Source organism: Lactuca virosa, chromosome 5 (assembly GCF_052849685.1).
Source record: "Lactuca virosa cultivar CGN04683 chromosome 5, Lactuca_virosa_CGN04683_v6, whole genome shotgun sequence".
Taxonomy (NCBI): Eukaryota; Viridiplantae; Streptophyta; class Magnoliopsida; order Asterales; family Asteraceae; genus Lactuca; species Lactuca virosa.
Genome location: NC_136430.1, coordinates 51054755 through 51198933, shown reverse-complemented (window position 1 = coordinate 51198933; position 144179 = coordinate 51054755).

Below are 144179 nucleotides of genomic sequence, written 5' to 3'. Positions count from 1 at the left end.
GATTATTTAAGAGGATAAAACAAAGAAAAATAGAAAGACTAATTGAAAAATATCTTTTATATTTTTCACAGCTTCTAAATGTATAATAAAAGTGTTACAAAAATTTTGGGCAATTTTGGAAACTGTTTTCTATTTATTTCAATTTTTATTGGAATGAATGCTCAAAAATCATAAAATTGGGTTAAACAGTTTAGAAATCAGTTTTTATATTTTTCCCAGCTTAATAATATTTAATAACAGTAATACAAAAAGTTTGGGTAATTTTGGAAACTGATTTCTATTTTTCATGAATTTGTATCTATTTAGAGAATTAAATATATGAAAAATAGTTATACATATTCATACTCCATGAAAATTTATCTAGAAGTCTTTTAGTATATTTAGAACCAAAATCTGAAGTTTGGTAATTTTTATTAACTATTTAGTATTTTTCAAGATTTTATGGTTATTCAAGAAACTAAAATCGTTAAAAATAGTCAGACAAATCAAAAATTCAAGAAAATTTATCTTGAGGTCTTTCACTTCAATTAAAACTGAAATGCAAACTTTGGGAAATTTTAGAACTAAATTAATTTAGTTTTTGAATATTTAATCATTGGAACACCTCTTAAATTGTTAAATATTAGCATTTCAATAATGGGAAATTTCCACTTAAATTGTTATATAACAATTGATTCATTGAAATTTAATTTTCACAGAAAAATGTTTGTAACTTATCAATATTAAATTTTGACACAATATTGGCATAATTCTATTGTAGTAGTAAGTATACTAGTGTTAGATTTCGATTAGAGACTCACTAGCGTATACCATTATTGTAGGAATCGATAGTGGTACAAGTGGAACTTAGCTCAAGGCATCATTTACATCATCTCAATGCATATTGTGAGTATTCACGCACTCCCCTATTTTCAGTTCTTATGTTTTGGGGTGGAAAAGCATGTCCCGAAAAACTATTATTTGAATGTTGTATTTAAATTGATTTGTATCAAACATGATTGCTATTTATTGCTATATCTCTCTATGTATGTCTATGCAACACGGAACATGAGAACTTATCGTATTAAGGCCCTTCCCTTATCTCTAACCATTAACTCTTTGAGCCAATGGTCATTATGGATAGCGCTATTAGGAATTGACAACTCCTCACTCGCCCTATTGCTGGAGTGCATGATACCATATTCATCTATGGAACGATAAGCATAGATCTTGATAGGGCTTCAGTCATAGGTTTGGTTGAGACTCATTGTTTGCTCATACACATACAAACTCGTTTCTCGTTATAGCAATAAACTTGTTATTAATTATAGCAATGAACTTTGTTTCTCATTACAACAACGAACTTTTACTACTGAAAACTTATATACATGTTTTAGCAATGAAATTGTTTGCTCCTTGTAGCAACGAAATTGATTGCTCATTTTAGCAATGAAACTTGTTTACTCGTTTGAGTAACGAACTTTATCTTCCATGAGAATATGAATGTTGCATCTTATTTGGGCAACATACCTTATCTCTCATGATGACAAAGAACTTTGTTTTTACAAACTTATTTACTCATTTTAACAATATACTTTTATTATTGGAAACTTTTATCAAAACTTTGATTTCAATTCATGGAACCAGTATTATTTTGTTTATCTGTGAGTACTCACCAACTATTTTTATAGTTGACGCTCGTTTTACATGCATTTTCAGGAATCATCGAGTAAGTGGCACTTAGGGACACTTCACTTTTAGGAGCATTCGCATGTGTTGTATTTCAATTTACATTGTAATTTCTTTTAAAAGTTGTTCAAACCCATTGTAAAATTGTAATGATTTTTAATACTATGGTTGGTGTTGTCTTTTAACTTTTGCTATGAAACCCTTTATACTGCCACGCCTCGTGTTTCCGCTTTAGCGGGGTGTGACATTTTTCATGTTTTTTTGTACGACCACGAATATTTTATTTTTGGTAGGTCAGTATGATGTCGATGTTTTCCCAGAATTTGGTATATTGTAGACCTGTTTAGGGTTAAGTTTTCCAGACTTTATGTATTCAATATGCCAATTTAAATCGACATGCATTTTTGCACTCTTTGAAAAATAACCATTCAATTTCTTTTCATTCTGTTACAAGTTGTACTTGTCATCGACTTCTATTTCCAATTCATTACAATATTCATATTGAACTATATGTTTTAGTTTAGAGATATCAAAATTCATATTCACTCTTGATATCTTACCATATTTATATCTTTTAACTTTTATAGAAAAAGATGCCTCCTCGTAGAAATCCAAGACATAACAATGTTAATGAAGCACCGACGCCACCCCCGCCACCACCTCCTGAGTTCGACCCCGCCATGTTCCAAGCGGCGGTCACGAAGGCTGTAGCCGCTGCCATGTGTCATATCAATACTCCTGGTGCTAGTGGGTCGGGAGCTGGTGCACATCCTTCTAACCATGGCGAGAGTCATGGGCACTTGCAAGAGTGCACTTATAAAGATTTTTCCAATGCCAAACCCAGGACCTTTAATGGAACTGGAGGAGTTATGGCATTAAGACAGTGGATAGAGAAGATAGAAGCAATTTTCGAAATCTGCTCCTGTCCAGAAAGCAGCAAAGTCAAATTCGCTGCTTGTACCTTTTCGGAAAGAGCTTTGTTGGAATAAAAGAGTTGTAGATCGATAGATTCCAAACAGAAAAACAATATTTAATCAAGCAAAGAACACGAGAATGGATCAATGGTGTCGAATGATTAATAACTCACACCTCAGAAGAGCTCGATGAAGAACTTCGACTGTAGAGGTGTGCTAGGGTTACAATGCAAAGTAATTAATGAGATCGATAGTTCTAAAGCTATACATGCATGCAATATTTATATGCTAACCCTAATGATTATCCACGGTTGGACAAGCCCAAACCGGGTAGACTAAAAGGACTTATGACCGAGCCCAAAGACGCAACACTAGACCCCACAATCTCCCCCTTTGCGTCAATTGAGGCGAGAGACCACTTCGGTTGAGTGACCTTGGTCTTCTTTACAACCTTGAACAGCCGAGGGATGATCGCAATAAGCGTTTGTCGAAACTGAATATACCACCGAAGCATATCAGCTTCACTGTTCTGATTACACCTATGTATGATCTCCAAAATGTGCTCCAAACAGGAAGTGGAAAATAGGTGTTTGTCAATCAGAGCGAACAAGCATTTTTGTCCTTCGCTTCTCATGAACATAACAATGTGAAATTCGGAATCAATCTTTCCCCTAACTATTGCATTCACATCGCTTGACCTCCCCATCGGCTTCATAGTGGTCTTCTTGTGAATGGCAGAAGCGATCTCCTGATCCATCTTCGCGACTTCATGAATATAACAAACGAGCGTTCGCTTGATGTTATCGATGATTGGCTGATACTCCTGTGGATTGGTTAGCAAAATATTATTAAGGAGTATCCAGTCGTGAAGGTTTAGGTTCGGCAGGTCAGCCAGGGAAATCAGATGGACCGAGCTATCAGAGCCTCGGGTCACTTTGAACTTGATGTTGATGAATTTCCCTGCCGAAGTGGGCTTCAATACCTTGACCGTTGTGATTTTCTGAGTGCTCCAGGTCATGTATTATAGCTGAGCAAACTCGAGATAATACTCGAGCAAATCCCGATCTACCTTCGGGTCTCGAGAAGGAATGCCAGCCGTTGACTCAAAACAGTGAAAAATAAATGCCTTTCGGGTGATCGGCATGTCAAATTGTGAGTCCTTCGAGTTCTCAAGCCCGAACAAAAGAACAGGTTCGAGTAATTGAGTGCTCGGTGCATCAATAACCTCCCTGAGAAGCGATTCCATAGTCCATTCAGGAAACATGGATTTCTTCTGCTCTAGCAGTTCATTCGCTTTTAACTCCTTCTCAAGAAGTTCCTTCTCTTTCTGAACCTTCTCCCAAATCTCTTGATCAGTGGGCTTGATTTTCTGATCAAGTTTAGAAGCATTCCTTTCAGTATTTTCTTCCATATCATCATCATCATCATCATCCACATCATCTTCTCCAATTTTCTTCTTTCTTTTGTCCCTTATACTGCCCGAAGCTTCATTACCCTTCGGCTCAGTAGTGACTTTTGGTTTTGGAGGGGGTTGAGATTGAGAAACCTTATCTCCCCCTTGTTTCGGATGGACAACAGTCTCCGGAACACCTTCAATGCGACTCAATGCATCCAATGCAGGTCTTAGATTTTCAACCAAGTGGCGTTTGATGGAGATGGTCAGAATGGAGTCGTGAGCTTCCAGTAGACGTAAGAGAATGGAATGCACATCTCCAACCGAGCTTTTAATCACCTCCCGCTCAGATTTTAAATTTTCAATCTCTTTGGTGGCATTTCTGAGCTTGAGATTCTGGATTTTCAGCTGTGAAGTTCGCTTATCCAGCTCATCCATAATTTTATTTTCAACAGCAAGCTCGGCTGCAAGTTGAGTCAGCCGATCATCAATGTTAGTATGAAGGTCTTGGTTAGCAGCCTCAATTGCTTTACGAGCTCCTTCAAAAATTTTCTTCTCTGCCTCCAGTGAACGCGTATGATTATCAACGGAGGCATTCACTGTTTGAGCATTTTTCTGAGCTGCCGCTTGTAGAGAATCCAGAAATAGTTGGGCCTCTGAAACTAGTTTTTCGACTCCAAAAAGAGTTGGGCCTCCTTGCAATCTTTGGTGGAAGCTTCGACTGCAACAGAAGCTTTCTGGCATGTTGAGGTTGAAGCTTCAATGGCTTTGGCAGCATTGGAGATGGAGGCTTCATGATCTGTGACAACTAATGAGAACAGAGCTTTGAGAGCAGCCTCTGAATATGCACCAGTAGAAGACGAAGAAAGCAAATGATCAAGCATTTCCGTGACAGCCTTGAGATACTTTTTGGTAATCAGGGCGTCATCATCGTCATCGCTTTGTACGCAATAAGGACTGAAATAAGTGGAATCGAATTCCATGTCTTTGTTGGATTAATGTCTAAGTCCATAACTATATTTGGTATGTACTTGACCCGACCCGACATGGTCCATTTGGGTTGCACTTCACCGACACAATTTATATGGATAGTCTTTTGAGAATAGTATATTTATGATTTATATTAATATATTATAAGTTATAATATATTAATATATAATCATATTATTTAATTAGTATTGATCAAGAATTAATTTATAATTAATTAAGTGATCAAAAGGAACTAATTAAATATGGACTCTTAGATATATATATGTGTAGTGGGCCAAGTTCATTTAGGTTGGGCTAAGTCTTCATCGATAGTCCATGGTGCTTTAACCCATGGATCCTAGGAAATAAAAGGTCATGGGTATTAGGGTTTAACCCTAATCCTCCACACTATATAAAGGGTCTTATGGTTCATGAAATTATGCTAGTGGCTAGTGTCGATACACTAAAGAGGGCAATAACCGATTTCATAGTGTGAGCCAAGTATCCATATTCTCTAAAGGTTTTCCAAGGTGTTTTGGTGATTTGTGATTCCACTTGAGGCTTCCACACTATTGGGGCTAAGCTCTTAAAGCTTGAAGACATCAAGCTACATCAAAAGGTATGTCATCTAGCTAGAACTTTGTAGTATAGGTGCTTCATAATATGCTAGTTAGGATGAAACCTTGGAATATTTAATATTTGCATGTATAATAGAGAAAACATAGATCCAAGGTTTATAGGGTTGCATGTACACCATAGGAGTGTTAGAATGCTCAAAACCCAACAGTGGTATCAGAGCCATGGGTTGTTTTCTGTTATATTGATGCAAATGTTTTATTTTCAAGTTGGAAAAAAAAGGAAAAAAAAAACATGACGTTTGTCAAATTTTAAGATAATAACTTGTTTTGTGAAAAACGAATTATTTGTAAAATTTGAATCATTTGGTATATGAGTTGAATTAGGTCAAATTTAGTAAAAGATAAAATGATATGATTATTTTATTAATTTTAAAAGTTTGATCTAAATGTTTTAAGGAGTTACATATTTTGTCATAAAATTTTGGAGCTCAAAAGTTTTTTTTAAAGTTGTGATCTTAAGGGTTTTTGAAACTTCCATAAGTTATGGATATGAAAGTTTTTTTTAAAAAAAAAATTTGATTCAAAGTTTTTATGGAGTTACAAAATTTGGTGTTAATGTTTTAAAGAATTCCATAACTTGTTCTTAAGTTATGGAACATGGAAAGTTTCATCATAAAACACCATTAATTCCATAAGTTATGGAATCCAAAGGTTTTCAAGAATTACAAAACTTGCCCTCAAGTTTTGGAATTTGAGAAAAGTTTTTTATGAAAAAAAGAATTGAATTCTAAAACTCTTGGGTTCATAACTTAAACAATTAATTAAATGGTTTTATTTTTAGGTTTAATAATTGGAATTATGATGTTTTGTTGAATAGTTCAAATTAACTCTTATGGACTTTATTAATAGTTAATTAAAGCGTTTAATTAAAAGAGTATTATTAATCCATAAATATATGGTTTGAGTTTAATTAAATTAAAAGTCTAGTTTAATTAATAGATTAAACCACCAAGTATTTTAAATGTCTAAAATACACCCATATACTATTATAATATTAAAAGTTTAATATATTATATGTATAAGAGCAAGTCGTCTTACCATTAGTAGGCCTCATTCACGAAGCCGGTCTATAAGGGGGTATAAGGTTACTGCCTATAAAATGGCAGTTTAATGGGGGTCCACTCTCACTCACCGCTTCCTTGACCGGTGGAGGGTCGTTAGCCGAACAGGTAGGACAAGGGCTATAATTCTCCCTTCATTATAAGTATAATGATAAATACTAAGTAACTAAACACTTATAAATTCCCAATATTAGTTACTTAGGAAATGTGAATAAGGTGCTAATCCATGAAATTACACTTTGCACTTTGTTTAAGCTGTTAGTGGAGCGTGTGTGGTTAACCGGCACACTAACCTGGACTTAACAAGGTATGCAAAGGGTAACTTAATGTTTATCATAGTATCGTTGGAGCGTGTGTGGTTAACCGGCACATCGATTGAGGGGTAAATAGTAAGGGTACCAAGTATATTTGCATGGTTACTTCACACCTTGTTTTGTGATCCTCGACATCCCAGTCACAAAACCTGAAGGGCACACTCGAGATTGAAACATGCCATTGAAAAGTTCAATGAATCTCAAAAGAATCTAGGAGTTTCAAAACCAATTAAAACCTAATAATACATTTCGTTTATCTTGGTGGAAATTCTTGAATCGTCATTCACCTACCTTCAAATATTTTATAGCTTGGATTACGGCATCCCTCTTCCAAGTTATAAAATAGTTTGTTGGGTCCTAGCCTTAATATATCATATTGGGTGTTATATTAAGGACTTAAATCAACTTTACATGAATTTCTCCCATTGTTGATGTCTGGTTTAGACAACAATGATCTTCCCAAACCAAGCTTTCCTAATGAATATGACTTCCCGAGTTTGGCTCATGGAAGTCATACTTCTCTTCCTCCACCTCCTCCAATTATTCTCCCTAACCCACAAGTTCAAGGTCACTCAAGCCCTAATGGCAAGCAAGGTCTATGTGTGATCACATCTTAGAGATGAAGTCACATATTGACAAGCCGGGAGAGTTGGGTGTCAAAGTCTTGAGAAAGTTGGATGTTCAATGACTTTCTAAGTCACATAGTGAGTTCCTTTGCGACTACTATGAAACAGACTATGACATGAACCTTAATGATCATATCTATTTGCTTGGTGCTGCTGAATCAGCAATGATTTGGAACGATAGTAAAGCAAATTTGATTAGAAGATCAACTTCCCAAAAACTTTATGGACAGTGACAATGGTGACACTGGAAATCCAGAAAAAACATTCTCTTCCCAATGGAAAGGGATTGGCCATAGTGAACCCGGTTGACCAAATGGTAAAGAGAAAGGCTAAGTCTGAGATAGTCCCATTACCAAAGGGTCCATATGTTTATTTTGCCAAAGGAAGGGGCGTTGATTGCAAAGCTGTCAAATTTACCTAAGGATGTTAAAGTCAATAAGTTTGACTCTACATCAGGTAGAGCCCATTATCTAACTCTGTTAAGTTCTATTATGAGATCCTCATTACATGATGTGACTGGGTCACATGTTGATGGTTTAAGAATCAAAGAATAGAGAGAAATCTTAAAGGAAGTATATGCTGATTCTGATCGCGAAGGTGGATTTCGATCGCATCAGAATTTTGAGCAGTTGCTGAAGAAGTTATGATATATTGCTAAGGAATAGATAACAACAATTTTCCATGTGGATTGTAAGGATAAGTTTTTCCGCAAAGTTTTAAAATAAAAGAAAATTGTTTAATGTTATTTATTTGAAGTATCCTTACAATGGCATTTGTGGAAAATTGTTGCTTATATGATTCCACTGACAGCAATATTGGAAAATGGATTTGATTCTTTCATTTGTGGTAGTGTCTAAATTTACCAAATCAGGAAAGTTCCTCATCACCCAAGTTTCAATTGGACCGAAACTTGGAATCATGCAAGTTGACTAGTATGATGAATGAGAACTTTCAAGCATTGGAAAATCAAGACTAATTACTTGTTCACATGAATGTGTGAGTCAAGTGAAGGACTAAAGGGATCGAGTACACATTCTTGTGCACTTGTCATGTCCACCACAAAGCTCGTTATGACTATTTGATTTACTAAAGTTTAGTAAATATGGTTATACTTACAAGTTTAAGTATAATTCTGAAACATTGGAAAAGTCTCAATGTATGGCAGAACGAATGGGAAGAATCAAATTAGGAAGAAAGATAAAATTTTCTCAAATCTGAAAAGATGGGATAGTACTTTAGTATCATGTTTGTGATCATCTTAATGATTTAGAAATCATATCACAATTAGTCCTCTAAAGGTCATCTTAGTGCATTCTTATGACTAAGAAGAGGAGTCATGAATTTTTGAAATGGTTAGATCCGGAAGATGAGTCATACTTCGTTCCAAAACAATTCTTAGAGTCATACTCCAAGATTGTAACTTGAGTGACATATCTTAAAGAAAGGTTTAAAACACTTGTCAAATGTAAGAGTAAAAGTGTCCTACTCTTGTACATTTGAAATTGGTAAGTTGTGATGTTTTGGATAAAACAAAGACTAACTAAGGCCAATTGTGTGAAGTGTTTGTCTTGATAAAGAATCTGCACTATCTCTTGAATATTTGGCAAGATAGTCTTATATGTCAAGAGGATAGTGGAAGTCTTAAAGATCCTAAAAAGAATTTCAAGAACTAATAAAGAATAAAACCTGAGGTTCTTCACTAGCACACGACTTGAGGTTTATAAACTATCGTGTTGACATATTCTGTGCCCATTCCAGTTAAAGTTGGCTTTGCATAGGAGTTCTGAAAGTTCTCAATTGGTTGCATAACAACTTGGAAGCAATGGCAGGCCCTGTACTGCCAGGTGGCAAGAAGTTAAGATTGCATAAGTTCAGTCCATATGAGTTTGGATTTGTCATTATCCTTGTCTTGTGACTATGGTTTTGACGATTCACATGGATAAGAACACATACACCATAAAATCTAAGGGTCATAAGGTTTCTCTCCGATTCATGAAAATGATGGTGAGGAAACACTTCCACCAAGTAGATTTGAAGCAGATGGCAAAAGGTCTAAACAATTGAGACTATGATTATGGTATCACTTTTCATAGTTCTGAAATTGTTTAGACACACATGCATGCTATCTAAGGAAAGGTGTATGATTTTGATAAAGTTTTATCAAAGCATCTCATATCAGAAATCTGAACTTTGGTAAGAAAGTCAATAAAGTATTGATTTCTAGAAGTCCAGCTGATTTCTAAGTACATGTCAAAGCTAGTGGGAGCATAAGTGTTATGCTAATAATCATCATGTTAGTGGGAGCATGATAATTATTGTTAGTGTTGCAAGTTAGCAATGTTAATTATAGAAAACAAAAGCTTCAATTCTTGAGGCTGCAGGGATTGAAAAAGTTGTTTTGCTATAATTAAGGGAGAGGATATACTTCATTTCAGTTCTAAAGGCTTAGATTGACACCTTAATCATCTTTAGTCAAGAATATATATATGCATTTCATGTTGAATTGGTTCAACTTAAGGAAATTCTATATATTGCGTTCTCAAAATTCGATTATGATTACGGCATCCCTCTTCATAGTCAAATTTTGAAAACATGGCAAATAAAAATATTGTAGCAAAAGACTGGTCTAGAATCATGTCTTTATGTGAGACATCATGAATCGTGTGCCATTTGCTTTGGGTACAGGATCGATTGCATGTGCTATAATATTTGTCATTTCTAAATTTTTACAAATGCCCAGAGGCATTAAGAAGGGAAAAGGTCTAGAATTAGATATGACTAAAATGATTAAGCAATTGTCGAGGACAATCTGAGGTTTACCAAAGATTGGTTGCTCAGGGACAGTTAGAAGTATAGTGCTAATTTTGGAAGGACCATATTGACATATTCTGAAAAGAGGCATCTCTTATTCAGAAGTGATAGTCAAAATGAGAATATAGAGTTGTCTCCATAGGTGGAAGTTATCTGTGTAAGATTAGAAAACGTAATGCAAGAAGCATGTCCAAAACAATGTACTTTGAATATGACACTTAGTTTCCATGGAGTTGATCTCCATTGGAATACCTTATAATGACTGTTGACAAGTCTTTGTGACTTTGTACATATTCATTACAGGAGGGTCAATGCATATAAGTTTAAAATCTAAACAGATTTCGATAAATGATAGGAATTTGAAATTCTCACATTTTTCGATAAGGATTTGGGAGTGTGAATTTAGAATCATTGAAATTATGTTCAATTGGTTTATTTCACAAAGTAAGGATCATAGACAAACATAGAGTGCATACTTGGTGTATGGCAAAGCTATTGTTTAAGAAAAACATAGTGTACATGCTTGGAGCATGGGACAACTAGTGTTTTTAATTCAAGTATAAAGTTGATAAAACCGAAACAATGAATAATGAGTAATCAGTATGGTGATAAATAAAAGTGTTTATTTATATTCATAGGGTTTGATACCATATTTGATTCATTTATTCTTGTGTTTCACTTTGCATGTTTTGACTTCCAGAATAACAAAGTCACTCTTCCTGAATGATTAAGTTATTCAAACCATCCACAGTCGGTCATATGTTGGAAGTAGATATGAATCAAGACTGTCATGGGTTGGTTTGTAGAGGTCCAAGTTGGTGGACAAAGTGGTGCTACAACACTCATGAGTGCTCATAAGTTATGAGTATTGAATTCAACCCGCGCTCATTTGAATCACTTCATGGATTTTATCACGAGTGATCATGAGACGATAATATCTTATATTCTTCAAACCTAGAGATATGAGTTGTTACTATGAGTTGGTTATACATTGATTGCATGAAAACACATTGGTAACTCGATGTTATAAAATGTGCCTTTGTGTATGATTCAACAAGTAGTAGAACAAGCCATATTAGTTGAAGTTTATCCATTCCTTTTACCTTCGGGATAAAAGCGATATCTGTGGGCCCCTCGATGATTTAGCGATGACACATGTGAGTGCTTGGCCAAGCCATGACTGATTTGATTTGTTCAATCAGTCAGTCATCATAAATCGAAAATCGGGAAACAACAAATGGACAGAGAGAATGATTATAATCCATGTCTCAGTCCATATGATATCTAGAATGGAGGAATATATGATCCCTTATCTAATGGACAATTTATTGATAAAGGTCAGAGTTCATTGTCAAGATCAGAGTTCGACAGCGGCTTTAAGAGCTACGATTGCCAGTTGGTTTTTGAAGTTATACTCAATAATAGTTTTAGACTTATCCAAGTGGGAGACTGTTGGATTAATGTCTAAGTCCATAACTATATTTGGTATGTACTTGACCCGACCCGGCATGGTCCATTTGGGTTGCACTTCACCGACACAATTTATATGGATAGTCTTTTGAGAATTGTATATTTATGATTTATATTAATATATTATAAGTTCTAATATATTAATATATAATCATATTATTTAATTAGTATTGATTAAGAATTAATTTATAATTAATTAAGTGATCAAAAGGAACTAATTAAATATGGACTCTTAGATATATATATGTGTAGTGGGCCAAGTTCATTTAGGTTGGGCTAAGTCTTCATGGATAGTCCATGGAGCTTTAACCCATGGATCCTAGGAAATGAAAGGTCATGGGTATTAGGGTTTAACCCCAATCCTCCACACTATATAAAGGGTCTTATGGTTCATGAAATTATGCTAGTGGCTAGTGTGGATACACTAAAGAGGGCAATAACCGATTTCATAGTGTGAGCCAAGTATCCATATTCTATAAAGGTTTTCCAAGGTGTTTTGGTGATTTGTGATTCCACTTGAGGCTTCCACACTATTGGGGCTAAGCTCTTAAAGCTTGAAGACATCAAGCTACATCAAATGGTATGTCATCTAACTAGAACTTTGTAGTATAGGTGTTTCATAATAGGCTAGTTAGGATGAAACCTTGGAATATTTAATATTTGCATGTATAATAGAGAAAACATAGATCCAAGGTTTATAGGGTTGCATGTACACCATAGGAGTGTTAGAATGCTCAAAACCCAACAGTCTTCACCGCCAGGAACAAGTTTAGGTGATGGAGGTGGGGTTAAAGGAGTTGAGGTACCAGGTGGAGTGGAACCGACAGTGGATGTCCTCATATCAGATACGTTGACATGAATTGTAGGTTCGGGTGTAGGACTGGTTGTGGTAGTAGTGACGGTAGTGAATAGCTGGGTTGGAATTGGGATATAAGTTGCAGTTGTAGAGGAGAAAGGTGGAGGACAAGGAGCGATAGTAATCGGAACCGAAAGTGGAACAGAACGAGGAGGCGAGTATAGCTTACTATCATTGTGAGGTGAGGGTTGAGGCGAATTACCTCTAGGTGGACTGTCGGTTTCAGTGGCTTCGTCATCAGTGGACTCAGGATTTGGCTGGCCATCAGAAGGAACATACTCAGGGTCACTAGTGGATGGGGAAGGAGACTTCGGTCTACGAGCCTGCTTTTTGGTCTTGCGTTTCTTTGGAGCATTAGACTCGGCTCGCTCTAACTTACGTTTCTTAGGAGTAGAAGCTTTGGATGATTGACCAGCCTTTTCCTCTTTGTTATCAGACTTCTTCCCTCGATTTGCAGGCTTGTCTGCGGCGTCCAACGAACTTTGCATCTCGGGAGTAAGCGGTCGTGGACCCGAAGGAGAAAGCTTTCTGTAATCTGCCATGACATGACTCGCACTGAATACACAGCGGCACATAGATTCTGGAATTGACCCTATAAAAATAAACTTGGAGGGATCTGATACAAGGATCCTCGTCGTATGAAATGTAGCAATCGAAGACATGAGGGAATCCGCCATTGTAGGAATAGTGAACTCTTCCATCGCCCAACGAGTGACGATAGTCCAAAATCGTGCACAAGAAATTTCAATGTACCTTGAAGAAGAGCTTATACTCTGAACAAGTTTATCCCATAGGATCGAGCCATAGTCTAAATTATTCCCATGGTACATACTATATATAATGGTCAGAAAATCCCTGCTCGTACCGTCTAAACCAGCAACCCTCTCCGATAATCCCTTGGAGAGGAGCGTTAAGAGTTCGTTCCATTGAGGAGGAAGAGAGGACTTCTTGAACTTGGTGATTGTAGCGAGAAGCTTCGTGTACCCCATATCATAGAGCATCGAGTACAGTTGAGTGGTAGTGATGGAATCTGGGTTAACGATTGATTCAACAGCAGGAAGGCGTAATAATAAAGAAAACCTAGCCTTTGAAATTGAGGACTTTTGATTGACGATTTCGAAAAAAATACGTTCATTAGCTTTATCATAAACGGAAGAGGAGTAGACAGCAGAGAGCATCGACATTGGAACACTTTCCACCTATGTGAGAGCAACCACCAGTGGTGAATACTTGAGACATTCGACCACATGAAGCATATATGAATCATAGACAAAGGGGTTGAGTTCGATGACCAGATTTTGATTAGGTTTGATGGTCAGAAGAGTGGACTGAGCAGATTGATCAAAAACTGATGAAGAGTCAGCCATTGTTGCAGGTGGGAAGAAGAAGATGAACAGTGGAATATCGCCAATGTGTTTGTGAGAGAGAAAGAAAAAACGGTAAAGGAGTCCAAGAGGTGCGAGAAAATATTTTATACCATCTCTAGGAGAGAGAAAAATTTGCTGTGATGATGACTTTATCTCTGAAGCGTCGCCAGAAAAAGCGAGATTTGATAGCCTGGTATCGTCAGCAGGCGTGATATCAGGTGCCGTTTCAAATTCACGCGCCTTTTTGACCTTATCTCCTGTTCAAATTGTGAACTGTTTCAACTTCATGCTGACTCACCCTTATTTGATATTTATCAAAAAATCACGATAAATTAGATACATCCCTTCGCGTTATTGTAATCAACTGTTCGCTTCTTCATAATAAAGGAAACCACCATATATGTTAGAGTAGAAAGCATAAATCTGAAAATTGCCATTAGTACCACGAACAAGAATTTGGAAAATCATAAAGACCTTCGTGCAAGAGTGTGCTAATGATAAAGAAATAAAGCAAAATATTTGTGGGATTTAAGTGATGTCTATTGAGACATGAAACTGATGATCCCGGGCACGAATCTCTTTCTTTAAAGTCAAGAGAGACTGAGAAGTGTCTGTGTGGTTTCCCGTGAAATACGATCAAATGTTTGTAAAGAAACATTGAAAGGCATCTTTTCAATTTTAGGCTATATAGGGTAGCTTACCTTCAACCGAACCTTGATACTTGAGATAAGACCGAAAGTAGGGTGAAGTACTTGTGAAACCGATGTGGTTTGTTGAACAAGTAGGTTTGAAAAAATATATTAAGTGACTAGAAATTAGTAAGAAATCTCAAAAAAAAAAAATGGATCTTATGGGAAGAAACTTCCTGGTGTTAGGCAGTTTCATAAAGATCACGCAAAAAGAAAAAGAGATTTCTTGAGGTAACAAATAATAGCTTGAACGTTAGAGTGTTCACCGTCAATGCGTTCAAGGTGTTGGATTTTGGGTTTCACTTAGCACGTGGTAAACGAAACTAAGATCATCAACACAGAGATTGTGTAAGCATAAACCTCAGTTGTAATTGCTGAGAGTCTCAAGGGTTAATTTTATGAAGCAAAACTTAAATGGAGAAATGCGAGGTGGTTAAGGAACCGAAAGTACCTCTACTATATTAGAAGGACAAAGTAGAAAAATCTTAACTCACTATGAGAAGAGTTAGGTAGCTCGTGACTTGAGTGATTTAAGCAGCCCGATTTGGAAGAAACGATTGGTGTTTATCGAATCATTAAGGCTTCACTCAAAGTCATGGAGGCTTCGGTCTACATGCATCAGCATGCTTCTAGGGACCCTTAACTAGTACAAACAGAAGAAGATTATACCTGCCCCATCATCACCATGTTTCGCATCTGTGAACTTGAATTGATGTTTAGAATACAAATATTAGACAAAAACAAGAAGAAACTTAGAAATATTTTTGAAGCTTTTGGATTTTCTGAAAAATAATAAAAACAGAAAAGAAAATATTTTTGGATTTTTGGATTTTCTGAAAAATAATAAAAACAGAAAAGAGACTGAATTTAAACACTCGAAAGAATAAGAAAGCTTTACAAAATTATACAACCGAAACCAATCTTTAAAAAAGATGAAGCGAAATAGACCGAGCGTTCGGTTCATTTCGGTTCCCAAAAATTCAAGAGCCGAAATAGACCGAGCGTTCAGTTCATTTCAGTTCCCAAAAATTTAAGAGCCGAAATAGACCGAGCGTTCGGTTCATTTCGGTTCCCAAAAATTTAAGAGTCGAAATAGACCGAGCGTTCGGTTCATTTCGGTTCCCAAAAATTTAAGAGCCGAAATAGACCGAGCGTTCGGTTCATTTCGGTTCCAAAAATTTAAGAGCCGAAATAGACCGAGCGTTCGATTCATTTCGATTCCCAAAAATTTAACAGCCGAAATAGACCGAGCGTTCGGTTCATTTCGGTTCCCAAAAATTTAAGAGCCGAAATAGATCGAGCGTTCGGTTTATTTCGGTTCCCAAAAATTTAAGAACCGAAATAGACCGAGCGTTCGGTTTATTTCGGTTCCTGAAAATTCAGGAGCCGAAATAGACCGAGCATGCGCTTTATTTCGCTTATTCAATTTTAGTGATTAGAAGGAGGTTTCGGTGCTGACTCAGCTTCCATCATTCCCAAGACTGGGAGTATCTTATTAAAGGTTGCTTCTGGTAAGGCCTTAGTGAAGATGTCAGCCAGTTGATCCGAGGACCGAACGAAGTGAATTTCAACATTTCCATCTTCAACGTGGTGCTTGATGAAGTGATATCTCAGTGCGATATGATTTGTCTTGGAGTGTTGCACTGGATTGTGGCATATTCGTATTGCACTTTCAGAGTTAAAGTAGAGAGGGATTTTCTTCATGCTCAAGCCATAATCTCTAAGTTGGCTTTGTATCCATATGACCTGTGATGTGCAGGATGCTGCAGCGATGTACTCAGCTTCGGCTGTGGAGAGGGACACATAAGTTTGTTTCTTTGACTGCTAGCTGACAAGTTTGCCATCAAGGAACTGGCACCCGCTGGTTGTGCTTTTTCGATCCAATCCACATCCACCAAGATCAGCGTCAGAGAAAGCTTGAACAAAGAAGCCAGATTTTGCAGCATACCAAAGACCGAGAGACGAGGTTCGCTTTAAATACCGGAAGATATTTTTCACTGCAATCATGTGAGGTTCTCTTGGATTAGCTTGAAACCTGGCACAATAACAGATAGAAAACATTATGTCTGGCCTACTAGCCGTTAGATACATAAGTGACCCTATCATTTGACGATAGAGAGTCACATCAACAGTCGGTTTCTTAATAGATGGAGTCTGCTTCGTGCCAAATGCCATTAGAACCTTTACTTTCGAATCTCCCGTCATGCCGAACTTCGTTAACAATGTCTTTGTGTATGCTTCCTGATTGATGAAGATGCCTTCTGGTCCCTGTCTTATATTTAATCCAAGGAAAAAGTTAATCAGACCCATTGCGCTCATTTCAAATTTAGTCTCCATCACTTCTAGAATTCAGCTGTTAAGCTAGGTTTCGTGGAGCCGAAGATGATGTCATCGACGTAAATTTGAACGATCATTAAGTGTTCTCCCTCTTTCTTGCGAAAGAAGGTTGGGTCAACCGAAGCTTGCTTGAATTTTGACATTTTGAGAAATCGAGTTAGAGTTTCATACCAGGCTCTCGGTGCTTGCTTTATGTTGGATTAGTGTCCAAGTCCATAACTATTTTGGTATGTACTTGACCCGATTATGAGCATGGTCGTTTTGGGTTGCCTTCACCATAGCAATATGTAGGATGAATTAAGGAGAGAAAGGTTTAATTATGATTTATTAATATATCATAAGAATAATATATTAAAGGAGAAATCATATTGTTTAATTAACATTAGTCAAGAATTAATTAAGAATTAAGTTTTTGACTAAAAGAGATTAATTAAACTTAGGGGACTGGAGTTGTAATTATAAGATAATTACAATTGGGCTATGGATCACCAAATAATATATAGGTTGGACGAATTCTATGGGAAGCCCATAAGGAATTCGTCCAAGGGATATGTTAAAGGAGTCCATGGGCTGCTTAGGGCCTAAGCAGTCAGATTAGGGTTTCCTAGTTGCAAACCCTAATAGCCTACATGTATATAAAGGACCCTATGCCCCAAAAACGTGGCTAAGTGTTCCTTTAGGATTTCCAGCCGTTTTTGGTGCCTCCCCTCTCTTCTCTCCTTCATCCAATTGCTTAGTGGTGTTTGTGACTCCATTAGAGGTGCAACACTTGAGGCACTAAGCTTTCTGAAGCCAATCAAAGCAAAGAATTCATTGTTATTCCTATATAACAATCAAAGGTAATTACTAAACCCTTATTTCAATTCTTATATGATAGATCTAGGGTTTATAGCTTTGGATATTCAATTGCATGTTCATTAGACAAACTAGATCCAAAAGCTATTAGGGTTTGCATGTACACCATAGGAATGATGTAATGCTCGAAACCCATCACTTTAGTCCATAGACCGCTTTATCCAAAATGTAGCAATAATCAGGATACTTCTCGTTCATAAATCCGGGTGTTTGCTTAACATATACCGTTTCTTCTAGTTCTCCATTTAAGAAAGCGCATTTTATGTCCATTTGGAAAACATCGAAGTTTTTATGTGCAACCTTGCTACTGGAGCGAAGGTTTCTTCATAGTCTATCCCTTCATCTTGGCAATATCCTTTCACCACCAGCCTCGCTTTGTTGCGAATAACATTTCCCTCTTTATCCAATTTATTTCTAAAAACCCATTTCAAACCGACCATAAAGGCATCCTTTGGTGTGGGAATCAGTCTCCAAACACGATTTCTTTCAAACTCATGGAGTTCGTCTTGCATAGCTTACACCCAATCAGAATGATTAAGAGCATCATTTACTGTCTTTGGTTCGACTTTAGAGACAAACGAATTGAACATGCAGAATTCAACTTGAGAGAATAAAGCAGTTTGCTTCGCTTTCATTTGAGAGCGTGTGAGAACTCCCTCAGATGATTCACCAATGATTTGTGTTTTAGGGTGATCCTTTGTCCATTTTATGACAGGAGGGTAATTTGGATCATAAGCAGGATCCAGCCCAACGTTGACTTCTTCTTCCAGTTCTGACATCTCTTCGTCGTCATTTGCATTTTCATTTTCATTGTCCCCCTCAAATGGCGAACCGAAACCAATGTCACGTTCCGTGCTCTCCCCCTCAAATGGATCTTTTTGGGTTGTGGTTTTTGATGGTATCTCCCCCTGGAAAGGCATGTCGGGTTTTTTTGGTGTAGACGAACCCTCCCCCTGGAGTACAGTGCTTTCTCTTGGAGGGTCATCAGTAGCTGGATGTTCACCGTATGTAGTAGCTTCGCTTTGATTCTGCTTCTCGGTTGGCTAAGGAGGTTCTATTTCAATAACTTTAGCAGCTTCATCGATGATTTTCTTCAAGTTATCGATTTTTTTATCTGCTGCTTTTGCTTCTGAGTGGATCGCCTTTTCTGGTTCATCAAAGAGCTGCATGTACTCTTCAAATAGATTGGAAATAGGAACCAAGACCTGACCAGTTTCTGGAAAGATTTCCTCCGTTGGAATTTCGGTTGTTTGCATTTTCTTCACGTAATTGTCTTCAAAAGTAACGTAATAGGTTTCTTCAATCTTCTTTGAGTGTTTATTTAGAACCCTATATGCTTTTGATGTAAGTGAATAACCGAGAAAGATTCCTTCGTCTACCTTATCATCAAACTTGTTTCGGTTCTCTTTGGAGTTGAAAATGAAGCATCTTGAACCGAACACATGGAAAAACTTCACATTTGGCTTTCGACCATTCAAGATTTCATACAGAGTGATGGCGAATCTCTTGTTCAGGAAGGATCGGTTCTGAGTGTAGCATGTAGCAGCAATTGCATCCACCCAAAAATATAGAGGAAGAGAGGCGAAGCTCAGCATGGTTCGCGCCGCTTCACATAAGAAACGGTTTCGCCTTTCAACGATCTCATTCTGCTGTGGAGCATAGGGAGCAGAGAAGTTGTGAGTTACTCCCTTTTCAGCCAGAAAATCTTAAAAGTCTTTATTCTTGAACTCAAGACCATTATCGCTTCGAATGTTTCAAAGCACCGTTCGCAGCTGTACTTCCACTTGTTTGATGAAAACCTTCAGCTTGGGAGTCGGTTCTGATTTCTGTTTAAGAAAGAAAACCCAGGTGAAGCGAGAAAAATCATCTACAATTACAAGCATAAACTTACTACCACCGAAGCTTTCAATAGCCGAAGGGCCACATAGATCGATGTGCAGTAGTTGCAGAGGATCGATGATCTTTGTATTGATTCGAGAGGGGTGACTTTTACGACTTTGCTTGCCCATCTCGCATGCTGCGCACAAATGTTCTTTGTCAAATTTAAGAATAGGAAGTTCACGCACGTGATCACCCAGCACCAGTTTATTGATAGCTTTGAAGTTCAGGTGTGATAGTCTTCGGTGCCACAACCAGCTTTCATCTGAGTTCGTCTTCGACAGCTAACATATTGCAGGCTTTCCTTTTATTGGTTTGAGATTTAGAGGATACATTTCCCCTTTTCGCTGAGATTTCAACCAGACTTTCTTCGTTTGCTTTTCAATTATCTTTGAGCCCTCATCGTCAAACGATACTTTTAAACCGATTCCTACGACTAGTTGAGAAACACTGATGAGGTTGTGTTGCAGTCCTTCCACGTAGGCCACTTTTCGTATTGAGAACTCTCCGTTGGTGATCATCCCATACCCTTTAATCATTCCGAAAGAGTTGTTTTCGTATTTCACACATCCACCATCCTTAAGGGACCGAAACTCCCTAAGCTCTTCCCTCCTTCCAGTCATGTGACGAGAGCAGCCACTATTAATATACCATTCTTCGTCAAACTGCTCGTCACTGATAACCTGGGAAATTAAGCAGATTTAGGAACCCAAAGTCTCTTGGGTCCTTGTGAGTCTTTTACAAAATAGGGAATTGCAACCGAAAGATCAACCATATATGTTCTTTTTATTAAGGTGGTTTCATCTTTACGTTTGATGGTGTAAACTTTGATTTTATTTTTATCTTGTTTTAACCGGTGTGTGTTATTGTTAGTAGGTTTCTCAGTAGTGGTTTTCTTGGAAGTTCTAGGGGTAGCTGACTTTTTTGTGTGGTGGATTTCAATATCTGAGTACAGCTTTCCCTTTCCTTTGACATCCTTCATAGAGTTGGGTTTAGAATGAGGGTGAGGAGGATGGGATTTGGGACCGAAACTTGACTTTCACTTCTGAGCTCTTGTGTTGGGAACGAAACTGGACCTTCGGTTTTTGGAGTAGTAGGAGCTGGGACCAAAACTTGTCTTTTGGTTCTCGTGACCACAAGTATTAGGGCTGAAACGTGTCGTTCGGTTCACCTGACAGCATGAGTGGCAGTTATTGACCTGTGCTTCCTTTTTCATCTTTAGACTAGAAGCCTTTATAGAGCGAACATAAGTGTGGTTTTGGGATTGCCAAAACTGCTTTCTCTCATTGAGATTTTTCATGTATCTTTTGTTCCTCTGTCGTTTCTGTTTAGCAAGTTGCTCTTGATTCAAGTGAATGTTGGCCTTAGGTTTCGCTTTCTTCTCATGAGCACCGGTTGTTGTTGAAGAATCGCTGGTAGCTTTCAGTGGTTCCTCTGGTATATCTTTTGTACCACTTGTGCTGGGTTTATCGAAGCTTGAGGGTTTGTTGAGGGGTTCGGGTATGTATCGTCCCTTAACTATCCATGAGGTTTGCTCTGACAGACCAACCGTTTCGTCTGCATTATCAATGGAAGCTGGCCAGAAGAAGTTATCACACCCTTCAGCATTATCCTTGTCAACCATGGAGGTCATCTCAGCTGTTTGTTTCTTAGTCACTCCAGTCACTGCATACACTTGGTTTAGTGTAGTTTGCACTTTCTGATAAACAATAGTCTTTTCTTTGAGTTTCTTGGTTTTGTCTTTTGACACTCGAGCGTATTCAACCGAATTTTCAGCTATGAGTGGTTTGGCTGCATCGGGTTCGCTTTTAAGAAATTCTGAACAATCGACCTCATCTTCTACAAAGATTTCACTCATCTCACTTTCCTCATCAAATTCAGAAGTGGCTTCGAAATTTATTTTATTTTCTGAACTCAATTTGGCGTTAGATGAGTCAAACTTCTGTATAGTTTCGGTCTTTATCTTTAATTTACCATTTTCGTGCAGTAAATTCTTAAGCATGCATTTATGTTCTTTAGACTCAATGAAAGATTCAATTTTGTCCAGTCCATATTTGTAACTGATAGAAACTTCATCCGTGGACATTATAGATTCACATTCAGCAATGACTTCGTCCTCATTATGAATCTGTTTTCCTATCTCACAATCTAAATGTAACTGAGTGATGTTAGTATATAAACGCTTGGCAATCAAACATAAAACATCGGGTTCGCTTTTAAGAAATTCTGAACAATCGACCCCATCTTCTACAAAGATTTCACTCATCTCACTTTCCTCATCAAATTCAGAAGTGGCTTCGAAATTTATTTTATTTTCTGAACTCAATTTGGCGTTAGATGAGTCAAACTTCTGTATAGTTTCGGTCTTTATCTTTAATTTACCATTTTCGTGCAGTAAATTCTTAAGCATGCATTTATGTTCTTTAGACTCAATGAAAGATTCAATTTTGTCCAGTCCATATTTGTAACTGATAGAAACTTCATCCGTGGACATTATAGATTCACATTCAGCAATGACTTCGTCCTCATTATGAATCTGTTTTCCTATCTCACAATCTAAATGTAACTGAGTGATGTTAGTATATAAACGCTTGGCAATCAAACATAAAACATCGGGTTCGCTTTTAAGAAATTCTGAACAATCGACCCCATCTTCTACAAAGATTTCACTCATCTCACTTTCCTCATCAAATTCAGAAGTGGCTTCGAAATTTATTTTATTTTCTGAACTCAATTTGGCGTTAGATGAGTCAAACTTCTGTATAGTTTCGGTCTTTATCTTTAATTTACCATTTTCGTGCAGTAAATTCTTAAGCATGCATTTATGTTCTTTAGACTCAATGAAAGATTCAATTTTGTCCAGTCCATATTTGTAACTGATAGAAACTTCATCCGTGGACATTATAGATTCACATTCAGCAATGACTTCGTCCTCATTATGAATCTGTTTTCCTATCTCACAATCTAAATGTAACTGAGTGATGTTAGTATATAAACGCTTGGCAATCAAACATAAAACATTTCTTTGTTTAAAAAATTTTAAATTGCCTCTTTTCAAATAAATAAGTTCATCCCTAGCCCTACATAACTCTAACTCCTTCTGTTGAATCCACATCATTCTCTCCTCACTCTTGGAAGACTCCCTGCTGAGTTGGTCAGTTAGGTTAGAATTAGCTAAGCGAGTTTGCATAAGACTACCACTTAAATTGGAAAACTTGGATTTTAAATCATTTAAGTCTTTTTCATAGTTTTTCATTGGTACTTTATGAGATTCTAGGATAGTTTGTACCTTCTTGATCAACTGATCGCAGTCGTTGATCTTTTCACTCATGGGCTTGGAAGCGAAGCATTTGTCTTCTATGACCTTTGCTTTCTCATGCTTACTTTTGGTTGTTACCATTAAGCATTTACCAGCCGACTCAACAACTCCTTCTCTCGCCACATATGCTCTTCCATGAGAGGGTCTGCGTACCTCTTCATCCTCAGAATCTGTAGACCAAACTTCCACTCCACCGAACTCATCATCAACAACATTTTCCTGCACAATCAAAGCATTCATGGAAACGTTAGCAATTTTCTTCTTCTTTATCTCCTCCAGCTTTCTCATGTAGTAAGCTTCATCATCTTCACCCTCCTTCTTCTCAGCCATCTTTCTTAGCATGCAATCCTTGGCAAAGTGGTTCTTGCCATGACAATAGTTGCAATCGTACCCAGAGTCTCCCACAAGTTTACTCTCCTTCTTTTCATCGTCCTTTTGGGTGTTGCTCTTCGGTTCTTCCATCACTTTTTCAGAACTATAGCTTCCCTTCCAGTTTCTGTTCTTATTGACAGGGAATTTTCTGCGAGCAAACTTTTTCGGGTTTGTGACCATCATAGCATACTCTTCATTTGTCAGATCGCATTCTGATATATCAGATTCCTCCTCTTCGTCTGCTACATTCTTGCCTTTAGAAACAAGGGCCAGTGAACCCACACCCGAAACAACTTTTGCTTCCTTTGTTACTTCGCTCTCGTGAGATTTGAGAATTCCCATTAGCTTCGCCAGTGAATATGATTTAAATTGTTCATGAGCTTTCACTGTTGAAACCACTGCCATCCATTCGGGCCTTAAGCCATTCATGAATGTAACCTTTTTTCAATCACTTTCCTTTCAATACCATGTTTCATCATCTTGCTAAGTAAATGGTTGAAACGATCGAATGTTTGAATGAGCTTCTCTTCAGGTTTTTGTACGAAAGCACCGCATTCAGAGAACAATAGGGTTTGGATCGAGTGCTCCAGATCCTCATCGGTTGAGTACGGTTCTTTCAACCTATCCCATATTGATTTAGTTGTTGTGCATGAACTTGCTAGACGAAAAGTGTCGGATTGCAATGTAAATCTGATCATCCTCATGGCTTTAACATTGCATAACAATTTGTCTTTTTCGTCTTGAGGGATCTTGTCTTCGGACCCAATGTAATTGCTTCCCATATTAAGTAGCCATTATCTTCAGATCCAACTACATAGTATTCGAAGTGATGCGCCCACACTTTATAATCTTGAGTACAAAGAATGGGAATTCTTGTAGTTGATCCAATACTGTTGGAGATGTTGATTGGATTGATTTGAGAGTCATCGTGAGACATGATGAACGTGTTCTGTTAGAATCTGACTTGTAACGTTGAACTTAGGATTTTATCAAACACTAGGGATACCGTCGATAGGAGGAAGACAGCATCTTTATATTGATAAAAGCAGAAACCCTAAAGGATTCTTCAAACAGAAGAGATGCGTATGTATTACATAGTCTCCTGCTCTGATACCAATTGTTGGAATAAAAGAGTTGTAAATCGATAGATTCCAAACAGAAAAACAATATTTAATCAAGCAAAGAACACGAGAATGGATCAATGGTGTCGAATGATTAATAACTCACATCTCAGAACAGCTCGATGAAGAACTTCGACTGTAGAGGTGTGCTAGGGTTACAATGCAAAATAATTAATGAGATCGATAGTTCTAAAGCTATACATGCATGCAATATTTATATGCTAACCCTAATGATTATCCACGGTTGGATAGGCCCAAACCGGGTAGACTAAAAGGACTTATGACCGAGCCCAAAGACGCAACACCAGACCTTACAAGCTTTAACATGGTGGAATGGCCATGTTAAGTCACTTACTCTGGTAGTGGCTAACTCGATAAGCTGGGAGAATTTCAAAGCCATGTTAATGCGGGAATACTGTCCGAGAGGGGATGTTCAGAAACTCGAGCAGGAACTCTGGGGTCTCTCAATGGTTGGTTCTGACATATCAACATATACCAGTAGATTCTATGATCTGGCAATTCTTTGTCCAGATATGGTTGCTCTGGAGAGCAAGAAGATTGAGAGATATATTTGGGGACTGTCTCCCCAAATTCAGTCAAGTGTACCTGTTACTTTTGAAAGTGCCAAGGAACTGACATAATCTCTTATCGACCACGAAGCCCGTCAAAACTCAGTGGTTGCTGTACCAGAACAACCGAATCGAAACAACAACAACAATGACAACAAGAACAACAAGAAGAAGGGTAGGAACAAGAGGAAGGGCAAGTTCTCATAGGATTCCTCAAAGAAGCAACAACTAGTTACAGTCAATGTTGCTACTGTACCTTCTTCTGTTCCTATTAACCCAGTACGAGCCAAGCCTTATGCTGGTAATCTCCCCAAGTGCAACAAGTGCAATTTTCACCATAATGGAAATTGTGTAGAAATGCAGTGTCGTAACTGCAATAGAAAAGGGCATACTCCACGATTCTGTAGAACACCACCCCAACCACTTAACCAAGTACCTGCTGCTGGAGTAGGTCAAGTGTGCTACCAATGTGGTGAAGTGGGATATTTCAAGAAAGACTGTCCTAAAGATGGAAATACCGGTGGAGTTGGGAGAAATTTAGCTTTGGGTCATGAAGAAGCGGTGGCAAAGCCCGCCGTAGTCACGTGTACGTTCCTTCTCAACAACACTTATGCATGCATCCTATTTGATTGTGGTGCTGAGAAGAGCTTTGTGAGCCATAATTTTAAACACTTGCTAAATCAAAACTCCCAACCATTAAAAGAAACATTCACCGTTGAAATGGCTAACGGGAAATCCAAATCCACTAACGATATATACATAGGATGTACTCTTACCTTGAATAACTTTTCGTTCCCAATAGACCTTATGCTGGTGTCTATCAAAAGTTTCGACATCATAATAGGTATGGATTGGTTGTGTCCTAACCATGCTGACATCCTCTGCTATGAAAGAGCCATTCTTCTGAACTTGCTAACTAACGAAACTCTTGTTATTTACGGCGACAAACCCGTAACAAACCTCTAGATCATTTCTTGCATCAAGGCACAAAAGTACCTTCACAAAGAGTACTGTGCTTACTTAGCTCACGTGGTAGACAAAAAGCAAGAAGTGAAAGACATAACGAGCATTCCTGAAGTCTGCAACCTTCCCGATGTTTTTCCCGATGATCTTCCAGGAGTGCCTCCTGACCGAGAAGTCCAGTTCAAAATCGACTTATTTCCACGGGCTACCCCAGTAGCCAAATCTCCCTATCGTCTTGCACCTTCTGCAATGCAGGAATTATCCAGCCAGCTTAACGAACTCCTTAGCAAAGGTTTCATAAGACCAAGCTTCTCACCCTGGGGAGCACCGATTTTGTTCGTGAAGAAGAAGGATGGAGCATTCCGTATGTGCATAGACTACCGCGAGCTGAATAAACTTACCATTAAGAATCGATACCCTCTGCCTCGCATTGACGATCTATTCGACCAACTTCAAGGTGCGAGCTACTTCTCAAAAATAGACTTAAGATCCGGGTATCACCAATTAAGGATTTTGGAGAATGAAATTCCCAAAACCGTGTTCAGAACTCGTTATGGTCATTATGAGTTCGTAGTGATGCCATTCAGATTGACGAATGCACCTGTTGTGTTCATGGATCTAATGAACAGAGTGTGTCGTCCATTCCTGGACAAATTCGTCATAGTCTTTACCGACGACATCCTTATCTACTCAAGAAGTGAAGAGGAACATGTCCAACATCTTCGTCAAGTATTGCAAACTCTTAGATCAGAGAAACTATATATGAAGTTATCAAAGTGTGAATTTTGGACCAGGAAGGTTGAATTTGTAGGTTACGTGGTCAGTTCAGAAGGGATACATGTTGACCCTTCCAAAATAAAGGAAATTGAAAACTGGTCAGCATCCAAAACACCTACAAAAATTTGTCAATTCATAGGTCTTGCTGGCTATTATCGCAGGTTCATCCAAAATTTCTCTCGAATAGATAAGCCTCTTACCACCCTGACGCAAAAGGGTGTAAGTTTTAGCTGGGGAGAAAAACAAGAAACAGCGTTCCAAACGCTGAAACGAGCTTTGTGTAGTGCACAAATCCTGTCTCTTCCTAAAGGGATAGAGGATTTCGTAGTGTACTGTGATGCTTCTAATCAAGGGCTTGGATGTGTTCTTATGCATAGAGGAAAGGTTATATCCTATGCCTCAAGACAGCTAAAGACACATGAAGTCAACTATACAACACATGACCTTGAACTAGGAGCAGTGGTATTTGCTCTGAAGATCTGGAGACATTACTTATATGGCACGAAATGCACAATATTCACGGACCATAAAAGTCTCCAGCATATCTTCAATCAGAAAGAGCTGAACATGAGACAACGACGATGGGTGGAGCTACTGAACGACTATGATTGTGAGATTCTTTATCACCCTGGTAAAGCTAACGTAGTAGCTGACGCCCTTAGTAGAAAAGAATACTCGGGACGCCGAGTAAAGTCGTTGACCATGACAATCCATTCACATATGTCCACACAGATCAGTGAGGCTCAACTTGAGGCCTTAAACCTGAAAACATGGTAGGTGGACACCAAAGTTTGGTGGTTACAGAGATGTGGTTATGAATGAAGCATATAAAACCCGATACTCCATTCATCCAGGTTCAGACAAGATGTACCTGGACCTCAAGAAACTATACTGGTGGGCAAACATGAAGGCCAAAATTGCTACCTTTATGGGCAAGTGCCTTACTTGTGCCAAAGTCAAAGTAGAATACCAGAAACCTTCAGGTTTATTGAAACAACCTGAAATCACTGAATGGAAGTGGGAGCGGATTACAATGGATTTCATAACCAAGTTACCCAAGACATCGGGTGGTTATGATACTATTTGGGTAATCGTCGATAGATTAACCAAATCCGAACTATTTGGGTAAGCTGACAAGAACTTACCTCAAGGAAATCGTTAGACTGCATGGTGTGCCAATATCTATTATTTATGACAGAGATAGTAGATTCACTTCTCATTTCTGGCAGTCTTTACAAAAATCTTTGGGAACTAGGTTGGACATGAGTACAACCTATCATCCACAAACTGACGGACAAAGTGAGATGACGATTTAAACTTTAGAAGATATGTTGCGAGCCTGCGTGATAGACTTTGGAAAGGCACGGGATACTCATTTACCCTTTGTCAAATTCTATTACAATAACAACTATCACACTAGCATAAAGGCTGCTTCTTTCGAAGCACTCTATGGCCGCAAGTGCAGATCACCTCTGTGCTGGGCTGAAGTGGGTGACATACAGCTGGCTAGAAATCAAGTCCCTAACAGTACTCTCACTGGTCCGAAAAACATTCGCGAAACCACGGAGAAAATCGTACAAATCTGGTAGCGACTTAAAGCTTCCAGAGATAGATAGAATACCTACGTTGACAAAAGAAGAAAACCTTTTGAGTTCTAGGTTGGTGACTGCGTCATGTTGAAGGTCTCATCCTTGAAGGGCATGATACTCTTTGGAAAGTGTGACAAGTTGAATCCAAGGTACATAGGACCATTCGAGATTCTTGCTAGAATCGGTCCAGTAGATTACAAACTCCGACTACCTCAAGAACTAAGTAACATACATCTTGTTTTCCACGTCTCGAACGTGAAAAAGTGTCTTTCCGACGAGACTCTTATTATCCCACTCGATGAAATCGAGATCGACGAGAGCCTCAACTTCGTGGAAGAACCAGTAGAAATCATGGACCGAGAGGTCATGCAAACAAAGCAAAGCCGTATTCCTATAGTGAAGGTTCGCTGGAATGCCAAGTGGGGGCCTAAATTCACTTGGGAGCGTGAGGATCAAATGAAACTGAAATATCCTCATCTTTTCGCTTAGTTATTTGTAATTGCTTAATTGCTTAAAGATTTAATTTCGGGACGAAATTCTCTCTAACGGGGGGATAATGTAACATCCCATTATTTTCTGTTTGTAAAGTCAAATTTAGTCAACCAATGTCAAACAAAGGTCAAATAAAGTCCTTTTTATTGTTTGGGTTTTTATTTTAGGTTATGATAATAACCTTTATTTGCTAAAATCCTTAAAATATCTAAAATTGAATTTGGAAGGAAAGGGCTTAAAAACCGAGAAACTTTGCATCCTTTTCTTTCACTTCGGACCGCAAACGCTTCGGGCCGCAAAAGGTTTACGGCCGTATACTCCTTGGACCGTAAACCCTCACAACCATACACGAGGCCGTAAACGGCTTCGGCCGTATACTCTTCGGATCATATCTTCTCGAAAGCAAAACCTTATCGCATTGGAACTTGTTCACGGTCGTACATCTAGCCGACCTCGGACCGTAAACGAGGTTCACGACCGTAAACCCTCGGACCGTGAACCCTCGCTCATATATATAGATTTCCTTCATTTTTCACCATTTCTCACACTTTCAACCCAAGAAACTCGATTTTCTCTCAACTATCATCCAGTTTTACACCTTGATCTTCAAATAAGTAAGTGTTTCTTCCATTTATTAGTTAATACTTTGCTTAATCTAGTGAAACCCTATGATTTCATCAATGCAATCATCTCTTTTGGTTAGATCTTCAAGAATACCAAGAACACCAAGAATACACACTAGTTCTTTAGACCGTGAATACCTAATTCAAGCTTCAAAACGTAAGTATTCTTCTATATACTAGTTATCCTATAGAAGCTCTTAACTTACAACCTTACAAACAACCATTTCCAAGAACAATAAGTGTTTACGGCCATGAGCATCTCCCTTGGCCGTAAACTCCTATGAAGAACACCATTGGCCGTAAACTCCATGGGCCGTACACACATGGGCCGTAAACACCATGGACGTGAACACCTTTGTGTGGCCGTAAACCCCTTTAGAGCAATCACATGTTATTGTAACACTTAAATTCAAGTGTTTCCTAGTCCCTAAAGTGGTTTCCTATCATAATTAGTTGTTATATACACTAATTATATCCATATATGTAGCATTATATGCTTAATAGGATCCGTTGTGTTCAAGACTTCACTTGACACTTAGCATCCTACACCGATATTACATTTGAATAACTTACAACAGGTGAGTTCATACCCACGTATTTTCATAGTTTTTACTGTTTTAAGGGAAGGGGGAATACAAGTCTAACAGAAAGATTTTGTGTTATAAACAAATGGTTTCAAATATCTTATCAAAATGGATTTCGTTATCAAAAATTCAAATGGTTTTTCAATGATTGTTTCAGAACGACATCAATTCATCAAAATATATTTCAAAATATTAAACTTCTTTTAAATGTTTTTATAAACTTATATTTCTCCCAGAAATCATACTTGTATAAATATATTTATATAAATAAGATTTAAAAGGCTTAGGACTGATAACCCACTTTGGTTCCTTTTCCTTGTTAGGATGTGGGATTATAAGCATCAGTTTATTTGTCCGAGTGTAATTTAAATTTTACTTATATATATTTGTATATGTATACAAGTATAAAAGTTAGTTTATTAAGTTTCAATTACCCTTTGTAACATGTTTAGCAAGGGGTTACATTCATGAATACTCAGTATGAGTTCAGAAAGTACATATAAATTATAATAGGTATAATTTATGATTCACAGAACATAAAATTCATGATTTAAGTATACTAAAGTACATTGTTTTTACAAGAACAAAGGTTTGATTCAAAACTAATCAAAGATATACATCTTTCAGATACATGTTAAGAAATACTAATTCAAGAACATACAGTCTGTCATTTATTCCAGAATGATTGGATTTTTCTTAACTATTATACATGTAACGTTTATATGCTTTTATGAGTCAAGTAGTACAGGTTGTTTAAATCATTTAAACAATATAGTAAAGTCCTGACATTATAACCAGAATCTCCAGCCGGGGATCGAAAGAATGTGTGTACATATCTATATTGGGATTGACAACGCCGCACTCGGACTGCTAGCTACAGTCAGGCACACACGACTGTGAGTGACAAATTGTTATCAACAGCTTACAACGCATTCATAGCGTTGGGTCAGGCCATCTAGTCAATACGGTTATAATAACTCATTAAAGATATTAACAATACGTTAGTGTATAATTAACTAAACTTAAGTACATTTTCAAAGTACTAGTTTACAAAATACAGTTTACAGTATTACATTACAGTTTACAATAACAGTTGATGAAACCAGGCATACTCTCAGATACAAGTTTACAAAAGGATTACAAATACAGAAAATTGGTTTACAAATAGAACAGTTTTATAAAAATAAAACTACTATTCATATACAGCAGAAAATATAGGATTTTCTGGAACAGTTTACATATTCAAGAAACAAAAAACATTCTTTCAAAACATAAATACTTATGCACTCACTCAACTATTTTTTGATACTCTCTTTTCAAATTACTTGTATTCTCAGGGAACCAGTAGACAGGTACTCCCCGAGCTTTTGAGAAGATGGAGCTATTTATGTCTTGTCTTCTTCTTTTTACAACTATTTAGTTTCAGTATACAATGATGAAACACATGTAAATACTTATACTTTTTAAATACAGTGGTTGTTTGTACTCTGATTACTATAATGCATGTGTTGTGATACTACAAATGAAGTCCTCCACCCCTGGACGTTTCCGCCGTCTGGTTTGGGGGCGTGACACTTGTCCAAGATAAAAAATTGATTTAAGAGTGTATGCGGTGGCGACTAGTGGAAAACTATTTCCATTGGCAAAACAAAGTAAAGTTAAGACTAATATATATGATTGATTCAATAACACGTACAATTTGAGAAGTCACCACTAACCCTGGTACTGATCATACCTATTGATTCATTAAATAATATGAATGATTAGACTGAGTCTGTGAGAGTTATCCTTGATGTTAGACAACTTAGGATCATATGATTACTTAAGCCAAGAGTTAATCAATTTAGTACTTGGTGGATAACTTACCAATATCCTTTAAAGGATGTTAATTAATTGAACTAGGATGGATTAAAAACAAGTATGAGTACCTTCAGATTATATTATTTTTGTAGTTAGCCATACTTACTTACCTAAGATATACTTCATTGATCATGCCCACTGCCTAGTGTAGATAGTCAGCTTGGTTTGTTAGGAATTATAAATGTAAAACTATATTTATACTTCTAGTCTATATCTTTAATGACATCCAGTTTTTGGCGGGTTGCCTAATAGAATGATTTAAAGAATATTTTATAGACTATCTTTTACACATCATTCAAAACATGTTATAAAGTCGTGTGGGAACCTGATCTTATAAGAACTATATAATTAAGCATGTCCAGAAGAGAGCAATTTCTAGATGAGTAATCCCCATGGAAGTTTTTCTTGGAGGGTGGCCTAAAGAGGACAATATTATGGTATGTTTTATAGGAATGTTACAACTCATATTAAAGATGTGAGAGTAAAAATGGTATCAAAGTTAGGGAACGAGTCGATATATTCGACAATGACATCAAAGCCTATAAGGGAGGCGGTGAAGGGGGGTGGTTACATGCATTTGACCTCATATGGACTGGGAAGAAGAACTAATAATTTTTTTTTATAAATGTGTGGATAACTTTTGTGCCATAAAGTATTTTAAAGGCATTAGGAAGCATATATCATAATAAATATATAATTAACCATGCCAAACTGAGAGCAATTTCAGCATTAGTAACCCTTTATGAAGTTTCCTTTTGGGATGGCCAAAGCGTACAAGATTATGATACATATCTTTTGGGTGGATGTTACAATTAATTAATAAATGATTATATATTGTTACAAAGATTGGATACATTGATCATTCACATGTGAATTAGCTTTTATAAGAATTAGCTATAGTTGAAATTTAGGTTGTGAATGTCGATGAGCTGAAAAATTATTTTTTATATATAGACTGTAACATCCTGTTTTGAGAAGTTTCTTATTTCGGGATTGTGGAAAATAAATGGATCAAGTAAAGGCCTTGGGCTTCAAGGGAATAGGGTTTACACCTAATTAGATGTTGATAATATTTGTTATGTCCTCTAAGACCTTGGTTTATGTCTTGAAGTCAAAGGGTAAAATGGGAAAAGTGATGTTCCAGACTTCTTTTAAGAATTAAGGATTTTATTTTGGTGTGTTTTAAGTTAAAAGTAATTATATCGCTAAAAATGGAGTTGAAACGAAGAAGTTGTGGCTGTTTGAAGTTGTAATGGATTTGGGTGAAAAACCATTGCCGCAGAGTGGGGATCAGAGCCCACGATGTGGCAGGCCATGGAGTGGCGAAACGTTGCCATGAGTGGCAGTCTGTTAGGACCATGCCCAATATTTTGGGATTTTCAACGTATATAAGCTTAAGGTTCCACATTTTAAGGCATTTTAGTAGCCTCCATCCTATCTAGAACCCCTTGGGAGAAACGCTAGCCTCCATCTTCATGATTTGAGGTCCTCCCCTATCATTTCTCCTATTTTGGATTCTTTTTATGTTATTTTAATGATGTTTAAAGATCAAGAATATTCTTATGGGTGCAAGGAAATTTATTTCAAGTTTGGATCCATCAAAGGCACTACATTTTTGGACTAGTGTAAGTGTAAAGTTCCAATGTTGCTATCTAGTTCTTTAAATGTTTTCGTTTGGGGTATTTGGCACTTTTGATCCATTTGATGGGTGATCATGGAGTTGAGGGGACTCCAACATCTTTTGAATAGTTTGTGTAACACCCCAACTTCCAGGTATGAGATTTATAACATTTATGCATATTTTCCACTGAAACATGTCGTGGTGAAGCCTCACCACGTCATGTTGAGGAACTTCTGGGCCGCGTGTTTTTATGGACCAACACGACGTGTTGGTGGGTAAACATGGTGTGTTGGCAGCTGGTTGAGAAAACCCTAATTTTCAGGGTTTTGCACTCTATATAATCTCCTTAAGTCCCAAGGGATGGTCTTTTATCAGCCTCCAACTCCCCATATCGACCCTTGAGAGCCCTAATAATCTTTCCCTCTCATTTATGAGCTAGTGTGGTGTTTTTGGAGCTAAAGAAGAAAGAAGTTGGAGGAAGGAAGCAAGGATCAAGCAAGGAAGCCCTCATCTTTCAGTTTCGCACTCTTCTGGACCTTTGTAAATGTCCACGATCTGAACTTTATTCCTCTATGTTGCTAGATTTTCAGTTTTGTCCCTTTAACTTGTTGTTCTTGAGTGAGGGAATGGTTCGATCTCATAAAGTTAGCAAATTTATGAATCTCCGGGTCTATGTGACCTTGTAGAGTCTTGAATCTGGCCTATAGTCGAGTTTTGATGCCATGCATAGAGACTAGGTCATAAATCCCCATTTTTGACCTATTTTGGGTTCAATACATGCATTGGACATGGATGTATATAAAGCGCTGACCTTTCGGATGGTTTTGGTGCTAGAATCTCTTCTGGAACGGATGGGTTTTAGACTTCAAGGATTTAGTGCTTCTTGGTTAAGCCCTTGAACCTTCAACCCTTGTGGTTGGGTTTTTGGACCCTTGGAGAAGTTCCAATGGATAAAGTTGGAAACTTTATCCTTATTGATAGCATTTGGGTATATATTTGACCCTTAGAGTCCCTGGAATCGAAGAAAACAACTAAATGTATTAAGCTGCTGGAACCCGGGAAAACACGGCATATTTGCTCGTGTTGGCTAGGGTTTTCCCGACCATATGAATGCTATCGAAACACAACGTGTGCTCTAGTACACACGGCGTGTTGGGTCAACATGGATTGTTGACCTTGACCGTTGACTTTGACTTAGGCCAAGTTTGACCTTGAGGATAATTTAGTTATTTGGAATTTTGATGGAAATTGGCCATTTAATGGAATTAGGTATCGTGTAGAGAGCTGAGATTCGGAGTCGGGCCTGATCAGTTCTAGTTAGTTTGCGAGGTGAGTTTTCCTCACTGTACTTGTGGGTCGCAGGCACCAATGTCGTCCCTTGGATTGATATCCTATTATGCATGTTTTGTACTGTTGATATCTGTTAGATCGTTATCCTGGTAGATAGGATGATGTTATGCTATTGTGATCTGTTAGATCGGTATCCTGGTAGATAGGATGATGCTATGCCTAGTGATCTCTAAGATCTGCTTATTTATTTGCTGGCTGGTTAATGTTATGCTTATCTGTGTTATGTACACATGTTTGGTGGGTGGCTGAGGTTTCACTACTTTATGCGTAAGACAACAAGCCGGGGCATTTCAACCTGATGGTTGAGGGTCTAGGGTATTCCATCCCGAGGATGATTGGACCCATAGTATGTTGGCATTCCAACCCGATTCTTGAGGGGCCTAGGGTATTCCAACCCGATGGTTGATTGGACCCATAGTATGTTAGCATTCGAACCCGATGGTTGAGAGCATGGGGTATTCCAACCCGATGGTTGATTAGACCCATAGTATGTTGTTATTGTATATGTGTTATTTGTTGTGTTGGTACTTTGGGGGAACTCACTAAGCTTTGGGCTTATAGTTTTGGGTTATTTTTCAGGTACCTCAGATGATCATGGGAAGTCAAAGGCTTGATCGTGCACCTCCTCACGTTGTGTTTTGTGATTTTGGGAAAAATCTGATGTTAAACATGTTTTCAAAACTACAATGTAAACAATTATGATTTTTGGTTGGTTTGAAAAAGTTTAAATTTTTATGAAATTTTATGGATGTTACTAGTTGGTATCAGAGCCTTGGTTTGAGTAAATTAGAGAAACACTCGTGTGAATCCAGTCTCAAACTAAGGAAAAAGATTTTCAAAACCATTTTCAAATAGTTTTAAAAACGGTCAAGGAGGAAGCATGGTGTACGATCAGCCGGAGTCAAGAAGTATACCCTAAAATACCACATTGTTATTGATATCGTGATATGTTAGAACAACATGTTGGCGGTAGGCAAGGGATCTTCATGAACTGCATGATAGATTTGCCTGATTATATGATGCCTGGTAGCCTAGGACCTTTCTTTTTATGAAATTGATATCATTATTGTAGTTGCTTAGTGTATGCATAATGGCTATGCATAAGTAAGATCCTATAGTCGGAGAATGTTTGGTTTGGCCTTATTTCTTATTCTTGTTTGATGAAGGGCTTAGGGTAGGATCAGATATTCGAATGTCTATAGGGTCCAACGTTATGTATGGCTAGCATACACGAGTGTTGCAGGGTTGGTGAAGTTTCATGGATGAGTTGTGTGGGGTCAGTCAGCCAGTTTTGAGATGTTTAGCCTTTCCACTAGGGAGTGAGGATTGACTGTATGGTTATGCTAGTGAGTATTGTTAGGGTGTTGTGATGATCCTCTGAGACAAATACGGGTAGGTGTGGAAGGTAGTATGGACCCTTACTACTGAAAGCACAGGACTCGTATGCGTAACAACGAAGTCACAACCCCAACAGATTTGTTGGGAGTTGGTTCCCCTGTTATGATATGCATGTTATCTGATATCCTCCTGGTTTATTTTCAGTAATGGTGACTACACGTCGAGTTAAGGCTGGGTCCGGTTCGGGATCACGAGCTGGCCGTCAGGGTGAGTCAGCTACGTTGGATGACATGATCAGGGAGATCCTGCATGAGGAGGTTTTTGCTTGTTTCTGAGCTTAGTTGCCAGAGATGTTTGAGTCTATCAAGACCGCCATGGTTGAGTACTTTAATGAGCACTATGCTGCTTTATCTGAGATTGTTGCTGCTGTAGTCGTCGCGTCTATATCGGTTGGATCGGGTTGGGCTTTTCAGTATCGGGACTTCGACAGTTCGAAGCCCCCAAATTTTGATGGGGTGCATGACCTGATCATCACCATGAGGTGGCTATCGGATGTGGATGGGTGTTTCTTCACTTGTTCTTGTCTAGCTGACCACAAGGTCAGGTGCGCTCTGAACCTTTTGAGGACCGGAGCGAAGGATTAGTGGAGGCTTGCTACTAGTTCATATTATGTTGAGTAGAGAGCTGTTGAGTCTTAGGAGCGGTTCTCTGAGATGTTCCACTCTTGATATGTGCCGCTGGTGGAGCGTGAGAGGTTGGCCAAAGAGTATCTGGATTTGAGGCAATGTTCTGAGACGGTGATGGAGATCACCAAGATATTCACGGAGAGGGATATGTTTTGCCCTGAGTTTGTTGAATCTGATCATGCTTAGATGACCTGTTACTTAAGCATGCTCAAGATGGAGATCAGACAGTTTGTTTCCAACCACCGCAATGCTACCTTGTTGGAGATGTAGGAAGCCAGCAGGCGGCGTGAGATTGAGATTGATTTGTAGACGAGGGATCTGAGACCGGTCCTGGCCCAGTCACAGCCTGCATCGAAGCGATTTAGGGCCACTGATTCTAGGTCGGGATTTAGAGAGGCCACACTTGTGGAATGTGAGGTAAGGTGCATGATGGAGCTTGTCGATCTTCTTCGGGATGCGACAAATGTGGCAAGCAGGGCCACATTGCGAGGGACTGTTGGCAGCAGACTCCAACATCTGGCGTCAGACTTTTTTACCATTGTGATCAGGTGGGCCATATGAAGGCCTAGTGTCCGTTGCTTGCTGCCAGGCCGACGCAGGTTCCAACACCGACTACTTTGAGGATCATAGATGGCAGTCAGGGCAGGGCGGAGCCCATGAGGGCTAGAGGTCACGCTTTCCAGCTCACTGCCGAGGAGGCCAGAGCAGCTCCAAGTATTGTGACTGGTATGTTTCTATCCATTATTCTATTGATTATATTTTGTTTTATGCTTATGTTTGTAGCTCCGTTATGTACGTTCCTAATGAACTCTTTTCCTGCTCTAGTGTTGTTTGACTCGGGTGCGAGTAGGTATTTTGTGTCTCGATTGTTCAGTTGGTAGTTTGATATGCCCATTGGGGAGTTAGAGTGTTCTTTCTGAGTTTCTATCACTAACGAAGACGGGGTTTCTGCATCATCTGTATATCAGGGTTGTGTTCTGGAGATCTTCGGGGTGCCTTATCTGATCGATTTGATCCCTCTCCCTATTGGGGATGTCTGCGTGATTGTGGGTATGGATTAGCTGAGCAGTTTCGGTAGTTCGAACCCAAAGTGGGAGAGAACTGGTTATCTATGGAGAGGGCACCAGGATGGGTTCAAGGTTTTGTTCTGCCGCCAGGGCTCGACAGTATATTCAGCATGGGTGTGCGGGCTACTTGGCTTATGTGGTGGATACGCGGATTGGGGATTAGGTTTCAGTTTCATAAGTCCCGGTTGTCAAGGAGTTTTCCTATGTGTTTCCAGAGAAGTTACCTGGTGTGCCTCCTGAGAGGCAGATCGAGTTCAGGATTGATATTGTGCCAGGTGCGGCCCCGATTTCCAAGGCGCCATATCGGTTGGCACCGCCTGAGATGCAGGAGTTGTCATCTTAGCTGTTGGAACTGCTAGGCAAGCAGTTAATCAGACCGAGCAGTTCTCTGTGGGGAGCACCGATTATGTTCGTCAGGAAGAAGCATGGTTCACACCGGATGTGCATTGATTACCGGGAGCTAAACAAGTTAACGGTGAAGAACCATTATCCCCTTCCATGGATTGATGACCTCTTTGATCAGTTGCAGGGTGCATCTTGGTTCTCCAAGATATATCTGAGGTCTGGGTATCATTAGGTCAGAGTGAGAGAGGATGACGTCGAGAAGACCGCGTTCCAGAATTGGTATGGGCATTACAAGTTCGTGGTGATGCCTTTTGGGCTCACCAATGCACCAACAATATTCATGGATTTAATGAATCGGGTATGCAGGTCGATGCTCGATCGTTCTGTTATTGTGTTCATCGATGATATCTTGGTGTATTCCAAGAGGACGGAGCAGCATGAGGAGCATCTTTGATAGCTCCTTGGGGTTTTGAGGCTAGAACGGCTATATGCTAAGTTCTTAATGTGAGAGTTTTAGTTACGAGAGGTTCGGTTACTTGGACACCTTGTTAACCAGGATGGGATATTGGTCGATCCGACCAAGATCGAGTTTGCGATGCAGTGGGAGGTTCCAAAATCTCCCTCAGATATCAGGAGTTTCTTGGGCTTGGAAGGGTACTATCGGAGATTCGTTTAGGATTTCTACATGATCGCAGTACCCATCACTCGTCTGGCGAGGAAGGGGGTGGATTTTTGATGGGGCCCTAAGTAGCAGTCAACATGTGAGGCCCTTCGGCAGATATTATGTGAGGCCCCAGTTTTGACCCTCCCATAGGGAATTGAGGATTCCATGGTATCATGTGATGCATCCATCACTGTTTTGGGGGCGGTCCTTATGCATAGAGGATGGGTGATAGCTTATTCTTCACGGCAGCTGAAGCAACACGAGACGCGATATCCCACGCATGATCTGGAGTTGGGGGCAATGGTTTTTTCCCTCAAGATTTGGTGGCATTATCTTTATGGGGTCCACTGTACTATCTGCATGGACCACAAGAGTTTGAGACATATTATGGATCAGCCGAACCTGAACATGAGGTAGCGTAGGTGGCTGGACGTAGTCAAGGATTATGACTGCGAGATCCTTTACCATCCAGGTAAAGAGAACGTCGTGGCAGATGCTTTGAACCGCAAGTCGGCTGGTTCATCAGCTGGGGTATCGTGCATGAGGATATCATGGGATTCTCTGCTTTTGGGATTGATTAGGGAGGCTCAGGCGGAGGGTGTTCGGGAGGACAAATGGAAGATAAAGAGGATCAAGGGTGAGATCACCAAATTTGTTCCAGATAGTCATGGATTGTTGACCTATTGTAGTCGGGTGTGGGTTCCTATGTCTGGTGGGGTCAGACAGATTGTGTCGAAGGAGGCTCATAAGTCTCGTTTTTCTATCCATCTGGGAACCACCAAGATGTATCGGGATTTACTATTGAGCTATTGGTGACCGTGTATGAAGAGAGAGAGATCGCCTGGTACGTTGTGAGATGCATGACCTGCAGGATGGTCAAGGCTGAGCACCAGAGGCCGCATGGCAAGCTGCAGCCTCTAGAGGTTCCCATGTGGAAACGGGAGCAGATTTCAATGGATTACATCAACAAATTTCTGAGGACGGCAAAGTGTTTCGATGCTATTTGGGTCATCGTGGATCGATTGACCAAGAGTGTCCACTTCTTGGCGGTTCGGGAGAGTTCTTCGGCCGAAAAATTGGCCGATGTGTATATTTGCGAGATCATTGCTCGCCATGGAGTTCCGGTCTCCATTGTTTCAGACCGTGATGTTCGATTCACCTCCTATTTTTGGTAGAAGTTCCATGAGGAACTGGCACGAGGTTGCACTTCAGCACAACTTATCATCTGCAGACCGATGGTCAGAGTGAGCGGACGATACAGACCCTCGAGGATATATTATGGGCCTGTTTCATTGACTTTCATGGGAGCTGGGACTCCTACCTGCCTCTTGTGGAGTTCTCCTAAAACAAAAGTTTTCACTCCAACATTGGTGCTCTTCCTTTTGAGCTCTTGTATGGGCGGAGATGTCGTACCCCATTTTCTTGGGTGAGGTTGGTCACAGGGTTATGGGGCAGACCAAGGTGGCTCCTCAGACTATAGAGATGATTCAGCAGATCAGGCAGAGGTTGCATACTGCTTAGAGTCGGAAGAAGAGCTATGCCGACCGGCACCGATCTAAGTTGGAATTTCAGGTCAGCGACAAGGTGCTACTGAAAGTCTCACCTTGGAAATGTGTGATTCGCTTCAGGAAGAGGGGGAAATTGGGTCTGCGATATATTGGGTCATTTTGGGTTATTGACAGGGTTGGCAAGGTCGCTTATAGATTGGATCTTCCTGAGGACCTTAGTCATATTCACAACACTTTCCATGTTTCGCAGCTATGAAAGTGCATATTTGTCACACCCCGAAACCGATGGCAGAAACGTTCCAGGGCGGAGGACGTCATGCGTAGTATCACAATAGTTGTATCATAGCAAGCATAGTAAACACAACCAAACATTGAATATATACATGAAAAAGATTTACATTGTTCTTATACATAGTTTATACATATCAGTATATAGCAAAAGTAAAAGACGTGACACCAAAACGCTCCGTCTTCTCCAAAATTTAGCAGGAGTACCTGTCTATTGATGTCCTGAGAATACAAGCAGTTTTAAAATATTAGCATAAAGCTGGTGAGTTCATAAGCGTTTAGTTCTGGTGAAAGAGATGTTTTCTTTGATCCTTTGAAAAGTATTTCCCAAGAAAATCCTATATTTTCTTATGAAAGATGTTTGATTACCCATTAGTTATATGATAAACCACCTGTTTATGAAAGATTGAGTTATCCCAGAAAATCCTATATTTTCCTTATGAAAGATGTTTGATTATCGATTCTGACATGAGATGTACAAGTATCTACCATACTTGTATCGCTAGACGTAGTTTCCTTGAAAAACCCTGGTTGCTCACTGAGAGTCGTATTATTCTTATTACATAAATAAAACTAATAAAATAGATAGTGAACTAGATCCTAAGGGTATTATCAATACCCTCTAGTAATCAAATCGGTTATTACTTCGAGGTTAGTTCACTTGTTTCATTATTACAAAAGTAAATTCTCGCTACCTAAGATGTGAGTGTCATAACCGTACTTAGACTGGATAAGGCACGTAAAGGGGCCAGTATCTTTTATAACTTTGTCACCCCTGAACCGATTGGTTCCGCTGTAGCTAGCAACGAGGGTGCGGGATAGTCAGTCCCATATAGATCTATACACAATAGTCACGTTCTCCCTCCAGGAGATTCTGGTTATGATCGAGGTCCTACACTTTCGAATCTGGTGGAGTGTTACCAAGGACACGTCTCAAAACTTAGCCTAACGAATTTACAAGTAACAATGCTGAAAATCCTGTTTATGATTTGCATGAATCCTTTATGAAATACTACATATTATGATAAGATTCACAAGTTCCTTGCTTTAGATTTGAAAATTGTTTCTACGAGTTAATTTCTTAATCATGTGGTAAAACGGTTTTCTGTGTTAAAAGCATACTGAACATATAATTATTTTAAACAAAATAATATATTTGAGCACAAGTTTCCTTGTACTTTTGCTTGTATTCCCCCCTTGAAAACATGAAAAACTCGGAAAAGTATAGGGGTATGAACTCACAGATTGTCGTGGGATTCGAGTGTAAGTTGCTAGGAGTTGTTGAGTGTCAAGTAAGGCCTCAGACACAAACGGATCCCATTTAGCATGAAGAAGTACATATATATATATATATATATATATATATATATATATATATATATATATATATATATATATATATATATATATATATATACATTAGGTGAGGGCATAACACTATTCGTTATGGAAGGAAAATCACCTTAGGGTCTAGGAAACACTTAAAACTAAGTGTTAGAATCACATGTGATTTGAAAATGGGGAGTTTGCGGTCGAAAGAGGAGTTTACGGTCGTAAAATAGTTTTACGGTCCATGGGTTTACGGTCGTAAAAGAGGTTTACAGTCCATGGGTTTACGGTCGTAAAAAGGGGTTTACGGTCTATGGGTTTACGGTCGTAAAAAGGGGTTTACGGTCCATGGGTTTACGGTCGTAAAAGGAGTTTACGATCCATGGGTTTACGGTCGTAAACACTTGACGAAAAGTGTGATTTTTGGTGTTTCAAGGTCCTTTCTAGCCTTCTGGAAGTGTTTTAAGCCTCGTTTTTGTGCTTAGGAGGGTGTTGTGGCAACTTTGTGCCACTTAAATTGAGTTTACGGTCAAGGGAGATTGCCTTGACCGTAAACACCCTTCTGGTCATGATTTCTAGATGTTTAACAAGTGATTCTTGTATCCAACAAGCTAAGGGTAGAGTACTTACGAATTGGAAGGTTGAAAGGGTGGTTAGGGTCCAAAAACACTAGTGTGTGTTCTTGGTGCTCTTGGTGAGAGAGAAAATCTAGAAAAATGATGAGATTTATGAGCCAAGAACATGGATTTTCCACTAGAAGTGAGATAGAAACATAATCAAGGTGAAGAATCACTTACATTCTTGAGGATCCTTAAGCAAATTCGAAGTTTTTGTAGAGAGAGAGTAGAGAGTATAGAGAGAAAGCTTTGTGGAGTGTGTAAAGTGAGAAATGGAGGCCACTCATCCCTTATATAGGGGTGAGTTTAAAGTCAAGAGGTGGGTGGAGGGTTTACGGCCGTGAACAGCGTTTACGGCCGTAAACAGAGTTTACGGTCGTAAACCGAGTTTGCGGCCGTAAACTCCTCTTGAAGAGTTATTTGGCCCGAATGCTATGTTTTGACTTAGAAAACCTCATTTTCAAATACAGAACCTGATCGAACTGAGTTTAGAATATTCCGTTAGACCCAAAAATAATACTAACATGAACGGAAATAAATCCGAATTGATTTATTTAAATGAAAAGTCTTTCCCAAACTATCAAATTTGACGGAATTAAATAAAAACCCGAATTTGATTAATGGAAATTGAGTAAGGATAACGGAAAAAGTTTCGGGTTGTCACAATATTGGATGAGGAGGTAGTTGTTTCATTGGATGATATTCAGGTTGATGAGCTCCTGAATTATGTTGAGAGGTCGGAAGCTATTCTGTAAAGGAAGGTAAAGGTTTTGCATAGCAAGGAAGTACCTTTGGTAAAGGTACGATGGCAGCGCCGGAGGGGCTCCGAGTGGACCTAGGAGTGGAAGGCTGAGATGCGGGAGCATTAACCGGATTTATTCACCACATTAGACTTCAAGGACGAAGTCTAGTTTAAGTGGGGGAGAGTTGTAACACCCCGACTTCCAGGTATGTGATTTATTCTATTTATGCACGATTTTCCTCTGAAACACGACATGGTGAAACCTCACCACGTCATGTTGAGGAACTTTTGGGCTGCGTGTTTTTATGGACCAACACGACGTATTGGTGGGCAAACACGACGCGTTAGTGGCTGGTTAAGAAAACCCTAATTTTCAAGGTTTGTACCATATAAAATCTCCTTAACTCCCAATGGCTGGTCTTTTATCAGCCTCCAACTCCCCATATCGACCCTTGAGAACCCTAATCATCTTCCCCTCTCATTTGTAAGCTAGTTTGTTGTTTTTGGATCCAAAGAAGAAAGAAATTGGAAGAAGGAAGCAAGGATCCGACAAGAAAGCCCCGATCTTTCAGTTTGGCACTCTTCTAGACCTTTTTAAGTGTCCAAGATCCGATTTTTATTCCTATATGTTGCTAGATCTTGAGTTTTGTTTCTTTTACTTGTTGTTCTTGAGTGGTGGAATGGTTGGATCTCATAAAGTGAGCAAGTTTATGAATCTCCGGGTCTAGGTGACTGTGGAGAGTCTTGGATCTGGCCTATAGTCGAGTTTTGATGCCATGCATAGATAGTAGGTCATAAATCCCCATTTTTGACCGATTTTGGGTTCAAGACATGCATTGGACATGCATGTCTATAAAGCACCGACCTTTGGGATGGTTTTTCTGCTTGAATCTCTTCTAGAAAGGATGCGTTTCAGACATAAAGGATTTAGTGCTTCTTGGTTAATCCCTTGAACCTTCAAGCCTTATGGTTGGGTTTTTGGACCCTAGGAATAGTTCCAATGGATAAAGTTGGAGACTTTATCCTTCTTGATAGCATTTGGGTCTAGATCTGGGTCTTGGAGTCCCTGGAATCAAAGAAAACAGCTGAATGCATTAAGCTGCTACAACCTGGGCAAACCCGTCGTGTTGGATGGGGTTTTCCCGACCGTCTGAATGCTATCGAAACACGACATGTTTCCTAGTAGAAACGGTGTGTTGGTTCATCATGGACTGTTGACCTTGACCATTGACTTTGACTTTGGCCAAATTTTACCTTGAGGGTATTGTGTGTATTTAGAATTTTGATGGAAATTGGTCATTTAATGGAATCAGGTATCGTGTAGAGAGCTGAGATTCAGAGTTAGGCCTTATCAGTTCTACTCAGTTTCTGAGGTGAGTTTTCCTCATTGTACTTGTGGGTCGAAGGCACCAATTCCGACCCTTGTATTGATATTTGTTATGCATGTTTTTTATTGTTGAGATCTGTTAGTGTAACAACCCAAATTTTCAGAAGAATTTTTTTTTAATTAATCAAACCATTTGCATAAACCATGAAATCCCAAAACAATTGTTTTCAAATCCACATTCATTACAACTTTATTTAAAAATGTCAGAGTGTCCCATAAAATGTCGGTGAGAGAGTACACGCTGCACCATCAAGCCTTGCCCTTACACTTGGGCTCAGATGTACCTGAAACGAATCCACAAACTGTAAGCTAATGCTTAGTGAGTCCCCAGAGCATACCCCACACACAAGCCACATAACACATATCATATTAGCTATAAATGATATCTCTACTACATAACATATCACATTAGCCATAAAGATATCGCTACCCTATACCGCATATCATGTTAGCCGTAAAGCTATCTCTACCATATAACATTAGCTCTAAAAGCTATCTCTACCACATATCCCTGCATAAGGAAGCCATGGGCTCCCCCACATGGTTTTACACCTTAGTGCCATGGTCTCCCCCATGGTCTTTCCCTGCCGGACAGCCATGGGCTCCCCCACACTGTCCATCATTGTATATTGAAACCAAAATAGTTATACAAAAGAAGAAGACATGAATCAAAATAGCTCCATCTTGTCAAAAGCTTGGGAAGTACCTGTCTACTGATTCCCTGAGAATACAAGCAATTTGAAAAGATAGTATCAACATAAAGTCGAGTGAGTGCATAAGTAGTTATGTTTGAAAGTATGTTTCTGTTTCTTGAATACGTAAACTGTTCTAGAAAATCCTATATTTTCTGCTGTATGTGAAAAGTAGTTTTAATCTCATATAACCGTTCTATTTGTAAACTAATGTTCAGTATTTGTATATCTTTATGTAAAACTTGTAACCGTGAGTGTGCCTGGTTCCACCAGCTATTATTGTAAACTGTAATGTAATACTGTAATTGTATCTTGTAAAACTAGTACTTTGAAAATGTACTTATGTTTAGATAATTATACACTAACGTATTGTTAATATCTTTTTAATGAGTTATTATAACCATACTGACTAGATGGCCTAAACCAACGCTATGTGTGACAACCGTCAAAATTGAGTCAAGTCAAAGTCAAACAAAGTCAACAAGTCAAAACCAATCGACTCAATTAACCCTTGTATATTAGGGTTTACACTATGTAATTACTGTACAATGGAATATTTTAATGAGAGAAACATTATTTGGAAAGTTCGTGTGTTGAATTTCCTAAGTCTCAAATGCAGTAAACATTGAACCAAAACGATAAAAAAAAATTATTGCACGCTCATCGGGAGTGTGTACGACACTAAAACACGGTTTAACGGGGTTTACGAACCTTGCGTTGTGAAGCCGGACACTCAAATTAATCACAAACGAAACCTCTCTAAATCGTTTTCACTCTATCTCTTTCTATTTGAAATCTCTCCCAAATCTCTCTTAAAAGTTACTTTAACTTTTTGTAATCATTCGGGCCATCCCGACCCTTAACCGGGTCAAAAACCACTTGAAACGGGGTAAAAACGGGTAAAATAACTTTAAGGAACCAAAACCCTCCTATTAGAAGCGAAAACTCTCATGAGAAGCCTCTCAGGACCGAAGCCTCTCAGGACCGAAGCCTCTCATGAGAAGCCTCTCAGGACCGAAGCCTCTCATTAGAAGCCTCTCAGGACAGAAGCCTCGCATGAGAAGCCTCTCAGACAGCCCATGCGAGAGGTCTCGCAGACGGCCCCTTTTTACCGGTTTTTCGACTACGACTTCGTTTTAACTCCGTTTTTCATTATTTTAACGTGGGATTTTCACCCAAAACTTTATTTTATAAACTAAGGCCCCAAAATATATAAATCTACAGGGTTTTTATAAAAATGTATTAAAAGAATTGGTGGTTGGACTAATTATTGAGGGAATATTTGCTTTTCCTTATTTTATGACAAAAGCAAGCCACCACCACCTCACTCTATGATCAGCCATTCTTTCCAACCACCCCTTGTCTCCTTGGGGGACCTTTACACCCTATCTCCAGCTCTTCCCACGTTCTAAGAGCTGGAGAATTGGTCATCTCTCCTCATTCTCATTAACTTCTTTCATTCTACACTTAGCAACCAAAGAACACTCTCCAAAATTCTCTCATCTTTTCTCTCAACTTCAAGAACTTCAAGGCTTTCTCCAGGGATTTCTTTCTTCAATTAGTAAGTATCTTCATCATTCACATAATTATTAAACTCCATTCTACTCAAATCATTGATATCTTACACAAATTCCATCTTATTCGGTGTTAGATTCTCGAATCATCAAGACATCTTCTTAGTGTTCTTGGGTTGAACACTTCCTCTCTCTCACTTTCATCTACTGAAACCACATAAGGTGAGTTCATACCCCTACATTTACATGTTTTTCTTAAGTTTTAAGGGGGGAATACAAGTAAAATCATCAAGAACACAATTAAACTTTTTCTATCAGATTACATCAGAAAAGATGAACTTCGATCACGGACTGTTTTGGTCAACTTAAATATTTTAGTTTTCAAAACTGTTCCAGGTGCAAGTAGTTCAAACTCTTAGCTTTAAAATGGCTACTTGCACATCTCCATATGATGTTTCTACAATTTATGGTGATTTTTACAAAACTGCCTATCATTTCAGAGGCAAACCCGGACCAGTCTGTGATTATGAACATTTTCACCTCTGTTAGAGATCACTAAAAATCATGATAAAATTTACGAACAAACTAGACTCATATTCCAAACTCTGAAACTTTGCGGATTTGGATTTAGAGCTTTGATGATTTTTCTATAAATTTTCTAAGAACAGTAACAGAAACTGTATACAACAAAAAGTTGCTGTCAATTTCATTTCACCTTGTAACATGTTGAGCAAGGTGTATATCTTTATGTGATTATATGTTATTGCAATATATGACATTTTATCTTAATATTTAGACACACATTAGTTTACAAATGGATTTGGACATATAAAATATAAAGAATAACAAGTGATTATAATCAAAGTACAACCGATACATTCAAACATTTAATAAACTATTTTGAATATAGTTTGCATACATTACTACGTACTACCCTTGGTTGATAAACTATAATAGGTATAGTTTATGATACATTTCATAATACATACATTTAAAAAGGGTACATTTATACAAAGGATATTTTCATTAAGCAAGGTACGGCCATACGGTACCAAGTTTTCATAACACGTAATTCCGTTAATGACTTTATGAAACATTACCTAACACATACATTTAAAAAGGGTACATTTATACAAAGGATATTTTCATTAAGCAAGGTACGGCCATACGGTACCAAGTTTTCATTACACGTAATTCCGTTAATGACTTTATGAAACATTACATAACACATACATTTAAAAAGGGTACATTTATACAAAGGATATTTTCATTAAGCAAGGTACGGCCATACGGTACCAAGTTTTCATTACACTACACGTAAATTCGTTAATGAATTCTGTGAGACATTCGATTCAATTTACAAATAAGTCATGTATTATAACCAGAGTCTCCTCGAGGGAGAGCGTGATACTTGTGTATAGATCTATATTGGGTTTGACAAACCCACACCTAAACTGCATGCAACAGTTAGACCGATAGGTCTGGGGTGACAAATGTCATAACATTTCCGACGCCTGAAGAACGTCGTTTCAGGCCAACTAGGTCATAGCATGGTTATAATAACTCACATGTGGAACGAACGAGTTTATGTCGATTTAAACTTGCATTGTTTTACTATAAGGAACGAACACTACTTGTACATTTCGGTCTTTGGGTTTTAAGACTACATTTACACATTAAGGAAAATATTGGATTTTCTGGAACGAACACTACTTTTACAAGAAAAGGCTTTCATAAACTCACATTAAATATAAACAAACATAGAATTTACGGGGATTTCACTAAAATCGAACGAGTTTATGTCGATTTAAACTTGCATTGTTTTACTATAAGGAACGAACACTACTTGTACATTTCGGTCTTTGGGTTTTAAGACTACATTTACACATTAAGGAAAATATTGGATTTTCTGGAACGAACACTACTTTTACAAGAAAAGGCTTTCATAAACTCACATTAAATATAAACAAACATAGAATTTACGGGAACTTCATTAAAATTAAACGAGTTTATGTCGATTTAAACTTACATTATTTATTATAAGTAAGAAAAGTTAGTTATACATTTCGGTCTTTGGATTTAAGACTACATATACATTTTAAGGAAAATATTGGATTTTCTAAAACAAATAATACTTTTATAAACGAAAGGCTTTTAATAATACTAAACAAAAGTTTATGAACTCACCAACCTTTGTGTTGACACTTTTTCAAACAACTTGTATTCTCAGGAAATCATTAAACAGGTAACCAAGTGCATTTGAGGATGGGACGCTAAGGCGTCTACTATTTCATATTTTGTCAACATAATATAATTGATTCGTAAACATGTAATTCATACAATGATGTAACTTTTTCAATTATATATATGTTGGTTGGGTTTGCTTGAATTACTATTACAATTGTTGTTATGATACTATACATGAAGTCCTCCACCCCCGGACATTTCCGCCATCCTTGGTTTGGGGGTGTGACAGATTGGTAACAGAGCACAGTTTATAGTGAATTAAGTATATCAAACCACATAAGATATACAAACTATAAACACAATTAGGACTAATAGTCTCTGATTTGTGCATTTTTCAAATAAATATACTTTTAGAAAATAAATGATTTTCTTGATTAAAGTATACATACATACATTACATGCTCGCATGGTATCATAACTAGCGAAAACATAAAGCAAAAGAAGAAGAGTTGAACATTTTGAGTATGCCTTAGTATATGTGGATTAAGTCTGGGAAGGATATAGCCTGATCAACTATATCTGTCCGGGAATTGACTTGCATATACCGGGGGATGGTCAGGATGGGCAACAAATCTAACAAACCTAATAACACACTACAAAGGATACTTTAAGAACTCAAAACTAAACATTTACAAATACTATGGGAGTATTTTGTGTTACTATAATAAATTATCTGAGAATTAAATAGGTCTTTATTTATAGATCAATAGCTGCTAAGTGGATGCGCTAAGGTCATATGTAACTAAGATGCTATAGACTTAGAATTTATGTATCTTTGTTTCACTTCCTGTCCTTGTTTGGTTGTGGTCTTGGAGTTAGGGTCATATATTCGAAGGACTATTATATCTTAATCACATATGACTGGTATGCACTTTGCAACTAATGAAGTAACCGATAAAGATTTTTTTTAAAACATAAATATATTAATTATGTCCCGACTAAATTAGTATGTGTGAAACTTTTACAAACGGTCATATACTTGGAAACAAGAAGCTGCTTTCCAAATGTTAAAACAAGCCCTATGCAGAGCACCGATCTTGTCTCTCCTAGAGGGAACCGAAGACTTCGTAGTGTACTGTGATGCTTCGAATCAAGGCCTCAGATGTGTGCTCATGCAGAGAGGGAAGGTTATCGCGTATGCATCAAGACAGCTTAAGACGCACGAGGTTAATTATACTACGCACGACCTGGAATTAGGAGCAGTAGTATTCGCTTTGAACATCTGGAGACACTACCTCTACGGCACGAAATGCACTATCTTCACTGATCACAAACGTCTTCAGCATATCCTCAGTCAGAAAGAGCTCAACATGCGACAGAGGAGATGGGTAGAGTTGCTGAATGACTACGAGTGCGAAATTCGTTATCATTCGGGCAAGGCCAATGTAGTGGCTGATGCTCTTAGCAGGAAGGAGTACTCGGGCCGCCGAGTAAAATCCTTAACAATGACGATCCATTCCCACACGACCATACAAATCAAGGAAGCTCAACTAGAAGCTTTGAAACCAGAAAAGGTGGCAGGAGAGACATTAAGGGGAATGGATAAAAACTTAGACGTCAAGGATGATGGAGTACGTTATCTCATGAACCGAATCTGGACACCGAAGTTCGGTGGACTCCTAGACGTCGTCATGAATGAAGCACACAAGACTCGATACTCCATCCATCCTGGGTCAGATAAGATGTATCTGGACCTCAAGAAATTATACTGGTGGCCGAACATGAAAGCTGAGATTGCTACCTATGTGAGCAAATGTCTTACTTGCGCCAAGGTCAAAATCGAATACCAGAAACCATCCTGGCTATTACAACAGCCGGATATACCTGAGTGGAAGTGGGAACGAATAACCATGGACTTCATAACCAAGCTGCCTAAGACATCGGGCGGGCTTGACACCATATGGGTAATCGTAGACAGATTGACCAAATCAGCACACTTCCTACCGATAAAAGAAACCGACAAGATGGAGAAGCTGACTAGAACGTACATCAAAGAGATTGTACGACTCCATGGTGTGCCGATATCCATTATCTCCGATAGAGATAGTAGATTTACCTCACGGTTTTGGCAGTCTCTACAAAAATCATTGGGAACTAGGCTTGACATGAGTATGGCCTACCACCCACAAACCGACGGACAGAGCGAACGAACCATTCAAACGTTGGAAGACATGTTAAGAGCTTGTGTGATAGACTTCGGTAAAGCATGGGATACCCATCTACCGCTTATCGAATTCTCCTACAATAACAGCTATCATACTAGCATCAAAGTCGCTCCATTCGAAGCTATTTACGGTCGCAAATGCAGATCACCCCTGTGTTGGGCTGAGGTGGGGGATACACAGCTAGCTAGAGGGCAAGTCTCTAATAGCACCCTCACTGGGCCTGAAATCATAAGGGAAAAGAGTCTCGAGATCGGCAAAAGAGTTACGCAGACAAACAACGCAAACCCTTGAAATTCCAGGTGGGTGATCGTGTACTACTAAACGTTTCCCCTTGGAAAGGAATGATACGATTGGGCCAGTAGCATACAAACTTCGATTACCTCAGGAACTCAACAAAGTACATCCCACATTTCACGTGTCGAACCTAAAGAAGTGTTTGTCTGATGAGACACTCGTAATACCACTCGACGAAATCGAAGTTAACAAAAATCTCCACTTCGTGGAGGAACCAGTCAAAATCATGGATCGGGAAATCAAACGAACGAAACAAAGTCATATTCCCATCGTGAAGGTCCGTTGGAACGCTAAACGAGGGCCTGAGTTCACCTGGGAACGCGAAGATCAAATGAAACAAAAATACCCACATCTTTTCCCAAACTCTTGATGTCCCAGTCAAATGCAAATTTCGGGACGAAATTCCTTCTAACGGGGGGATGATGTGACAACCGTCAAAATTGAGTCAAGTCAAAGTCAAACAAAGTCAACAAGTCAAAACCAATCGACTCAATTAACCCTTGTATATTAGGGTTTACACTATGTAATTACTGTAGAATGCAATATTTTAATGAGAGAAACATTATTTGGAAAGTTCGTGTGTTGAATTTCCTAAGTCTCAAATGCAGTAAACATTGAACCAAAACGATAAAAAAAATTATTGCACACTCATCGGGAGTGTGTACGACACTAAAACACGGTTTAACGGGGTTTACGAACCTTGCGTTGTGAAGCCGGACACTCAAATTAATCACAAACAAAACCTCTGTAAATCGTTTTCACTCTATCTCTTTCTATTTGAAATCTCTCCCAAATCTCTCTCAAAAGTTACTTTAACTTTTTGTAATCATTCGGGCCATCCCGACCCTTAACCGGGTCAAAAACCACTTGAAACGGGGTAAAAACAGGTAAAATAACCTTAAGGAACCAAAACCCTCCTATTAGAAGCGAAAACTCTCATGAGAAGCCTCTCAGGACCGAAGCCTCTCATTAGAAGCCTCTCAGGACAGAAGCCTCGCATGAGAAGCCTCTCAGACAGCCCATGCGAGAGGTCTCGCAGACGGCCCCTTTTTACCGGTTTTTTGACTACGACTTCGTTTTAACTCCGTTTTTCATTATTTTAACGTGGAATTTTCACCAAAAACTTTATTTTATAAACTAAGGCCTCAAAATATATAAATCTCCAGGGTTTTTATAAAAATGTATTAAAAGAATTGGTGGTTGGACTAATTATTGAGGGAATATTTGTTTTTCCTTATTTTATGACAAAAGCAAGCCACCACCACCTCACTCTATGATCAGCCATTCTTTCCAACCACCCCTTGTCTCCTTGGGGGACCTTTACACCCTATCTCCAGCTCTTCCCAAGTTCTAAGAGCTGGAGAATTGGTCATCTCTCCTCATTCTCATTAACTTCTTTCATTTTACATTTAGCAACCAAAGAACACTCTCCAAAATTCTCTCATCTTTTCTCTCAACTTCAAGAACTTCAAGGCTTTCTCCAGGGATTTCTTTCTTCAATTAGTAAGTATCTTCATCATTCACATAATTATTAAACTCCATTCTACTCAAATCATTGATATCTTACACAAATTCCATCTTATTTGGTGTTAGATTCTCGAATCATCAAGACATCTTCTTAGTGTTCTTGGGTTGAACACTTCCTCTCTCTCACTTTCATCTACTGAAACCACATAAGGTGAGTTCATACCCCTACATTTACATGTTTTTCTTAAGTTTTAAGGGGGGAATACAAGTAAAATCATCAAGAACACAATTAAACTTTTTCTATCAGATTACATCAGAAAAGATGAAATTCGATCACGAACTGTTTTGGTCAACTTAAATATTTTAGTTTTCAAAACTGTTCCAGGTGCAAGTAGTTCAAACTCCTAGCTTTAAAATGGCTACTTGCACATCTCCATATGATTTTTCTACAATTTATGGTGATTTTTACAAAACTGCCTATCATTTCAGAGGCAAACTCGGACCAGTCTGTGATTATGAACATTTTCACCTCTGTTAGAGATCACTAAAAATCATGATAAATTTTACGAACAAACTAGACTCATATTCCAAACTCTCAAAATTTGCGGATTTAGATTTAGAGCTTTGATGATTTTTCTATAAATTTTCTAAGAACAGTAACAGAAACTGTATATAACAAAAAGTTGCTGTCAATTTCATTTCACCTTGTAACATGTTGAGCAAGGTGTATATCTTTATGTGATTATATGTTATTTCAATATATGACATTTTATCTTAATATTTAGACACACATCAGTTTACAAATGGATTTGGACATATAAAATATAAAGAATAACAAGTGATTATAATCAAAGTACAACCGATACATTCAAATATTTAATAAACTATTTTGAATATAGTTTGCATACATTACTACGTACTACCCTTAGTTGATAAACTATAATAGGTATAGTATATGATACATTACATAATACATACATTTAAAAGGGTACATTTATACAAAGGATATTTTCATTAAGCAAGGTACGGCCATACGGTACCAAGTTTTCATAACACGTAATTCCGTTAATGACTTTATGAAACATTACATAACACATACATTTAAAAAGGGTACATTTATACAAATGATATTTTCATTAAGCAAGGTACGGCCATACGGTACCAAGTTTTCATTACACGTAATTCCGTTAATGACTTTATGAAACATTACATAACACATACATTTAAAAAGGGTACATTTATACAAAGGATATTTTCATTAAGCAAGGTACGGCCATACGGTACCAAGTTTTCATTACACTACACGTAAATTCGTTAATGACTTCTGTGAGACATTCGATTCAATTTACAAATAAGTCATGTATTATAACCAGAGTCTCCTCGAGGGAGAGCGTGATACTTGTGTATAGATCTATATTGGGTTTGACAAACCCACACCTAAACTGCATGCAACAGTTTGACCGATAGGTCTGGGATGACAAATGTCAAAACATTTCCGACGCCTGAAGAACGTCGTTTCAGGCCAACTAGGTCATAGCATGGTTATAATAACTCACATGTGGTATTAACAAACATAGAATTTACGGGGATTTCACTAAAATCAAACGAGTTTATGTCGATTTAAACTTGCATTGTTTTACTATAAGGAACGAACACTACTTGTATATTTCGGTCTTTGGGTTTTAAGAGTACATTTACACATTAAGGAAAATATTGGATTTTCTGGAACGAACACTACTTTTACAAGAAAAGGCTTTCATAAACTCACATTAAATATAAACAAACATATAATTTACGGGGATTTCACTAAAATCAAATGAGTTTATGTCGATTTAAACTTGCATTGTTTTACTATAAGGAACGAACACTACTTGTACATTTCGGTCTTTGGGTTTTAAGACTACATTTACACATTAAGGAAAATATTGGATTTTCTGGAACGAACACTACTTTTACAAGAAAAGGCTTTCATAAACTCACATTAAATATAAACAAACATAGAATTTACGGGAACTTCATTAAAATTAAACGAGTTTATGTCGATTTAAACTTACATTATTTATTATAAGTAAGAAAAGTTACTTATACATTTTGGTCTTTGGATTTAAGACTACATATACATTTTAAGGAAAATATTGGATTTTCTAAAACAAATAATACTTTTATAAACGAAAGGCTTTTAATAATACTAAACAAAAGCTTATGAACTCACCAACCTTTGTGTTGACACTTTTTCAAAGAACTTGTATTCTCAGGAAATCATTAAACAGGTAACCAAGTGCATTTGAGGATGGGACGCTAAGGCGTCTACTATTTCATATTTTGTCAACATAATGTAATTGATTCGTAAACATGTAATTCATACAATGATGTAACTTTTTCAATTATATATATGTTGGTTGGGTTTGCTTGAATTACTATTACAATTGTTGTTATGATACTATACATGAAGTCCTCCACCCCCGGACATTTCCGCCATCCTTGGTTTGGGGGTGTGACACTATGAATGCGTTAAAGTTGTTGATAACAACTGTCACTCGTAGGCGTGTATGCCTGACTGTAGCTAGCAGTCTTAGTGCGGGGTTGTCAATCCCAATATAGATCTATACACACATTGTTTCGCTCCCCGATTGGAGATTCTGGTTATAATTTCTGGACTTTAACTATATTGTTCAATTGAATTAAACAACCAGTGACAACCCAATATTTTTTGCCTTGTAAGTCCAGCGATTCAATTCAACCGTGAGTCAGACTCATTTCTGCTATCAATTAGCATTGTTTAGAGTCTGTTTAAGGGTTCTAAGCTCAGTACCTTCAAGCATTGGGTATAGGATTGAGTTGCTAAAGTTATTCGCATTAAAATCGAGCCGAACACTCCATCCAAGGGAGTGTACGGTCGTACACATGGGTGTACGACCATACAACCATCGTACACCCACCCATATATACAGAGTATTTCTTCATTTCTAGTCATTTCTCACACTCCTCACTCAAGAAATCGGATTCTCTCTCAAGTATCATCGAGTTCTTCATCCTAGATCTTCATAAACGTAAGTGATTCTTACATCCTTGTGTGGTTATCCTTCTTAATTATGTATCACCCTTTGATTTCATCCATGGAAATCATCTTTTTGGGTTGATCTTCAAGGTCTTCACCTTTCACCAAGAATACCAAGAACACACACTTGTTCTTAGTGGTTGTGAACAACCTTTTGAGCATCCAAATTGTAAGTACTCTTTCCCTATGCTTAGTACAGGTTAGGAACACTTGTTTAACACCCTGAAAACGACGATAACACAAGAACATCAAGTGTGTACGGCCGTACACTCTAGCTATGGCCGTACACTCTTGTTAAGTCCATGATTTAGGGCTTTAAACTCTTGTTAGGTGCTAGTTACCGATTATAACTCTTGAAACCTTTAACCCCATTTATTTAAGACCCAAAAATACATCCATATTGGAGAGTGTACGGCCGTACACTCTTAGTGTGGCCGTACATACCTCAAAACACCCCTAAAGGGCCTTCAAAATGCAAATCTAGCTTCAACACTTGGTGAACAATTGTCCCACTAGCTTCCCCATTGATCAAAAGACCTTTTTGTGAACTTTTTACCATGAGTGTACGGCCGTACACTCCATGGCCGTACACCCATGGCCGCACACTCCATTTAGTGGCTGTAAACTCCCCTTAGATGAATCACATGTGAATCTAACACTTAATCCAAGTGTTTCCTAGTCCCGGAGGGTGTTTCCTTGCGTATAGTTGCTTCTAAACCCTATATTCATGCCAATATATGTCATTTAGGAATTTTTTTGTGTCTCGAGACTTCATTCGTGGAACTTCTCATCCTTTCGCGTAGCTGCAATTGAATTACCACATAAGGTGAGTTCATACCCCTATAATCAATCTTTTAAACTGTTTTAAATGCTTTTAGGGGGGGGGGGAATACAAATTGAACGCAATGATAATTGTGTAAATGTTTTGTTATAAAAATCATTTTAAAAGATTGCTTATGTTTCAGGAGTAATCAAAGCATTTCAAAAACTCTTTTTAAGTTATGTTACTTTATAGTTTATAAAATTCCAGTTTTAAAAGTAAAATCATAACTTAGTAGATAAATGAGACTTTTATTCAAGTCAGTAACAGTTCAGGTAAACATACTAGTAAACTATAATAGGTATGGTTTAGAGGTTCAATTCATACTAGATAGTAGAACATACTATAACTATAACAGAAGGCACATAGTATAACTATAACAGAAGGAACATACTATAACTATAACAGAAGGAATATACTATAACTATAACAAAAGGAACATACTATAACGATAACAGAAGGAACATACTATAACTATAACATAAGGAACATACTATAACGATAACAGAAGGAACATACAATAACAATAACAGAAGGAACATACTATAACTATAACAGAAGGAACATACTATAACTATAACAGAAGAACAAATCATGAAATTACACAGTAATACCGTATTTGCATAAACCAAAGTAATAACATATCATTCCGGTTTTGCACAAAAAACGGTACAAATACAACGTACCAGGGTCAGCAAACACGAGGTACAACGTCATATCGGGTTTCAATAACAAAGGTACAAATACAACGTACCTGGGTTAGCAAACACGATGTGTGATACAGGAAAAACATTAAACATAAAAAATGTGTAAAATAAACATTCAGTTAGAAGGTGACTTATAATGCTAACTTTATGATTTCTCGGTAGATACATCAATGATATATATTAATTGAGTCCAGCAGATAGTAGAATGTGTGCTTTCCGCTTCATTCCCTATTCCTTGTTTGGTTGTGGGTTTAGAGCAGATGCACCCAGTCTACTATCTATTCGATCTTGACTATATATATGTTTCGTATACACCAAGTAATCATAAGGAGTACCAGGTATAGGTCAGGTCATAGTATATAAATTCAATACATCATTTTCTAGTACAAAAACATACTCTCAGATAGAACATTGAGTAAAGTAAACTAGAAACTTAAAAGGTTTAATCCATTTTATTAAACCAATATAACTTAAAGGACCTTAATTTGTTAATTATACAATACCTTATTTTACACATCAGGGTTATATATATGTAATATCCGACAAATAGTTAGATGTGTGCTTTCCGCCTTACTTCCTGTTCCTTGTTTGGTTGTGGGCTTAGGGCAGATTCACACAGTTAACTATCTCTTCGATATTAGATCATATATAACTAGTGTAAACTAAGTGATTATAGAAGGAACTATTGTGGTTACTATTTTTACTAAAGGAACTATTACAGTTAACTCCGTGAGTACCAAATGAATGTACCAGAGTTCTATACAATGAAGATCTAACAAACAATGGGATGTGTGACTTCCACCTCATTCCATGTTCCTTGGTTTGTTGTGGGCTTAGGGCAGATTCACACAATCAATTGTTTGTTTGATCTGTATTCTATATAACTTATATTCATTTAGTACTCATAGAAGTCAAAACAGTTTCTGATAACTTTCAAGCTTTTCGGAATAAGTTTGAGTATTTTAAAGTTATAACTTCAGGAGATAGCAGGAGAGAGGATGCTCTAGGGTTTATTGTGCAACAATAAAACCCCAAAGCTCCAAGAGTTTGGAGTTTACGGCCTAAACAAAGGTGTTTACTGCCGTAAACCCTAAATTGGGAGTATATATATGACACTTAGTCATTATTTACCCTTTTTCACAAAATCAAGATCCAAACTTAATTCTCTCTCAAGTATCATCCAAAAGTTTTTCAAGATCTTCAACTAGTAAGTATTTCTAAGACTTATTAATTTGATATATTACTTAATCTAGTGTTTTAACACACTTCCATCCGTAAAATCATTTAAAAAGGTTAGATCTTCAAGTTTCACCAAGAACACACACTAGTGTTCTTGGACTTTTAGCACATTTCAAACCTCTATCTTGTAAGTACTTCTATTCTAGAGTATCTTAAGGCTTGTTACACTTCCATATATCAAGAAATCAACCAAGAAACACCAAGATCAAGGTGTTTACGGTCCAATATATTCTTGGACCGTAAACCCTATAAAGGGTGCCAAAGTGTGCCCTAGTCCCTCCTAAGCCTTCGATCATTGTGTGTATACAAGTCTTCACTTGACACCTAGCAATCTTATATCATCAGTTCATCCAAACCACTCACTACAGGTGAGTTCATACCCCTTAATTAACCTTTTAAATGTTTTTAAATGCTTTTATGGGGGGGAATACATGTTGATCTATTATAGTTATTATATTAATCACATGTGATTAATAACTCCCAAACAAGTGGATTTCTTACTTTTCAAACTGTGTTACCAAACTGTTTTACTTCAATCTATCTTACAAACTCTTTTTCATATCAAATGCTTTTATTAAACACTTTTAACTTATATTCTGTGTATCTATGTAGATATAGTTATATAAGTAGGATTGAAAGGACTTAGGACTGATAGCCTACCTTACTTCATGTTCCTTGTTTGGTTGTGGACTTAGGGTATCAAGGTTATTTGTTCGAAAGTCGTTTGAATCCTAGTTATATATTATGTATATGTACATAGATATAAAAGGTTACTTCTTTCTTTCAGTTCAATGCCTTTGGGTAGCAAAGGTATACAAACATGTACATATACACAAACAACATTACTAGTAAACTATAATAGGTATAGTTAAGGAAGATACTATTACTAGAACAATGAAACATACAAGGAGTCAGTTCATTCATGAAAATACATAGTGATGAGAAACAAAGATAATACATAGTAACGAGAAACAAACAAAATACATAGTGATGAGAAACAAACATAATACATAGTGATGAGAAACAAACATACAGGCTAGACAGAGAAAGAACACACAATACAGCTAGCACATACATTACATATACGTTATTACAGTTATGTGAGCCACTTAACAGGGGCATGGCACTACCTGTCATGACCCATTTTGTATCCATAATCTCCTTAATTGGGGAGTGTATGAGTTTGTGTATAGATCTATACTGGATTGACTATCCTACACCTTGATGCTCGCTACAGTGGGACTTGCAAGTCTACGAGTGCCAAACGTCATTTCTTACTACATCTTACATCGTCGTTTTTCTATTGAGTCGGTAGCAGGATACAGGCCGATCACATGCTACTTTAAATAACAATTGGTTTATAGTAGTTAGTACAGCAGTAGTTACTTAATACAACACTACAGTACTATATCATATTCCCATTACATTTACTTTATGATATTCACACAATAAAAAAATGAAAAAACTATATTTTTGGTTAATGATAGTCGGATTTGGGAAAATACATACTCTTACAAGAGACACACACACATACACTAGATGCCTTGGTAGAAGGCTAATTTTAGTAGGAAACATAGGGTTTTATAGGAGAGTTCAAACAATTACAAACTTTTACAAAACTTATACATTACAAACATCTTACAAAGGCTTTCATACAAACAAGACACTAATATACTTATGATCTCACCAGCTTTAAAGCTGATAAACTCTTTCAAAATAACTTGTATTCTCAGGTCGCCAGTAGACAGGTACCGGAGCCAGGTTTTTGAGAAGATGGAGCTCATTCAAGACTCATCTTTATTTTGATGTATATTTTTGGTGTCTATATAACTTGACATAACACACTTGTATGAAATTATATTATTAATGCAATGGATGATGTTGTTGCTTGTTTACTACATTGCATTGTTGTGATACTGTACATGACGTCCTCCACCCCCGAACGATTCCGCCGTTCTCGGTTTTGGGGTGTGACAGATTGGTATCAGAGCATTGTTTATAGTGAATCGAGTGTATCAACCCATAAAAGATATACGAACTATAAACACAAGCGGGATTAAAATACTCTGATAAAGAGTTTATACTTTTAAATAATAAAATATTTAACCAAGTATACATACCTGCATTCATACTAAAATCAGTGTCACTAGGACAGAACAAAAGTATTACGATTGTTGGGCAGCACAAGTAGACTTAGAGACATATGGTCAACCCTGGGAAGATGTAGCCTGATCAACTACATTATCCGAGGAGTCATTAGCATGTGCCTAAGTATGATTGTGAGGTTGCAACAAGTCTAAAAACTTACCAACACTTCTACAACAAGAACAGTAGAACAGAACATAAACTTAAAATACTATAGGAGTATTTTGTGTTACTATAATTACTTATTTGAGAACTAAAGGTCTTTATTAGTATGTCAATGGTTTTTTAGTGGATATGCTAAGGTTATATGTGCTAGGATGTAATAGACTTAGAATCTGTGATCTTTGCTTTACTTCCTGTTCCTTGTTTGGTTGTGGACTTAGAGTTAGGGTCACTTATTCGAAGATCTATCATGTCTAGGTTTCATATGACTGGTATGCAGTACGCAAATGTTGAAGTAACTGATAAAGATCATCTTATAATTATCTAATTAGTTCGTCTATTTAGTTAGTTTCTTATATCCCTTTTCTCGCGTAGATTCCATGGCTGGATTCCATATCCCCGGAGACTCGTACTACCCCAACCACGACAATGCTGGATGGCTTGGAGAAGAGCCAGAAGACGATCACCCAATCCCATTGGATGATCACGAAGCAGAAGGCTTTTCTGATGGTTCTGACTCGGAGCCAGAAGTCAACAACCTACCCCCAGCTGTTCAAAACCCAAATCCTAACCCACGACCAGCATTTCAAGGACCCACACCTCTGTGAGCCACAAACTTGAATAGATGGAGTCACGAATAAGGTCAACCCTTTCCCTACAATGAAGACAGAAGCTTCTACAACCTCACCGAGGGAGGTTCAGCAGACAGGGTCCTACCCATCGTGGTTCGTAGGATTGCTCGGAACACCGAACAAGGACGACCAGCTATTAACCGAGTCGTGGAGATTGACGCCAACTCTGGCGTTAACACAGTCCGCATTTGTCAACTGGAGTCTGCTCATGAAAGAACCCTGATTCAAAATGCAGCCCTGCAAAGAGAACTTACTGAAACCCGAGCTGAAGTCAGGGAACTTCGAGCTCAGCAAGCAAGATCTGAAAGACGCATTAGGGACATAGAACGCCTACTATCGGATTCAAGAACTCTAGTCTAATTTCCTATCCTTGTAAATCCTAAACCTATTAGGTTTTGATTAGGTCGAAGTCTGTCAAAGTTTTCTCATCTTGGTTGATGTAAGATGTACTTCTAGGTCATTTTTCCCAAACACATTACATCTGTAATTCCAGTATTATTGACAGATATCTAATATAATGGAAATTATATCCAAATGCTATTATCTGCAATCAATCATGCTATTCAATTGTGCCGTTGGGCTATGGAGAGTAGTTCGTGAGTCATTCTCATCAATTTCCTATCAAATTCTTATCAATGTCTCTATCTTTCTAAACTTTCAGTTAAAAGATGCCTCCACGTAAATCAACAAGACGCGAGCCTCCCGCACCAACTCCACCAGCTCCTCAAATCGATACAGCAGCACTAAATGCTATTGTAGCTGCGGCTGTGGCTACAGCCATGGCTCAATATCATTCGTCTGGTTCCAATGGAGGAGGAACCCCTGTCCTATCTCCTCATGGTGAAATCCCGGTGCGCTTGAGAGAGTGCTCCTATAAAGACTTCACCAACTTCAAGCCCAAGTCCTTCAGAGGGACTGGCGGGGTCATTGTCCTCTCAAAATGGTTCGAGAAGACCGAATCGGTCTTCGAAATATGTTCCTGTCCAGAGGGGAGCAAGGTCAAGTTCGCCGCTTGCACCTTTGAAGACAAAGCCCTGATATGGTGGAATAGCCATGTCAAGTCACTATCGCTCATGGTGGCTAATGCTATGGGCTGGGATACTTTGAGAGACCTCATGATTGAGGAGTACTGCCCGAGGGGCGAAATCCAAAAGCTGGAGGAGGAACTGTGGAGCCTAACCATGAAGGGCTCCGACATAGTCTCGTATACCGCCAGGTTCTGTGAACTGGTGGCCCTCTGCCCTAACATGGTCCATAGAGAGGGAAAGAAAATCGAGAGATATATATGGGGGCTGATGCCACCCTACCAGGGAAATGTTTTGGCATCACACCCCACTACATTTGACAGTGCCAAGCGGTTGGCACAGCGGCTCATAGACCATGGGGTCCGTACCCCGGCCGCAACAACAACCCTGACCATCTCAGAACCTGCCAGAACCGCTGATTCCAAGCGGAAATTCTGGGATGACAAGAAAAAAAAGAAGGCTGCCAAGAAGCAGCAGGTCATGGCAGTACATGCTGCGATAGAACCTGCCGCTGCTGCTCCAGTAAAGCAGTATGCTGGAAGTTTGCCAAAGTGCAACAAGTGCAACTTCCATCACGTGGGAGCCTACCGGGAAATGCAGTGTTTGAACTGCAACAGGAAGGGGCACACAGCCCGTTTCTGCAAAGCTCCGGCTAGGCCAATCACCCAAGTCCCCGGCGCTGGTGTGGGCCAGGCTTGCTACAATTGTGGTGAAGTGGGCCACTACAAGAGGAACTGCCCTAAGGCAGGGAATGGCGGAGGAGTAGGAAGAATTCTGGCCATAGGCCATGAGGAGGCGGTTGCCGACCCCACAGTGGCCACTGGTACGTTTCTCCTCGACAACTCCTATGCATGCATACTATTTGATAGTGGAGCGGAGAGGAGCTTCGTGAACCATAAATTTGCTCATTTACTTAAGCAAAAATCACGAGCACTTAAAGAACCGTTCACTGTAGAAATGGCTAATGGAAAGACGGAGAACACTAGCAGTATATTCATAGGGTGTACCCTAACTTTAGATAGCCATTCATTTTCGATCGATCTCATGCCGGTCTTAATTAAAAGTTTCGACGTCATCATCGGCATGGATTGCTTGAGTCTTCATCGTGCCGACATCATGTGTTACAAAAAGGCAGTACGTGTTAATCTGTCGTCTGGCGAAACTCTAGTAGTATATGGCGACAAACCCGGCACAAACCTTCGTATCATCTCGAGCATTCAAGCTCAGAAATTCTTGCGAAAGGAATGTCATGCATTCCTTGCTCATGTGGTCGATGTGAGCCAAGAAACGAAACCCATTCAGAACATTCCAGTAGTACGCGACTTTCCAGAAGAACTTCCAGGATTACCTCCGCAACATCAGGTCGAGTTCAGAATCGACTTAGTTACAGGGGTTACTCCCATAGCCAAATCGCCCTATCGTCTAGCACCTGCAGAGATGCAAGAACTGTCCAGTCAACTTAACGAATTGCTCAGCAAGGCCTTTATAAGACCAAGCTTCTCACCTTGGGGAGCTTGTTCTTGTTCGTCAAGAAGAAAGAGGGATCGTTTCGAATGTGCATCGACTACAGGGAGCTCAACAAACTGACCGTCAAAAATCGTTACCGTCTACCTCGTATTGACGATTTATTTCATCAACTTCAAGGGGCGAACTTCTTTTCAAAAATCGACTTAAGATCCGGATATCACCAACTACGAGTATTAAGGGAGGATGTTCCGAAGACAGCCTTCCGAACTTGTTATGGGCACTACGAATTCGTAGTGATGCCGTTCGGATTAACAAACGCGCCCGCGGTATTCATGGATTTAATGAATAGGGTGTTTCGTCCTTACTTGGATCAGTTCGTCATCATCTTCATCGATGACATACTTATCTACTCTCGTAGTAAGGAGGAGCATAGTCAACATCTGCGATTAGTCTTAGAAACACTACGTTCGGAGAAGCTCTATGCGAAGTTCTCGAAATGCGAATTTTGGATTCGAAGAGTCGAATTCTTAGGGCACGTGGTTAGCGAAGAGGGAATACACGTGGACCCTTCCAAAATTAAAGCCATTGAGAGCTGGTCAGCACCGAAGACGCCTACAGAAATTTGTCAATTTCTAGGCCTCGCTGGCTACTATCGCAGGTTCATTCAGAACTTCTCCCGCATTGCGAAACCTCTTACAACACTAACCCAGAAGGGCATGGCCTTTGAATGGGAAGAGAAGCAGGAGAGAGCGTACCAAACGCTCAAAAGAGCCTTGTGCACCGCACCAATACTATCCCTCCCCGATGGGATAGAAGACTTCGTTGTCTATTACGATGCATCGAATCAAGGACTCGGATGTGTTCTGATGCAGAGAGGTAAGGTCATCGCCTATGCTTCGAGACAGCTGAAGACACATGAGGTCAACTACACTACCCACGATCTTGAGCTATGAGCTGTTGTGTTTGCTCTAAAGATCTGGAGACACTACCTGTATGGAACAAAAAGCACTATCTTTACAGACCACAAAAGCCTACAACATATATTCGACCAGAAGGAACTCAACATGAGACAACGACGGTGGGTCGATCTACTCAGTGACTACGAATGCGAAATTCGTTATCATCCGGGTAAAGCCAATGTAGTAGCTGACGCCCTAAGTCGGAAATAATATTCTGGTCGAAGAGTCAAATCAATGACTATGACTATCCATTCACACTTGTCCACGCAAATTAAGGAGGTTTAGCTCGACGCTTTGAAACCAGAAAATGTGGCGGGTGAATCCCTAAGAGGGATGGATAAGAACTTGGAGGTTAAGGGTGGCGGAGCTTATTATCTCATAGATCGGATCTGGACCCCGAAACTTGGTGGTTTAAGAGACTTGGTCATGAACGAGGCGCACAACACTCGTTATTCCGTCCACCCAGGTTCAGATAAGATGTATCTGGATCTTAAAAAGCTATACTGGTGGCCTAACATGAAAGCTGAGATTGCTACCTTCAGGAGTAAATGCCTTACTTGCACAAAGGTCAAGGTCGAATACCAGAAACCCTCCGGTCTTCTACAACAACCGGAGCTTCCGGAATGGAAGTGGGAGCGGATCACTATGGACTTCATAACCAAGTTGCCCAAGACAACGGGTGGACTTGATACCATATGGGTCATCGTCGACAGATTGATCAAGTCCGCACACTTCCTGCCTATCAAGGAAACAGACAAGATGGAGAAGCTTACAAAAACTTACATTCGGGAGATTGTACGACTGCACGGTGTTCCCATTTCCATTATCTCGGACAGAGATAGTAGATTCACTTCGAGGTTCTGGCAGTCGCTATAAAGTTCCCTAGGGACTAGGCTTGACATGAGTACAACCTACCATCCACAGACCGACGGACAAAGTGAGAGGATTATCCAAACCTTGGAAGATATGTTGCGAGCCTGCGTGATTGACTTTGGGAAAGCATGGGATACTCATTTACCCCTTGTCGAATTTTCCTACAACAACAGTTATCACACAAGCATAAAGGCTGCTCCATTCGAGGCCCTCAATGGCCGAAAGTGCAGATCCCCTCTGTGCTGGGCTGAGGTGGGTGATACCCAGTTAGCTAAAGGACGAGTTCTTGAAAGCACTCTCACGGGTCCGGAGATCATACAGGAAACGACAGAGAAGATCGTTCAGATTCGTGAACGATTGAAAGCCTCTAGAGACCGACAGAAAAGCTACGCTGATAAACGAAGGAAACCGTTGGAATTCCAAGTGGGCGACCGTGTTCTATTGAAGGTCTCACCCTGGAAGGGCTTGATACGCTTCGGAAAGCGTGGAAAGCTAAATCCAAGGTACATTGGGCCTTTCGAGATTCTTGCCAGAATCGGCCCTGTAGCTTACAAACTTAACTTACCTAGCGAACTCAGTAAAGTACATTCTACCTTCCACGTCTCGAACTTGAAAAAGTGTCTGTCCGACGAGACTCTTGTAATCCCACTCGACGAGATCGAGATCAACGAGAGCCTCAAGTTCGTAGAAGAACCAGTAGAGATCATGGACCGGGAGGTCAAGCAAACGAAACAAAGTCATATCCCAATAGTGAAGGTTCGCTGGAACGCCACACGAGGACCGAAATTCACTTGGGAGCGTGAGGATCAGATGAAACTGAAATATCCTCGTCTTTTTACTTAGTTATTTGTAACTACTTATTTGCTTAAATTCTAATTTCGGGACGAAATTCCTTCTAAGGGGGGGGGGATGATGTGACAACCCGAAATTTCAATTCTGTACAACATCTCAATTCAATAGAAGTCAAAACAGTTTCTGATAACTTTCAAGCATTTCGGAATAAGTTTGAGTATTTTAAAGTTGTAACTTCAGGAGATAGCAGGAGAGAGGATGCTCTAGGGTTTATTGTGCAACAATAAAACCCCAAAGCTCCAAGAGTTTGGAGTTTAAGGCCTAAACAAAGGTGTTTACGGCCGTAAACCCTAAATTGGGAGTATATATATGACACTTAGTCATTATTTACCCTTTTTCACAAAATCAAGATCCAAACTCAATTCTCTCTCAAGTATCATCCAAAAGTTTTTCAAGATCTTCAACTAGTAAGTATTTCTAAGCCTTATTAAGTTGATATATTACTTAATCTAGTGTTTTAACATATGTCTATCCGTAAAATCATTCAAAAAGGTTAGATCTTCAAGTTTCACCAAGAACACCAAGAACACACACTAGTGTTCTTGGACTTTTAGCACATTTCAAACGTCTATCTTGTAAGTACTTCTATCCAAGAGTATCTTAAGGCTTGTTACACTTCCATATATCAAGAAATCAACCAAGAAACACCAAGATCAAGGTGTTTACGGTCCAAGATGTTCTTGGACCGTAAAGCCTATAAAGGGTGCCAAAGTGTGCCCTAGTCCCTCCTAAGCCTTGGAAACTAGCATGGATCCCTTCCTTGATATGTTTAGGACTTGAAAACATCAAAAGACCATAAACCATAAGGGTTTACGGCCATAAACTGAAAGGAAAATGGTCTAGGGACCGTAAAATCCATTTAGGAGTGAAATGGTGCCCTAATCACTTCCATAGGCTTATACTTCAAGTGGAAATGCTTCTAAAGACTTGTAGAGCTTCAAAACAACTCATGGTCAAGAAAGCATGAGTTTACGGCCGTAAACTCAAGGGTTTACGACCGTAAACTCAATGAGTTATGGTCAGAAAATCGTAAACTCATGTAAGGGGTTCCCTTGAACCCTAAACTCAATAGCAATGTCCTACAGCACTTAGATGCAATCCTTAGCACTTATAACACTTATATAAAGTGTTTTACAGGTCCTAGGATGTCTTAACTTTGTTAATTAGTTGTTTAAAGACTAATTGGATACATATATGTGTTATTATATGTTAACTAGGATCATTGTGTGTATACAAGTCTTCACTTGACACCTAGCAATCCTCTATCATCAGTTCATCCAAACCACTCACTACAGGTGAGTTCATACCCCTTAATTAACCTTTTAAATGTTTTTAAATGCTTTTATAGGGGGGACTACAAGTTGATCTATTATAGTTATTATATCAATCACATGTGATTAATAACTACCAAACAAGTGGATTTCTTACTTTTCAAACTGTGTTACCAAACTGTTTTACTTCAATCTATCTTACAAACTCTTTTTCATATCAAATGTTTTTATTAAACTCTTTTAACTTATATTTTGTGTATCTATGTAGATACAGTTATATAAGTAGGATTGAAAGGACTTAGGACTGATAGCCTACCTTACTTCCTGTTCCTTGTTTGGTTGTGGACTTAGGGTATCAAGGTTATTTGTCCGAAGGTCGTTTGAATCCTAGTTATATATTATGTATATGTATATAGATATAAAAGGTTACTTCTTTCTTTCAGTTCAATGCCTTTGGGTAGCAAAGGTATACAAACATGTACATATACACAAACAACATTACTAGTAAACTATAATAGGTATAGTTTAGGAAGATACTATTACTAGAGCAATGAAACATACAAGGAGTCAGTTCATTCATGAAAATACATAGTGATGAGAAACAAACATAATACATAGTAATGATAAACAAACATAATACATAGTGATGAGAAACAAACATAATACATAGTGATGAGAAATAAACATACAGGCTAGACAGAGAAAGAACACACAATACAGCTAGCACATACATTACATATACGTTATTACAGTTATGTGAGCCACTTAACGGGGGCATGGCACTACCTATCATGACCCGTTTTGTATCCAGAATCTCCTTAATTGGGGAGCATATGAGTTTGTGTATAGATCTATACTGGATTGACTATCCTACACCTTCCTGCTCGCTACAGTGGGACTTGTAAGTCTACGGGTACCAAACGTCATTTCTTACGACGTCTTACATCGTCGTTTTTCTATTGAGTCGGTTGCAGGATACAGGCTGATCACATGGTACTTTAAATAACAATTGGTTTAAAGTAGTTAGTACAGCAGTAGTTACTTAATACAACACTACCATACTATATCATATTCCCATTACATTTACTTTGTGATATTCACACAATAAACAAAAATGTAAAAACTATATTTTTGGTTAATGATAGTCGGATTTGGGAAAATACATACTCTTACAAGAGACACACACACAGACACTAGATGCCTTGGTAGAAGGCTACTTTTAGTAGGAAACATAGGGTTTTCTAGGAGAGTTCAAACAATTACAAACTTTTACAAAACTTATACATTACAAACATCTTACAAAGGCTTTCACACAAACAAGACACTAATATACTTATGATCTCACCAGCTTTAAAGATGATAAACTCTTTCAAAATAACTTGTATTCTCAGGTCGCCAGTAGACAGGTACCGGGGCCAGGTTTTTGAGAAGATGGAGCTCGTTCAAGACTCATCTTTATTTTGATGTATATTTTTGGTGTCTATATAACTTGACAGAACACACTTGTATGAAATTATATTATTAATGCAATGGATGATGTTGTTGCTTGTTTACTACTTTGCATTGTTGTGATACTGTACATGACGTCCTCCACCCCCGAACGATTCCGCCGTTCTCGGTTTTGGGGTGTGACAGAAGATGGTGCATAGTAGCTTCATGTCTTCTTTTGTTATTTACTTTGTAGTCTATGTTATGCGAATCACATACTTTGTAAGCACTTTCTTTCTAATGAAATGGTTGTTTATTACTTTGATTACTATGATGCATGTGTTGTGATTGTAAACATGACGTCGTCCACCCCCGAACGTTTCCGCCATTCCGGTTTGGGGGTGTGACAGATTGGTATCAGAGCATTGTTTATAGTGAACTATGTATATCAACCTATAAAAGATATACAACTATAAATACAATGGGGCCGAAATGCTCTGGATAATAATATATTTTAAAGGTATGGCAATACCTTATAAAAGTATACATGCATACTAGAACAAGTATCATAAGAAGAACATAATAGAAGTATTTAAACGTTTAACATTGCGGTCAAACCTGGACAGTTATGTAATCACATCTAGAATCAATATAGCCTGATCAACTATATTCATTTGAGATGTGACCGACATGTGTTTGGGAGTGATGTGGTGTTGCAACAGCCTTAAAAATTACCTAACTCTATTCAAGGGATTACTAGATCAGATTATAAAGTAAAAAATACTATGGGAGTATTTTATGATACTATAAGACAACAACAAATATAAAACATATCAAGTTCAATACATTAAAAAACTATAGGAGTATTTTAGGCACTATAAACAACTTATGTGAGAACTTAAAAGACCCTTCTGGTAGGTCAATGATTCCAGAGTGTATACTTCCAAAGTTTTATATAATTGAGATTTTATAGACTCAGAATTTGTGATCTATGCTCCACTTCTTGTTCCTTGTTTGGTTATGGTTTTGGATTAAGATCACTTATTCGAACGTCTATTTAATCTTAAATTATATACAACTTGTATACATTGCACAATTATAGGAGGACCTGGAAAGGATCACCCCATAATGTTACACTTAAAACTCATAAGTTCTTTAGACATTTACATTCTCGCACGACAAACCCAGATGGATGTAACCATTTCCGAATAGCAGTTAGCAGAAGAGTCAAGGAGGAACAAGAAACAGATTTATGAGAAGTTTTCAGAGAAGGATTAACTAGAGAAACTAAAACATCCAATGCGTCACACTAATAAATAATATCCTTAATTGACTTAGTGAGTTAGTGAATACACTACTCACACAATGTGTTAAGATTATTACTTTTCTTGCAGCCAGTAACAAATATTCAGTTCAAAGAAATTCATTCGAGGATAACCACTTCTGATTCATGAAGTTTGTTTTATATATAGACTTTCATTATGAATTATTTTCTAGAACCCTATGAAATTCAGAACCAGATACAATAGGAAACAAGGATAACTTAGGTCAAATATCACTCGTACAAAACCCACTTCTTCTTACAATCATGGACATATCTCAGAAATGTTGACAAAAACATTGAGAGTAGTCCAGTAAAGCGTGAAATTGTTTGGTACATTTAAGTTGATGGAATACATCTAGTGATGACCATCATTACTCACGAAATCATTCTTCGCTATGCAACAGAATCGTGTCTTCACAAGAAGGAAACCAACCAAGAGGTGAGGCACCAATTCTGCAGATAGATTCCTCTAGTTTTCAGGCTGCGGTCACAGCTGTTGTGACAGCCGTCATGGCACATTTTGATGCTATTAATGCCAGAGGAAGCGGAAGTGGTGTCGGTTATGCTAATCGCAGTAACAACCACGGGAACCAGCGAGTGTCTGTTGACAAGGACACCCCAGACCATAAGCCTAAGAACAAGAAACGAAGGAAAAAGGGGAAAAAGTTGGTTCAAGGTTCTAACAAGAGACGACAGCCTCTAACTACCCCTGCGGTCACAACAAGAGTCACAACATCTGGTACTTCATCTGCCACTACAACCCCCGTCAAGCGATATGGTGGAAATCTCCCAAAGTGCAACAAATGCAACTACCACCATAACAGAACTTGCCAAGAGATGCAATGTATCAATTGCAGCAGGAAGAGGCACACTGCCCGTTTCTGCAGGGCGTCGGGACAGCCAATCTCCCAAGAAAAACAAGTATGTTTCAAGTGTGGCGAATCTGGACTCTTCAGGAAAGAATGTCCAACGGAGAGAAATGACGAAGGAGTTCTCTTTTGCAGAACTCCGACTCAGCACATCACTTCAACCACCGATGCTAGTATAGTTTAGGTATGCCATGCATGTGGTGAAATGGGACATGCCATGAAATACTGCCCAACAGAGAGAGGTGACGGAGGAGAAGGAGGAATCTAATGACTTAACATAAGGGAGTATCGAAGGACCCCTCTTTTGAAATTTTGGTACGTCTTCTAAATAAAATTACTTTAAAATTTAATTTCTATTTATATAAGATTAAAACTTGGGGGAAACATTTAAAAGTAATTATAATAACTTGTTCAAGTCACAACATTCACAAAAGAACTAAAGATACGTTTAGGGAAGCTATGATGACTTAGTATATACATTAGAGTTGTGCATAACTAAGATTTTGCAGACTTAGAGTGAGTAATTCCACCTTAATTCATGTTCCTTATCTGGTTGTGGATTTAGGGTAGAGTTCCTCAGTCGACCGTCTTATTCATCTTAATTATACATAACTTGTACATACCAGGCGATCATAGAAGTACCAAAGAGGATCGAAACCTAAGGTATTGAAACTAGTTATCAAAGCACTTTCAATGTATGTACTTCCTCATCGCGGTAGGATACGTAGAATTGTTAAGTTCAAGGAGAAAACAAAAAGCACTAGAACATTTACACAGAGTACATTGTCAAACACATTCGGAATACACCGTCGTATAATCAATGTTTCTTTTAAATTGGCCTAACATTTATTTCTATAAAGAGTCTGATGTGATCTTTCGTCGTGAATTGGCGTGGTCCTCACCATACTAAGTTCATATGTTTCCAACGCCTTGACCATCAAATTCACGAAACAGTTGTCATTTGTAACGACAGTCCGACCCAGACTTCTAAAATCGTCTACCTCGTATTCTAAACACCGAAGTACTCATGCGAAGAGTACTTTGCCCTCCGAAACCTTGCCGCCGTACGTTCATCAGACTTTCCCGAAATACCACTCGTTCAGCAGATCAAGTTCAAGCACAAAGACTAAGGATGAATACATCCCACCTATCACTGATAAGTGTATACGTGAGGGTGGTATATAATTAAGATTATGCAGATTTAGTATGTGTGTTTCCGCCCTATCTCATGTTCCTTGTCTGGTTGTGGACATGGGGCAGAGTCGCACATCCGACCGTCTAATTAATCTTAATTATATAGGACTTTTATACACGAGGTAATGATAGATGGACCAAGTATGAATCCTATCATGAAGATTAGGGCAAAGTTGCCAGGTCTACAAGTGAGTATTCTGCCAATCAGAGGAGCACAACCCCAATAGTACTATAAAGAAAGCTAATTTTGGGATGAAATTCCATCTAACGGGGGGATAATGTGACAACCCGAAATTTTTTCCCTTGTAACTCGAGCTATTCAATTCAACCGTGTGTCAGACTCATTTCTTCTTTGAATTAGCATTGTTTAGAGTCTGTTTAAGGGTTCTAAGCTCAGTACCTTCAAGCATTGGGTATAGGATTGAGTTGCTAATGTTATTTACATTAAAATTGAGCCGAACACTCCATCTAAGGGAGTGTACGGCCGTACACCCATCATGACCGTACACCCACCCACATATATAGAGTATTTATTCATTTCTAGTCATTTCTTACACTCCTCACTTAAGAAATCGGATTCTCTCTCAAGTATCATCGAGTTCTTCATCGTAGATCTTCATAAACGTAAGTGATTCTTACATCCTTGTGTGGTTATCCTTCTTAATTATGTATCACCCTTTGATTTCATCCATGGAAATCATTTTTTTGGGTAGATCTTCAAGATCTTCATCTTTCACCAAGAACACACACTTGTTCTTAGTGGTTGTGAACACCCTTTTGAGCCTCCAAATTGTTAGTACTCTTTCCCTATGCTTAGTACATGTTAGGAACACTTGTTTAACACCCTAAAAACGACCATAACTCAAGAACATCAAGAGTGTACGGTCGTACACTCTAGCTATGGTCGTACACCCTTGTTAAGTCCATGATTTAGGGCTTTAAACTCTTGCTAGGTGCTAGTTACCCATAAGAACTCTTGAAACCTTGAACCCCTTCGATTTAAGACCCAAAAATACATCCATCTGGGAGAGTGTACGGCCGTAAACTCTTAGTGTGGCCGTACACACCTCAAAACACCCCTAAAGGGCCATCAAAATGATTTTCTAGCTTCAACACTTGGTGAACAATAGTCCCACTAGATTCCCCATTCATCAAAAGACACTCCATGGCCGTACACTATGCCGCACACTCCATTTAGTGGCCGTAAACTCCCCTTACATGAATCACATGTGATTCTAACACTTAATCCAAGTGTTTCCTAGTCCCGGAGGGTGTTTCCTTGCGTATAGTTGCTTCTAAACCCTATATTCATGCCAATATATGTCATTTAGGAATTCGTTTGTGTCTCGAGACTTCATTCGTGGAACTTCTCATCCTTACGCGTAGCTGCAATTGAATCACCACATAAGGTGAGTTCATACCCCTATAATCAATCTAATTAAACTATTTTAAATGCTTTTAAGGGGGGGGGGGGAATACAAGTTGAACACAATGATAACTGTGTAAATGTTTTGTTATAAACATCATTTTAAAAGATAGCTTATGTTTTAGGAGTAATCAAAACATTTCAAAAACTCTTTTTAAGTTTTGTTACTTTATAGTTTATAAAACTCCGTTTTTAAAAGTACAATCATAACTTAGTAGATAAATGAGACTTTTTTTATTCAAGTCAGCAAAAGTTCAAGTAAATTACTAGTAAACTATAATAGGTATGGTTTAGAGGTTCAGTAAATACTAGATACTAGAACAGAAGGAACATAGTATAACTATAATAGAAGGAACATACTATAACTATAACAGAAGGAACATACTATAACTATAACAGAAGGAACATACTATAACGATAACATAAGGAACATACTATAACAATAATAGAAGGAACATATAATAAGTATAACAGAAGGAACATACTATAATGATAACAGAAGGAACATACTATAGCTATAACAGAAGGAACGTACTATAACTATAACAGAAGGAACATATTATAACTATAACAAAAGAACAAATCTTGAAATTACACAGAAATATCGTATTTGCATAAACCAAAGTACAAATACCACGTACATGGGTTAGCAAACACGAGGTACAACATCATACCGAGTTTCAATAACAAACGTACAAATACAACGTACCAGGGTTAGCAAACTTGAAGAATGACACTTACATCGTACCGCATTTCAATAACAAAGGTACGAATACCACGTACCAAGGTTAGCAAACACGAAGTATGATACAAGAAACACATAAACATTTGTAAAATTCAAGTTAACAAACATGAAGTAATAACATATCATTCCGGGTTTGCACAAACAACGGTACAAATACAACGTACCAGGGTCAGCAAACACGAGGTACAACATCATATCGGGTTTTAATAACAAAGGTACAAATACAACGTACCAGGGTTAGCAAACACGATGTATGATACAGGAAAAACATTAAACATAAGAAAAATGTGTAAAATAAACATTCAGTTAGAATGTGACTTATAATGCTAACTTTATGATTTCTCGGTAGATACATCAATGATATATATTAATTGAGTCTAGCAGACAGCAGAATGTGTGCTTTCCGCTTCATTCCCTGTTCCTTGTTTAGTTGTGGGTTTAGAGCAGATGCACCCAGTCTACTATCTATTTGATCTTGAATGTATATATATTTCGTATACACCAAGTAATCATAAGGAGTACCAGGTATAGGTCAGGTCGTAGTATATAAATTCAATACATCGTTTTCTAGTACAAAAACGTACTCTCGGATAGAACATTGAGTAAACTAAACTAGAAACTTAAAAGGTTTAATCCATTTTATTAAACCAATACAACTTAAGGGACCTTAATTTGTTAATTATATAATACCTTAGTTTACACATTAGGGTTATATATGTGTAATATCCGACAAATAGTTAGATGTGTGCTTTCCGCCTTACTTCGTGTTCCTTGTTTGGGTGTAGGCTTAGGTCAGATTCACACTGTTAACTATCTATTCGATATTAGATCATATATAACTAGTGTAAACTAAGTGATTATAGAAGGAACTATTGTTGTTACTATTTTTACTAAAGGAACTGTTACAGTTAACTCCATGAGTACCAAATGAATGCACCAGAGTTATATACAATGAAAATCTAACAAACAATGGGATGTGTGACTTCCGCCTCATTCCCTGGTCCTTGTTTGGTTGTGGGCTTACGGGAGATTCACACAATCGATTGTTTGTTTGATCTGTATTCAATATAACTTATATTAATTTAGTACCCATTGAAAGGATTGTAGAGTCATTTATACTTATCTTTCATCACATCAGAAGGTATAGGATCTTCTGAGGAACATGCGAACTTTTCTAAAAGAGCTTTCAACTTACTAATACATCACTTAAATACTTATGAACTAACCAACTTAAATGATGATCTACTCTTTCAAAATAACATGTATTCTCAGGTAACTAGTAGACAGGTACACATGCTGGGATTCAGAAGATGGAGCATAGTAGCTTCATGTCTTCTTTTGTTATTTACTTTGTAGTCTATGTTATGTGAATCACATACTTTGTAAACACTTTCTTTCTAATGAAATGGGTCTTTATTACTTTGATTACTATGATGCATGTCTTGTGATACTACACATGACATACTCCACCCCCGAACGTTTCCGCCGTTCCGGTTTGGGGTGTGACACAACCTGAATCGAATGACTCATAAAAAGCATATAAACGTTGCATGGATAATAGTTATGAAAACCCAATCATTATGAAATAAATGATTGACAGAATGTTCTTAAATTAGTATTCTTAACATGTATATGGAAGATGTATACTCTTGACTAGTTTTGAATCAAACCTTTGTTCTTGTAAAACAATGTACTTTAGTATACTTGAATCGTGAAATAATGTTCTGTGAATCATAAATTATACCTAAAGCTAAAATCCTCCCAACTCCACCGACATTTCCAGCTTTTGGTCAATCTCTTTTGTAATGCCCCACATCACCGCATTGATAGCATGCTTGACCTACTCCAGCGGCAGGTACTTCGTTAATCGGTTAGGGTGGTGATCTACAGAATCGGGCAGTATGCCCTTTTGTGTTGCAGTTATGACACTGTATTTCCCGGCAATTTCCATTGTGGTGAAAATTGCACTTGTTGCATTTGGGGAGATTACCAACATAAGGCTTAGCTGGTGCAGGGTTAGCAGGAACAGCAACAGGCTTAGCTTCTTTGAGGATTCTTGTGAAGACTTTCCCTTCCTCTTATTCCAACCTTTATTCTTGTTGTTGTTGTTATTGTTATTATTGTTATTGTTGTTGTTGTTGTTTCCCTTCGGTTGTTCTGGTGTAGCAACCACTGAGTTTTGACGGGCTCTGTGGTCTATAAGAGACTGTGCTAGTTCTTTGGCACTGTCAAAGGTAACAGGCCTGGAAGCTAAGACACTTGACTGAATCTAGGGCGATGGTCCCCAAATATATCTCTCGATCATTTTGCTCTCCAGAGCAACCATTTCTGGACAAATTATCGTTGTGTCGCATAATCTGTTTGTATAGGTTGTTATGTCCGATCCAACCATTGTAAGACCGCCGAGCTCTTGTTCGATTTTCTGAATTTCTCCTCGCGGATAGTACTCCCGCATCAGCGTAGTTTTTAAGTTCTCCTAGCTTATAGAGTTAGCCACTACCAGAGTTAGTGACTTAACATGGCCGTTCCACCATGTTAGGGCTCTATCAGCAAAGGTACAAACTGCGAATTTGACCTTGCTACCCTCCGGACAGGAGCAAATTTCAAAAATTACCTCTGTCTTCTCAATCCATTGTCTTAACGCCATAACTCCTCCAGTTCCATTAAAGGTGTTGGGTTTGGCGTTCGAGAAGTCCTTATAGGTACACTCTCGTAAGTGCCCATTGGAAATAGAAGTCTACTACAAGTACAACTTGCAACAGGATAATATGAAATTGAGTGGTTATTTTTTAAAGAGTATGAAAATGCATGTCGATTACATTGGCATATTGAATATATAATGTCTGGAAAACTTGACCCTAAACGGGTCTACAATACACCAAATTACGGGAAAAACATCGACATCTTACTGTCCTACCAAAAATGAAATTTTCGCCGGCATTCTGAAAAAAACATGAAAAATAATGCTAGAACATATCCGCAGACTTAACTATAACCAAAAGACTAAACAGAGAGCGAGTAGAGTATAATCCACTTTTTAACCAAAAGAAAGGATGAGTAGAGCATCTCCTACTGGCGACAGGCGTCACTCGGACGAACCCTCAATTCGGCAAGCTGGCGCTCTGCATTAAGTAGATGTCTTTCATACACTGTCTGGCGCGCTCGGACTTCTATGACTTTAGCTCGAGTTACAGCTAGCTCTTGTTGTAGAGCCTCATTTTCTTTCATAGCTTTTCCATGAGCAACTTCAAGATTGCGAATGCGATCTGTATTGGCATTCGTGTCCGCATGAAGCTCCACAGTTTGTTGAATGGCTGTCACTCCTAGCTCAACATTTCGAGCCAGTCGACGAACCAAAATAGGAATAATTTTGTCTGCAGAGCCTCCCTCACTTAGGTTGTAGAAGCTTCGGTCTCCGTTGTAGGGTAAGGGTTGACCCTGCTCCTCGCTCCACCTACCCAAGTTCTCAGCCCACGAAGGCGTCGGGCCTTGGAAATTTTGTCATCGATTAGGATTCTGGGCAACTGGTGGTGGATTATAGGCTTCTGATTCGGAATCAGTGTCTTCAAGAAAATTTTCTGCAAAATCATCATCTAAGGGAATTTCATGATTCTCTTCTGGCTCTGCATCTTGCCCTTGATTGGGAAAGTAAGGGTCTCCAGCTAGATGAACTCCAACCATTGTTATCTAAGTGAAAATGGGGATAAGAGATATATAATATAGTTAGTAATGATAGATTAAGGATACAAGTTTCTACGAGAGAGACTTACAGTTAACAAGTAATGTATTATGTATGACTTGTTCTAGGTATTACTATAACTATAAAGTGTATACTAATTATATATAACTTGGGTATAATCGACCTTCGATTAAATGACCCGGCTCTAAATCCACAACCAAACAAGGAACAGGAAATGAAGCTAGATCACATATTCTAAGTCTATATAACTTTAATTATATATAACTTTAATATACCCTTAATATTTATAATTCTACCCACTATGGGTCTTTTGTTTTCACATATTTGTTATTAGTATATAGTGCCTAAAATACCCCTATAGCATTTTAATCTTTATGTTATGTTCTATAGTTCTTTTGTATATGTATGGTTGGTAAGTTTTAGACATGTTGCAACACTACTATCACTCCCAAACACATGGTGGTCATATCTCAAATCAATATAGTTGATCAGGCTATATTAATCCCAAATATGATTACATAACTGCCCAGGTTTGACCGTAATGTCCAACAACCAAACACTTTTAAGTGCTTATGACTGTGATACTGTTCTTGTAGGTTAAGTGTTAGCATACTTCTTGTAAAAATACTTAAATTTTTTTAAAATATACTTGTAGTCAGAGCTCTCATCCCCAATGTATTTATAGTTTGTATATCTTTTATGGATTGATATACTGAGTTCACTATAAACAATGCTCTGATACCAATCTATCACACCCCCAAACCAGACGGCGGAAACGTCCAGGGGTGGATGACTTCATTTGTAGTATCACAACATATGCATCATAGTAATCAAAGTACAAACAATCATTGTACTTAAAAAGTATAAATATTTACATGTGTTCCATCATTGTATATTGAAACCACAATAGTTATAGAAAAAAGAAGACATGAATCAAAATAGCTCCATCTTCTCAAAAGATTGGGGAGTACCTGTCTACTGATTCCCTGAGAATACATGTAATTTGAAAAGAGATTATCAACATAAAGTTGAGTGAGTGCATAAGAAGTTATGTTGGAAAGTATGTTTCTGTTTCTTGAATACGTAAACTATTGCAGAAAATCCTATATTTTCTGTTGTATATGAAAAGTATTTTTAATCTCATAAAACCGTTCTATTTGTAAACCAATGTTCTGTATTTATATTCCTTTATGTAAAACTTGTAACCGTGAGTGTGCCTGGTTCCACCAGCTGTTATTGTAAACTGTAATGTAATACTGTAAATTGTATATTGTAAAACTACTACTTTGAAAATGTACTTATGTTTAGTTAATTATACACTAACGTATTGTTAATATCTTTTTAATGAGTTATTATAACCATATTGACAAGATGGCCTGACCCAACGCTATGAATGCGTTAAAGCTATTGATAAGAACTGTCACTAGTAGGCATGTATGCCTGACTGTAGCTAGCAGTCTGAGTGCGAGGTTGTCAATCCCAATATAGATCTATACACACATTGTTTCGATCCCCGACTGGAGATTCTGGTTATAATGTCAGGACTTTAACTATATTGTTAAATGAATTAAACATCCTGAATGAAATGACTCATAAAAAGCATATAAACGTTACATGTATAATAGTTATGAAAACCCAATCATTCTGAAATAAATGATTGACAGTATGTTCTTGAATTAGTATTCTTAACATGTATATGAAAGATGTATACTCTTGATTAGTTTTGAATCAAACCTTTGTTCTTGTAAAACAATGTACTTTAGTATACTTGAATCGTGAATTAATGTTCTGTGACTCATAAATTATACCTATTATAATTTCTATGTACCTTCTGAATTGATACTGAGTATTCATGAATGCAACCCCTTGCTCAACATGTTACAAAGGGTATTTGAACTGAATGAAATAGCTTTTATATTTATATACATATACAAATATATATAAGTAAAATTTAAATGACACTCAGACAAATAACCGATACTTATAATCCCACATCCAAACAAGGAAAAGGAACCAAAGTGGGTTATCAGTCTTAAGCCTTTTAAATCTTATTATATATATATATATATATATATATATATATATATATATATATATATATATATATATATATATATATATATATATAGATGATTTCAGGGGAAAAATATAAGTTTATAAAAACATTTAAAAGAAGTTTAATATTTTGAAATACTTTTGGTGACTTGATGTCATTTTAACACAATCTTTGAAAACCATTTGACTTGTTGATAATTGAAATCCATTTTGATAAGATATTTGAAACCATTTGTTTATAACACAAGATCTTTGTGTTAGACTTGTATTCCCCCCCTTAAAACAGTAAAAACTATGAAAATACGAGGGTATGAACTCACCTTTTGGAGGGTGATTCAAATGATGACTTGATATAGGATGTTTAGTTCCACGAGTGAAATCCCGCAACAAAACAAGTCCTATATATATATATATATATATATATATATATATATATATATATATATATATATATATATATATATATATATATATATATATAGCATATATACGTCCAATTACCTAAAATAATCATAGGAATGATTAGAAACCGGACTGATTTGTAAGTATAACTTAGAAATTGAAGTGTTTGAAGCTAGATTGGAGGCTGATATGGGTTTACGGCCAGGTGTTCTTGAAGCATGAAGAACACTTGATGATCCTAGACCAGATTCTAAGAAGATTCAAAAGTTTTGAGGTGCTTGTTCTTCGTGTTCTTCACGTTCTTCGTGAAAACTAGTAAAATCAATGGATTTTAGGCTAATAATTGAAGATGGAAGGGTGTTCTTGAAGTGATAACAAGATCAACAATTTATACCTGTTAGATTATGTGATGAACTAGTGTTTAATCACTTGAATAAGATGAACAAGGATGGTCTTCGTGTGTTCTTGAGGAGATATGATGTTCTTGGTGGATGATACTTGAGATAATTTGAGAGTTATTGGCATGAAGATGTGCGAAATGAAGAAAAAATGAAGGAAATCTATATATATGTGCGAGGGTTCACGGTCTTAGGGTTTACGGCCGTGAACCTCGTTTACGGTCCAAGGTCGGCTAGAGTTTACGACCGAGAACGTGCCCCAATGTGATAAGGTTCGGTTTCCGAGAAGATAAGATCCGAAGAGTTTACGGCTGATGCCTGATTACGGCCGAAGCCGTTCACAACCTCGTTCACGGCTGCGAGGAGTGTACGGCCCAAGGAGTATACGACCGTAAACCTTTTGTGGCCCGAAGTGTTTACGGTCCGAAGCAAAGGAATAAGATGCCAAGTGTCTCGGTTTTTAAGTCTTTTCCTTCTAGATTCAATTGTAATTATTTTAAGGATTTTTAACAAGTAAAGGTTATTATTCTAACCAAAATGAAAATCCAAACAATAAAAAGGACTTTAGTTGACCCTCGTTTGACTTTGGTTGAATTTACAAGATAGAAAATAATAGGATGTTACATTATCCCCCGGTTAGAGAGAATTTCGTCCCGAAATTTGGATTAAAGAGATACAGAAAGACTAGGGAAAAATATGTGGATACTTATGTTGCATTTGATCCTCCCCCTCCCATGTGAATTTAGGTCCCCGTTTTGCATTCCAGCGAACCTTCACTATCGGGATACGGCTTCGTTTGGTTCTCTTTACTTCACTGTCTAAAATCTCTACGGGTTCTTCCACGAAGTTGCGATTCTCATTTACCTTGATCTCATCGAGTGGGATAACAAGAGTCTCATTGGATAGACACTTTTTCAAGTTAGAGACGTGGAAGACAGGATGTATGTTACTTAGTTCTTGAGGTAGTCGGAGTTTGTAAGCTACTGGACCAATTTTAGCAAGAATCTCAAATGGTCCTATGTACCTTGGATTCAGCTTGTCATGCTTTCCAAAGCGTATCATGCCCGTCTAGGGTGAGACCTTCAACATGAAGCGGTCAACAACATGGAATTCCAAAGGTTTTCTTTTTTTCTCAGCGTAGCTTTTCTGTCTATCTCTAGAAGCTTTAAGTCGCTCCTGGATTTGTACGATTTTCTCTGTAGTTTCGCGAATGATTTCCGGACCAGTAAGAGTACTGTCAGGTACTTGACTTCTAGCTAACTGTGTGTCACCCACTTCAGCCCAACACAGAGGTGATCTGCACTTGCGGCCATAGAGGGCTTCGAAAGGAGCAACCTTTATGCTAGTGTGATAACTGTTGTTGTAAGAGAATTCGACAAGGGGTAAATGAGTATCCCATGCTTACCCAAAGTCTATCACGCAAGCTCGCAACATGTCTTCTAAAGTTTGAATCGTACTCTCACTTTGTTCGTCGGTTTGTGGATGGTAGGCTGTACTCATGTCCAACCTAGTTCTCAAAGCTTTTTGTAAAGACTGCCAGAAACGAGAGGTGAATGTACTATCTCGGTCTGAAATAATAGATATTCGCACACCATGCAGTCTAACAATTTATTTGAGGTAAGTTCTTGTTAGCTTGTCCATTTTGTCATTTTCTTTGATCAGTAAGAAATGTGCGGATTTGCTTAATCTATTGACGATTACCCAAATAGTATCATAACCACTCGATGTCTTGGGTAACTTAGTTATGGTAATCTACCTTGACTTTGGCACAAGTAAGGCACTTGCCCACAAAGGTAGCGATTTCGGCTTTCATGTTAGGCCACCAGTATAGTTTCTTGAGGTCCAGATACATCTTGTCTGAACCTGGATGAATGGAATATCGGGTTTTGTGTGCTTCATTCATAACCACGTCTTTGTAACCTCCGAACTTTGGTGTCCAGATCTGGTTCATGAAACAATAGAATCCATCATCCATGACTTTGAAGTTCTTTTCCATTCCTCTCAGGGTTTCACCTGCCATGTTTTCGGGTTTTAAGGCCTCGAGTTGAGCGTCTCTGATCTATGTGGACAAATGTGAATGGATTGTCATGGTCAACGACTTTACTCGGCGTCCCGAGTATTCTTTTCTGCTAAGGGCATCAGCTACTACGTTTGCTTTACCAGGGTGATAAAGAATCTCACATTCGTAGTCGTTCAGTAACTCCACCCATCGTCGTTGTCTCATGTTAAGCTCTTTATGATCGAAGATATGCTGGAGACTTTTATGGTCCGTGAATATTGTGCATTTCGAGGCATATAAATAATGTCTCCAGATCTTCAGAGCAAATACCACTGCTCCTATCTCAAGGTCATGTGTTGTATAGTTGACTTCATGTTTCTTTAGCTGTCTTGAGGCATAGGATATAACCTTTCCTCTTTCCATAAGAACACATCCAAGTCCTTGATTGGAAGCATCACAGTACGCTACCAAATCCTTTGTCCCTTCAGGAAGAGACAGGATCGATGCACTACACGGAGCTCGCTTCAGCGTTTGGAACGCTGTTTCTTGCTTTTCTCCCCAACTAAAAGTTACACCCTTTTGCGTCAGGGTGGTAAGAGGTTTAGCAATTCGAGAGAAATTATGGATAAATCTGCGATAGTAGCCAGCAAGACCAAAGAATTGTCGGATTTTTGTAGGTGTTTTGGGTGCTGGCCAGTTCTCGCTTGCCTTGATTTTGGAAGGTTCGACGTGTATTCCTTCTGAACTGACCACATGACCTAGGAAATCAACCTTCGTGATCCAAAATTCACACTTCGAGAACTACGCATAAAGTTTCTCCGTTCTAAGAGTTTGCAATACTTGACGAAGATGTTGCCCATGTTTATCTTCACTTCTTGAGTAGATAAGGATGTCATCAATGAAGACTATAACGAATTTGTCCAGGAATGGACGACACACTCTGTTCATTAGGTCCATGAACACAGCAGGTGCTTTCGTCAATCGAAATGGCATCACTACAAACTTGTAATGACCATAATGAGTCCTGAACGCGGTTTTGGGAATGTCATCCTCCAAAATCCGTAACTGGTGATACTCGGATCTTAAGTATATTTTCGAAAAGTAGCTTGCACCTTGAAGTTGGTCGAACAGATCGTCAATGCGAGGTAGAGGATATCGATTCTTGATGGGAAGTTTATTCAGCTCGCGGTAGTCTATGCACATACAGAATAATCCATCCTTCTTCTTTACGAACAAAATCGGTGCTCCCCAGGGTGAGAAGCTTGGTCTTATGAAACCTTTGCTAAGGAGTTCGTTAATCGGTTGTAATGCCCCACATCACCACATTCATAGCATGCTTTACCTACTCCAGCGGCATGTACTTGGTTAATCGGTTGCGGTGGTGATCTACAGAATCGGGCAGTATGCCCTTTTATGTTGCAGTTACGACACTTCATTTCCCGGCAATATCCATTGTGGTGAAAATTGCACTTGTTGCAATTGGGGAAATTACCATCATAAGGCTTAGCTGGTGCAGGGTTAGCAGGAACAGCAGCAGGTACAGTAGCAGCATTGACTGCTGTGACAACTCGAAATTTCTATCTTGTACAACCATTCACTTCAATAGAAGTCAGATTTGTTTCTGCTAACTTTTAAGCTGTTTGGAGTCAGTTTGAGTGTTCTACAGCCTAGACCTTCAAAAAGGAAATTATAGGACGTATACTCTAGAGTTTATTGTGCATCAATAAAACCTCAAAACTCAAACAGTTTGGAGTTTATGGCCCAAACATGGAGTTTACGGCCGTAAACTCTAAGGAGTATAAATATGACACTTAGTCATTTTTCTCATTTTTTACCATTTCCAAGCCAAGAACTCATTCTCTCTCAAGTATCATCTGATTTTCCTTCTTGATCTTCAACCTTGTAAGTGTTTCTTACCTTGATTAGTTGATATCCTTTATCATCTAGTGATCTTACATATTTCATCCATGAAATCATTCCATTTGCTTAGATCTTCAAGAGTTCTTCATTTCACCAAGAACACCAAGACCACACACCAGTGTTCTTGGGCCGTGAACACCCTTAAAAGCACTTATATTGTAAGTATTCTTACCTTGGCTTGTTCTACGCTTGCTTCACTTCTTATCCTACTAGAAAACACAAAGAAACACAAGATCAAAAGGTGTTTACGGCCAAGACATGTTCTTGAGCCGTAAACCCTAATAGATGGGGCATAGTGAGCCCAAGTCCCTTCCTAAGCCTTGGAAACTAACCTAGATCACTTCCGTGAAGTGTTTACAGCCGTAAACCCATGGGGACCTTAAACAACAAAAAGATCAAGAACAAATGGAGTTTACGGCCGTAAACCCATAGGGAAATGACCATGGGTCGTAAACTCCATAAAGTGGTGAAATTGTGCCACTATGATTTCCTAAGGCTTGGACTTGATCTTAGGATACTAATCCTTGACTTATAAGACCTTTAGACACAAAATGATACCTAATACCATGAGTTTACGGCCGTAAACTCATGGGGAAATGACCATGGGCCGTGAACTCATGAGTTGTTACCATTTGGGCCATAAACTCCTTTGTGAGGCCCTACTCCCATTAGATGCAACCCTTTTGTACTGCTAGCACTTGAATCAAAGTGTTATCTACGTTTTAGGGTTTCTTTACTTGATTAATTAGTTGTTAATTGACTAATTGGATACATATATGTGTCATTATATTTTAAATAGGATCTGTGTGTGTGCTCAAGTCTTCACTTGACACTTAGCATCCTATACCATCCGTTCATCCAAACCACTCACTACAGGTGAGTTCATACCCCATAATCAACCTTTTAAATGATTTTAAATGCTTTTATTGGGGGGAATACAAGTTGAACTATTATAGTTATTATCAATCACATGTGATTAATAACTACCAAAGAAGTGGATTTCTTACTTTTCAAACTGTGTTATCAAACAAACTATTTCAAACTGTTTTACAAACTCTTTTAAACTTATACTTTGTTAAATGTGTACCTATATAGATATAGTTATATAAGTAGGATTGAAAAGACTTAGGACTGATAGCTCACCTTACCTCCTGTTCCTTGTTTGGTTGTGGACTTAGTGTATCGGTTGTTTGTCCGAAGGTCGTTTAAATCCTAGTTATATATTATGTATATGTATATAGATATAAAAGTTCCTTCTTTCATTTCAATACCTTTGGGTAGCAAAGATATACAAACATGTTCATTCATACAAACAACATTGCTAGTAAACTATAATAGGTATAGTTTAGGAAGTTACAATACTATTACTAGAACAATGAAACATACAATGAGTCAGTTCATACATGAGTCAATACATACTATGATGAGAAACAAACATAACATACAGATAGAAAATACTATGATAACAAACAAACATAACATACAGATAGAGAATACTATGATGAGAAACAAACATAACATACAGATAGAGAATACTATGATGAGAAACAAACATAACATACATATAGAGAATACTATGATGAGAAACAAACATAACATACAGATAGAGAATACTATGATGAGAAACAAACGATAACATGCAGAGAGAACATACATACATACTAGACAGAAAGAACATACAATACAGCTAGTACATACACTACATATACAAGTACATTACAACAGTTATGTGAGCCACGTAATGGGGCATGACATCACCTGTCATGGCTCGTTTTGTATCCAGAATCTCCTTGAAAGGGGAGCGTTGAATTTGTGTATAGATCTATACTGGATTGACTATCCTACACCTTGCTGCTTGCTACAGTGGGACTTGCAAGTCTACGGGTGCCAAATGTCATTTCTTCCGACGTCTTTCATCATCGTGTTTTTAGTCGGTAGTATGGTACAGGCATATCACATGTTACTTTAAATAACAATTGGTTTAAGGTAATTAGTACAGCAGTAGTTACTATAATACAACACTACAGTACTTTATTATTTTCCCATTACATTCACATTGTGATCTCTTCACATAAAAGATAATGTAAAACTATATTTTTGGTTAATAATAGTCATACTTGGGAAAATACACACTTTTACAAGAAACAAACATACATTTTCATACAAACATACATTTCAGTTGATGCCTTGGTAGAAGGCTACGTTTAGTAGAAAATATAGGATTTTCTAGGAGATTCAAACCTATACATACATTTATAAACATTTACCAACATTTACAAACTTATACATCAAGTACATACAAATACTTGCATACAAACAATGACACTAAAATGCTTATTAACTCAGCAGCTTTAAAGCTGATAAACTCTTTCAAAATAACTTGTATTCTCAGGTCATCAGTAGACAGTTACCGATGCCAGGCTTTTGAGAAGATGGAGCTCGTTCAAGGCTCATCTTTTATTTTGATTTACATTTTTGGTGTCTATTAAACTTCACAGAACGCACTTGTATTAAATTATATTATTAATGCAATGGATGATGTTGTTGCTTGTTTACTACTATGCATTGTTGTGATACTGTACATGACGTCCTCCACCCCTGAACGTTTCCGCCGTTCCGGTTTTGGGGTGTGACATATTGGTATCAGAGCTTTGTTTATAGTGAATCGAGTATATCAACCCATTAAAGATATACAAACTATAAACACAACGGGATTAAAATACTCTGACCAAGAGTTTATACTTTTAAACAATAAAATATTTAACCAAGTATACATACCTGCATTCAAACTAAAATCAGTGTCACTAGGACAGAACAAAAGTGTTACGATTGTTGGAGAGCATAGTCAGACTTAGAGACATATACTCAACCCTGGAAAGATATATCCTGATCAACTATTTTATCCGAGGAGTGACTAGCATGTGCCTAAGTGTGATTGTGAGGTTGCAACAAGTCTAAAAACTTACCAACAATACTACAATGAAAACATTAGAACATAACATAAACTTAAAATACTATAGGAGTATTTTGTGTTACTATAATTACTTATCTGAGAATTAAAGGTTTTTATTAGTAGGTCAATAATTGCTAAGTGGATACGCTAAGGTTATATGTGACTAGGATGTCATAAACTTAGAATCTGTGATCTTTGCTTTTCTTCCTATTCCTTGTTTGGTTGTGGATTTGGAGTTAGGATCAGTTATTCGAAGGTCTATCCTGTTTTGCTTTCATATAATTGGTATGCATTAAGCAAGTATTGAAGTAACTAATAAAGATCATCTTATAATTATCTAGTTAGTTCGTCTATTAATTTTTTTTCTTTACCCCTTTTCTTGCGTAGATATCATGGCTGGATTCCATCTTCCCGGGACTCGTACTATCCTAACAACGACAATGCAGGATGGCTGGGAGCAGAGCCAGAAGATGATCACCCAATCCCTTTGGATGATCACCTAGCTTAAGGCTTTTCTGATGGTTCTGACTCAGAGCCAGAAGTCAACAACCTACCCCCAGTAGCTCAAAACCCAAACCTAAATCCTAACCCTCGTCCATCATTTCAAGGACTCACACCTTTGTGGCCCACAAACTTGAACAGATGGAGTTAGGAACAGGGTCAACCCATGCCCTACAATGGGGACAGAAGTTTTTACAACCTAAACGAGGGAGGTTCAGCTGACCAAGTCCTGCCAATCATGGTCCGTAGGATTTCTCGGAACACCGAGCAAGGACGAGCAGCTATCGACCGAGTCATGGAGATTGACGCCAACTCTGGCGTTAACACAGTCCGCATGCGTCAGCTGGAGTTTGCTCATGGAAGGACTCAGGTCCATAATGCAGCCATGCAGAGAGAATGTACCAAAACTCGAGCTGAAGTCAGGGAACTTCGAGCTCGCCAGGCAATGATAGAAAGGCGTATGAGAGACATGGAGCGCCATTTGTCTGAATCAAGGACTTACTCTAGTAGCTCTCGTCGTAGATAGAGCCTACTCAACCTTCTCTTTTGGATATAACTTAGTTTATGTAAAAACTATGGTTTAATTTCCTATCTTTGTTAAAACTTGGACCTGTTAGGTCCTGATTAGGTCGTAATTCTGTCAAAGTTTTCCCATCTTGGTTGATGTAAGGCCTACTTCTAGGTCATTTTTCCTGAACTTGTTACATCTGAAATTCCAGTATTATTGACAGATATCTAATTTCATGGAAATTATTATCCAAATGCTATCATCTGTTACCGCTAGATCTACATTTAATCATACTATTCAACTGTGTTGTTGGGCTACGGAAAGTTAGTCCATGAGTCACTCTCATCAATTTCTCTATTCTTACCCATATTGTCATCTTTGTAAACTTATAGCTAGAAGATGCCTCCGCGTCAATCAATGAGATGCAATCCTCCATCAATTGCAACACCACCTACTCCTCAAATTGATACGACAACACTAAATGTTGCAGTAGTTGCGGCTGTGGCAACAGCCATAGCTCAATATCATTCTTCCGATTCCACTGGAAGAGGAACACCAGTTCAATCTACTCATGGTGAAATCCCCGTGCGCTTGAAAGAGTGCTCCTACAAGGACTTCACCAACTGCAAGCCAATGTCCTTTAAAGGGACTGGCGGAGTCATTGCCCTATCGCAATGGTTCGAGAAAACCGAATTGGTTTTCGAAATCTGCTTAAGTCCAGAAGGGAGCAAGGTCAAGTTCGCTGCTTACACCTTCAAGGCAAAAGCTCTGACATGGTGGAATAGCCATGTCAAGTCACTATCTCTAGTAGTGGCAAATGCCATGGGCTGGGAAGCTCTGAGAGAGCTAATGATTGAAGAATACTGCCCGAGGGGCGAAATCCATAAACTACAGCAGGAACTGTGGAGCCTAACCATGAAAGGCTCCGATATAGTCACCTACACCGCCATATTCTACGAGCTGGTTGCCCTCTGTCCCAATATGGTTCACACAGAGGGAAAGAAAATAGAGAGGTACATCTGGGGGCTGGTGCCTCCATTTTAGGGGAATGTCTTGGCTTCAAACCTCACCACATTCGATAGTGCCAAAAGGTTGGCACAACGGCTCATCGACCATGGGGTCCGTACCCCATCAGCAACAACAACCCTAGCCATCTCGGAACCCTCTAAATCCGCCGACAACAAGCGGAAGTTCTGGGATGACAAGAAGAAGAAGAAGGCTGCCAAAAAGCAGCAGGTCGTGGCAGTTCATGCTGCGATAGCACCTGCCGCTGCTGCTCCGGTAAAGCAGTACGTTGGAAGTTTGTCCAAGTGCAACAAATGCAACTTCCACCACATGAGAGCCTGTCGGGAAATGTAGTGTACAAACTGTAATAGGAAGGGGCACACTGCCCGTTTCTGCAAAGCTCCGGTGAGGCCAATCAACCAAGTCCCCGGAGCTATAGTGGGCCAAGCTTGCTACAATTGTGGCGAAGCGGGCCACTACAAAAGGAACTGCCCGAAGGCAGGGATCGTCAGCGGTGTAGGAAGAGTTCTGGCCATAGGCCACGAGGAAGCGGTTGTCGACCCCACAGTGGTCACTGGTACGTTTCTCCTCGATAACTCATATGCATGCATTGTGTTTGATAGTGGAGCGGAGAGGAGTTTCGTGAACCGGAAATTTGCTCACTTACTTAAGAATAAATCGCATGCACTAAAAGAACCGTTTACAGTAGAAATGGCTAATGGAAAGACAGAGAGTACTAACTGCATATACATAGATTGTACTCTAACTCTAGATAGCCATTTATTTTCAATCGACCTCATGCCAGTCTCAATTAAAAGTTTCGACGTCATTATCGGCATGGATTGGTTGAGTCTACATCGTATCGATATCATGTGTTATGAAAAGGCTGTTCGCCTTAATCTGCCGTCTAGCGAAACTCTAGTAATCTACGGCGACAAACCCGACACTAATCTTCGCCTCATCTCGAGCATTCAAGCCCAGAAATTCTTACGAAAGGAGTGTCGCGCATTCCTTGCTCATGTCGTCGATGTGAGTCAAGAAACGAAATCCATTAAAGACATTCCAGTAATACGCGACTTCCCAGACATTTTTCCAGAAGGACTCCCAGGATTACCTCCGCAACGCCAAGTCGAGTTCAGAATCGACTTAGTTCCCGGGGCTACTCCAGTAGCAAAATCGCCCTATCGTCTAGCACCTGCAGAGATGCAAGAACTGTCCGGTCAACTTAACGAACTACTCAGCAAGGGATTTATAAGCCCAAGCTTCTCACCCTGGGGAGCTCCAGTCTTGTTCGTCAAGAATAAAGACGGATCGTTTCGTATGTGCATCGACTACAGGGAGCTCAACAAACTAACCATCAAAAATCGTTACCCTCTGCCTCGTATAGACGATTTGTTTGACCAACTTCAAGGGGCGAACTTCTTTTCAAAAATCGACTTAAGATCCGGGTATCACCAACTACGAGTGCTAGGGGAGGATGTTCCGAAGACAGCCTTCCGAACTCGTTATGGAAACTACGAATTCGTACTGACGCCGTTCGGATTAACCAACGCGCCCGCGGTATTCATGGATTTAATGAATAGGGTGTGTCGTCCTTACTTGGATCAGTTCGTCATCATCTTCATCGATCACATACTTATCTACTCTCGTAGTAAGGAGGAGCATAGTCAACATCTGCGACAGGTCTTAGAAACATTACGATCGGAGAAGCTCTATGCGAAGTTCTCGAAATGCGAATTTTGGATCCGAAGAGTCGAATTCTTAGGGCACATGGTTGGCGAAGAGGGAATACACGTGGACCCTTCCAAAATCAAAGCCATTGAGAATTGGTCATCACCGAAGACGCCTACCGAAATTCGTCAATTTCTAGGCCTCGCTGGCTACTATCGCAGGTTCATTCAGAACTTCTCCCAAATTGAGAAACCTCTTACAACACTGACCCAGAAGGGCGTAGCCTTTGACTGGGAAGAGAAGCAGGAGAGAGCGTTCCAAACGCTCAAGCGAGCCTTATGCACCGCACCAATACTATCCCTCCCCGAAGGGATAGAAGACTTCGTTGTCTATGGCGATGCGTCAAATCAAGGGCTCGGCTGTGTTCTGATGCAGCGAGGTAAGGTCATCGCCTATGCCTCGAGACAGCTGAAGATACACGAGGTCAACTACACCACACACGATCTTGAACTAGGAGCAGTTGTGTTTGCTCTGAAGATCTGGAGACACTACCTGTATGGTACAAAAAGCACTATCTTTACAGACCACAAAAGCCTACAACATATATTCAACCATAAGGAGCTCAACATGAGACAACGACGGTGGGTCGAACTACTCAGTGATTACGAATGCGAAATTTGTTATCATCCCGGTAAGGCCAATGTAGTAGCTGACGCCCTAAGTCGGAAAGAATACTCTCGTCGTAGAGTCAAATCATTGACTATGACTATCCATTCACACCTGTCCACGCAAATTAAGGAGGCTCAGCTCGACTCTTTGAAACCTGAAAATGTGGCGGGTGAATCCCTGAGAGGGATGGATAAGAACATAGAAGTCAAGGTTGGCGAAGCCTTATATCTCATGGATCGGATCTGGACACCGAAACACGGTGGTTTCAGAGACTTGGTCATGACAGAGGCACACAACACTCGTTATTTCGTCCACCCAGGTTCAGATAAGATGTATCTGGATCTTAAAAAGCTATACTGCTGGCCTAACATGAAAGCAGAGATTGATACCTTTGTGAGTAAATGCCTTACTTGCGCCAAGGTCAAGGTCGAATACCAGAAACCCTCAGGTCTACTACAACAACCGGAGATACCGGAATGGAAGTAGGAGCGGATGACTATGGATTTCATAACCAAGCTGCCCAAGACAACGGGTGGACTTGATACCATATGGGTCATCGTCGACAGATTGACCAAGTCCGCACACTTCCTGCCTATCAAAGAAACAAACAAGATGGAGAAGCCTACAAGAACCTACATACGGGAGATTGTACAACTGCACGGTGTTCCCATATCCATTATCTCAGACAGAGATAGTAGATTCACTTCGAGGTTCTGGCAGTCGCTACAAAGTTACCTAGGAACTAGGCTGGACATGAGTACATCCTACCATCCACAAACCGACAGACAAAGTGAGAGGACGATCCAAACCTTGGAAGATATGTTGCGAGCCTGTGTGATTGACTTTGGGAAAGCATGGGATACTTATTTACCCCTTGTCGAATTTTCCTACAACAATCGTTATCACACGAGCATAAAGGCTGCTCCATTCGAAGCCTCTATGGCCGAAAGTGCAGATCCCCTCTATGGTGGACTGAGGTGGGTGACACCCAGTTAGCTAAAGGAAGAGTTCCTGACAGCATTCTCACGGGTACGGAGATCATTCGGGAAACGACAGAGAAGATCGTTCATATTCGTGAACGATTGAAAGCCTCTAGAGACCGACAGAAAAGCTACGCAGATAAACAAAGGAAACCGTTGGAATTCCAGGTGGGCGACCGTGTGCTATTGAAAGTCTCACCCTGGAAAGGCTTGATACGCTTCGGAAAGCGTGGAAAGCTAAATCCAAGATACATAGGGCCTTTCGAGATTCTTTCCAGAATCGGCCCTGTAGCTTACAAACATAACTTACCTCGCGAACTCAGTAACGTACATTCCACTTTCCACGTCTCAAACTTGAAAAAGTGTCTGTCCGACGAGACTCTTGTAATCCCACTCGACAAGATCGAGATCAACGAGAGCCTCAACTTCGTGGAAGAACCTGTAGAGATCATGGACCGAGAGGTCAAGCAAACAAAGCAAAGTCGCATCCCGATAGTGAAGGTTCGCTGGAACGCCAAGCGAGGACCTGTATTCACTTGGGAGGGCGAGGATCAAATGAAACTGAAATATCCTCAACTTTCTATCTTGTACAACCATTCACTTTAATAGAAGTCAGATTTGTTTCTGCTAACTTTTAAGTTGTTTGGAGTCAGTTTGAGTGTTCTACAGCCTAGGCCTTCAAAAAGGAAATTATAGGATGTATACTCTAGAGTTTATTGTGCATCAATAAAACCTCAAAACTCCAAGAGTTTGGAGTTTACGGCCCAAACATGGAGTTTACGGCCGTAAACTCTAAGGAGTATAAATATGACACTTAGTCATTTTTCTCATTTTTTACCATTTCCAAGCCAATAACTCATTCTCTCTCAAGTATCATCTGATTTTCGTTCTTGATCTTCAACCTTGTAAGTGTTTCTTACCTTGATTAGATGATATCCTTCATCATCTAGTGATCTTACATGATTTCATCCATGAAATCATTCCATTTGCTTAGATCTTCAAGAATTCTTCATTTCACCAAGAACACCAAGAACACACACTAGTGTTCTTGGGCCGTGAACACCCTTACAGGCCCTTATATTGTAAGTATTCTTACCTTGTCTTGTTCTAGGCTTGCTTCACTTCTTATCCTACTAGAAAACACAAAGAAACACAAGATCAAAAGGTGTTTACGGCCAAGACATGTTCTTGAGCCTTTAAACCCTAATAGATGGGGCATAGTGAGCCCTAGTCCCTTCCTAAGCCTTGGAAACTAACCTAGATCACTTTCGTGAAGTGTTTAGGACCTTAAACAACAAAACGATCAAGAACACATGGAGTTTACGGCCGTAAACCCATGGGGAAATGACCATGGGCCGTAAACTCCATAAAGTGGTGAAATTGTGCGACTATGACTTCCTAAGGCTTGGAATTGATCTTAGAATACTAAACCATGACTTACAAGACCTTTAGACACAAAATGATACCTAATACCATGATTTTACGGTCGTAAACTCATGGGGAAATGACCATGGGCCATGAACTCATGAGTTGTTACCATTTGGGCCATAAACTCCTTTGTGAGGCCCTACTCCCATTAGATGCAACCCTTTGGTACTGCTAGCACTTGAATCAAAGTGTTATCTATGTTTTAGGGTGTCTTTACTTGATTAATTAGTTGTTAATTGACTGATTGGATACATATATGTGTCGTTATATGTTAAATAGGATCCGTGTGTGTGCTCAAGTCTTCACTTGACACTTAGATTCCTATACCATCTGTTCATCCAAACCACTCACTACAGGTGAGTTCATACCCCTTAATCAACCTTTTAAATGATTTTAAATGCTTTTATGGGGGGGGGGGGGGGAATACAAGTTGAACTATTATAGTTATTATATCAATCACATGTGATTAATAACTACCAAACAAGTGGATTTCTTACTTTTCAAACTGTGTTATCAAACAAACTACTTCAAACTTTTTTACAAACTCTTTTAAACTTATACTTTGTTAAATGTGTACCTATATAGATGTAGTTATATAAGTAGGATTGAAAAGACTTAGGACTGATAGCTCACCTTACCTCCTGTTCCTTGTTTGGTTGTGGACTTAGGGTATCGGTTGTTTGTCTGAAGGTCGTTTGAATCCTAGTTATATATTATGTATATGTATATAGATATAAAAGTTCCTTCTTTCATTTCAATACCTTTGGGTAGCAAAGATATACAAACATGTTCATTCATACAAACAACATTGCTAGTAAACTATAATAGGTATAGTTTAGGAAGTCACAATACTATTACTAAAACAATGAAACATACAATGAGTCAGTTCATACATGAGTCAATACATACTATGATGAGAAACTAACATAACATACAGATAGAGAATACTATGATGAGAAACAAACATAACATACAGATAGAGAATACTATGATGAGAAACAAACATAACATACAGATAGAGAATACTATGATGAGAAACAAACATAACATACAGATAGAGAATACTATGATGAGAAACAAACGATAACATGCAGAGAGAACATACATACATACTAGACAGAAAGAACATACAATACAGCTAGTACATACATTACATATACAAGTACATTACAACAGTTATGTGAGCCACGTAACGGGGCATGGCATCACCTGTCATGGCTCGTTTTGTATCCAGACTCTCCTTGAAAGGGGAGCGTTGAATTTGTGTATAGATCTATACTGGATTGACTGTCCTACACCTTGCTGCTCGCTACAGTGGGAGTTGCAAGTCTACGGGTGCCAAATGTCATTTCTTCCGACGTCTTTCATCGTCGTGTTTTTAGTCGGTAGTATGGTACAGGCATATCACATGTTACCTTAAATAATAATTGGTTTAAGGTAATTAGTACAGCAGTAGTTACTATAATACAACACTACAGTACTTTATTATTTTCCCATTACATTCACATTGTGATCTCTTCACATAAAAGATAATGTAAAACTATATTTTTGGTTAATAATAGTCATACTTGGGAAAATACACAATTTTACAAGAAACAAACATACATTTTCATACAAACATACATTTCATTTGATGCCTTGGTAGAAGGCTACGTTTAGTAGAAAATATAGGATTTTCTAGGGGATTCAAACATATACATACATTTACAAACATTTACCAACATTTACAAACTTATACATCAAGTACATATAAATACTTGCATACAAACAAAGACACTAAAATGCTTATGAACTCACCAACTTTAAAGCTGATAAACTCTTTCAAAATAACCTGTATTCTCAGGTCATTAGTAGACAGGTACCGATGCCAGGCTTTTAAGAAGATGGAGCTCGTTCAAGACTCATCTTTTATTTTGATTTACATTTTTGGTGTCTATTAAACTTCACAGAACACACTTGTATTAAATTATATTGTTAATGCAATGGATGATGTTGTTGCTTGTTTACTACTATGCATTGTTGTGATACAGTACATGACGTCCTCCACCCCTGAACGTTTCCGTCGTTCCGATTTTGGGGTGTGACAACTGCCACTGGTTGTTGCTTCTTTGAGGATTCTTGTGAAGATTTGTCGTTCCTCTTATTCCAACCTTTCTTCTTCTTCTTCTTCTTCTTGTAATTGTTGTTGTTGTTGTTTCCCTTCGGTTGTTCTGGTGCAGCAACCACTGAGTTTTGACGGGCTCCGTGGTTTATAAGAGACTGTGCTAGCTCTTTGGCACTATCAAAGGTAGCAGGCCTGGAAGCTAAGACACTTGACTGAATCTGGGGAGACAGTCCCCAAATATATCTCTCGATCGTTTTGCTATCCAAAGCAACAGTTTCTGGACAAAGTATCGCTGAGTCGCAGAATCTGTTTGTATAGGTTGTTGTGTCCGATCCAACCATTGTAAGACCCCAGAGCACTTGCTCGAGTTTCTGAATTTCTCCTCGCAGACAGTATTCCCGCATCAGCATAGTTTTTAAGTTCTCTCAGCTTATAGAGTTAGCCACTACCAGAGTTAGTGACTTAACATGGTCGTTCCACCATGTTAGGGCTCTATCTGCAAAGGTACAAACTGCAAATTTAACCTTCCTACCCTCCGGATAGGAGCAAATTTCGAAAATTGCCTCTGTCGTCTTAACGCCATAACTCCTCCAGCGACATTATAGGTCCTGGGTTTGGCATTCGAGAATCCTTATAGGTATACTCTCCTGAGTGCCCGTGACCCTCACCATGGTTGATAGGATGCGCACCAGCTCCTAACCCACTAGCACCAGGGGTGTTATGAGCCATAGCAGCTGCAACAGGTACTGTAACCGCCGCTTGAAACATAACAGCGTCGAATTGAGGAGGTGGTGGCGGAGGTAGTGTCGGCGCTTCATTAACAGTGTTACGTCTCGGGTTTCTCCGAGGAGGCATATTTTACTATAAAAGTTAAAAGATAAAAAATATGGTAATATATCAAGTGTGAATATGAATTTGTTATCTTTGATGAATCTTGTAATGAATTGGAATAAGAAGTCTACTACAAGTACAACCTGCAATAGGATAATATGAAATTGAGTGGTTATTTTTCAAAGAGTATGAAAATGCATGTCGATTATATTGGCATATTGAATATATAAAGTCTGGAAAACTTGACCCTAAACAGGTCTACAATACACCAAATTACGGGACAACATCGACATTTTACCGACCTACCGAAAATGAAATTTTCGCGGTCGTACTGAAAAGCATGAAAAATAACGATAGAACATATCCGCAGACTTAACTATAACCAAAATAGTAAACAGAGAGCGAGTAGAGTATAATCAACTTCTTAAACCAAAAGAAAGGATGAGTAGAGCATCTCCTACTGGCGACGGGCATCACTCGGACGAACCCTCAATTTCGCCAGCTGGCGCTCCACATTAAGTAGATGTCTTTCATACACTGTCTGGCGTGCTCAGAGTTCTATGACTTCAGCTCGAGTTACAGTTATCTCTTGCTGTAGAGCCTCATTATCTCACATTGCTCTTCCATGAGCAACTTCAAGATTGCGAATGCGATCTGTATTGGCATTCGTCTCCGCAATAAGCTCCACAGTTTGTTGAATGGTTATCACTCCTAGCTCAACATTTCGAGCCACTCAGCGAACCAAAATAGGAATAGTTATGTCTGCGGAGCCTCCCTCACTTAGGTTGTAGAAGCTTCGGTCTCTGTTGTAGGCTAAGGGTGTTGGATTAGTGTCTAAGTCCATAACTATAATTGGTATGTACTTGACCCGACTCGGCATGGTCCATTTGGGTTGCATGGCATCGGAACATTTGGATAGACCATTTATGAGGAAAAGATATTTTGTGACATATTAATATATTATAAGTTCTAATATATTAATGTGAAATCATGTTATTTAATTAGTATTGATCAAGAATTAATTTGTACTTAATTTAGTGATCAAAAAGAGACTAATTAAATATATGGGGATTGATTGTGTAAATCATTCGTTCTTATATATGTGGGCTTATGATCCAAGATTCCTTTATGTTGGGTTTAACCCATGTGGTGATCCATGGATACTCCATGGAGGTTAAAACCCATGGAGCATAAGGAATGGGTAAAGTCATGAGTTACATGGTGTAACCCTAATAGCCACACTATATAAGAACCCCTTTAGTTCAAGAAATTGGCACTAGTGATACATATGTAAGAGGGCTAGCCAATTTGAACATGTATGTCTTCTTCTCATGGTTATTCCAAGAGTTCATGATGTTGTGTGAACCATTTGAGGTGTCACACTTGGGGCACTAGGCTCTCAAGCTTCATGGAGTCAAGCAACAACAACAAGGTATGTATTCTATTTATTTTAGTATCCTAGTATCAATGTTTTGGTATGCTAGTTAGGATAATACCTTGCATAATCATATTTGCATGTATAATAGAGAAAACATAGATACAAGGTATTTAGGGTTGCATGTACACTTAGGAGTGTTAGAATGCTCAAAACCCAACAGTGGTATCAGAGACTAGGCTTGTTTTCAATTATACTTGATGCAAATTACTGAAAAATGCTGAAAAAGTCGAATTTCGGGCATTTTGGGCACTGGACTCGCCGAGTCCACTGATGAACTCGCCGATTCCATGAAGAAAATCATCCTACTCGGCGAGTAGGTTGATACACTCGACGAGTAGGAGCCCCAGACAGCATATTTTCGAGTTTTTTGGCTAGAAATGGACTAGAAACATTACCCTAAGATGTTTTTGAACTTATAAACTTGTTTTTGAAGTGGTAATGTTCATACTAATCCAATTTTAAAGATAATTGTCAATAGATTCATGTTTTGTATTAGTTTAGTGATTAGGCTAATTACATGAAAAAGTTTGATTTGAATTATCTTGTTCTTATGAGTTGCTTAGATTAATAGAAAAGTTAATTGATTATGTGTTTTCAATCCATTTTAATCTAAGATTTGATTCTAAAATGTGTTTTTGTAACTTGTCCTCAAGTTATATGAAAAGTCACATTTAAGTTTCATAAAACTCATAAAAGTTGGCAATGGTTACAAAAATGAAGAGTCTTGTCCTCAAGTTATGGAGGTTCAAGAGTCACTTCATTAAGTAATAAAATGTGTAACCTTAATTAATTCCATAAGTTACAAAATAAAGAAAAGTTACATTCTTTTATTAGTTTAAAGTCTTCCATAACTTGTCCTCAAGTTATGGAACTTGAAGAGTTTTTTAACTAAAACTAATTTAAACACATAAGTTATGGAGTTAATTAGTTTTGAATAGTTTCAAAACTTGCCCTCAAGTTTTGGAATTAGAAATGTTTTCACTTATGAATATTTTAATTCCAAGTTAGCCCTTAGAATTTTAAAAGTTAAAATTCAACCCTTATACTATTATTATAATTTTAATTATATAGATATGTATAAGAAAAGTCAATCTTACCGTTAGTAGGCCTCATTCACGAAGCCGGTCTATAAGGGGGGTATAAGGTTACTGCCTATAAAATGGCAGTTTAGTGGGTATCCGCTCTCACCCACCGCTTCCTTGACTGGTGGAGGGTCGTTAGCCGAACGGGTAGGACAAGGACTATAATTCTCCCTTCATTAAAAGTATTAATGATAAATACTAAGTAACTAAACGCTTATAAATTCCCAATATTAGTTACTTAGGAAAATGTGAAACTGGTGCTAGCCCATAAAATTACACTTTGTACCTTACCAAGTCGTTAGTGGAGCGTGTGTGGTTAACCGGCACACTAACATGGACTAGTAAGAGTGGCAAAGGGTAACTTGACTTTATTATAGATCGGTGGAGCGTGTGTGGTTAACCGGCACATCGATTAGGTAATATTGTTGAGGGTACCAAGACAATTTGTATGGTTATTCACACCTTGTTTGTGATCCTCGGCATCCCAGTCACAAACTTGAGAGGGCACAATCGAGATTCAAACATGCCATTGAAAGTTCAATGTATCTCAAAAGATCTAGGAGTTTCAAATCCAATTAAAACTTAATTATATTTCGTTTTTCTATGGTGGAAATTGGTAAATCGTCATTTACCTACCTTTAACTATTTTATAACTTGGATTACGGCATCCCTCTTCCAGTTATAAATAGGTTATTGGGTCCTAGCCTTAATATTTCATATTAGGTGTTATATTAAGGACTCTAAATCAACTAACTTGAATATCTCCCAAAAGATGTCTAAGTTCAGACATCTATGATCTTCCCAAATCTCTTGAAACAAGCTTTCCTAAATGAAGATGATGTCCCATGGAAATCATACTTCTTTCACCTCCTCCAATTATTCTCCCTAACCCACAAGTTCCTGAAAAGTTTAAGGTCACTCAAGCCCTATTGGCAAGCAAAGGTCTATGTGTGATCACATCTTGGAGATGTAGTCACATATTGACAAGCCGGGAGAGTTGGGTGTCAAAGTCTAGAGGAAGCTGATGATCAATCACTTTCTAAGTCACATAGTGAGTTCCTTTGGGACTCCTATGAAACAGACTATGACAAGACCCTTAATGATCTTATCTATTTGCTAAGATCAACTTCCTAAAACTTTATGGACATTGACAATGATGACATTGGATATCCAGTAAAGCTCTCTCTTCCCAATGGAAAAGGGATCGGCCATAGTCAACTCGGTTGACCAAATGGTAAAGAGAACGGCTAAGTCTGAGATAGTCCCATTATCAAGGGTCTATTGCCAAAGAAAGGGGCATTGGTTGCGAAGCTGCCAAATTTACCTAAGGATATTAAAGTCAATAAGTTTGACTCTACTTCGGGTAAAGTCCACTATCTAACTCTACTAAGTTTCTATTCTGAGATTCTTGATACATGATGTGACTGGGTCACATGTTGATGTTTTAAGAATCAAAGAAAAAAGTGAAGAAACTTAAAGAAAGATTATGTTGAATCTGATCGCGTAGATGGATTTCTATCGCATAGTTTGAAGATCGGATTCTTAAGCTACATCTTAGGAGTTATGATATATTGCATAGGATTAGATAACAACAAAGTTTTCATGTGCTTTTGCATTGTAAGGATAGTTTTTCCGCAAAGTTTTAAAATAAAAGAAAAAAAAATTTGATTTTATTTGTTTTAAAAAAATATCCTTACAATGGCATTTGTGAAAACTTTTGTTGCTTATAAGATTCCATTAAAGAGCAAGAGTGGAAATATGAATTTGATTCTTTCATTTGTGGTAGTGTCTAAATTTACCAAATAAGGAAATATTCTCATCACCTAAGTTTCAGTTGGATAGAAACTTCGAATCATGCAAGTTGTATAGCATGATGAATAAGAACTTTCAAGCATTGGAAAAATTAAGACTAACTACTTGTTCACATGGATGTGTGAGTCAAGTAAAGGATCGAGTACACATTCTTGTGCACTGATCAAGCCCACCACAAATAATCGTTAAGACTATTTGTCATTATTTACTAAAATTCAGTAAATATGGTTATACTTACAAGCTTAAGTGTAATTCTGAAGCATTGGAAAAGTCTCAATGTATGGCAGAACGGATGAGAAGAATCAACTTGGGCAGAAAGATAAAAGTTTCTTAAATCTGAAAAGATGCGAGAGTACTTTAGTATCATGTTATGTAATCATCTTAATGATTAAGAGACCTTATCACAATTCATCCTCTAAGTGCATTCTGATGGCTAAGAAGAGGAGTTATGAATTGTTGAAATGGTTAAATCAAGAAGATGATTCATACTTCGTTCCAAAAACAATTCTTGGAGTTATACTCTAAAATTGTAACTTGAGTGACATGTCTTAAAAGGGTTTAGAACACTTGTCAAATGTAAGAGTAAAAGTTTTCTACTCTTGTACATTTGAAATTGGTAAGTTGTGATTTTTGGATAAAACAAAGACCAACTAAGGCCAATTGTGTGAAGTGTTTATCTTGATTAGAATCCACACTATCTCTTGAATATTTAACAAGAGAGTATTATATGTCAAGAAGACAGTGGGAGTCTTAATGATCTTGAAAGTCTCAAGAACTAATCAAGAATAAAACCTGAAGTTCTTCACTAGCACACGACTTGAGGTTTATAACCTATCATGTCGACATGTCTGTGCCTATTCAAGTTGGCTTTGCATAGGAGTTCTGAGAGATCTCAATTGGTTGCACAGCTACTTGGAAGCAATGGCAGGCCCTTGAGCTGCCACATGGCAAGAAATTAAGATTGAGTTCAATCCATATGAGTTTGGATTTGTCATTATCCTAGTCTTGTGATTGTGGTTTGACAAATTCACATGGATAAGAATACATACACCATTAAATCTAAGTGTCATAAGGTTTCTCTCCGATTCATGAAAATGATGGTGAGGAAACACTTTCACTAAGTAGATTTTAGCTAGATAGCAATTGTGATATTTGCATTCTCAAAGTCGTTAGTGGAGCGTGTGTGGTTAACCGGCACACTAACATGGACTTGTGAGAAGCGGTAAAGGTCTAAACAATCGAGGCTATGATTACGGCATCCCTTTTCATAGTTCTTAAAATTGTTTAGACACACCTGTGAGCTATCTAAGATAAGGTGTATGATATTGATAAAGTTTTATCAAAGCAATCTAGTATCAGAAATCTGAACTTTGGTAAGAAAGTCAATAAAGTATTAATTTCTAGAAGTCCAGCTGATTTCTGATTACATGTCAAAGCTAGTGGGAGCATAAGTGTTATGCTAATAATCATCATGTTAGTGGGAACATGATAATTATGATAAAGGTTGCAAGTTAGCAATGTTAATTATAGAAAACAAAAGTTTCAATTCGTGAGGCTGCAGGGGTTGAAAAAGTTGTTTTGCTATAATTAAGGGAGAGAAAATTATACTTCATTTCAATTCTAAAAGCTTAGATTGAGATTTTAATTGTATTTAGTCAAGGATATATATATGAATTTCATGTTGGAATGGCTCAACATAAGGAAATTCTATATATGGGTCCATTATTTGCGTTCTAAAATTCGATTATGATTACGGCATCCCTTTTCATAATCTGAATTATGAGAACTTGGCAAATAGAAATGGAAATGTTATAGCAAAAGACTGGTTTAGTCTTTATGTGAGACATCATGACTCGTGTCCCATATGCTTCGAATATAGGATCGATTTCATGTGCTATATCCATCCTTTCTAAAATTTTCCAAATGCCTGGGGCATTAAGAAGGGAAAAGGTCTAGAACTGGATATGACTAAAAGGATTAAGCAATTGTTGAGGACAATCTAAGGTTTACCAAAGATTGGTTGCTCAAGGACAGTTGGAAGTATAGTGATAATTCTGGAAGGACCATATTCACATAATCTGTAAGGAGGCAACTCTTGTTCAGAAGTGATAGTCAAAATGGAATCTGGAGATTATTCAATCTGTGTAAGATTAGGAAACTTAATGCAAGAATGATATTTCCAAGGAGTTGATCTCCTTTGGAATGCTCTATAATGGTTGTTGTCAAGTCTTTCTGACTCTGTACATAATCATTACAGGAGGATCAATGCATATAAGTTTAGAATCTAACAGATTTCAGTAAATAGCATGAATTCGGAATTCTTGCATTTGCAGTAAGGATTTGGGACTGTGAAAGAGGATCATTGGAGTTATGTTCAATTGATCTAATTCACAAAGTGAAGATCATAGACAAACATGGTATGCATACTTGGTGTATGGCACGACTAGTGTTTAGAAAACATAGTGTACATGCTTGGAGCATGGGACAACTATTGTTTTAAATTCAAGAATAAAGTTGATAGCTGAAACAGTATACAATGAATAATGTGTAATCATATGGTGATAAATAAAAGGTGTTTTATTTATCTTCATAGGTTTTGATACCATATTAGATTTTATTATTATTGTGTTTCATTTTGCATGTTTTGACTTCCAGAATAACTAGGTCGTTCTTCCTGATTGACTAAGTTATTCAAACTATCCACAGTCGGTCATATGTTGGAAGTAGATATGAATCAAGACTGTCATGGGTTGGCTTGTAGAGGTCTAAGATGTTGGACAAGGGGCTACAACACTCATGAGTGCTCATAAGTTCTGAGTATTGGATTCAACCCGCGCTCATTGGAATCACTTCATGGATTTTATCACGAGTGATCATGAGACGATAATATCTTATATTCTTCAAACCTAGAGATATGAGTTGTTACTATGAGTTGGTTGTACATTGATTGCATGAAAACGCATTTGGTAACTCGGTGTTATAAAACGTGCCTTTGTGTATGATTCAACAAGTAGTAGAACAAGCCATATGAGTCGAAGTTTATCCATTCTTTTTACCTTCGGGATAAAAGCGATATCTGTGGGCCCCTCGATGATTTGGTGATGACAAATGTAAGTGCTCGGCCGGGCCTGGACTGATTTGATTTGTTCAATTAGTCAATCGTCATAAATCGGAAATCGGGAAACAACAAATGGACAGAGAGAATGATTATAATCCATGTCTCATTCCATATGATATCTAGAATCGAGGAATATATGATCCCTTATCTAATGGACAAGTCATTGACAAAGGTCAGAGTTCATCTACAAGGTCAGAGTTCGACAGCGGCTTTTGAGAGCTACGATTGTCAGTTGGTTCCTAAAGTCATACGCAATAATAGTTTTAGACTTATCCAAGTGGGAGACTATTCGATTAGTGTCTAAGTCCATAACTATAATTGGTATGTACTTGACCCGACTCGGCATGGTCCATTTGGGTTGCATGGCATCAGAACATTTGGATAGACCATTTATGAGGAAAAGACATTTTGTGACACATTAATATATTATAAGTTCTAATATATTAATATGAAATCATGTTATTTAATTAGTATTGATCAAGAATTAATTTGTACTTAATTTAGTGATCAAAAAGAGACTAATTAAATATATGGGGATTGATTGTGTAAATCATTCATTCTTATATATGTGGGCTTATGATCCAAGATTCCTTTATGTTGGGTTTAACCCATGTGGTGATCCATGGATACTCCACGGAGGTTAAAACCCATGGAGCATAAGGAATGGGTAAAGTCATGAGTTACATGGTGTAACCCTAATAGCCACACTATATAAGAACCCCTTTAGTTCAAGAAATTGGCACTAGTGATACATATGTAAGAGGGCTAGCCAATTTGAACATGTATGTCTTCTTCTCATGGTTATTCCAAGAGTTCATGATGTTGTGTGAACCATTTGAGGTGTCACACTTGGGGCACTAGGCTTTCAAGCTTCATGGAGTCAAGCAACAACAACAAGGTATGTATTCTATCTATTTTAGTATCCTAGTATCAATGTTTTGGTATGCTAGTTAGGATAATACCTTGCATAATCATATTTGCATGTATAATAGAGAAAACATAGATCCAAGGTATTTAGGGTTGCATGTACACTTAGGAGTGTTAGAATGCTCAAAACCCAACAAAGGGTTGACCCTGCTCCCGGCTCCACCTACCTAAGTTCTCAACCCACGAAGGCGTCAGGCCTTGGAAATTTTGTCGTGGATTAGGATTTTGGGCAACTGGTGGGGGATTATAGGCTTCTGATTCGGAATCAATGTCTTCAGGAAAAATTTCTGCAAAATCATCATCTAAGCGAATTTCATGATTCTCTTCTGGCTCTGCATCTTGCCCTTGATTGGGAAAGTAAGCGTCTCCAGGTAGAAGAACTCCAGCCATTGTTATCTAAGCGAGAATAGGGATAAGAGATATATAATATAGTTAGTAAGGATAGATTAAGGGTACAAGTTTCTACGAGAGAGAATTACAGTTAACAAGTAATGTATTCTGTATGACTTGTTCTAGGTACTACTATAGATATAAAGTGTATACTAATTATATATAACTTGGGTATAATTGACGTTCGATTAAATAACCCGGCTCTAAATCCACAACCAAACAAGGAATAGGAAATGAAGCTAGATCACATATTTTAAGTGTATATAACTTTAATTATGTATAACTGTAATATACCCTTAATATTTATAATTCTACCCACAATGGTTCTTTTGTTTTCACATATGTGTTATTAGTATATAGTGCCTAAAATACCCCTATAACATTTTAATCTTTATGTTATGTTCTATAGTTCTTCTGTATATGTATGGTTCGTAAGTTTTAGACATGTCGCAACACTACTATCACTCCCAAACACATGTTGGTCATATCTCAAATCAATATAGTTGATCAATCTATATTAATCCCAAATATGATTACATAACTGCCTAGGTTTGACTGTAATGTACAACATCCAAATACTTTTAAGTTCTTATGAATGTGATATTGTTCTTGTATGTATGAGTGTTAGTATACTTCTTGTAAAAATACTTAAATTTTTAAAAAATATACTTGTAGTCAGAGCTCTCAGCCCCAATGTATTTATAGTTTGTATATCTTTTATGGATTGATATTTTGAGTTCACTATAAACAATGCTCTGATACCCATCTGTCACACACCCAAACCAGACGGTGGAAACGTTCGGGGGTGGATGACTTCATTTGTAGTATCACAACACATGCATCATAGTAATAAAAGTACAAACAACCATTATATTTAAAAAGTATAAATATTTGAATGTGTTCCATCATTGTATATTGAAACCAAAATAGTAATACAAAAGAAGAAGACATGACTCAAAATAGCTCCATCTTCTCAAAAGTTCGGGGAGTACCTGTCTACTGGTTCCCAGAGAATACAAGTAATTTGAAAAGAGAGTATCAACATAAAGTTGAGTGAGTGCATAAGTAGTTATGTTTGAAAGTATGTTTCTGTTTCTTGAATACGTAAACTGTTCCAGAAAATCCTATGTATTCTGTTGTATATGAAAAGTAGTTTTTATCTCATATAACAGTTCTATTTATCAACCAATGTTCTGTATTTGTATTCCTTTATGTAAAACTTGTAACCGTGAGTGTGCCTGGTTCTACCAGCTATTATTGTAAACTGTAATGTAATACTGTTAATTGTATCTTATAAAACTAGTACTTTGAAAATGTACTTATGTTTAGTTAATTATACACTAACGTATTGTTAATATCTTTTTAGTGAGTTATTATAACCATACTGACTAGATGGCCTGACCCAACGCTATGAATGCGTTAAAGCTGTTGATAACAACTGTCACTCGTAGGCGTGTATGCCTGACTATAGCTAGTAGTCTGAGTGCGAGTTTGTCAATCCCAATATAGATCTATACACACATTGTTTCGATCCCCGACTGGAGATTCTGCTTATAATGTCAGGACTTTAACTATATTGTTTAAATGAATTCAACAACCTGAATCGAATGACTCATAATCCTTTTAAATATTATATATATATATATATATATATATATATATATATATATATATATATATATATATATATATGATTTCTGGGGAAAAATATAAGTTTATAAAAACATTTAAAAGAAGTTTAATATTTTGGAATACTTTTGGTGACTTGATGTCATTTTAACACAATCTTTGAAAACAATTTGATTTGTTGATAATTGAAATCCATTTTGATAAGATATTTGAACCATTTGTTTATAACACAAGATCTTTGTGTTAGACTTGTATTCCCCCCTTAAAACAGTAAAAACTATGAAAATACGGGGGTATGAACTCACCTTTTGGAGGGTGATTCGAATGATGACTTGATATAGGATGTTTAGTTCCATGAGTGAAATCCTGCAACAAAACAAGTCCTATATTTATTTGTATATCATATATACATCCAGTTAGCTACAATAATCATAGGAATGATTAGAAACTTGACTAATTTGTAAGTATAACTTACAAATTGAAGTGTTTGAAGCTAGATTGGAGGCTGATATGGGTTTACGGCCAGGAGTTTACGGCCAGGTGTTCTTGAAGGATGAAGAACACTTGATAATCCTAGACCAGATTCTATGAAGATTCAAAGGTTTTAAGGTGCTTGTTCTTCGTGAACTTCACGTGTTCTTTGCGTTCTTCGTGAAAACTAGTAAAATCAATGGATTTTAGCCTAATAATTGAAGATGGAAGGGTGTTCTTGAAGTGATAACAAGATCAAGAATTTATACCTGTTAGATTATGTGATAAACTAGTGTTTAATCACTTAAATAAGATGAACAAGGATGATCTTGGTGTGTTCTTGAGGAGATATGATGTTCTTGGTTAATGATACTTGAGATAATTTGAGAGTTCTTGGCAGGAAGATGTGAGAAATGAAGGAAATCTAAATATATATGTGCGAGGGTTCACGATCCTAGGGTTCACGGTCCGAGGTCGGCTAGAGTTTACGACCGAGAACATGTCCCAATACGATAAGGTTCGGTTTTCGAGAAGATAAGATCCGAAGAGTTTACGGCTGAAGCCTGATTACGGCCGAAACCGTTAACGGCTGCGAGGAGTGCACGGTCCGAGGAGTGTACGGTCTGAGGAGTATACGGGATGTTACACACATGCAAAGTTTCTCGGTTTTTAAGTCTTTTCCTTTTAAATTCAGTTGTAATTATTTTAAGGATTTTTACAAAGTAAAGGTTATTATTATAACCTAATTAAAAATCCAATGAATAAAAAGGACTTTAGTTGACCCTCGTTTGACTTTGGTTGACTTTACAAGATAGAAAATAACGGGATGTTACACACATGGTCTTACATCCAAGTGCGATTGTATCCCCCATGGTCTTTCATGCAAATACCACGAAATCACTAGCATACAACTTAGCATAAGTCTAACTATCATACCACATATCTCTACTACAACATGTGTACCACATATCATAAAATGGGTCGACCTTGGTGCCTTACACCCATTGGTATGGTGAGAAGACTAACGTCTCACGAATGCTTGATTGAAAAGCTAGAATCAGATATGTCCCACGTGTTGCTCCAACTCAACTTCCTTTAAGCATCATGTGATTAACTTGTCATAATCCCATAATTACCCTGAAAGTCAACCCTGGTCAATCCTGGTCAAGGTCAAGGTCAACAGCCAAGGTTAACAGTCCATGTTGACCTTAACTCGTCGAGTGCATCTAGTGACTCACCGAGTCCCATATGAAACTCATGGGACCGCAAACTCAAACCAACCGTAAACTCCTGACCCGGAAACTCATGACAACCGCAAACGACTAAACCGTACTCGACAAGTTCCTTCAGTCTTCTTTAAGTTTGGCCTTTTCCGTGGGATCTAGGATCCCAAACTCCATATCCAAGCTCTCCGAATGCAGATATCATGTAAAGTTGTAAACTTTACGTACATGCAAGGTCCTCCAAGGCTATAACTTCGAAACTAGGCTTCTTACAAGGTTTTTGTGCATGGGATGAGACTAAACTGCGTAAAGGAAGCAACTTTATGGTATTTGGGACCTAAAGAACTCCAGATCTGGAACCCTATCCTTGTGATAAGTTCAGATCGAAGCTTGACTCCATTTTACCCCGAATATGGCCATTTACTTCCAAGAAAGAGATCTAAGTAACTAGGGTTCAAGATCAAGACTTTATACCTTAGGATGCTCGCAAAAAATGATGTAGATGTTGGATCTACTGTTCCTCTCCAATATCCTTCTTCTTCAAGCTCTAAAGTTCTTCACAATCACCTCAAGGTTGTTCATAATGGCTATTTCTCTCACTCAAAAAGGGTTTACGGCCGCAAACTCTCTTCTCTGGGTAATAAGGTGCTAAGGGAGGCCACAAGGGCAGGTTATGTTCTTTATATTGGGTACAAACCCTAAAAAATTAGGGTTTCTCTTTACAGCTCCTACTCGTCGAGACGGCCTGCCGACTCTTCGAGTGGGTCTCGATCACGTGTCAACCCATAAGGCTCCTACTCAACGAGTTAAACTCCCAACTCTCCGAGTTCATGCACAAAACTTAAACTTAAATAAATAATGTAAGTAATGCTTGGAACAAGCGTTACAAATCTCCCCCACTTGAACTAGACTTCGTTCTCGAAGTCTGCTGACCCAAATAAATCCGGATAGTGGTCTCGTATCTTCTCCTCCGGCTCCCAATTACATTCGGAACCCCTTCGGTGTTGCCATTATAGCTTCACCAGCTTTACTTCCTTCTTCTGAAGAGTCTTAGTCTTCCTATCTAGAATCACAACAGGCTTCTCAATGTAGTTTACGCTCTCATCCACCTGAATGTCGTCCAGAGAGATGACCGCGGCGTTGTCCGTGATACACTTCCGAAGCTGTGACACATGGAAAGTGTTGTGAATCTAGCTAAGCTCATCCGGTAGCTCCAAGCGATAAGCTACCTTGCCCACCCGAGCTGTAATCCTAAAAGAGCCTATATATCCGGGCCCTAACTTGCCCATCTTCCTAAACCTTATAACTCCCTTCCATGGCGACACCTTTAGTAGCACAAAGTCCCCCTGGAACTCAAGATCCGTTCACTTCCGGTCAACATAACTTTTCTGACGGCTTTGCACAACTCGCAACCGGTCGCGCCCCTGCTGGATCAACCCGATAGTCTTGAGAACCACCTCGGTGCTCCCCATGACTTAGTGAACAACCTCGTCCCAGCAAACCTGTAAGGGTCGAATTGTTGTAATAAGTCGAATTATATTTTAGTCTCTTCGAATGTTTTGTTATGTATTTTACTAAGGCGCTTATTGTTCGAAGCGTTAGTGTCTAAGCGTTAGTATATTTTTTGTACGCTTTCGTTTCCCTATAAATAGGGATATTTACTAGAGTTAGATAAGAGTTTTTACAGACCTGTCTTTATTCTCTGTAAACATACGAAAGCGTAATAGAGCTGAAACAAGATCATATTTACATCTGCTGTTCAATATCGCATTCTTAATTGATTTCATACTCTGATTCGTTTTATACTCGATTCATTGGTTCATCAATTGGTATCAGAGCAGGAATCACATATGTGATATGATTTTCATCCATTAAAAAGTTTTTGAATCAAATTTTTGGTTCGAAAGTTTTCCGCACTTTTTGATCGTGAAAAATTTGTCTAGATCTTAGTGTGTGATTTGATTATGCATTTGAATTGTTGAATCGAGTGTTCTTCTAGCAATTCCGATTTGATTCAACTAGTTTGTTTTCAAATTTCCAAATCTTCATAAGAATTTTCAAAATCAGCTTCCATACAACAATGGCGAGTTTCAATCTCAATTCCATGACGTCGTTTTCTCATCTGTTAGGATCATCAACCAAAATTCCAATGCTAATTCCTGAATACTATGATCAGTGGGCTGATCGTATGCAGGATTATCTGAATGCTCTTGCTGAAGAATTATGGACATGTATCTCTTGAAATGTTAATGTTCCAGTGACTGTTCAAGCAACTGGTTCATCTTCTACAAGTTCTGGCGTTGATAATCAAACTGATCGTCTGAAGAAACTGGAAAAAAGGTGCATAAGAGAATTGCGAGGAGCTTTACCTCCAGTTGTGTACAATTATGTAAGGAGTTGTACAACTGCAAAGGAGATATGGAACAATCTGAAAGATAAGTTTCAAGGAAGTGAGAAGACGAAAATCAATTCAGTCAAACAGTGTTTGGTTGAGCTGAAAGATTTCAGACAAAAAGAAGGTGAAACAATTGAAGTTTACTATGATCGACTGAATGAGTTAATCTATCGATGTAATCGCTATCTAATTACCAGGACTTTAATGGAATTCAATCTCATTTTTGTGATGGGTCTTCGAAAAGAATGGAGGAGTGTAAGTATGATGGTGAAGAATCAGCAAAGTTTTGACACTTCAACTCTCAATGATTTGTACAATCAGTTGAAGACACACGAAATTGATGTAAATGAAATTGCTGAGGAGACAAAGCTGAATTTGGGAGGTCCATTGGCACTTGTGTCGAAGATATCTGAGAAATAAGCTGAAAATGGCGATTCTGAGGAAGAAGAAGGATTCATCATGAATTTGGATGATGAGGCGATAGCTTTTTACTCAAATAATCGTGTTAAGAAGTTTTTCAAAAAGCCGTTCAATCCGAAGACTAAGCCTGCTGAGGTAAAAGGAAATGTTGTGATTAAAACTGTTATTGAGGAGAAAAAGAAAATTGAAAAGAAAGATTCGAAAATGTCTGAAGGAAAGATTGACAAAAAGCTGAAAGGTGATGCTGGTGTAGATTGTCATTATTGCAACGGAGCTAATCATCTTGCGAATGATTGTATGCTTCGAAAGAAGGATGAGAGGAGCTGGAGGAGGTTCGTGTAAAAGTCAAAAACTTGTCATTGGTTGCAAAAGGTGAACATGGGGATGAAGATGGACCGTATCAAATCTGGTCATCTGGATCAGACGATGAAGAAATGAGGAAACCAACACATGGAGCAATGTATGCGAAAATTGAAGAGGACTCAGATGATGAGGGATACGAAGTGAAAGGACGATGCTTCGTATCTAAGACAGCAGACAAATCCCCAATGACAACAAAGGTACGCAAAATTCTCGAATCTTTTAATATTCCTACACATGTTTATGATTCTGAACTAATATCTTTTGATGAGACGGTTACTTATTTTGATTCAATTGTTGTGTCTGCTAGCAATGAGGCCAACAAGTTGTCAATGGAGTTAGTAATGACCAAAAAGCGATTAGAGTTGAAAATAAGTAGAATTGATTGTTTGGAATTACAAATAACAAATATTATGTGTGATAGGGATACATTGTCAAGTGATGTCAAACTTTTGCTAGCACAAAGAAACATCTATTGTAATGATGCTAAAAGACTTTATGGAAAATTAACTGATTTACATCATTCGTGTGAAATAAGTAAAGAGCACCATAGAAAATTACTACCTTTTCAAGCATACGAAAGAGCTAAGGTAGATAATATTTCGTATGATTGTGAGCAAATCATAGCTGATTTTGACAAAGTTCCTGATGATAGATATAAATATGGAATTGTTAAAATTGATGAATGTCTTGATGCGAATGAATTAGTTAACATAGTGAATGACACTTTGACTAAATCTGAACAAATTCACATTTTGAAAAAGACTGAGAATTCAACATCTGATTCTTAATCTAATTTTGCTGATAATGAAGATAATTCTGACAATATTAGTGAAATTAGTGAACTTGAGGATGTTGATTGTTCTCAGTTGTCTGTTGTTAATGTTGCATCAACATTTAAAGGAAAAGAAAAAGTTAAGGATTTGACGGTTGAGAAAGAAACTGATATACCTTCAACTTCGAAAGTTTGTGAAATGGACTTCGTAGATGTCAGAGATAGTCAAACTGATGATAGCGATGATGAAAATGAAGAGAAAATTTCGAAGGAAACGACATCTTCAATGGAAGAAGAAATTCCTCGAATTGTGGTTGATCAAGTGTATGGTGATACATAAATGTTCGAAAAAGTAATGACTGAAAAAGGCGCACATTATCTTGAAACAAATACTGTGGTTTATCCAAATTTCAAGTGTACAGATGATGTCATTTTTCCAAATCAAGTTTTCGTAACTACTGGAAATGTTGAGAATATCAAACCAGAATTAAAGAAGTTAGTTGAGGAGGATAATTCAAAAACAACTGATGAAGGTTTTTTCGCAAATCAAAGCACAGTTGAAAACAACTTAACAAAGAATTCGTACGTGTTTCAACGTCAAAAACCACAAAGAAAATGGGTTGAAAAATCAAAAATTGAAAATGAGAATTCCAAACAAGTTGTAAAGGAAAATGAAAAAGTTGTCAAACTAAACTCCAAGGAATTCAAGGATCAAATTGACAAATTTTCGAAGGAAAACAACATTTCAAAAAGACAAGCAAGAAAGTAAATATTTTGGCAGAATGTTCGGTCTCAAAAGATGTCTGAATCACAATCATCCAAAAATGTTTTCAAAGCTAAAAATTCCTCTTTTACAACAAAAACTCAACATTCTTCAAAAACAAATCATTCAAGGTCTGAAGTGTATAACCAACCAAAGTTTTCGAAACATTCCAAACCAAATTTACCAAAAACATCAAATCCAAATCAAAAATTCTTTCAACGTCAACAGTTTAAATCCACTGTTGATACATCTTATGGTCAATCTTTTATAACCAAACCAAAAGTTGATTTTGTTCCTCAAAAGCCAAATTTTCCTAATCACACAAAGAAAGAAACTATAAACATCTCACGAGAAAAAGGAATGACTTCAAGGAAGCACATTGATCATTGGCTTGAAGGCAAAGGAAAGATGTATCAGTCGAATACATTTTCAAATGAGCAAATTCACGAAGCATATGAGAAGTATGTGAATACTTCATCAAACGGCAGTTCATCTTCTAAGGATTCGAACAAATCAGTCAAAGCCTGGAAACTAGTAATAAAAGCAAAGAATGTTCATTCACAAACTCAGACTTCGAAGGGTAATGTCAGTGCACATTCGAAACCAACAAAAACTTATGTTCCGGTTCCTTTAAATGAAGATGTGAACTTAATTGATAGTTTCAAACCAAAGTTTGTGATTGGGTTAAAAGTTCTTCATTACATTCGAAATTGAAATCTAATTTCCATGGACCCAAAATGCCTTGGGTACCTAAATTTTTCCACTAATTGCAGGTACTATGTGACGAGCAATATGATAATAAATGGTACATTGATAGTGGTTGCTCTCGTCACATGACTGGGAAGAAGGAGAATTTACGTGATTTTCGAAGCCTTAAAAATGTTGGAGTTGTGAAGTTTGGGAACAATCAAAAATGTCAAGTCAAAGGATATTGGAAGATCACAAATGGCCAATTCACAGTAAATCGTGTTGCGTTTGTTGAAGGTCTTCAGCATAACTTGATAAGTGTTTCCCAACTTGTTGTGGGCACTGGCAATCAAGTTCTTTTTAATGAAGAAGGAAGTGTTATTTCGAATGTCAACACTAAAGAAGTGTTACTGAAATCCAAAAGGAAAGGTGACATGTTCACTTTGGACATCAATCCGATAGTAGGGAAACCTGCTATATGTCTTCTTTCGAAAGCAACATCATACTTAAGTTGGCTTTGGCATCGAAGACTTTCTCATCTCAATTTTCGAAACATTAATAAACTTGTGGTACAAGATCTGGTAAGAGGTTTACATGTACTTAAATTTGACAATGATTCTTTATGTGCAGCTTGTGAAATTGGAAAGCAACATAAACAAGGTCATCCAATTACGATTGATTCGAAAATTGTTGCACCCTTGGAGCTCTTACATATTGATTTGTGTGGTCCTTCGACCGTTTCAACTCTCAACAAGAAAAGGTACATTTTAGTTATTGTTGATGACTTTTCCAGATTCACGTGGGTTTATTTTCTCAGGCTTAAATCTGAAGTTACACAAATCATGATTGACTTTATTAAAAAGATGGAAACAACATTGTAGAAGATTGTTCGAAAAATTAAGAGTGATCATGGAACTAAATTTAAGAACAAGGTTCTTGATTCATTTTTGGTGGACAAAGGGATTTCGCATAATTTTTCATCTCCATACACACCACAACAAAATGATGTTGTTGAACGAATAAATCGGTCTCTATGCGAAGCGGCAAGGACTATGTTGGCATATGCGAATCTTCCACAATATCTTTGGGCTGAAGCAGTATCCACCGCATGTTTCACTCAAACCAGATCTTTCATTCATCGGCGTTTTAACATTACTCCATATGAAATTCTCAACAATCGAAAACCTAATGTCAAATTTTTTCATGTTTTCGGATGCAGGTGTTTCATTATGAATCTCAAGGATAATCTTACGAAATTTCAAGCTAAAGCAGATGAAGGGCTTTTCTTGGCATATTCGCATAATTCAGTTGCACATCGTGTGTTGAACAAAAGAACACGAAAAGTTGAAGAAACTTTTAATCTTACATTTTATGATTACTACATTAAACAAACTACATCGCAGTTTGAAAATCATCCAATCCTGAAAGACAAACAAGATCAATCTGAATCCTCACAAACATTAGATATTGATTATGATTTAATCTTTGGAATTTCAGATCATGCTGTTGATGCTGAAATCGATGCAAATGATAATCATCTCTCTGAACTAACAAAGCTTACTGATGATTCAACATCAACTTCTCCAGAGAAAGGCGAAAGTATGCAAAACAATCCTGTGGAGGGGGAACAATTGGATTCGAATATTCTTGTAGAGGAAGAGCATTCTTTAGAGGGGGAGAATGGAAGAGTGAATGCTGATGTTTAGGGGGAGCATGATGTTGAGAGGGAGCATAATGTTGAGGGGGAGCATTAAGAAACTATTGAGAATAATACTGATGTAGATGATGTTTGTTCGATTGCAGTGTGACATCCCCAACTTCACGGCCAGAAAAGACTGATTTCGTTTATGCTTTTTAAAATAAAATCAGAGAAATCTTTTAAAAGATGTTGCGGAATTGGTCCCCAAAATAAAACATGATAAAAGTTTGTCTAAACCTTTCTTTAAGAAATATATAATTTCCTTTTATAGCAAAACCTCGAGATGTCATGTTCCGATACAGATCAAAAGCATAAAAAAAACATTATAAGCCTTACAACAGTTATTTATAACTACTGGCCTATAATCCAAAAATCACTCATTGTCATCATCCGACTATGCTAGGGGTCCACTACCTGTAATATAAAAAGCTGAGTGGGTCAGGCTTGGAAGCCTGGTGAGCATATAGGGTTTTCAACCCACAATAAATAATAAACTCTGATGAACCAAAGAATCGAGTAATGAATTAATCAGAGTTTGAATTCAAGTATGAATGCGAGATTTGGACACCAGATGTAAATATGATCTGTTATGCTTTATTACGCTTTCAAATGCTTTACAGAGTATAAGAGACAAGTCTGTAAAAGTTCTTATCTACCTCTAGTAAATAACCCTATTTATAGGGAAAACGAAAGCGTACAAAAAATATACTAAGGCATAGACTTTAACGCTTCGAACATATGTGCCTCAGTAAAATACATTACAAAATATTCGAAGAGTACAAAACATACTTCGACTAATTACAACTATTCAACCCTTACAATCTCCCCCTTTGTAATAATAGTCGAAGTCTTCAATTTGTAAGAAGTGTTATGGAATACAGCAACACCCTTCGAATCTCTGTATACCATGAGATAATCTTCTTCAACTCCTTCTTGTCTCCTTCATTATTCTTCTTGCAATGATTCATACGAACAATTAAGTTCGTATATTGAGAAGTTGAGTACCTTTCCACTTCACATGCTTGAAACAAAAATCGCTTTGACTTCCCAGCTTTGTCTTTCCCTGCGAAGACAATTCCAAAAGGTTTCAGGCATATTTCTCCATCAGCATATTTCTCCATCAGCATACTTCCCAGCTTTGTCTTTCCCTGCGAAGGAGCCATTGGAGCTGTTATTTCCATTCCTTTAGCCGTAGCTAACTCCACATCAGTAAGTGCCAAACACTCATAGTAATTTTCGATAAAATTTTTGATGTGAGCAACTCCAATCTTGAATTCTTCTGGATCTGTGTTTTGGAGGTATGAAAATGATTTATCCTTCAAGAGTAATGCAACTTGTATAAGATCATACAAGTTCATTAATGGAAAATCTACTACAGTAAACTCACAGATATTTCCATTTGCCCTGGCAACCACGTACTTAAAATTTTGGACTGTGTTTTCGAAAACCACATCCTTTTTCATACTGATCACCTTCTTGATTTTGATTAGTGACCACACTTCTTCAGGGGCTTTACCAAGAACAGCATGAAAACGAATTTTCATGTGAGTGCCTTCATCTTTCCCTTTAAAATTTCCTTCAGCCTTAAACTGAGGCATGATAAACATCATTTCGTTTATCGGGAAATCCAGCTGGCTTGTATCAGTATTTGTGATCAAGTAACTCTGCTTCGGTTTCTTCTCAAATGTATACATGTGGTTATAAGCAACCTTGGGTTCAATGGTTTCATAATTATAGTGTTTTGCTGGATCCCCTTTATTCATCCCCTTCGGATCATTAGCACGCTGAGCCATAATACTTTGTATAATCCTCAGTTTTTCCAGTTCAGCTTCAGCTTCAGCTTTCTTTTCCTCTTTCTACTTTTCCACGATAATTGACATCCCTTTATCTTTCACAGCTGGATTGACTATTGCCTCTTTTAATTTCGAACCGCTCTCTCCAGTCTCTATAGGTTCACCATCCCAGCCGACACTATTACTGGCTTTGTTGTAGGGATTTTTGAAGAGAAGACTTTTCCCACCACTTTCGCATCTTCTCCACTAGTCTTCGACTCAATAGTTTTCCTTTCTCCCCCTTGCATCCCTGTGAAAATAGGTGGGGCATTTGTTGTTGGAAGAAGACTTGAAATACGAAAGAGAGGGGCAAGTTGTTTATTGAGAATGGCTTCGAATTGGATAAACTTCTGAGACAAAAATTCAGGTGTAATCAATGAAGAAGACACCGGCTTTGCAGAAAGTTCTTTTAACTCCTTGAGTAGAGTAATGATTTCTTCAAAGTTCGCACTTTCAGTTGTTGAAATTTGAGTAAGTTGAGGACTCATGCATTCATATAACTTGACAAATTTGGTCACAGCGTCACAAATTATATCAACCTTTTGATTTAATAAAGCATAGTCCTGTTGAACAGTAGCTATTTCTCTTTGCATATATTCACGAAGTTCGTGAATCTGCAAGTTGACATCCTCTCGTACTTTTTTCACATCTTGAATAAAAAGCACATGTCGTTCCTTTGCAACATTTTTTAATTATTTCAAATCACTAGCAAATTTCGAACTTTGAGAATTGATTCGAATTTCAGTGTTTTGATCATTGAGGTCAACTTTCTCCAAGACTCGAGATTCAGAATCTTTAATCATGCCGGATACTTTGCTCACCATTCTGGCTTCGAACATCTTGAGCAAAGTTTCAACCTCCAAACTGGAAACAGATGAACCACCCCCGAGATCAGATTAAGACTGAAGTATCGAATTCAACTTCTGATTTAAGATCTTAAACTGCTTCATGGTCATCAACATGTGATCTGGAAACTACTCTTCTTCTTCATGGAACTCTAATTCTTCAAACATACCACCAAACCCTTCATTATCAATCTCTGTCTCCATAAAAAATAGTTTCTTGAACAGTCGAAGTTGTCTTGGGTGTATCAGTGGATTGAGAAGAAAAAATCGAAGTGAATGGTTGATTGATAATGTGTTCGAAGGTAGGTGAATTTGTGGTTGATGTAATGGGAAGAATGGATGGTGATATAGAAACAATATTTTCAAAAGGAGCAGAAGTAACCTGACCTTGAGCATCTAGTTTCGACCCTCCTTCACCCATATTGACATTTGCATCCGTATCAGATACGTGTGCAGGGATGCCTGAAGTTCGAACCTCCTCAGAAACTGATTTGGCAATCGAATCTTCGGGTGGTATGATAAGTGTGTTCTCAGGATTCGAAGTCTGATCATGAATAGTTGGTGTAGGAGTTTCAGGAATTCGTTCTTCATCTTCTTCAGTTGACTCAGTAGAAATTACCAGCTTTCGAGACTTCTTCTTTTTCTTCCTAGACAAACGTTTAGCCATATCCTCAGCCATCCGTTTATTAGATACCGGAGAAACAAGGGCTGGTACTTCTCGAATTAACACCCCTTGATGAGTGATTTGAGGTTTTCGAACCACGGTTTGTGTAGGAGACTTGTGTTTGTGGGTAGACTTCATTTTGATTCTTCTAAACATTCCAGTCTTCGAAGGAATGATTACATTCTCCTGTGTTTCTTCAAGAATATGCGGAACCTCTTGAGTCTCAGCCACTTCAACCGTTTCAGGCTTCTTCTTCGGAGATTTCGAAGATTTTGATTCGGTTGCATGATGCTTCGTCTTCTTGGATTTTGTTTCATCACTACCCAGGATAATGCCAGTTTCGATTGTAGAATCGATTGTCTGCAAATATGCCACCAAGACAGAGTTCGAAGGATCAACTCTCTTAAGCATAGCATCTGGAATCCGAGCAACTGATGGGAAAACATCAGCACTATCAGTGACATCCTTCGAATAGTGGTATGGTTGAAAAACTGCTTTTTCTTCATCATTGGGTACCAAAATCCCTTCCTTATTATAAAAATGTTGCAAGATCAGGCTCCAGTATCTGGCACACGAAATACCTTGAGTAGCATTCGTATGTTCTATTCCCTTTTGAAATTCCATCCATAGTTGTGTAGAATAATCTACTTGAAGATCATAATATATACCAACAACCATGGCATACACTTCCATCCTTCCTTTGTCAAGACCAGCAGAACGCCCAGTTAAACACCTTAGAAAGATTCCAAACAGGAAATTCCATAGTCTTGGAAGACCATACTTTTTAAAATCACTCATCTTGGACAATGGTGGCTGATAACCCATATCATTGAACATGTAAACAATTTGTGGAAAAGTGACAACAACATAGGGAGGCGAATTTGGAATATCAAGAATTTGACAGAAAAGTTTCTTGGATAACCTGACCTTTTTATCGTTCACAAGATGAAAAGTAATCGAATCAGTAGCTTTGTTGTAAGTTGCAGTGGATCCTGCTTGAGACAGCCAGGATAATGGAACCGAGAAAGAATTAAACATCGCCTTTGACAAGACAGAGTTCTTCAAAGCAATGATGAGCATCTTCAAATCTTCCGGGTACTGAGAAACTTCACCCTCCAAGTAGTAGTTTGTTGCTTGAATCTTCATTATTGGGACTGAAGAAACATCTTCAGTGGTATGAGAATCAATATGAGCAGGAGTCGCCATTGTTAGGGTTTAAAGATGATGATGAACAGAGAATTTGTGAAATTTTCTTTTTGATCGCGTAAACGGAGAATTAACCCTTGAATCCCCTTTTATATGTAACCCTGAATTTTGAATTTGAAGCGGGATGCATTTAATGAGATCCGACGTGGCACCTTGAAAATCGGACCATTACTGAGTAAAAGTAGCCATGCATCAAAAAGTAGCTGTCACATCGCCTTCAAAATCGGACAGAATACCATACGTCATTTATAAACAGCCTGTCTAGAAGAATGTAACCGTCAGAACCCTTCGAATGGAGGCAAGGCTCTTTCGCTTTTGGGATGAAAAGCGAAGTCATATGCCAGATTTGTGAAATCATCAGCCTGAGTTGGTATTACTCAGAACCTCAAGGATTTCGTGAGTGTAGTGTTTCAATGAATGTAGATAAGAAACAAAGATAAGAAAATTTTGGAATATTGTGATGTCAAACAATTGACATAAAATCAGATTAAATCCCGGGCAAAGACTACTTCATTAATCATTAAGAGAAATGATCAATAGCTTGTGTAGCGTCCCGTGAATTACAATCGAATACTTGTTGATAAGTATCAAAGGGCTTCTTTTATAATGCTTCGTGGGTGGGTTAAAAAAAAATTCATTACATGTCATCCTAAACATAAGGTGAGAAATTGTAACAGAAATTACTTGTTTGACCAGTGTAGTCAGTGACAAGTTGGCTTTGATAAATTTTAAAATGACATGGACAATCGAATAAAACTCACACGGAAATCATATTCAGAAAAAAATTTGTTTGCTGGATCATGTTGGGTAACAAAAATCGTGGGTGTCGAATGTTTGATCAAGACCACTCATTCGAAATGAATATGATTTGGAGCTTCGAATTTTGGTACTGAAACAAGAGTTTCATGAAAATATGGAACATTGTTCCCCGTCAATTCCTTAAAAGTGTAGTGTAAATTGGGTTTCACTTTCATCACGGTCTCATGATGTCAGATCATAAACACATAATTTTGATATGTCTAAGTCTCGATGGGTTTGATCAAAGACCTCTCGGACATATGTCTTCGTGTGTGATCGTGTAAGAACTTTATGGATGAAAAAGATGGATATAAGACGAAAAGTACCTCTGTTAATTTTGGACCAAACAGTAAACTCTTAACTCATTTTGAGAAGAGTCAGGTAGCTCAGAGACTAATGTGAATATAAGCCTGATTGAGAAGAAATTTTCGTATGAATAATCTCATTAAGGCTTTCGTACACACACATTGAGTCATAGAGGCTTTGGACTACATGCAGCAGCATGCTTCTGGGGACCACCTAACTAGTTCGAATGAATAAAAAATTTTCAAATTATACGAAAAATGTACCTGACCCTAGAACTGCAAGCATAATCCCCTCTGTATCTTCATGATAATCTGCTACCTAATACTAAAATGATGAAAGAATTAAAATATTTTGTTATTTTGAAATTTTCGAAAGAAAGAATAGAACAGACGAAAATCTTTTTCGATTTTTGATTTTTCGAAAAGTAAATGACAAAACAAAAGAAAATCTTTTTGGATTTTGGGATTTTCGAAAGTAAAGACAGAACAAAGGAAAATCTTTTTGTATTTTTGATTTTTCGAAAATTAAATGACAAAACAAAAGAAAATCTTTTTGGATTTTAATTTTTCGAAAATTGAAAATATACAGTACTTGTTGCATAACCACGAAATTTTAGCATCCCCTGATAAGTGACAAATGTACGAATTCGAAGGAGTCGAAGCGTTGACTATGAACAGTAACCTCTGAATCAACCCTTAAAATAGGTGATAAATGTTCGAATTCGAAGGGGTCGAAGCGTTGACTATGAACAGTAACCTCTGAATGCTGAATGACTTTGCATTGTCTTTTATTAAGCGCCTCTGATTCATCCCTGGTCAACCATCATTCTTCTTTTTCGCATGGAACAGAATTTCCATCGATCATTCCAAATCCTTCGATTATTCTCACAAGTGACTTTTCATCTAAAGGTTTCGTGAAAATATCAGCTAACTGATCAGTTGTTTTCACAAAATGTACTTCAATATTTCCATCTTCCACATGATCCTTGATAAAATGATAACGAAGAGCTATATGTTTAGTCTTCGAATGTTGCACAGGATTATGACAAATTCTTATAGCACTTTGAGAATCACAATATAATGGAATCTTTTTCATATTTATTGCATAATCACACAATTGACTTTGAATCCATATTATTTGTGAAGTGCAAGAAGCAGCAGCCACATATTCTGCTTCAGCTGTTGAAATTGATACGCATGTTTGCTTTTTCGACTGCCAGCTCACCAATTTCCCATCAAGAAATTGACATCCACCACTTGTGCTTTATCGATCAAGATTACAACCACCCAAGTCTGCATCCAAAGAACCCAGTATTCGAAGGATACCACAATCCTAACGAAATTGTTCCTTTAAGATAACGAAAGATATTCTTCACAGCAGTGAGATGTGGTTCTCGTGGATTAGACTGATACCTAGCACAATTACACACAGAAAACATGATGTTAGGTCTACATGCTGTGAGATAAAGTAATGAACCAATCATGCTTCTGTAAAGAGTTAATTCAACTGCAGGTTTATCTAATGATGGTGTCAACTTTATGCATGTACCCATTGGAACTCGTAACTTCGTGCTATTCGTCAATCCAAACTTTTCTAGCAAATTCTTCGTATATTTTTCCTGGTTTATAAAAATCCCTTCTCTGTTTTGACGAATATTTAGACCAAGGAAATTATTGATTTTTCCCATCATGCTCATTTCGAACTTACTTTTCATCAAATCTTCGAATTCTCTAGACAAGGCAGGGTCATTTGAGCCAAAAATAATATCATCAACACAAATTTGAACAAGCACAAAATGATTCCCCACTTTCTTTCGAAATAATGTGGGATCAACAGATCCTTGTTAAAATTTAGATTGTTTCAAAAATGATGTAAGATTTTGTGACAACCGTCAATATTTGGCCAAGTCAAAGTCAACTAAAGTCAACGAGTCAAACCGGTCAACTCATCTAACCCTTGTATATTAGGGTTTCCATTATATTTCTTATTGAACAACTCGCAATCTTAATGCAAAGTATCACTTAGAGTTTTCACGTGTTCGGAAATTCTAAACCCTAATCAGGGCAAGTGATGAAACTACTCGATAAAACACTATTCCTTAACCCTCGGGGCATATAACAATCATAACAAGACTTAACGAGGTTCACAAACCTTGCGTTGCGAAGCCAAACACTTAAAAATGTCACAAAAGAAGTCTCTCCCAGTCTCTTTCACTCTAACTCTCCCAAAACTCTCTAAGTAGGAGAAATCGCTACAAGTATGTGTAATCTCTCCCAAATCTCTCCAAGTACGTGAAATCTCTCCCAAATCTCTCTCTGTATGTCAAATCTCTCCCAATTCTCTCCAAGTATGTGGAATCTCTCCCAAATCTCTCTTTCTATGAGAAATCTCTCCAAGAATGTCAAATCTCTCCCAATTCTCTCAAAGTATGTGGAATCTCTCCCAAATCTCTCTCTGTATGAGAAATCTCTCCAAGAACGTCAAATCTCTCCCAAATCTCTCCAAGTATGTGGAATCTTTCCCAAATCTCTCTTTGTATGAGAAATCTCTCCAAGAATGTCAAATCTCTCCCAAATATCTCCAACTATGTGGAATCTCTCCCAAATCTCTCTCAAAATCTCTCTCAACTTTTCATAATCACTTGGGGCATCCCGACCCTCGAATTTGACGAAAACAGCTCGAAAACGGAAGTCTACGCGAAAAACAGCCTTAAGGAGCCAAACCTCTTAGGAGCCGAGCGGTCGGTCTATTTCGGTCCTCTGACAATCCCAAACCGAGACTGACTTTCGGCTCTCCTTCTGACCTTCGGTCCGAGGACCTGACCTTCGGTCTGAGAGGACTTGATCTTCTGTCCGAGGAGCGAGCCTGCGCAGCCGAGACCGAGCCTCGCCTTCTGTTCCTTCCCTCTTCGCACCTTCGGTTCCTCTTCCCCTCCTCTCGGCTCCCACCTACTTTCGGTTCTAAGCATCAGGAACCGAACCTCCGACCCCAAATTTCGGAATTTGGCAGTTTTGCCCGGCTTTCAATATTTGTAGCGTTTTAAGCCCGTTTGTCGAGATTTTAACGCAGGATTTTCACCCAAACTCGTATTTTAACATAATAAACCCCAAATATTCATATTTTAATTATATTTTGGGGAAAATCCTTGCCTAAGAATAAAATCTAGTAGGTAAGATTTATGGGTGGAGTGTTGACTTTGCCTTAGTGTATGACACAAGCAACCTCCCCATACCTCCATAGTACAACCTCTTGTCCCCCCCACCATACCTGGTCATTCAAGAGTACTTTCCCCACCATTTGACCAGCCACCCTCTTGGTCAAAGGCTGAAAACTGTTATCTCTCCTCACCTTTCTCTCATTTCTCTCATTTTTCCTCCAAAAGAAAAACACCTTTCTCTCTCACTTCTCTCTCTCTCAAATTCGAGATTCAAGGGCTGATCCTCAACTTTCCTTTCAGTTTTGGTAAGTGATATTATCCTCCTTATGATTATTTCACTTCCTTCTACACAAATCACAGATATCTTATACAAATATCGTCATATTTGTTGTTAGATTTTCAAATCTTCAAGCATCTGCCAAGTGTTCTTGAGTTGAACACTTCTTTTCTCCATCATCCATCTACTGAAATCACTCAAGGTGAGTTCATACCCCTATCTTTTCATGTTTTTCTTAAGTTTTAAGGGGGGGAATACAACTTAAAACACTAAGAACACAACTAAACTCATTTAACAGTCTTCATCAAAAAAGTTTAACTCCATTCACGGACTGTTTTGGTCAACCTAAACATTCAAATAGTTCAGGTCCATACCTTTAAAATGACTACTTGCACATCACCGTACGATTTTTCTACGATTTATGGTGATTTTTACAAACCCGCCTATCATTTCAAAAACAAATTCGGACCAGTCTGTGAATATGAACATTTTAAAACAAGTTAAAGACTTCTAAAAATCATAATAAAAATTATGAATAAACTAGACACATTTTATGAACTCTCAGAATTTACGGATTTAGCTTTCGACTTCATATGATTTTTCTATGATTTTTTTAAAATAGTGCAGAAAGCTTAAAAACTAGTTAACAGCTTATAACTTTCATAACACTTTGTATTATGTTGAGCAAAGTGTATAACAATAAGTTCTAAATATTGAATGTAATTTCTTGTTAGTTTATCATCATAAACTAAAATTTAGTCATTCATGATAAGATTTTTCATTCATTTCGAACACATATAATAAGCTATAATAAGCATAGTTTATGTATTCATAGCACTAATGTATTTTCATAAAAGAGTTCCTTTTTCAGTACAAACGTTTTGGATAAACTAAAATAGGTATAGTTTATGTATCATTTACATTTCAAACTCATTTACCAAAGGTTTTCAGTTAAGTTCACGTAAATCTGTTAATGAATAAATTTGTGAGTCATTCGCTTCGTGTTACCTTCATGGTAACAAAATCAAAAAGTTCTGTAAATTATAACCAGAGTCTCTTGTAGGGAGAGCGTGATCGTTGTGTATAGATCTATATTGGGTTTGACAAACCCGCACCTGAGCTGCATGCAACAGCTAGACTGGCAGGTCTGTGGTGACAAGTGTCATTTAACGTGCGACGCCTAAAGAACGTCGTGTTACGAGGCCATCTAAACTAGCCTTAGCATGGTTATAATAGCTCACATGTGGTATTAACAAATCATAAGATTTACGGGTTCTTACTTTTAAATTAGCGAGTTATGTCGATTTAACCCACAGGAAATACTTTAAGTATGGAAAAATACTTGTTTATCTTCGGTCCTGGGATTTAGGACCACCTAACTTTAAAAAGGGTTTTATGCCAATTTAAAATCGCTTTTATATCTTTAAGTATGGAAAATACTTGTTTACTTTCGGCCCTGGGATTTAGGACCACATAACTTTTATAAGGAAAATATAGGATTTTCTTTGGAATCATATCTCTGTTAAAACTATATTTCATCTAGAATTGTTAGACTTCAGCTATAATTGCTAAGTGTATATGCTAGAGTTATATAAGAATCTAGTCATAATCGACTTAGAATTGGTGGGCCCGCCTCATCTCCTGTTCCTTGTTTGGTTGTGGACCTAGGGCAGACCCATTATATTCGATGGTTTATTTAACTTAAACTTTATATAACTTATATACGTTGGGCGATTATAGAAGGATACTATGGGTCCTTCTAGGGTTCATCATCGCATAACATAGGAGCATTCATTCCACACTTAACTAAGAAAATATTGGATTTTCTGGAAAATATACTTTGTCGCTTTTACAAAGAAAACGGTTTCTTTCCCAAACAAAACTCTTATGAACTCACCAACTTAATTGTTGACACTTTTTCAAAACTACTTGTATTCTCAGGAAATTAGTGAAACAGGAAAACCAACAACATTTTGAGGATGGGACGATAAATCATCAAACGTTTCATTTTGTCATCATAATGTAATTGATTTTGAAACATGTAAACTTATTCCATGGTGTAACATTTTCAATTATATTTATGATGGTTGTATTTACTTTGAGCACTATTATATTCGTTGTTGTGATACTATACATGAAGTCCTCCACCCCCAGACGTTTCCGCCATCCTTGGTTTGGGGTGTGACAGATTGGTATCAGAGCATTGTTTATAGTGAACTAAGTATATCGAACCACATAAGATATACAAACTATAAATGCATTGGGACTAAGGTCTCTGATTTAACATTTTTCAAATAACTATACTTTTAGAAATAAATAATTTCTTGTTAAAAGTACATACATGCATACCGGTTTAGTGTCACGTCTAAGGAAAACACAAAAGTTAAAAATAGAGAAGTTGTGCCATGTGAATATGCCCTGGGATGTGCAATCAAGTATGGGAGGGATATAGCCTGATCAACTATATTCGTCTGAGAAATGACTAACATGTGCCGGGGGATAGTCATGGTGGACGACAAGTCTATCAACTTACCAACGCCCATACAAGAAAATCGTTAAGAACCAAACATGATATTAAAATACTATAGGAGTATTTTGGTGATACTATAACTAACTTATGTGAAAACTAAAGACCCCTATTAGTAGGTCTATAATGCCTGAGTGCATACGCTAAGGTTATACATAATTAAAGATATTATAGACTCAGAATCTATGACTATTGCTCTATTTCCTGTTCCTTGTTTGGTTGTGGACTTAGAGTAGAGTCATTTATTTGAAGGACTATTCCATCTCAGATTATGTATAACTGGTATGCACTAGGTGATTATAGACATGAGTGATGAGGATCACCCCCTATAAGTAATTATAGGATGAGACGCCTATTAATTATCTCTTCTACCCCTATTCTCGCGCGAGCAACGTGATGAGTAAACCTTAACGCCCGTATAAAACCCACTTCTACCCACTACCATAACTCCGTCTTAGGGACATTAGCAGAAACATCGAGAATAGTTCAATAAAGTGAGAAATTTATATATGTGTATATAAATGGTAAGGATATAGCTAGAGCTAATCATCCCCACTCACGACAACGTTTCTTCTCATGTAACAAGATTATGTCTTCACAAGAAAGTAACCAGCTGACAAGCAAGGTAGCAATCCTGCAGATAGATCCTGCTACTTTTCAAGTTGCAGTCACGGCAGCCGTGACAGCCGTCATGGCGCAACTCAATGCTAACAATGCTGGCAGAGATGAAAGCGGTATCGGCAATACAAATCGTTGTAACAATCAGGAACACCGGCGGATGTCTGCCAATGAAGGCGCCTCAGGCCACAAACCTACGAACAAGAAGCGAAAGTTTTGGGATGAAAAGAAGTGTAACCTACCTCAAAAATTCGTTGGAAGACAACAACCCATGGCCACCCCTGCCATTACAACAGTAGTCACGACACGTGCCTCGGCTCTAACCACAAGGTCTATCACCCAAGCGTCGGCCAGACCATATAAGGGATCACTCCCAAAGTGTAACAAGTGTGGCTTCCATCACAATGGGGCTTGTCGGGTGTTGCACTGTAAAAACTGCAACGAGAACAGACACACTGCCCGTTTCTGCAGAAACCCAACCCAGCACCTCCCTTCAATCACCAACACCAAGGTAGGCCGAGTGTGCTATCGATGCAGTGAAATGGGACACTTCAAGAGAAAATGTCCAACTGAGAAGAATGACGGGGGAGCAGGAGGAGTGTGACGAACAAACCAGTAGGAGCAACAAGGAAACCTTTTTAGGACTTTTGTAATGTTTCCAACAACAAAAACGTTTAAGTACCATATGTTTGTAATGAATTTGGTATGCTTGCTAAAATTTCCGTCTTTCGAAAAGTAGTTAAAATACTCTCTCGTCCGAATCAAATCAAAGACATTCATATATGGCCTTAAAATCATTACCTGTAAGCTGTGATGACTTGGTGCATACATCAGGGTTAATTATAATCAAAATACTAAAGACTTAAAGCAAATAATTCCATCCTGACTCCTGTTCCATATCTAGTAGTGGGAATTGAGTGGAGCCACCCACTCGACGATTTCACCAATACCAAATTTCAAGCGACTTGGATATATTACTCGATCGTAGAGTGACCGGTCGGAAATCATGATATAAAGTATCATTACTGGGTATCAGAACGCAATCACCATCAGTACTAGTAACATCAATACGAAGCAATTGCAGTAACAATAACATCGATCAAAACAGAACACACTGAAAAGAAACACACCGAATATCGAAACCTTCGTCTCCCATAAGCACATCCAGCATGGACTTCCGGGTCATCTCTCGTTGTGAAACCCCAAAACACTCACCAGAGGAGTATTATACCTTCTGAAACCTTACCACAAGTATTTCCAGGAGATCCTTCATGCAACAAATGAAGTTCAATCACAGAAGCTTGGGACGAATACGATTAGTCTACCACTACTACGTGTATACGCGAGGATAATGTATAATTAAGATTCTACAGACATTGGATGTGTGCTTCCGCCCTATTTCCTGTTCCTTGTCTGGTTGTGGACTTGGGGCAAAGTCACCCATCCAACATTCTTACCAACCTTAATTACATATGACTTATATGCGCAAGTTAATGATAGATGGACCGGGTACGAGTGCTACATTGAACTTCGGGACAAGATTACCCAGGAGTGCAAATGAACGCCCTATCATCCGAATAAGCCTAGTCGTTTAAACCGAACCCATATGTTCCCTACCGAACTAAGCAAACGAGAAACACTAAAGCAGACCCTATGCAGCGCTCCGAGGAGAAGTTATCACTTATTGCTTAGTACAAATTCGAGAAAGGCTGAAAGCACCTCGAGAACCTGACAAAACCCAAATAAGTCTTACCTTCTATATAAAAACACAAGGTTTTTACTAGTAAATCTATGATGGCTAGTGTAAACATTATGGTCATGTCTCATTAAGATTCTATGGACTTAGAATGTGTGATTCCGCTACATTCCATGTTCCTTGTTTGGTGGTGGGCTTAAGGAGGGGTCACCCACTCGAATGCCTTTGCAATCTTAATGATATACGACTAGTTTACACCAAGCGATTATAAAAGAACTGGTAGGACTTATAATGCAAATTTCGTCACAAATTGTTGAAACATTCGTAATGCTGGAACTCGCTAACTACGTTATAAAATACTCATAGTAGTAATACCAAGTATAAAGCGGAGAGCATAAAGGCACACGTAAAATACACTATCATTCCAAAACAATAACTCTTTTAAATCGACTCAGCTCAAGTTACAATAAGAAATTCCAAGGTCGTCATTTAACATCATGCGGGTTGTTCCCCACCATATCAATTCCTTATACTACGAAAAGTTCCCCCATCTTTCCTCCAAATTCTTGAAGTCCCAGTCGAAACGCTAATTTCAGGACGAAATTCCTTCTAACGGGGGGATGATGTGACAACCGACAACTTTTTGCCAAGTCAAAGTCATATAAAGTCAACGAGTCAAACCGGTCAACTCATGTAACCCTTGTATATTAGGGTTTCCATTATATTTCTTATTGAACAACTCGCAATCTTAATGCAAAGTATCACTTAGAGTTTTCACGTGTTCGGAAATTCTAAACCCTAATCAGGGCAAGTGATGAAACTACTCGATAAAACATTATTCCTTAACCCTCGGGGGCATATAACAATCATAACAAGACTTAACGAGGTTCACAAACCTTGCGTTGCGAAGCCAAACACTCAAAAAGGTCACAAAAGAAGTCTATCCCAATCTCTTTCACTCTAACTCTCCTAAAACTCTCTAAGTAGGAGAAATCGCTACAAGTGTGTGTAATCTCTCCCAAATCTCTCCAAGTACGTGAAATCTCTCTCAAATCTCTCTCTGTATGTCAAATCTCTCCCAAATCTCTCCAAGTATGTGGAATCTCTCCTAAATCTCTCTTTGTATGAAAAATCTCTCCAAGAATGTCAAATCTCTCCCAAATCTCTCCAAGTATGTGGAATCTCTCCGAAATCTCTCTCTGTATGAGAAATATCTCCAAGAACGTCAAATCTCTCCCAATTCTCTCCAAGTATGTGGAATCTCTCCCAAATCTCTCTTTGTATGAGAAATCTCTCCAAGAATGTCAAATCCCTCCCAAATCTCTCCAAGTATGTGGAATCTCTCCCAAATCTCTCTCAAAATCTCTCTCAACTTTTCATAATCACTTGGGGCATCCCGACCCTCGAATTTGACGAAAACAGCTCGAAAACGGAAGTCTACGCGAAAAACAGCCTTAAGGAGCCGAAACTCCTCTTAGGAACCGAAACTCCTCTTAGGAGCCGAACCTCTTAGGAGCCGAACCTCCTGAGAACCGAAACCCTATCAACCGAAATGGACCGAGCGGTTGGTCTATTTCGGTCCTCTGACAATCCCGAACCAAGACTGACTTTCGGCTCTCCTTCTGACCTTCGGTCCGAGGACCTGACCTTCGATCCGAGAGGAATTGATCTTCTGTCCGAGGAGCGAGCCTGCGCAGCCGAGACCGAGCCTCGCCTTCTGTTCCTTCCCTCTTCGCACATTCGGTTCCTCTTCCCTTCCTCTCGGCTCCCACCTACTTTCAGTTCTAAGCATCAGGAACCGAACCTCCGGCCCCAAATTTCGGAATTTGGCAGTTTTGCCCGGTTTTCAATATTTTTAGCGTTTTAAGCCCGTTTGTCGAGATTTTAACGCGGGATTTTCACCCAAACTCGTATTTTAACATAATAAACCCCAAATATTCATATTTTAATTATATTTTGGGGAAAATCCTTGCCTACGAATAAAATCTAGTAGGTAAGATTTATGGGTGGAGTGTTGACTTTGCCTTAGTGTATGACACAAGGAACCTCCCCATACCTCCATAGTACAACCCCTTGTCCCCCCACCATACCTGGTCATTCAAGAGTACTTTCCCCACCATTTGACCAGCCACCCTCTTGGTCAAAGGCTGAAAACTCTTATCTCTCTTCACCTTTCTCTGATTTCTCTCATTTTTCCTCCAAAAGACAAACACCTTTCTCTCTCACTTCTCTCTCTCTCAAATTCGAGATTCAAGGGCTGATCCTCAACTTTCCTTTTAGTTTTGGTAAGTGATATTATCCTCCTTATGATTATTTTACTTCCTTCTACACAAATCACATATATCTTACACAAATATCGTCATATTTGTTGTTAGATCTTCAAATCTTCAAGCATCTCCCAAGTGTTCCTGAGTTGAACACTTCTTTTCTCCATCATCCATCTACTGAAATCACTCAAGGTGAGTTCATACCCCTATTTTTTCATGTGTTTCTTAAGTTTTAAGGGGGGGGGGGGGGGAAATACAAGTTAAAACACTAAGAACACAACTAAACTCATTTAACAGTCTTCATCAAAAAAGTTGAACTCCATTCACGGACTGTTTTGGTTAACCTAAACATTTTAGTTTTCAAAACTGTAATAGGTGCAAATAGTTGAGGTTCATACCTTTAAAATGACTACTTGCACATCACCGTACGATTTTTCTACGATTTATGGTGATTTTTACAAAGCCGCCTATGATTTCAAAAACAAATTCGGACCAGTCTGTGAATATGAACCTTTTAACACAAGTTAAAGACTTCTAAAAATCATATAAAAAATTATGAATAAACTAGAAACATTTTATGAACTCTCAGAATTTACGGATTTAGCGTTCGACTTCATATGATATTTCTATGATTTTTTTAAAATAGTGCAGAAAGCTTAAAAACTAGTTAACAGCTTATAACTTTCATAACACTTTGTATTATGTTGAGCAAAGTGTATAACAATAAGTTCTAAATATTGAATGTAATTTCTTGTTAGTTTATCATCATAAACTAAAATTTAGTCATTCATGATAAGATTTTTCATTCATTTCGAACACATATAATAAGCTATAATAAGCATAGTTTATGTATTCATAGCACTAATGTATTTTCATAAAAGAGTTCCTTTTTCAGTACAAACGTTTTGGATAAACTAAAATAGGTATAGTTTATGTATCATTTACATTTCAAACTCATTTACCAAAGGTTTTCAGTTAAGTTCACGTAAATCTGTTAATGAATAAATTTGTGAGTCATTCGCTTCGTGTTACCTTCATGGTAACAAAATCAAAAAGTTCTGTAAATTATAACCAGAGTCTCTTGTAGGGAGAGCGTGATCGTTGTGTATAGATCTATATTGGGTTTGACAAACCCGCACCTGAGCTGCATGCAACAGCTAGACTGGCAGGTCTGTGGTGACAAGTGTCATTTAACGTGCGACGCCTAAAGAACGTCGTGTTACGAGGCCATCTAAACTAGTCTTAGCATGGTTATAATAGCTCACATGTGGTATTAACAAATCATAAGATTTACGGGTTCTTACTTTTAAATTAGCGAGTTATGTCGATTTAACCCACAGGAAATACTTTAAGTATGGAAAAATACTTGTTTATCTTCGGTCCTGGGATTTAGGACCACCTAACTTTAAAAAGGGTTTTATGCCAATTTAAAATCGCTTTTATATCTTTAAGTATGGAAAATACTTGTTTACTTTCGGCCCTGGGATTTAGGACCACATAACTTTTATAAGGAAAATATAGGATTTTCTTTAGAATCATATCTCTGTTAAAACTATATTTCATCTAGAATTGTTAGACTTCAGCTATAATTGCTAAGTGTATATGCTAGAGTTATATAAGAATCTAGTCATAATCGACTTAGAATTGGTGGGCCCGCCTCATCTCCTGTTCCTTGTTTGGTTGAGGACCTAAGGCAGACCCATTATATTCGACGGTTTATTTAACTTAAATTTTATATAACTTATAAACGATGGGCGATTATAGAGGGAATCTATGGGTCCTTCTAGGGTTCATCATCGCATAACATAGGAGCATTCATTCCACACTTAACTAAGAAAATATTGGATTTTCTGGAAAATATACTTTGTCGCTTTTACAAAGAAAACGGTTTCTTTCCCAAACAAAACTCTTATGAACTCACCAACTTAATTGTTGACACTTTTTCAAAACTACTTGTATTCTCAGGAAATCAGTGAAACAGGAAAACCAACATCATTTTGAGGATGGGACGATAAATCGTCAAACGTTTCATTTTGTCATCATAATGTAATTGATTTTGAAACATGTAAACTTATTCCATGGTGTAACCTTTTCAATTATATTTATGATGGTTGTATTTACTTTGAGCACTATTATATTCGTTTCTGCTATCCTTGGTTTGGGGGTGTGACAGAGTTGCATACCATGCTCGTGGTGCTTGTTTCAAACCATAAACTGCCTTATCTAAAACATAAACATGATCAGGATATTCTTCGTTAATAAAAACTAGGGGTTGTTCCACATAAACAGTTTCTTCAAGCTCTCCATTTAGAAATGCACACTTCACATCCATTTGATAAACATCGAAATCCTTGTGAGCTGTATAAGCCAGAAATATACGAACCGCCTCGAGTCTTGCGACAGGGGCAAAAGTTTCTTCATAATCGATTCCTTTTTGTTGTGAATATCCTTTAACAACAAGTCTGACTTTGTTTCGAACAATGTTTCCATCTTTGTCGGTCTTATTTTTGAAAATCCATTTTAACCCGACAATCAAAACATTTTCAGGTTTAGGAATTAATCGCCAAACCTTGTTTCTTTCGAATTCAGACAATTCAGATTGCATTGCAACAACCCAATCTGAGTGTTCCATTGCAATCTTAACTGTTTTTGGTTCAATTTTAGATATGAAAACATTGAACATGCAAAATTCTTGATGAGTATTCAATACCTCATTCTTTGCACGAATTTGAGCTCTTGTTAAAACTCCCTCTTGTGGATTCCCAATTACTTGATCCTTCGGATGATCTCTTGTCCATTTTTCCATTGGTGGATATGCTGGATCAAATTCCAAAGGTGCATCTTCGTACATTTCATCGTTTTCTGAACCTGCAATTGAACAAGCATCATCAGCATTATGCTCCCCCTCAACATTATGCTCCCCCTCAACACTAGGCTCCCCCTCAACATCAACATTCAATCTTTCTTTCTCCCCCTCGAAAGAATGCTCTTTGTCAGTTAAAGTATTCGAATCCAAGTGCTCCCCCTCCACTGGATTACTTTGCATACTTTCGCCTTCTTGAGGAGTTGATGTTGATTCATCAGTAAACTTCGCAAATTCTGGTATGTGATTATCAGGAGCATGAATTTCAGCATCGACTGCATGATCTGAAATTCCAAAAATCAAATCATAATCAATATCATCCATTTGTAAAGATTCAGTTTCAACTTGTGTTTCTTGTAAAATTGGATGATTTGCAAATTTATGCTCATTTTGTTGAACATAGTAATCATCGAATGTAAGATTGAAAGTTTCTTCCACTTTTCGTGTTCGTTTATTTAACACACGATATGCTACAGAATTGTGCGAATATCCAAGAAAAATCCCTTCATCAGCTTTTGCTTGAAATTTCGAAAGATGATCCTTGAGATTCTTAATAAAGCACCTGCATCCGAAAACATGAAATAATTTGACATTAGGTTTATGATTATTCAGAATTTCGTATGGTGTAATATTAAAACGCCTGTGTACGAAAGATCTGTTCTGCGTAAAACATGCAGTGGATATTACCTCAGCCCAAAGATATTGAGGTAAATTCGCATATGCCAACATGGTTCTTGCTGCTTCGCACAGTGAGCGATTCCTTCGTTCTACAACACCATTTTGTTGTGGGGTGTATGGAGATGAAAAATTATGCGAAATTTCTTTGTCCACCAAAAATGAATCAAGAACATTGTTCTTAAATTCAGTTCCATGATTGCTCTTAATTTTTCGAACAACCTTCTTCAATGTGGTTTCCATCTTTTTGATAAAATCAATCATGATTTGTGCAACTTCGGATTTAAGCCTGAGAAAATAAACCCACGTAAATTTCAAAAAATCATCAACAATAACAAGATATACCGTTTCTTGTTGAGAGTTGAAACAGTCGAAGGACCACACAAGTCAATGTGCAAAAGCTCTAGAGGTGCGACAATTTTCGAATCTATCGTAATTGGATGACCTTGTTTATGTTGCTTGCCAACTTCACAAGCTGCACATAAAGAATCATTATCAAATTTAAGTACAGGTAAACCTCTTACCAGATCTTGTACCACCAGTTTATTGATGTTTCGAAAGTTGAGATGTGAAAGTCTTCGATGCCATAGCCAGCTTAGATCAGATGTGGCTTTCGAAAGAAGGCATACAACATGTTTGCCTACAATTGGATTGATGTCCAGAGTGAACATGTCACCTTTCCTTTTGGATCTCAGTAACACTTCGTTTGTGTTGACATTCGAAATAATACTTCCTTCTTCGTTAAAGAGAACTTGATTGCCAGTGCCCACAACAAGTTGAGAAACACTTATCAAGTTATGTTGGAGACCTTCAACATATGCAACACGATTCACTGTGAATTGTCCATTTGTGATCTTCCCATAGCCTTTAACTTGACATTTTTGATTATTACCAAACTTCACTACTCCAGCATTTTTGAGACTTCGAAAATCTTGTAAATTCTCCTTCTTCCCAATCATGTGACGAGAGCACCCACTATCAATGTACCATTTGTTATCATATTGCTCGTCACATAGTACCTGCAATCAGTGGAAAAATTTAGGTACCCAAGGCTTTTTGGGTCCTTGGAAATTAGATTTCAATTTCGAATGTAATGAAGAACATTTAACCCAATCACAAACTTTTGTTTTGAGACTATCAATTAAGTTCACATCTTCATTTAAAGGGACTGAAACATAAGTCTTTATTGGTTTCGAATGTTCACTGACAATACCCTTCGAATTCTGATTTTGTGAATGGACATTATTTGCTTTTAATACTGGTTTCCATGCTTTGACAGATATGTTCGAATCCTTAGAAGATGAACTGCCATTTGATGATGTATTCACATACTTCTCATATGCTTCGTGAATTTGCTCCTTAGAAAATGTATTCGACTGATACATCTTTCCTTTGCCTTCAAGCCAATGATCAATGTTCTTCCTTGAAGTTATTCCTTTTTCCCGTGAAGTTTTCATTGTATCTTTCTTCGTATGATTAGGAAAATTTGGTTTTTGAGGAACAAAATCAACTTTTGGTTTTGTTAGAAAAGATTGACTATAAGATGTATCAACTGTTGATTTAAAATGTTGAAATTTTTTTTGATTTGAATGTGATGTTTTTGAAGAAGTTGTTTTAGAAACATTCGAAAACTTTGTTTGATTATTCATTTCAGAGCTTGAATGATGTTTATGAAATGACGGTTGAGTTTTTGTTGAAAAAGAAGAATTTTTAGCTTTGAAAACCTTTTTGGTTGATTGTGATTCAGACATCTTTTGAGATTCAACACTTTGCCAAAATATTTTCTTTCTTGCTTGTCTTTTTGAAACATTGTTTTCCTTCGAAAATTTGTCAATTTGATATTTAAATTCCTTAGAGTTTAGTTTGACAACCTTTTCATTTTCCTTTGCAATTTGTTTTGAAAATTCTTTTTCAATTTTTGATTTTTCAACCCATTGTCTTTGTGGTTTTTGACGTTGAAACACATACGAATTCTTTGTTAAGTTGTTTTCAACTGTGCTTTGATTTGCGAAAAAACCTTCGTCAGCTGTTTTTGAATTATCCTCTTCAACCAACTTCTTTAATTCTGGTTTGATATTCTCAACATTACCAGTAGTTACAAAAACTTGATTTGGAAAAATGACATCATCTGTGCATTTGAAATTTGGATAAACCACTGTGTTCGTTTCAAGATAATGTTCACCTTTTTCATTCATTACTTTTTCGAACTTTTGTGTATCACCATTCACTTGATCTACCACTATTCGAGGAGTTTCTTCTTCCTTTGAAGATTTCTTTTCATTCAAAATGGTCTCTTCATCGTCATCATCACTATCATCAGTTTGGCTGTCTTTGAGATCCACGAAGTTCATATCACAGACTTTCGAAGTTGAGGGTATATCAATTTCATTTTTAACCATCAAATCCTTAACTTTTTCTTTCCCTTTAGATGTTGATGCAACATTAACAACAGACAACTGAGAACAATCAACATCCTCAATATCACTGATTTCACTAATATTGTCAGAATTATCTTCAATATCAGCAAAATTAGATTGAGAATCAGATGTTGAATTCTCAGTCTTTTTCAAGATGTGAATTTGTTCAGACTGAGAACAATCAACATCCTCATTCAGAACTTTGTTAAAATCAGCTATTTCTTTTTCACAGTCATACGAAATGTTATCTACCGTAGCTCTTTCATAAGCTAGAAATGGCAGCAATTTTCTATGTTGTTCTTTACTGATTTCGCACGAATGATGTAGTTCAGTTAATTTCATATACAATCTTTTAGCCGAATTACAGTAAATGTTCCTCTGGGCTAACAACAGTTTAGATTCACTTGACAAGTTATCCTGATCAACCATGATATTAGTTATTTGAAGTTCTAAACAATCTATCTTTGTAATTTTCGAATCTAGTTTCTTCTGTGTCTCTAGCAACTGCATAGACAGCTTCTTAGCCTCATTGCTAGTAGATACCACAATTGAATCAAAATAAGTAACAGTTTCATCGAAAGATACTAATTCAGAATTATAAGCATGTACTGGAATATTGAAAGATTCTAGAATATTACGTACCTTTGTGGTCATCGGAAATTTGTCAGCGGCTTTTGATACGAAGCATCTTCCATGAACTTCGTATGCCTCCTCATATGATTCTTCCTCCATCTTTGCATACATTGCTTCGTGGGTTAGATTTCACATTTCCTCATCATCTGATCCAGATGACCAAATTTGATAAGTTCCATCTTCTTCTTGTTCACCACGAGCAACTAATGAAAGATTCTTTGCCTTCACACGCACCTCCTCCAACTTTTCCACATAGTACGCTTCATCCTTCGTCTTATTCTTTTTCTCATCTTTCTTCCTCAGCATGCAATCATTAGCTAAGTGATTAGCCCCGTTGCAATAATGCAATCAATCCCATCATCTCCCTTTAACTTCTTCTCTGTTTTTCCCTCAACAAACTTCGTATCTATCTTCTCTTCCTTCTTCTTCTCATCCCCAACACTTTTACTCATAAAATTGCCTTTTGTCTCAGATGACTTTTGTGACAACCGTCAAAATTCGAGTCGGTTCTAGATTTGAATAAACTTAGTTGCACGTATAGGCACGACACATACTAGACTTAGTAACTAGAAGTTAAGATATAACCTATTAGAAACTTGGAAACAATTAGAAACAATGGATAATGTGCTTAGATTTCACATTGATATGTTAATTCTACAACTACTTAACTGTAGAGGCTATCCATATTCGGGTCACTCTTTGACTCGAACATCTTTTCATAAATCATATACATACATCATGCACTTGACCTAGAAGTAGAAATTAGGTCAAAGTCTCATAGAAACTTAAGTCAAAGTTGAAGACTAGGACTAGTATACTTGATTCCTCAATTTCTCTTGAATCTCGGAATCACTACATAGAATGCCAATAAACCGATAAAAATAAATTACAAACATTATTTATAACTATAAAAGAGTTATAATACCATAAGATAATTTAAAGTCTCAAGTATTCTATTTATTTTGATATCCAAATTTTTACAAACTCTCAAAAACCCTAAAACTTAAATTTTATAAAGTTTAACATCAAGAATTCTATAAAAATAGTTATGAAACTTATAATATTATCTTAAAACAATTAAATTCAGAGAAATATAATCAAGGAAAATAAAAATTTAAGTCATTAACATTCATCCTTAATTTATAAGTCAAAAATCAAGGTTTCATGAATAAAAACTTGATTTTAGTGCACATTTTATATAAAATTTAGATATTTTATAAAATAACTTAAATTTTATAAAACAAAATGAATGAGAAAGGGTTATTATACTCAAATTTTCGGACCCCTCTCTTCCCATATCTCTCTCTCACACTCTCATTCTCTAACACACACACATCTCTCTTCTTTCTCTCTCTAGAAAACTCTCTCTACCTTCTCTCTAATTTTTTTTTCTCCAAACACCACAACCACAGCCTCTTAACCACGAAATTATGGAGATTCATAAGGGTTTTTCAAGCCACAAATAAATTTAAGGTAAAGAACATACATCTCCTGAAGATCCACAACAATGATTTAAGCCATGCATGTGCATTTTACTTCAAAAACCGACTTCTACTTCTTCATCTTCTTCAAACTTGTTTTCTTTTTATTAAAATGGTTTTTAGAACATCATGGATGTGTTTTAACACCATGCATGTATGATAAACAAGGTTGCATGTTCATGATCTTAGTGCAAAAATCAATTTTAAGGATTAAAACATCAAACTCAAGTTAAGAGTTTTTGAGAAACAAAATTTTGTTCATAAATGAATGTATACATTTTGATAAGTTTTAATCTTTTGATCTCTGGAAACATGACTAGAATATAAGTTTATCATGATATCTTTTAAAATATTTCAAAAGATTTACTCAAAGAAATGATGAAAACTCATTTTTCTAACCAATCACCATGCATGCAATCTGCCAGATTTCCTTACCTGACTTTAAACTGTCATATCTCACTCATTTCTTAACCAAAATTCGGGATTCTTTTTCTGAAATATAATATCTTGAGTTAACTTTTAAACCCATCTGACCTCACTGGAAAATTCAAATATTTCGATTTTTAACAATTTTTACAAAACTGTTGCTCAATCAGCACCTTTTTGTGAATACTAGTTTTGTATTGCATGTTCAAAGATCTTATTCATCACTAAAAATCAAGGAAAAATTAACTTGAGCACTTAACATCATGTATTAAGAGGTATAAAAATATCTTGATTCAAAAGCCTTTGGAACATGTTGCAAAAATTCTCAAAGTAACATCAATAATTTTTACCAAAATCACAAGAATCAAGTTTTTTCTATAATTGTTTGAGCCTTTAGGCATGTTTTTTGACATCAAAAATAAGAAAACAGTTTTTCATTGTTATTAAATTGTTTGAAGTTCTGGAAATTTTCAGCTCAATATATATTTTCTTTATTTTTACATGAAAATAATAATAAAATAGAGTGTTATAGCATATAAAATACTTAAACTTGTAAATAAATTCTGGAAATATTTGTGGATGACCATTTAAGTTAATAAACATCTCTCATGAAGTTTCATCGATTTTTGTTATTAAGAAAACAGTTTTTCATTGTTATTAAATTGTTTGAAGTTCTGGAAATTTTCAGCTCAATATATATTTTCTTTATTTTTACATGAAAATAATAATAAAATAGAGTGTTATAGCATATAAAATACTTAAACTTGTAAATAAATTCTGGAAATATTTGTGGATGACCATTTAAGTTAATAAACATCTCTCATGAAGTTTCATCGATTTTTGTTACTGTTTGGTATGGTTTTTAATTTTCTTTTGATTTAGCTCTAATAAAGCATAAAACCATTTTAGGGAATGTGAAAATATTATTTCTTATTTTTCGCAGCTTGTACCTTATATTTAAGACTCCGAAAAATATTTTTGAAATTTTTGAAAATGTATATCTATTTTTCTTGAATTTTTGTGTTTATAATGGACTAAAAACAGGAAAAATAGTTTTACTCATCCAAAATTCATGAAAATTAACCAGAAACTCTTATAATATGTTAGGATGATACATAAAAATTTTGATGATTTTTATCTTCTGTATGCTATTTTTCTTCTATTTTCCCAAGATTTAATACACTTAAATGTACAAAAATCAGAAAAATTGTGTTAAACTTTTTGAAAACACATATTAATATTTTTCGTAGATTATGTACACTGTAAAATAGTTACACAAAATATACAAGAATTTTTCATGATAATTTACTATTTTTCCATGATTTTATGATTATTCATGGAATTAAATGGTGAAAAATAGTCAGACAAATCAAAAATTCAAGAAAATTTATCTTAAGGTCTTTGACTTCAATTAAAACTTAAATGCAAAGTTTGGGAAAGTTTAGAACTAAATTGATTTAGTTTTGAATATTTAATCATTGAAACACCTCTAAAATGTTAAATATTAACATTTCAATAATGGAAATTTTCCACTTAAATTGTTATA